This window comes from Triticum urartu, chromosome 1 (assembly GCF_003073215.2).
Source record: "Triticum urartu cultivar G1812 chromosome 1, Tu2.1, whole genome shotgun sequence".
NCBI classification, from domain to species: Eukaryota; Viridiplantae; Streptophyta; class Magnoliopsida; order Poales; family Poaceae; genus Triticum; species Triticum urartu.
This window is the reverse complement of record NC_053022.1, coordinates 552,603,886-552,748,064: the sequence shown is the minus strand read 5'-3', so window position 1 is coordinate 552,748,064 and position 144,179 is coordinate 552,603,886. Positions and strand designations below refer to the sequence as shown.

The window sequence follows — 144,179 nt, the reverse complement described above, 5'->3', positions numbered from 1 at the left end:
TTGGTTCGGCGGTATTGTTGGATGAAGCGGCCCGGACTGACATTACGCGTACGCTTACGCGAGACTGGTTCTACCGACGTGCTTTGCACACAGGTGGCTGGCGGGTGTCAGTTTCTCCAACTTTAGTTGAACCGAGTGTGGCTACGCCCGGTCCTTGCGAAGGTTAAAACAGCACCTACTTGACAAAGTATCGTTGTGGTTTTGATGCGTAGGTAAGAACGGTTCTTGCTCAGCCCGTAGCAGCCACGTAAAACTTGCAACTACAAAGTAGAGAACGTCTAACTTGTTTTTGCAGGGCATGTTGTGATGTGATATGGTCAAGACGTGATGAGATATAAGTTGTTGTATGAGATGATCATGTTTTGTTGAAGTTATCGGCAACTGGCAAAAGCCTTATGGTTACCTCTCTATTGCATAAGATGCAAGCGCCAAATAATTGCTTTACTTTATCGCTATGCGATAGCAATAGTTGCAAGAGCAATTGTTGGTGAGACGACCATGTGACGACACATTGATATAGATCAAGATGATGGAGATCATGGCGTCATGCCGGTGACGATGGAGATCATGACGATGCTTTGGAGATGGAGATCAAAGGCACAAGATGATGATGGCCATATCATGTCACATATTTTGATTGCATGTGATGTCTATCTTTTATACATCTTATTTTGCTTAGTTCAACGGTACATTTATAAGATGATCTCTCACTAATTATCAAGGTACAAGTGTTCTCCCTGAGTATGCACCGTTGCGAAAGTTTTTCGTGCTGAGACACCACATGATGATCGGGTGTGATAGGCTCTACGTTCAAATACAACGGGTGCAAAACAGTTGCACACGCGGAATACTCAGGTTAAACTTGACGAGCCTAGCATATAACAGATATGGCCTCGGAACACGGAGACCGAAAGGTCGAGCGTGAATCATATCGTAGATATGATCAACATAGTGATGTTCACCATTGAAACTACTCCATCTCACGTGATGATCGGACATGGTTTAGTTGATTTGGATCACGTGATCACTTAGAGGATTAGAGGGATGTCTATCTAAGTGGGAGTTCTTAAGTAATATGATTAATTAAACTTTAATTTATCATGAACTTAGTCCTGGTAGTATTAGCATATCTATGTTGTAGATCAATAGCTCGCGATATTGCTCCCCATTTAATTTTTATATGTTCCTAGAGAAAACTAAGTTGAAAGATGTTAGTAGCAATGATGCGGATTGGATCCGTGATCTGAGGTTTATCCTCATTGCTGCACAGAAGAATTATGTTTTTGATGCATCGCTAGGTGACAAACCTATTGCAGGAGCAGATACAGATGTTATGAACATTTGGCTAGCTCAATATGATGACTACTTGATAGTTTAGTGCACCATGCTTAAACGGCTTAGAATTGGGACTTCAAAGATGTTTTGAATGTCATGGACCATATGAGATGTTCCAGGAGTTGAAGTTAATATTTCAAGCAAATACCCGAGTTGAGAGATATGAAGTCTCCAACAAGTTCTATAGCTAAAAGATGGAGGAGAATAACTCAAGCAGTGAGCATGTGCTCAGATTGTCTGGGTACTACAATCGCTTGAATCAAGTGGGAGTTAATCTTACAGATAAAATAGTGATTGACAGAATTCTCTAGTCACCATCACCAAGTTAGTAGAACTTCGTGATGAACTATGATATGCAAGGGATAACGGAAACAATTCCCAAGCTCTTCGTAATGCTGAAATCGACGAAGGTAGAAATCAAGAAAAATATTAAGTGTTGATGGTAGACAAGGCCACTAGTTTAGGGCAAAGGGAAGAAGGGGAACTTCAAGAAGAACGGCAAGCAAGTTGCTGCTCAAGTGAAGAAGCCCAAGTCTGGTCCTAAGCCTGAGACTAAGTGCTTCTACTACAAAGGGACTGGTCACTGGAAGCAGAACTGCCCCAAGTATTTGGCGGATAAGAAGGATGGCAAAGTGAACAAAGGTATATTTGATATACAGATTATTGATGTGTATTTTACTAGTGTTCATAGCAACCCCTCGGTATTTGATACTGATTCAGTTGCTAAGAGTAGTAACTCGAAACAGGAATTGCAGAATGAACATAGACTAGTTAAGGGTGAAGTGACGATGTGTGTTGGAAGTGGTTCCAAGATTGATTTGATCATCATCGCACACTCCCTATACTTTTGGGATTAGTGTTGAATCTAAATAAGTGTTATTTGGTGTTTGCGTTGAGCATGAATATGATTTGATCATGTTTATTGCAATACGGTTATTCATTTAAGTAAGAGAATAAATTGTTATTCTGTTTACATGAATAAAACCTTATATGGTTACACACCCAATGAAAATGGTTTGTTGGATCTCGATCGTAGTGATACACATATTCATAATATTGAAACCAAAAGATGCAAAGTTAATAATGATAGTGCAACTTATTTGTGGCACTGCCGTTTAGGTCATATTGGTGTAAAGCGCATGAAGAAAATCCATGTTGATGGGCTTTTGGAATCACTTGATTATGAATTAGTTGATGCTTGCGAACCATGCCTCATGGGCAAGATGACTAAGACTCCGTTCTCCGGAACAATGGAGCGAGCAACAGATTTGTTGGAAATCATACATATTGATGTATGTGGTCCGATGAATATTGAGACTCGCGGCAGGTATCATTATTTTCTGATCTTCACAGATGATTTGAGCAGATATGAGTATATCTACTTAATGAAACACAAGTCTGAAACATTTGAAAAGTTCAAAGAATTTCAGAGTGAAGTGGAGAATCATCGTAACAAAAATAAAAGTTTCTACGATATGATCGCAGAAGTAAAATATTTGAGTTACGAGTTTGGCCTTCAGTTAAAACAATGTGAAATAGTTTCACTACTCACGCCACCTGGAACACCACAGTGTAATGGTGTGTCCGAACATCGTAACCGTGCTTTATTAGATATGGAGCGATCTATGATGTCTCTTACCGATTACCACTATCGTTTTGGGGTTATGCATTAGAGACAGCTGCATTCACGATAAATAGGGCACCATCTAAATCCGTTGAGACGACATCGTATGAACTATGGTTTGCCAAGAAACCTAAGCTGTCGTTTCTTAAAGTTTGAGGTTGCAATGCTTATGTGAAAAAGTTTCAACCTGATAAGCTCAAACCCAAATCAGAGAAGTGTTTCTTCATAGGATACCCAAAAGAATATGTTGGGTACACCTTCTATCACAGATCCGAAGGCAAGATACTCGTTGTTGAGAATGGATCCTTTTCAGAGAAGGAGCTTCTCTCGAAAGAAGTGAGTGGTAGGAAAGTAGAACTTGATGAGGTAACTGTACCTGCTCCATTATTGGAAAGTAGTTTATCACAGAAATCTGTTCCTGTGACTACTACACCAATTAGTGAGGAAGCTAATGATGATGATCATGTAACTTCAGATCAAGTTACTACCGAACCTTGTAGGTAAACCAGAGTGAGATCCGCACCAGAGTGGTACAGTAATCCTGTTCTGGAGGTCATGTGTGATGGCCTGGCTTATTAGGGATGATAGACTACTCATATCAATAAGGAATTCCTTCTTTTCCGGTAGCCCATTCGGACAGAACTCCAAAGTTAAGCGTGCTCAGCTTGGAGTAGTGTCAGGATGGGTGACCGACCGGGAAGTTGCTCCCGGGTGCGCATGAGTGAGGACAAAGTGCATAGAAAAGACTAGTATTGATCTGTGGGGCCAGTCTAGATCCCGCCAGGAGTAACGACCATCGGCGGGTGTGTCCGGGGCGTTACAAGTTGGTATCAGAGCCGACCCTCGCGGTTACACGGATGGTTGCGGACAGATGCGTGGTCATGTTGTTCATGACGTTTATGATCCGTCGTGGCACACGGTATGGCACATGTACTGGACTGGAAGCACATGCGTATGTGCCAAGAGGGAACGTTCCTGTGGCCCGACGAGGACGTCGGTTTCTCTGAGTGGGGGTGTATGTGATGGCCTGGCTTATTAGGGATGATAGACTACTCATATCAATAAGGAATTCCTTCTTTTCCGGTAGCCCATTCGGACAGAACTCCAAAGTTAAGCGTGCTCAGCTTGGAGTAGTGTCAGGATGGGTGACCGACCGGGAAGTTGCTCCCGGGTGCGCATGAGTGAGGACAAAGTGCATAGAAAAGACTAGTATTGATCTGTGGGGCCAGTCTAGATCCCGCCAGGAGTAACGACCATCGGCGGGTGTGTCCGGGGCGTTACAAGTTGGTATCAGAGCCGACCCTCGCGGTTACACGGATGGTTGCGGACAGATGCGTGGTCATGTTGTTCATGACGTTTATGATCCGTCGTGGCACACGGTATGGCACATGTACTGGACTGGAAGCACATGCGTATGTGCCAAGAGGGAACGTTCCTGTGGCCCGACGAGGACGTCGGTTTCTCTGAGTGGGGGTGTATGTGATGGCCTGGCTTATTAGGGATGATAGACTACTCATATCAATAAGGAATTCCTTCTTTTCCGGTAGCCCATTCGGACAGAACTCCAAAGTTAAGCGTGCTCAGCTTGGAGTAGTGTCAGGATGGGTGACCGACCGGGAAGTTGCTCCCGGATGCGCATGAGTGAGGACAAAGTGCGTAGAAAAGACTAGTATTGATCTGTGGGGCCAGTCTAGATCCCGCCAGGAGTAACGACCACCGGCGGGTGTGTCCGGGGCGTTACATCATGTTACTTGACCATGACGAGCCTACGAACTATGAGAAAGCGATGATGAGCCCAGATTCCGCGAAATGGCTTGAGGCCATGAAATCTGAGATGAGATCCATGTATGAGAACAAAGTATGGACTTTGATTGACTTTCCCAAAGATCGGCGAGCCATTGAGATTAAATAGATCTTTAAGAGGAAGACGGACGTTGATAGTAGTGTTACTATCTACAAAGCTAGAATTGTCGCAAAAGGTTTTCGACAAGTTCAAGGTGTTGACTACGACGAGCCTACGAACTATGAGAAAGCGATGATGAGCCCAGATTCCACGAAATGGCTTGAGGCCATGAAATCTGAGATGAGATCCATGTATGAGAACAAAGTATGGACTTTGATTGACTTTCCCAAAGATCGGCGAGCCATTGAGATTAAATGGATCTTTAAGAGGAAGACGGACGTTGATAGTAGTGTTACTATCTACAAAGCTAGAATTGTCGCAAAAGGTTTTCGACAAGTTCAAGGTGTTGACTACGATGAGAGTTTCTCACTCGTATCTATGCTTAAGTCTATCCGAATCATGTTAGCAATTGCCACATTTTATGAAATCTGGCAAATGGATAAACAAAACTGCATTCCTTAATGGATTTATTAAAGAAGAGTTGTATATGATGCAACCAGAAGGTTTTATCAATCCTAAAGGTGCTAACAAAATATGCAAGCTCCAGCGATCCATCTATGGACTGGTGCAAGCATCTCAGAGTTGGAATATACGCTTTGATAAGTTGATCAAAGCATATAGTTTTATACAGACTTGCGGTGAAGCCTGTATTTACAAGAAAGTGAGTGGGAGCACTACATCATTTCTGATAAGTATATGTGAATGACATATTGTTGATTGGAGATAATGTAGAATTATTCTGGAAAGCATAAAGGAGTGTTTGAAAGGAGTTTTTCAAAGAAAGACCTCGGTGAAGCTGTTTACATATTGAGCATCAAGATCTATAGAGATAGATCAAGACGCTTGATAAGTTTTTCAATGAGTACATACCTTGACAAGATTTTGAAGTAGTTCAAAATGGAAAAGTCAAAGAAAGAGTTCTTGCCTGTGTTACAAGGTGTGAAACTGAGTAAGACTCAAAGCCCGACCACGGCAGAAGATAGAAAGAGAATGAAACTCATTCCCTATGCCTTGGCCATAGATTTATAAAATATGCCATGCTGTGTACCAGATCTATTGTATACCCTACACTGTTTTTGGCAAGGGAGTACAATAGTGATCTAGGAGTAGATCACTGGACAGCGGTCAAAATTATCCTTAATGGAATAAGGATATGTTTCTCGATTATGGAGGTGACAAAAAGGTTCTCATAAAGGGTTACGTCGATGCAAATTTTGACACTGATCCAGATGACTCTAAATCTCAATATGGATACATATTGAAAGTGGGAGCAATTAGCTAGAGTAGCTCTGTGCAGAGCGTTGTTAACATAGAAATTTGCAAAATACTTACGGATCTGAATGTAGCAGACCCGTTGACTAAACTTCTCTCACAAGCAAAACATGATCACACCTTAGTACTCTTTGGGTATTAATCACATAGCGATGTGAACTAGATTATTGACTCTAGTAAACCCTTTGGGTGTTGGTCACATGTCGATGTGAACTATGAGTGTTAATCAAATGGTGATGTGAACTATTGGTATTAAATCACATGGCAATGTGAACTAGATTATTGACTCTAGTGCAAGTGGGAGACTGAAGGAAATATGCCCTAGAGGCAATAATAAAGTTATTATTTATTTCCTTATATCATGATAAATGTTTATTATTCATGCTAGAATTGTATTAACCTGAAACATAATACATGTGTGAATACATAGACAAACAAAGTGTCACTAGTATGCCTCTACTTGACTAGCTCGTTGATCAAAGATGGTTATGTTTCCTAACCATAAACATGAGTTGTCATTTGATTAACGGGATCACATCATTAGGAGAATGATGTGATTGACATGACCCATTCCATTAGCTTAGCACCCGATCGTTTAGTATGTTGCTATTGCTTTCTTCATGACTTATACATGTTCCTATGACTATGAGATTATGCAACTCCCGTTTGCCGGAGGAACACTTTGTGTGCTACCAAACGTCACAACGTATCTGGGTGATTATAAAGGAGCTCTACGGGTGTCTCCAAAGGTACATGTTGGGTTGGCGTATTTCAAGATTAGGATTTGTCACTCCGATTGTCGGAGAGGTATCTCTGGGCCCTCTCGGTAATGCACATCACATATGCCTTGCAAGCATTGCAACTAATGAGTTAGTTGCGAGATGATGTATTACGAAACGAGTAAAGAGACTTGCCGGTAACGAGATTGAACTAGGTATTGAGATACCGACGATCGAATCTCGGGCAAGTAACATACCGATGACAAAGGGAACAAAGTATGTTGTTATGCGGTCTGACTGATAAAGATCTTCGTAGAATATGTGGGAGCCAATATGAGCATCCAGGTTCCGCTATTGGTTATTGACCGGAGACATGTCTCGGTCATGTCTACATTGTTCTCGAACCCGTAGGGTCCGCACGCTTAACGTTACGATGACAGTTTCATTATGGGTTTATATATTTTGATGTACCGAAGTTTGTTCAGAGTCCCGGATATGATCACAGACATGACGAGAAGTCTCGAAATGGTCGAGACATAAAGATTGATATATTGGACGGCTATATTCGGACACCGGAAGTGTTCCGGGTGATTTCGGAGAAAACCGGAGTGCCGGAGGGTTACCGGAACCCCTCCGGAAGAAGTAATGGGCCTTATGGGCCCTAGTGGAGAGAGAGGGGGGCGGCCAGGGTGGGCCGCGCGCCCCCTCCCCCTCTGGTCCGAATTGGACTAGGAGAAGGGGGCGACCCCCCCCTTTCCTTCTCCCTCTCCCCTTCCTTTCCCCTCCTAGTGGGAGTAGGAAAGAGGGGAGTCCTACTCCTACTAGGAGGAGGACTCCTCCTCCTTGGCGCGCCCAAGGGCTGGCCGGCCTCCCCCCTTGCTCCTTTATATACGGGGGTAGGGGGGCACCTCTAGACACACAAGTTGATCCTCGTGATCGTTTTCTTAACCGTGTGCGGTGCCCCTTTTCACCATACTTTTCGATAATATTGTAGCAGTGCTTAGGCGAAGCCCTGCGACGGTAGAACATCAAGATCGTCACCACGCCGTCGTGCTGACGGAACTCTTCCCCGACACTTTGCTGGATCGGAGTCCGGGGATCGTCATCGAGCTGAACGTGTGCTAAAACTCGAAGGTGCCGTAGTTTCGGTGCTTGATCGGCCGGGCCATGAAGACGTACGACTACATCAACCACGTTGTCATAACGCTTCCGCTGTCGGTCTACGAGGGTACGTAGACAACACTCTCCCCTCTCGTTGCTATGCATCACCATGATCTTGCGTGTGCGTAGGAATTTTTTTGAAATTGCTACCTTCCCCAACACTGGTTCCCTCACTTCCCCTTCCCCTCGATCGTTCCTTTCTTGAAGGCGCCGCTTTGGGAACCTTGGGGCTGGGTGGCGCTTGTGGGTGGTGGGCGACGGCGGTGGTGTGAACCTATCCTAGCATGGATCGGCGTCCGTTGCTTGGAGCTGGACTCGCGTAGGTGGAGGTCGTCGTTTGGCATCATTGTGGCGTCGATGGCGGAGGCACCTGCCAAGGTTGGCACCTCAATCTACTCTGAAGATGGACCAGTGGAAGATGGCGGCGATGACACATGTGAGTGCGTCAGAATGGTTTGTGCCCCGGACCCGGTATGTGGCTCGGTAGGGGCCTTCGGTTTTAGATGTTAGGTTTAGGTGAGGGGTCTGGATATTTGGTCCAGTTTACACCCCTTCATCATATGGATTGGAGTAGTGACATGTTGCCAAGAAGGCGGATTCGGGCATATTATTGTACTATTTTGTAAGGTCCTTAAGAATAATCAATAAAATGGCCGCATGCATCTTTCAAATGCAGAGGACGGGGTTATCCTTCTTTTCTAAAAAACGTGGCAAATTGGTTGGAAAAAAGGGGGCGGGGGAGGGGCTCGCGACGAAATTCAGGGGATTACTGTAAATGAGCAGGGAAGGATTTCGTGCGTACATTGTCTTCAATTTTTCTGAAACCGTTTTAATTGTATTTTTTCGTTTTTCCTTAACAACTAAAATATGCTTTCACAAAAAAAATTCAAATATTTGATAGTTTCACCGCCGATTAAGTGGTAATTTGCCAGCTAGGCTCGTGTGTAGCACCAGAAGCATCGAGAGAGTCGCAGAATGAACGTACACGTACGAAGAACAGTCGCTGGCCGGAGCTGTCGTCCTACGTTGTACTACTAATGGCGAGGATTCACTGGAGCAACGTGCCGATCCATCGACGCCGGCCGTGCCCGCCAACCAGCGGGGTGATGAGGTGCTCTACAGCTACGTTTCATCTTCTTTTTCCGTCCATGGTACGACTACGCTGGTCGTGGCGACAGCGAAGTGACACGAAGAGTGGGTGCACGGACGACGTGAGGGAAAAGAGAGATGGCGATCGGCATCCGGGGTCAGGGGCTGGCCATGGCATGCCTGCGTGACAGCTCTCGTGTCTTTTGTTTCAGCCGCCGAAATAAATATTCACATGTCACAGAAGGCAACGCACTATTTTGAAGATACGTACGGTGAAAATTGACTTCAACTTGAAGATGAAGATTGCTCCCCAAGGCTTTACCTCTACTACTTTATTTAGAAGATTGCTTCTCAAGACTACGATCTTCTGCTATTTTTTTTATGATGATTGATGGTGTTATGTTGCAAAAGAAATTCTAGTCTTCTTGCTATTTTTATTATTATCTCATTAACGCATGTAAATATTTAGCTTTTATTGTAGCTCACTATGAACATATTTGCGCATGACACGCCTGCCATCGTGATAACAAACAACTCGAAACCCTAGCGGTCTCTAGGGATATCCAAGCCATTTTCGGAGAAAGCTTGTGATGTACCTGAATCCATTAGTCTCCCTCACCTTCGGCGATCGCTTTCGGTGCGTGGATGCGGGATGACCATGGATCTTTGTGCTACTGGGGAGATCTGGTCTAGTTTGTTAGCATCTGGTGTCCTCGTGTAGTTTTCGGGCGTGTGGAGACGTTGGTGCGGTGGTATAATTGCCCCCATCTTCATCCCTGTTATACTAGCACTAGTTTCGGCTTCGCCGGGAGATCCAATATTCCTTCCAAGTTATTGAAGTCAATCTTCTCCCGTAACAATAAGTTGTGTGAGTCACCGACCACGATGCTTCCACATCAATTCACATGCCGCCGGTGGTATCTTCAATAACATCCTTTGACTGCGCTTTCGGCATCTACGTGTGGTTGGGTCTCTTCATCCGTCCTTCACTTTTCCTCTTCGACCGATAATCCGTGCTTCGAATCATCACCGCCGGGACCTCCCAACAACATTCGATGACTTGTCGTCTATACTGGTTCCGACCACGCACACTAGGTGCAAAATCGAGATAAGCTCACGTCGCGCAATCGGGGCGTGCGGATAAGAGAAGTCACCCATCTCAATTGGACATGCCCGTAATTTTAACTTTTACCGGTAGTGATTTCATAGGTCTCAGACTTTTCTAACAATGCTATTTTCTCCAAACTTTTTTCTGACAGGAATTTTCCTTCAAACTTCCTTCCAATATCAGTGGTAATTACCATGGATCACCTTTTCTGAAAAGAGAAAAACCTCAGTGCGGAAAGGGTAAAAAAAGCCGGCGTCGGCATCGCGTGATGCACCGCTAGAAAAACGACCTACGCGGGCGTGTTATCGTTGGTGTGTTGTCTTGTACACGACGCCAAGTCAAGCCGGGGAATAAAACCGGCCGGGCGCGTCCCGCGAAAAGGACCCGCCTTTGCTCCTGCTCGCCCCATAAATCACGCCGCCCCGCCGAAGACCCACCCAAAAGACTCGTCCAGCTCCCGACTTTCCAAGATGGCCATCGCCGAGACGGCAGCGGTGGCGGCGACGCCGACGACGACGTCGGAGACGGCGCCCATGTCCCCGGCCTCGGCGAAGGCCGGGGCGGCGGCGATCGCCCCGGCCACGCGGCGCGGGTGGCTGCGCCGGCTCGTGCCGCGGGAGTACCTGCCCCGGAGCCGGCGGTGGAAGACCCGCGCCAGTGCCACTGGTGCTGCCGAGGCCGCGGGCGAGGGCGGGGCGGCGGGGCCGTCGTCGTACCGGAGGCTGGCGTCGTCGCTGTCGCGGTCGTTCCGGTGGAAGCGCATGCCGGCGCTCCCGTCCCTCAGCCTGCGCGCCGGCTCGGCGTCGGCGGCGCTGGACGAGGTGGCCTTCCGCGTCATGTACGTCGTGGAGGCCGTCGTGCTCGGCCTCGCGCTCTCCTGCTTCTTCCTCTGCTGCGGCTGCCACATCTAGCCTGCCACCAGCCATGTATTCTCTGTTAGTACTACTGTTTGTTAGTTGCTCTCGGTTCTTTGGTTAGTAATTTTTTCGTTTTGATCGATCGACTACTCTACTCTGCTGTAAATTTTCCACCGTGATGAAAATCCATGGAAAAATTCCCAATCTGCTCAATATGATTTTCCTCGTTGGGGATGAACGGATGATGGTGCGAATTGTGATGCAATTTTAAATTTATGGAGCCGGGAGTTGTTTATTACAAGGTCTGTCGCTGTCTCGTGCAAATGCAACGACGACAACAAAAAAAATCCAGCTTTGGGTTGTTGGGGATTGGGAGTGAAGGAGGACTGGAAGAAGAAGAGGTCATGGCCATGGAGGAGGCGACAGCGACGGCGTTTGGCTTCCCGGCGGAGGTGCGGCCGGGGGCCACGCGGGTGGGGTGGATCGGCATCGGCGTCATGGGCGGCGCCATGGCCGCGCGCCTCCTCGCCGCCGGGTTCGCGATGACCGCCTACGCGCGCACGCCGGCCAAGGCGGGGGCCCTGGTCGCCGCCGGAGCGCGCCTCGCGGACTCGCCGGCCTCCGTGGCCGCGGCCTCCGACGTGGTCTTCACCATGGTCGGCAACCCCGGGGACGTCCGCTCCGTGGTCCTGGACGCAGCCTCGGGCGCCCTCGCGGGCCTCCGCCCCGGCGGCGTCCTCGTGGACTGCACGAGCTCGTCCCCCTCCCTCGCGCGCGAGGTCGCCGCGGCCGCGCGCGCCGCCGGCTGCCACGCCGTCGACTGCCCCGTCTCCGGCGGCGACGTCGGCGCCCGCGACGGCACGCTCGCCCTCCTCGCCGGCGGGGACGAGGCCGTGGTGGCCTGGCTCGCCCCGCTCTTCGCGCACCTCGGCCGGCCGACCTACATGGGCCCGCCAGGCAGCGGGCAGAGCAGCAAGATCGCGAACCAGATCGCGGTGGCCGGCGCCGTGGTCGGCCTCGGCGAGTCCCTGGCCTTCGCCGGAGCCGCCGGGCTCGACGAGCGGCTGTTCCTCGGCGCGGTGTCCAAGGGCGCCGCGGGGTCGCGCGTGATGGACATCTTCGGGGAGCGCGCGCTGAGCCGCGACTTCTCGTCCGGGGGATCCGTGCGGTACATCATCAAGGACCTCGGCATGGCGCTGGAGGTCGGCGACGGCCAGGAGGAGGAGGAGGCCAACGTGCTGCCAGGGTCGGCGCTGTACCGGCAGATGTTCTCGGCCATGGCGGCCAACGGCGACGGCGAGCTGTGCCTGCAGGGACTGATCACCGTCGTCGAGCGCCTGAACGGCATAATGCGCAAGTAAGGCAAGACCGCAAGGCAGGTGTTCGTCAAAATGCGGCAGCCGGATATGAATCTCATGGTCATGTACTATTATTAGTTCAGACAAAATTCGATCTCTATGGCATGTTTTTAAGCAACAATTCGTTAATCCTATCATGGATGATAACGTTATCGTGCTTTTCTCGCTGATTTGTGGATGTTATTTTTGCTGCTTCCTTCTTGATGTAACATTAGTGGTTCAGTTATTTTTGCCAAGTGTGGTATTCAGATGATATGGTAGTAGTAATCTGAGAGCCAAGGAGCAATTTGCAAAGACTGAAAAATACGAAGGGCCTCTTGCTCAATTCCAGGTGTCTGTCAGGTATTTGCACCGTGGAAGATAGCATATCTACTCCGGAGCCCTTCTCTGTGCAGTGTACTGCTTCAGTCTCCTTATCTCTTTCACTCCCACAAACCTTCAGCAGCAACAATGGCAGCACCGGGCTCCCTAGGACTTCTCCAGGCGCCGTCCTTCGCCGCGGCCAAGTGCCGTCCGGTGACGGCCACGAGCCGGGGAGGGCCACGAGCTGTGTTCACCGTCCGCGCCTCGGCGGCTTCCACTGCCACCAAGGACGCCGTGCTCAGGCCCTTCCGCGAGAACAGGGCTCTCAAGGTCTCACTCTCTCCATCTTGACACCTTCCGTGCAGTAATAAATTTCCATTGCTTTGATGGACTCTGATGATAGATGTAGTAGTGTGTTATATCTGTCACTAGTTCTGATAGATGCAGTAGTGTGTTCCCTTCAGACTGGATGGATGGTGCAAGTCCAGAAGTCATCTCTGGGTTGAAGCGTGGAGCAATAAACATTTCATTGCTTTGATATGATGGAATGTGCCTGCTGGACTCTAATGATAGTGATTGGTCTTTTGCACCCGCAGATCATTTCGGGGCTTCAGAACTTCGACAGGTCCAATGTTGCGTCTGTCGTCACGGCTGCAGATAAGGTCTGGATGCTGTTTGGTGCATTCATTTCGCATGCTCTGTTTTCTTTACAGTTTAGCTCTTGCAGAGGGATGAAATGTTAACCTATGAACTTTATCTGGGATGGAATAACATAATGATGTTGAGTTTGCTGGTGATGTGCTCTGGAGTTGATAATATTGCCAGCTTAGGTCACTGCTGAGCTTGTCAATCCAGAAGTCTGCAAGTAGAAGCTAGCGTTTGATTAGTACCTAAGCCTCGTCGTTTATCTGGTCAGAAGAATCAGAACCAGCACATAGTATCCTTCACATAGCAGTACATCAATTGTGAATTCTGTTTTGGAGAAGTTGTTGTCAATGCAAGTTTTTTGAATAGTTTTGATTGCTTACCACATGTGTCACATGGTAATGCAAGTTAATTAGCCGCAGCGACAAAGTATCCTCTTCAGATTCAGTCCACGTCAGGGAAATCAGTATCCAGGAAGCAACTGTTTTTATTAGTATTCAGGAAGCAACTGTTGTTATCATCCCACTCTGATACTCTTTTCCAACTAATAAATTTTCTAATAAGTAAGTAAAACTTTATATGAACCTTTTAAAAAAACTTATGATAACAAGCGGAATTCAGTACAAGTGCCTCTATTTTGTATTGAAATGTATTCAGGAGGCCAACGCCATGGTTTATCTTGCTTTGGATATAAAAATGATCCACTTATCCAAATATAACAGTTATGTCACGAGGCTATTATCTTAATAATCTTGTTGCTGACCTGCATATATCACAGAAATACTTAAAAGACTACTCATTATCACAAGCTTGTCATCTTGTTTAATGATTGCAGGGAGGTGCTACCCATGTTGATATAGCATGTGACCAGGACTTGGTAAAGCTGGCGCTTGAGCTTACTAACCTCCCGGTGGGTTAACCATTGACAGAGTCATAAGAAATCGTGAACTGTAGTTCCTTTACCCAATTGTAGAGTTAACGTATGCTAACTGCATTATGGGAATTGCATCTTTGCAGATATGTGTATCGTCTGTGGATCCTTCAGCATTCCAATCTGCGGTAGAAGCTGGTGCTCAAATGGTCAGTCTCTAACTTTGAATGGCACCTGGGCAACGTGGTTCAACTGCATTTTATTTACTCTGCTAGCCACTGGCCTTCACAAACTTCTCTCATGCAGATTGAGATTGGAAACTACGACTCCTTTTACGATGCAGGCATTGAATTCTCATCTGAGCAAGTAAAAGTTTCAGCTTATAGATATTTAAAGTTATCGATTTTTGCTATTGGTTCATCTGTTTACTGAGATAAACCATCATTTCTATGTGGAAACTTAGATCCTCGTTTGATCAATTTCAGATACTGAACCTGACAAGGGAGACAAGGAAGATACTTCCAGACATCACATTGTCAGTAACAGTTCCCCACACTCTGAGCCTTCCGGATCAGGTATATCATCCTCTGTCATACATTCAGTTACTAGGTTTCTTGAAATGACAGTTAACAAGTGCATTTATCTGGAATCCTTTTGTGCAAAATTACAGATGAGACTTGCAGAGCTACTTGAAGAGGAAAGCGCTGATATCATCCAGACTGAAGGCGGGAAGTGTTCTAGTCCAACAAAGCCTGGTGTTCTTGGACTAATAGAAAAGGTAGCGCAAAAATGCTAAATATAAGTATAGAACACGCACTATCAAGCACCGTTATTTTTTTGTTTCCCTAATTCATAACTGATGTTCAACGAATTGTAGGCAACACCAACATTGGCAGCTGCATACTCCATCTCTAGGGCCGTCAGCATACCGGTGATGTGCGCATCGGGGCTAAGTTCAGTGACTGCACCAATGGCAGTAACCGCAGGAGCTGCTGGCGTGGTATGTGTACCTTGTGTCTCAAACTTCTGCGGAATGATGAGCAATCAGTGAGATAGTGTGATGTGAACTCTGTGACAGTAAATAAACCAACACTGATCCAGAACATTTTTGGACCATTACACATTACATCTGCTAGCTCTCATGACTTCTTCGTGTTGTATCTGAAATATACCTTTTTCCTGCTTGTTGGAACATGTGAGAGTTTATTCATTCACAGGAGCTGATCATCTTCTCCACACTGTGGCTGCAGGGAGTTGGCTCTGCGATTAACAAGCTCAATGATGTCGTGGCAATGATTGCCGAGGTGAGGAGCATTGCGGAGGCTCTGGGGACGAAGGCTTCGAGGAATGTGTCCGAGGACCTGAGAAGAGTTCACAATTAGTATTACTATTCTAGGTCGACACGGCTTTTCTCTGGACAAACTCGAGAATTCAGTAAGGAATCAGGAGATGCAGTTCCAACAGTTTAGCATTTCTCCTGTCTGCTAGCCTTTGTGCAGATCTAGAGAAGATTGCCTGAAAGAGCTAAGATAACTAAATCGGTTTACGCCTTCCTCTTTATTTATTTATCATATTATATCTATAGAATTGGAAGATATTCTTGCTGGTGATATGACCAGACAGTGATAAAGCTACTTTGAATATCAAGCTAGCAGGGGTCCTATCCATCACCAGGCGGTCAAGTTCGGGTTGTTCTTATCGATCCATTTCATCACCAATAACATGCCAAGCGTCCAACTGATGTCTACGATTGTGTTTACTAAGTTGTACTAGAGCTGCGACAATTAATTTGGATCGGAGAGAGTATCTTATTTGCCTCTAGAACATAAAACAAAGGTTGCCTTCACATGGTCGTTAGCCAAGTTTTCACATTCATCAAATATTACAGTTGCTGATATATGCTCCTCCTCCATTGTTCATAGTTTCAATCACCTCCATGCAACCTGCCTAGAAGCAAACTCAGTTGCATACCAGCATAAGGGCTAAATAACTTCCGTGCAAAAAGAGCATAAGTTTCTCCTATATCAACATCGTATACCTGATCAAGAAATTTACTCGACGCGCCAGTGAAATTGCCTCTCGAGTCTTTGGTTACATTCCCACGCCCCCCTACATGGTATCCGCATCAAAGGATGCATCAACGAGACCTTCACTTTGTCAACAGGTGGTGACATCCAACCATGGTGCTTCACTGTTGATTTTTCTTTTGTGAAAAAATAATGAAAATTACATTTAGAGTCGTAGACTACCTAGCGCTGCCGTCATCGCCCCTTCCTCATCGGAGCCGGGCAAAACTTGTTGAAATAGACAGTCAGGAAGTTGTCGTGCTAGGTCCTCATGCCGCCGACGAATAGAAGCGTAGATCAGAAGGATCCAACCTGTAGACAACATCAACATAGGCAAACTAAGACTAAATTTTCTGTTGATTTGTTAGTATAAGCTTTTTCATAGTTTGCTGCTAGAGCGGCAATGGTCAATGCATTTATTGTCAATGTTTTAACCAAATTTGCTTCTACATTTGGGGTTGATATTTAATGCTCCATGACCAGATGTTCGACTCAGCTTCCACCCATGATGATGCTCCCACTCGGTATAATATGCTGATCGAGAGAGACTTTTTGTATTGCCTTGCCACAAAATATTCAAAATTCTCATTGATTCGAGTTTCAATGTGTGGTCTATCGCAATTGGCCAAAAAAGATCTTAAATCAACTCCTCACCCCATTTACTAGATTGTGGGTTGATCAAATCATTAACACGAGTGATGTTAATGATCGATTGTTCATCTTGTAGCACCGTTGGGTTTCTAATTATTGCTATGTGCATCATCTAATGCAGAGGCCCTCCTTTTCAAGAAAAACGATGGGTACCCACAATTTTAGTTTTTAAGCCATCTTGTACTCTACATATGCTCCGCTTTTTGAAAGTCTGAACTCCCACCATGGTACTCTGCCGAGTGAAGGACGAGTCCTTCAAATGAGGTGCAAAAGATCCTCAATCGGATAATAGCTTGCTTTTAACCCTCTGGCACAAAGTGAGACAGGATATGAAATCAATCTACATGCTTCGTTTTCGTAACATCGCAAGATTGAAGTAGTGTATATCTCTACATTTCATTGCACCCTTCTTCTTTGGTACACACATCTTCATCCAAGCAAACCAATGCATTCTCTTTTGATTTTCCTTGTCACCCCAACAAAAATGTGACATCAAATCAGTAATTCCCTTACATATATTTTTGGGGATTTTGAAGATTGACACCACATATGAAGGGATAGCTTGTGCCAGCGCATTGAGAAGCACCTCTTTTCCACTTAAATACAACCTTTTTCTCTACATCCATTGATTATTTTGCAAACTCTCTCCACTAATTGAAGTAGTCAAACCTTTCAGCCCCATTTGACCTAATGTAGCGCAATAATCATCAAGGATTGTACAGGGAGATGTTGCATTTTGCACATGCGCTTTCATTAGCATAAGAGAATCATCTGCAAATAGCAAATTGGAAATTTGAGGGCCTCCCGACATACCTTGACACAATAGTGTTTTCTTGTATCTCCAGCATAAGTGAACGAACTTGCTAAACCTTCAGCAAAAAGAATAAAAAAGGTAGGGGGATTATGGGTCTCTTGTCATAGTTCCCTACTAGGTTTGATGGTATGCATCTCTTGCGAATTAACTTTGAGTTGGTACTCAACTGTGGTAACACATGAGATTATCATCTTCACCCATTATGCCGCAAAACCTAGTCTCGGCATGATTTTCTCCAAAAAAGGAAACCATTTGCATGGTCATCAGCTTTATGCATATCCAAGATAACGACACATAACTCATTCTTTCCATCTATTTACTTATTAATCGTGTGAAAGCTTTCATATTCATGTCTTGCATTGTCTGTGATTAGCCATCTCGACACAAATGCACTTTGTGTTGGACTCATAATCTTTGGCAATAACATTTTCATTCTTGACACCAACATTTTACGTATAATCTTACAGACGACATTGCATAATCTTATCAGTCATAATCGCAATACCTTTTGTGGTGATTGTACCATTGGAATCATCCTTATCACTGTTGTTCCACCCTTCCGATAACACACCAAAATTTCCCTATGTTGGTATCTGCTCCACTAAATCACCTCTAACATTGTCAAAAGTCGTTCAAAAAATATTGCATGCAACCTTCCATCCTTGTACTTTTAAATCACGGAATATGTGATGTAAGTAATGTAATTGTTCAATCCTATAGGATTCAAGAGGACACAACATTACAACCCTATTTTTTTCTTTCAGATCCTCTGTCTTATGAATCCCACAGATCAAAAGTCCCCATCCCCTAGGTCTAGTTGAGGGTATAAATACCAAATTCCCATTCAATCCTTTCCTTAGAACTACTATATGACTTTATTGCTTCATTGATTGAAGTATAATCGACCTTTATTGTTTTTCTTCATTTCAGTTTTAAATCTGATGTTCATTATTGTTTTGATGAGTTGCACATTCAATACTTCTTAACACAACAAAGATGGAGTTTAGTTTAGGACTAGTCTCATAGATTGTGAGAGCTATTACTTCATCGCTAGAGGGATCGTTCCATGCCTTGGGAAAGTATTGTTTTGCTAATTGATATGTCGATATAATTGTAAGCAACAACATATGAACATGAGAACCATCCTTGAGTGAGCAAGCGCTAAACTGATGACATATATCGTACATAATAAACCCTCTCATTGCTTTATGTCTCTCTCTCTCTCAACTTTGTACTATCATGACATGTGAAAACATCGTGGCCACTTTGTTTCGTACTAGTCTATAGTCCAAGAGCACAACAAGATTAGAGCTAGGAATGAAACCATACCCCCTTCCACTCCATTAATTTTCCTTCGATGAATTAGCACATGATCTTCTTTTTCATTAATAATGGGGAAACAAAACATATATACATAGGTTAAAGCACAGAAAAAAGAAAACTACTAGGACGGACACAAATGTCCCTACTCTCACATAGCTAACTACTCTGTCGCCTCCAACATGATACATAATCCATCACTCATTATTATACTCACTACCATGGGGGCGCTCATCGATTTCCCTTCAATAGTTTTGCAAGTTTGTTCCCTCCATATGTTTTAGACGATGTATGTTGCCAGGGGAAACTTTCTTTTCTTGATGTCTTCTCCTAATCTGGCATTGATCTTCTTCCACCTTGTCTTGACCAAATCTGAGTCGATCATTGATCACGACGCCCACGGGTGTTGTACCGCAAAATCGTGCCAAACTTTCTTTGTGTATGGGCATACTAACAAATGTGAACCCCCTTCCAAGACCTTATCACATAGGAGGGGGGGGGTAAATTCTGGACAACTTCAATTAAGTTAAGAATGTGATAAATGATGCTTACTCCCAAAAGAAGCCTCTTATGTTCCTAATATTTGATACTATGGGGGCCTTTGACTAAATTCAATGAGACTATTTGCTTGAGGTTCTTCAGGGTTTTGGCTTTGGACAGAGCTCTTCCAAGATATGAACTTTGTTCATTGCTTCTTCCTCTTATAGGGTGCTCCTTAATGGAACTTTGAGGATGCCTTCTGTCCATAGAAGAGGGTTGCGACAAGGCTACCTTTATGGAAGGAGAAGCTGGACTAAGAGACACGCATATGCAATTTAAGTGGAGGGCTAGTGGGTAGATGGAGAATTACCTTTTTCGAAACATTGTGAGATTAGATGGGCTATCTGGAAATAGATGATCGGATACTTGATCGGGTGAGCATGCTATGTTATTGTAAAGCTATCCTTGTGACCTTTTCGATCGATCCAAGTAACTCAACGCCAATGGCGGAGCTTGAGCAAAATATAAGAGGGGCCAAGACTTGGAGGTGTACAAAATTAGTTGGGAAGGAGGGGCTAATCCCTAGTTCAAACACTATTTAGGTCAAAATCTAGCATGCTCTTCAATGAATGAAAAAGATTAAGGGGGAGGGGCATGGCCCATGTTGGTCTACACTAAGCTCCACCACGACTCAACGCAATCTGCAAACACAATTGTTTCCAAATAGTTGCTAGACATGCACATGTTTAAACTAGCGGGAACATCAACCTTCACGGATCTAAGAATTTTCGCATAAAATTTAAGCTAATAGTGTTGGTATATAGGAACAAATAGTCATCCACAATTTATTTCTTTTCATGCCATTTTGTAAAGAAAATTACCATCATAGCTAGCTTTATTGGAACACTTAAAGGGTCCACCTAGAAACTTAACAAACTGTTAAGGGCTCATTCTAGTTACAAGAATTCGGATTAAAACAACTTAGCCATTTCATGTGTTGCTTCATTTTCTTCCCCAAGACAATGCATGAACTCCACCTTCCAAGACAATCCAACTAATTCCACACAAACCGTTACTGCCTCATGATACGTCTCCAACGTATCTATAATTTTTGATTGTTCCATGCTATATTATATTCTATTTTGGACATTATTGGGCTTTATTATACACTTTCATATTATTTTTGGGACTAACCTATTAACCGAAGGCCCAGCCCAAAATTACTGTTTTTTTCTATTTTAGGGTTTCGCAGAAAAAGAATATCAAACGAAGTCCAAACGGAATGAAACCTTCGGGAACGTGATTTTCGGAACGAACATGATCAGAGGACTTGGACCCTACGTCAAGCAATCAACGATGAAGGGGGCGCGCCTACCCCCCCAGACGCGCCCTCCACCCTCGTGGGCCCTCTGTTGCTCCACTGACGTACTCCTTCCTCCTATATATACATACGTACCCCCAAACTACCAGATACGAAGCCAAAACCCTAATTCCACCACCGTAACTTTCTATATCCATGAGATCCCATCTTGGGGCCTTTTCCGGAGCTCCGCCGGAGGGGGCATCGATCACGGAGGGCTTTTACATCAACACCATAGCCCTTCCGATGAAGTCTGAGTAGTTTACTTCAGACCTACGGGTCCATAGTTATTAGCTAGATGGCTTCTTCTCTCTTTTTGGATCTCAATACAAAGTTCTCCCCCTCTCTTGTGGAGATCTATTCGATGTAATCTTCTTTTGCGGTGTGTTTGTTGAGACCGATGAATTGTGGGTTTATGATCAAGTTTATCTATGAACAATATTTCAATCTTCTCTGAATTCTTTTATGTATGATTGGTTATCTTTGCAAGTCTCTTCGAATTATCAGTTTGGTTTGGCCTACTACATTGATCTTTCTTGCATTGGGAGAAGTGCTTAGCTTTGGGTTCAATCTTGTGGTGTCCTTTCCCAGTGACAGTAGGGGCAACAAGGCACATATTGTATTGTTGCCATCGAGGATAACAAGATGGGGTTTATATCATATTGCATAAGCTTATCCCTCTACATCATGTCATCTTGCTTAAAGCGTTACTCTGTTCTCTTGAACTTAATACTCTAGATACATGCTGGATAGCGGTCGATGTGTGGAGTAATAGTAGTAGATGCAGGCAGGAGTCGGTCTACTTGTCTCGGACGTGATGCCTATATACATGATCATACCTAGATATTCTCATAACTATGCTCAATTCTGTCAATTGCTCAACAATAATTTGTTCACCCACCGTAAATACTTATGCTCTTGAGAGAAGCCACTAGTGAAACCTATGGCCCCCAGGTCTATCTTCCATCATATTAATCTTCCAATACTTAGTTATTTCCTTTGTCATTTATTTTACTTGCATCTTTTATTTCTCTTTATCATAAAAATACCAAAAATATTATCCTATCATATCTATCAGATCTCACTCTTGTAAGTGACTGTGTAGGGATTGACAACCCCTTATCGCGTTGGTTGCGATGATTTATTTGTTTGTGTAGGTGCGAGGACTTGTGCGCGACCTCCTACTAGATTGATACCTTGGTTCTCAAAAACTGAGGGAAATACTTACGCTACTTTGCTGCGTCACCCTTTCCCCTTCAAGGGAAAACCAATGCAGTGCTCAAGAGGTAGCAAGAAGGATTTCTGACGCCGTTGCCGGGGAGGTTCACGCAATACAAGTCAAGATTTGACTCCCGACAACGAGTCCCTTGTGGCGCCGTTGCAAGTCAAGACATACCAAGTACCCATCACAAACCGTTATCTCCTGCATTACATTATTTGCCATTTTCCTCTCGTTTTCCTCTCCCCCACTTCACCCTTGCCGTATCATTCGCCCTCTCTCTCCATCCTCCCTCTCTTTTTCTCTATTTGCCTCTTTTTGCCCGTTTCTTGTTTGCTTGTGTTTTGGACTGCTTGTTTTTCACGATGGCTCAAGATAATACTAAATTGTGTGACTTCACCAATACCAACAATAATGATTTCCTTAGCACTCCGATTGCTCCTCTTACCGATACTGAATCTTGTGAAATCAATGCTGCTTTGTTGAATCTTGTCATGAAAGATCAATTCACCGACCTTCCTAGTGAAGATGCCGCTACCCATCTGAATAGCTTCGTTGATTTATGTGATATGCAAAATAATAAAGATGTGGATAATGATATTGTTAAATTGAAGCTATTCCCTTTTTCGCTTAGAGATCGTGCTAAAGCTTGGTTTTCTTCTTTGCCTAAAAATAGTATTGATTCGTGGAATAGGTGCAAAGATGCTTTTATCTGTAAGTATTTTCCTCCCGCTAAGATCATCTCTCTTAGAAATGATATTATGAATTTTAAACAACTTGATCATGAACATGTTGCAAAAGCTTGGGAGAGGATGAAATTAATGATACGTAATTGCCCGACACATGGCTTGAATTTGTGGATAATTATACAAAATTTTTATGCCAGCTTGAATTTTGCTTCTAGAAATCTTTTAGATTCGGCCGCGGGAGGCACTTTTATGGAAATCAGTTTAGGAGAAGCTACTAAACTCCTAGATAATATTATGGTTAATTATTCTCAATGGCACACTGAAAGATCTACTAATAAGAAAGTGCATGCGATAGAAGAAATTAATGTTTTGAGTGGAAAGATGGATGAACTTATGAAATTATTTGCTAATAAAAGTGTTTCTTCTGATCCTAATGATATGCATTTGTCTACTTTGATTGAGAATAATAATGAATCTATGGATGTGAATTTTGTTGGTAGGAATAATTTGGGTAACAACGCGTATAGAGGAAACTTTAATCCTAGGCCGTATCCTAGTAATTCCTCTAATAATTATGGTAATTCCTACAACAATTCTTATGAAATTATAATAAGATGCCCTCTGATTTTGAATCTAATATTAAATAATTTATTACTTTGCAAAAGAATTTCAATGCTTTGATTGAAGAAAAATTGCTTAAGATTGATGAGTTGGCTAGGAACGTTGATAGAATTTCTCTTGATGTTGATTCTTTGAAACTTAGATCTATTTCACCTAAGCTTGATATCAATGAGTCTCTCAAATCCATGAGAATTTCCATTGATGAGTGCAAAGAAAGAACCGCTAGGATGCATGCTAAGAAAGATTACTTTATAAAAGCGTGTTCTTCTAGTTTCCATGATAATAAAGATGAAGATCTAAAAGTTATTGATGTGTCCCCTATTAAATCTTTGTTTTGCAATATGAATCTTGATAATTATGGGACTGAATATGATCCACCTTTACCTAGACGGCGTTCCAAAAATTCGGAGTCTTTAGATCTTGATGCTAAAATTGTTAAAAGTGGGATTGAAGAAGTCAAAACTTTAAATATTAATGAACCCACTATTTTGTTTCAAGGAATTTAATTATGATAATTGCTCTTTGATAGATTGTATTTCCTTGTTGCAATCCGTGCTAAATTCTCCTCATGCTTATAGTCAAAATAAAGCTTTTACTAAACATATCATTGATGCTTTGATGCAATCTTATGAAAAAAAACTTGAGTTGGAAGTTTCTATCGCTAGAAAACTTTATGATGAGTGGGAACCTACTACTACAATTAAAATTAAAGATCATGAATGCTATGCTTTGTGTGATTTGGTTGCTAGTGTTTCCACGATTCCAAAGACTTTGTGTGATTTGCTAGGTTTCCGTGATTTTGATGATTGCTCTTTAAACTTGCACCTTGCGGATTCCACTATTAAGAAACCTATGAGAAGAATTAATGATGTTCTTATTTTTGCAAATAGGAATTATGTGCCCGTAGATTTTATTGTTCTTGTCATTGATTGCAATCCTTCATGTCCTATTATTCTTGGTAGACCTTTCCTTAAAATGATTGGTGCAATTATTGATATGAAGGAAGGGAATATTAAATTCCAATTTCCGTTAAGGAAAGGCATGGAACACTTCCCTAGAAAGAAAATTAAATTACCTTATGAATCTATTATGAGAGCCACTTATGGGTTGCCTACCAAAGATGGCAATACCTAGATCTATCCTTGCTTTTATGCCTAGCTCGGGGCGTTAAACGATAGCGCTTGTTGGGAGGCAACCCAATTTTATTTTTATTCCTTGCTTTTTGCTCCTGTTTAGTAATAAATAATTTATATAGCCTCTGTTTTGGTTGTGTTTTTTGTGTTTAATTAGTGTTTGTGCCAAGTAGAACCGTTGGGAAGACTTGGGGAAAGTTTTTTTAATCTTGCTGTAAAAAACAGAAACTTTAGCGCTCACGAGAATTGCTGCCATTTTTATTTAGAAAGTGATATTTAGTTAATTATTTTTTAAGATTATTAATATATAAATTCCTCACGTCCATCAATTTATTTTAGAATTTTTTGGGTTCCATATCTTGCTTTAGCTACAGATTACTACAGACTGTTCTGTTTTTGACAGATTCTGTTTTTCGTGTGTTGTTTGCTTATTTTGATGAATCTATGGCTAGTAAAATAGTTTATAAACCATAGATAAGTTGTAATACAGTAGGTTTAACACCAATATAAATAAAGAATGAGTTCATTACAGTACATTGAAGTGGTGTTTTGTTTTCTTTCGCTAACGGAGCTCACGAGATTTTCTACTTTAAGTTTTGTGTTGTGAAGTTTTCAAGTTTTGGGTAAAAGATTTGATGGATTATGGAACAAGGAGTGGAAAGAGACTAAGCTTGGGGATGCCCATGGCACCCCAAGATAATCCAAGGACACCTAAAAGCCAAAGCTTGGGGATGCCCTGGAAGGCATCCCCTCTTTCGTCTACTTCTATCGGTAACTTTACTTGGAGCTATATTTTTATTTACCACATGATATCTGTTTTGCTTGGAGTGTCTTGTATTATTTGAGTCTTTATTTGTTAGTTTTACACAATCATCCTTGCTGTACACACCTTTTGAGAGAGACACACATGATTCGGAAATTGTTAGAATACTCTATGTGCTTCACTTATATCTTTTGAGTTATATAGTTTTTGCTCTAGTACTTCACTTATATCTTTTAGAGCACGTCGGTGGATTTGTTTTATAGAAACTATTGTTCTCTCATGCTTCACTTAGATTATTTTGAGAGTCCTACAAAACAGCATGGTAATTTGCTTTAATTATGTTAGGCATTCAAGATTAATATTTTTTTCTTATGAGTGTGTTGAATACTATGAGAAGTTTGATACTTGATAATTGTTTTGTGATATGGGGATGGTAATATTAGAGTTGTGCTAGTTGAGTAGTTGTGAATTTGAGAAATACTTGTGTTGAAGTTTGTGATTCCCGTAGCATGCACGTATGGCGAACCATTATGTGATGAAGTCGGAGCATGATTTATTTATTGATTGTCTTCCTTATGAGTGGCGGCCGGGGACGAGCGATGGTCTTTTCCTACCAATCTATCCCCCTAGGAGCATGCGCGTAATACTTTGCTTTGATAACTTGTAGATTTTTGCAATAAGTATATGAGTTCTTTATGACTAAGGTTGAGTCCATGGATCATACGCACTTTTCTTCCTTCCACCATTGCTAGCCTCTCTAATACCGCGCACCTTTCGCCGGTATCATACACCCACCATATACCTTCCTCAAAACAGCCACCATACCTACCTATCATGGCATTTCCATAGCCATTCCGAGATATATTGCCGTGCAACTTTCCACCGGTCCATTTACTATGACACGCTCCATCATTGTCATATTGCATTGCATGATCATGTAGTTGACATTGTATTTGTGGCAAAGCCACCGTTCATAATTCTTTCATACATGTCACTCTTGATTCATTGCATATCCCGGTACACCGCTGGAGGCATTCACATAGAGTCATATTTTGTTCTAAGTATTGAGTTGTAATTGTTGAGTTGTGAGTAAATAAAAGTGTGATCATCATCATTTTTAGAGCATTGTCCCAAGTGAGGAAAGGATGATGGAGACTATGATTCCCCCACAAGTCGGGATGAGACTCCGGACGAAAAAAATGAGGCCATAAAAAAGAGAAAAGGCCCAAATAAAAAAATATGAGAGAAAAAGAGAGAAGGGACAATGCTACTATCCTTTTACCACACTTGTGCTTCAAAGTAGCACCATGATCTTCATAATAGAGAGTCTCCTATGTTATCACTTTCATATACTAGTGGGAATTTTTCATTATAGAACTTGGCTTGTATATTCCACTGATGGGCTTCCTCAAAATGTCCTAGGTCTTCGTGAGCAAGCGAGTTGGATGCACACCCTTATATAGTTCCTTTTGTTGAGCTTTCATATACTTATAGCTCTAGTGCATCCGTTGCATGGCAATCCCTACTCACTCACATTGATATCTATTGATGGGCATCTCCATAGACCGTTGATATGCCTAGTTGATGTGAGACTATCTTCCCCCTTTTTTTTGTCTCCTCCACAACCACCATTCTATTCCACCTAAAGTGTTATGTCCATGGCTCACGCTCATGTATTGCATGAAGATTGAAAAAGTTTGAGAACACCAAAAGTATGAAACAATTGCTTGGCTTGTCATCGGGGTTGTGCATGATTTAAATACTTTGTGTGGTGAAGATAGAGCATAGCCAGACTATATGATTTTGTAGGGATAACTTTCTTTGGCCATGTTATTTTGAAGAAACATAATTCCTTAGTTAGTATGCTTGAAGTATTATTATTTCTATGTCAATATTGAACTTTTGTCTTGAATCTTTCGGATCTGAGTATTCATACCACAATTAAGAAGAATTACATTGAAATTATGCCAAGGAACATTCCACATCAAAAATTCTGTTTTTATCATTTACCTACTCGAGGACGAGCAGGAATTAAGCTTGGGGATGCTTGATACGTCTCCAACGTATCTATAATTTTTGATTGTTCCATGCTATATTATATTCTGTTTTGGACATTATTGGGCTTTATTATACACTTTTATATTATTTTGGGACTAACCTATTAACAGGAGGGCCAGCCCAGAATTGCTGTTTTTTTTGCCTATTTTAGGGTTTCGCAGAAAAAGAATATCAAACAGAGTCCAAACGGAATGAAACCTTCGGGAACGCGATTTACAGAACGAACATGATCCAGAGGACTTGGACCCTACGTCAAGCAATCAACGAGGAAGGCATGGGGTAGGGGGGCGCGCCTACCCCCCCCCCCCCAGGCGCGCCCTCCACCCTCATGGGCCCCCCGTTGCTCCACCGACGTACTCCTTCCTCCTATATATACCTACGTACCCCCAAACTATCAGATACGGAGCCAAAACCCTAATTCCACCGCCGTAACTTTCTGTATCCACGAGATCCCATCTTGGGGCCTTTTCCGGAGCTCCGCCGGAGGGGGCATCGATCAGGGAGGGCTTCTACATCAACACCATAGCCCTTTGGATGAAGTGTGAGTAGTTTACTTCAGACCCACGGGTCCATAGTTATTAGCTAGATGGCTTCTTCTCTCTTTTTGGATCTCAATACAAAGTTCTCCCCCTCTCTTGTGGAGATCTATTCGATGTAATCTTCTTTTGCGGTGTGTTTGTTGAGACCGATGAATTGTGGGTTTATGATCAAGTTTATCTATGAACAATATTTGAATCTTCTCTGAATTCTTTTATGTATGATTGGTTATCTTTGCAAGTCTCTTCGAATTATTAGTTTGGTTTGGCCTACTAGATTGATCTTTCTTGCATTGGGAGAAGTGCTTAGCTTTGGGTTCAATCTTGCGGTGTCCTTTCCCAGTGACAGTAGGGGCAGCAAGGCACGTATTGTATTGTTGCCATCGAGGATAACAAGATGGGGTTTATATCATATTGCATGAGTTTATCCCTCTACATCATGTCATCTTGCTTAAAGTGTTACTCTGTTCTCTTGAACTTAATACTCTAGATGCATGCTGGATAGCAGTCGATGTGTGGATTAATAGTAGTAGATGCATGCAGGAGTCGGTCTACTTGTCTCGGACGTGATGCCTATATACATGATCATACCTAGATATTCTCATCACTATGCTCAATTATGTCAATTTCTCAACAGTAATTTGTTCACCCATCGTAAATACTTATGCTCTTGAGAGAAGCCACTAGTGAAACCTATGGCCCCCGGGTCTATCTTCCAGCATATTAATCTTCCAATACTTAGTTATTTCCTTTGCCATTTATTTTACTTGCATCTTTTATTTCTCTTTATCATAAAAATATCAAAAATATTATCCTATCAGATCTCACTCTCGTAAGTGACCATGTAGGGATTGACAACCCCGTATCGCGTTGGTTGCGGGGATTTATTTTTTTGTGTAGGTGCGAGGGACTTGTGCGCGGCCTCCTGCTAGATTGATATCTTGATTCTCAAAAACTGAGGGAAATATTTACGCTACTTTGCTGCATCACCCTTTCCTCTTCAACGGAAAACCAACACAGTGCTCAAGAGGTAGCACCTCATTCCCAATAGTTGCTTACAATTTGTGTAAAACCGTTGTTGCTTCATAATAATTGCTTGGCCTCCACATGTCTCCACCACTTCAATGCCATCTAATTAAACTTGGATCGCCCTACACCCCATCATATTTGCCAGGGCCAACCCATCCCGCATAACTTGTAGTTTTGGCATCGCCACACTCACAACATGCAGTAGGAATGAACATAGAGCTTCCATGAATCTTGCCTTCATATGCCTAATAATTGCACCTGTTGCTTCTATTTCCTTCATCGGCATGACAAGAGGCATCACCATTCAACTTTACGTACCTTGGATTAGGTGGTTCCACTTCTATTTTCAAAGAAAAGAAAAAGGCGCTTCACTCTTCCTATGTTCGCTGCGGACGAAACCACCAAAGGTACCACAAGTTGCCTACCGTGATACATTAGTGGTGATAGATATCATAGTTGCATACTACCCCACAATCTAGTATAGAGGTAGCATTTAGTATATTTGTAAAAAACTTGCTTTGTTTGTTTAATTTCATTTTTTAGCATGCGCATATATACCCAAAATGTCATTCTTCTTAGGATTACTGATATTTTTACATAGTTTGTCGACAACACAATGCTGTAAGGCAGAGGTGGGAAGGATATTGTCTATCCAATGTCGACCTGCCCCACCCCTACCCTAGAATTCTACACACAATATTGTGCCTTGTCTATCCAATAGAAGGCATTGTCTCCCACAAAACATACACCCACACATATTGTAAAAAAGGAGTGGATGGAAAGGTTCAATGAATTTAGAGTAGGGTAGTATGAGCTTATAATTGTACCATCCCTCAGATTCAATAACAATAAGGCTTTCTCAAAAACCATCAAGATATCTTCCCTCAATATCTAGAATATAACATACGAATCGAAGCATATTGTAGATCATGAAATATATAGGAAAATGAATCATATACACAGAGGATATATTATACCACATGAAATCGCTATGAATCAAATAAACCACTACAAATTCAAACCAGCAGGAACATCAACCTGCACACATGTAAGAACTTTTGAATAAAAATTAAGTGAGCGGAAGGTTTGTATAGTAAAAACCATATTTATTTTATCTTCATATTATTACTTAGGAAGGCATGATGATGCTCTATTGTTGTTAAATAATAGTTACACGGTCTTCCATGGAACCTAACAAAAAGCTAGGATGCTCATCGACCTAATTACAAATTTTTTTGATTAGAAAATCAAAACCTAGCTATTTCATGTGCCGCTTCCTTCACTTCCCTTGGATAATGTACGTACTCTACCTTCCCAATCGATCCGGCTAACTCCACACAATTTACATTATCTTCCCTCAAACAGTGCATGATTCTACCTTCCCAATTGATCCAGCTTGCTAATCTACAAAAACCATTGTGGTTTCATTCCAAATAGTTCCTTAGGCAGGGGGCGCGCTCAGGGGGTAGGCGTGCCCCCACCCTCGTGGACAGGGTGTGGGCCCCCTGGCCTTGATTCTTTTGCCAGTATTTTTTATATATTCCAAAAATAATCCCCGTTGATTTTCAGGTCATTCCAAGAACTTTTATTTCTACACGAAAATAACACCATGGCAATTCTGCCGAAAACAACGTCAGTCTGAATTAGTTCCATTCAAATCATGCAAGTTAGAGTCCAAAACAAGGACAAAAACTGTTTGGAAAAGTAGATACGACGGAGACGTATCAATGTGCTCGAAATATACTTCTCCCCCGCCAAACCTGGTTTGTGCGTGGTCTCTCACCATTCCTTGGTCTGTTGGGGTCTTGTACCCATCCAAACCCTAGATGGTTGACCATTCTAGGAGACGAACTTACAAGGTACTTGAATTTAAGGGTCAAATGTACATAAAAATAAGGCCTACACTTACCGGAGGATAAAAAATAATTAAAAATAGACTTATTTGTTTTATGTTGGCTAGGAAACTGAGCTGGTAGCAAATATCCTCCTTCTCGTGCGGAGCAAGAATGCCGTCCTCCCCCACCCCGCCCTACAATTCAACACAATGTTGTGCCTTGTCTATCCAATAGAAGACATTGTCTCTCGCAAAACATACACACCCACTCATATTGTAAAAAAGGATTGGATGGAAAGGTTCAATGAATTTGGAGTAGGATAGTATGAGCTTATAATTGCACCATTCCTTAGATTCAACACCAACAATGGTTTCTCAAAAACCATCAAGATATCTTCTCTAAAATATCTAGAATATAACATATGAATTGAAGCATATTATAGATCCTGAAAATGAAGATAACAGAATGAATCATGGACACCGAGGATATAATATCCCACATGAACTCACTATGAATCAAATAAAACACTATGGCTTCAAAACTAGCAGGAACATCAACCTGCACACACGTAAGAACTTCCGAATAAAATTTAAGTGAACAGAAGGTTTGTATAGCAAAAAACAACAATTTACTTTATCTTCTTACTATTTCTTAGGGAGGCTGATGCTGCTCTATTGTTATCAAATAATAGTTACATGGTCCGCGAGGGAACTTAACAAAAGCTAGGAGGCTCATCGACCTAATTAAAAAAATGATTAGAAAATGAAAGCCTAGCTATTTCATGTGCCATTTCATTCACTTTCCTCGGATAATGACTCTACCTTCCCAATTGATCCGGCTAACTCCACACAATCTACATTGTCTTCCTTCGAACAGTGCATGATTTCTACCTTCCCAATCGATCCGACTTGCTAATCTAAAAAACCGTTGTGGCTACATACCAAATAATTGCTTAGCCCACACATGTCTCCGGCTTGCTAATCTAAAAAACCGTTGTGGCTACACACCAAATAATTGCTTAGCCCACACATGTCTCCGCCACTTCGGTGGCATCTAATTCATCTTGGACCGCAACAGGTCATCACATTTTAAAGGACCAATCCATCCCTTATATAACTTGCGGTTCCGCCATCGTCACACTCTAGACACGCGGTAGGAATGATCACGAAGCTGGCATGAATATTCCCCTGACGTCCCTTAATAATTGCACAAGTTGATCCCGTTCCATCATTAGCATACAATATAGGGCATCAATATTCGACTTGATGTATCTTGGATTTTTGGATTATTGAAATTAGCAGTTAGGCCTCTGATGGTCATTGCCCAATGTGTTTGGTGCCGACGAATACACTAGGGGTACCCGCTGCCTACCTCAATAGAGGTCATGCTAGTCCACAATCTAGCATGGAGCAAAACTTAGATTTGTATCAAGCTTGCTTGGTTTGGTTTGTTTTGTTTTAATTTATTTCATTATTTAGCGTGCGGCAAATATGCCCTACAGTGTTATGTACCACTTTTTAGTGAGTGCGTGAGGCCGGCCCATAGCCCAGGCAGCCCCACCCAGATGCACCCTCGGTCTCATGCTCCGATTTGCAGTAGGGTCGGTGCTATATTTCAGACGCCACATGAGGCTATATTTCAGACGCCACATGCAATACATGCGTTCATTAAGCGTTTCATTGCTGACTTGGATGCAGTCCGAGCCCCCAAATCTGTTCGTCACACAAGAGCAAGCACAAGTTCAGTTGTTCAGAGACCAAAGGCGCCCCCAGCGACATTTGCCAAGATTCATGTGGATGCAGCAATGAGGACATATAGAGGCGGGTCAGCTGTAGCCATATGCAGGGATAGCAATGGTGATTTTATGGGAAGCTCAGCTCTGGTGATGCTAGGTGAATGGGAACCAGCCACACTCGAGGCAATTGCATGCTGGGAGGCCATTGCCCTAGCGGAAGACCTCAATATCCAACGCTTTGTGGTGGCGTCGGATTGCAAACAGGTAATAGGGGATATTACCAAAGGATATAAAGGCTCCTATGGGTCGGTCATTAGTGAGATCAGGACTAGATCATCATAGTTTCTTTGTAGTTTTTCTTTTGAAAGTCGTCAGGTTAATTTTAAAGCTCATAAGTTGGCTAGGTTTTCGTTATCACTAGCTCAGGGGCGTCATGTGTGGCTTGGCCAGCCACATGACCAAACTTGCATCCCACTCTCTGTGGAGTTCGATTAAATAAAAGGCTTTTTCCCTCAAAAAAAGTAGGGTCGGTGCTCCCTTCCTCGCCGGAGCGCTTCCGGCGGCGCTGCTCTTCCGGTCCACCGTCCTCGCCGCCAGTTCGACCCTCCCCAGGTATGCGCCCCCACTCCGCTTTCCCCAAACGGATCTGGTCTGTGGTCCCTCACCATTCCTGGATCTTGTACCCATCCAAACCCTAGATGGGTTTTGATCCGATTCAGATCAAGCAACTCTATTAGCTGCTCCCTTTCCGATGCATCATGGCCGCTAACCAATAGATTTCAGTTGCTCATGGCTTTGGAGTTAGCGTATGCATCTAGAGAGATCTGCGAGAGAGCAAAAAAACAATATCGTTTTCCAGGAAAAGGTTCATTGTTATGAGCACTTCGTCTGATGTTTCTGACTAGCTCACCCAACGTGTATGGATCATAACTCATAACATCAGTTCACGCAGTGGGAACTTGGTATTGAATATTGATAGGATGTTAATGGGAACTGATAGGTAATTTGAACAATCATTACTAGATGATTTGGTGCACATAGAATTTGCATCCTATTTTTAGTTGTTCTATAAAAATAGAACTACTAAGTTGGTGGCTCTCGGATACAGCGACCTGGGTTAATATGTAATGTATTACATATTACTTGAATTCTACATAGGCAATCATACTTGTTTTCCAACACGCACAATTAAACTAGATACACGTGGAGGTAGATTGCTTAGATCTCATGGTTTTGACCTGTTTCTTTCTTCAGTTAAACTGCAGCTTGGCTTTGCTAGCAACAGCATTGTTTCAAAGAAAATTTCAATTTATTATAACTTATCTGTTACCATATTCAAATAATGGTTTATTTTTTATTTGATTTGGCATTGCCAATTTTGTTTTTAAGGAATCTAACATAAAAGATGGACTCTAAGAAAATTCGAACAAAAATCAATACCATAGTGTCGTACTAGACTAGATAGGACCTGCATAAACGAGAGGAAATGCGGGGATTGTGATTCATTACCTTGAATTTGGATAAGTGGTTGGCTTGTCGCTCAACAGATGGCGGAACACCGAACATGAGAGACGAGATTGTTGAGTTCTTTTATGAAGCGGTTCAGCGAAATGAGAGGCAGCTGCCGAGTACTCGTAGAGAATTGACACACAGACAAATCTAGGCACTAACTTTGTTGTGGGCTTTTGATTGGCTAGTACGTGGGATCCTTTTTTTTCTGTTCGCCGGATCCTGATTTGATGGGTTCAGCCATGACTTTCTGTTGGATTCATACCAAAGAAATACTTGTATGCATGTAACGCCACCGAAAAAATGTTGTGTTCAGTTGAACCCAATGACTCAATGCTGGCTCCGCCGCTGATGGCTTAGATCTCATGATTCCAAAGAGAAACCATTATTTGATCTGTTTCTTTCTTTAATTAGTTAAACGGCAGCCTGGTTTTCCTAGCAGCTTCGTTATTCCAAAGAGATTTTTAATTAATCGAATTCAGTTATAACTTATATGTTACCATATTCAAATAATGGTTTATTTTTATTTGACATTGCCAATTTTGTGTTAAAGGAATCTGCCATAAAAGATGGACTCTAAGAAGGTGCTTTCTGATGCTAGTCTAACCGATGACCTAGTGGTGAAAATCCTTTCTTGGGTGCCTTTCAAGTCTTTTTGCCGCTTCAAATGTGTTTGCAAGGCCTGGCTTGCCTTCTCCTTGGATCCACACTACCGTCAGAAACTGCCAAAAATTCCCACTGGTCTTTTTCATGGATGCAAAGGTGGGCATGTTGCCCAGCTTGTTAGCCTGTCACGAAATGATGAGGAAATTGATGGAGGTCTTACCTTCTTGCCGCACCATGAACATTTAAAATTTGTGGATTGTTGCAATGGCCTAGTTCTTTGTAAGTACAAGAGCAACTATACTTATCTAAATATTTGCCGCTTCATCATGTGCAACCATGCAACACAAGAGTGGAGGACGCTTCCTGATATTCACATTGACCCTGACCCAACGTATTCCACATATAAAGCTTTTTTGGCCTTCAATCCATCATGGTCAGCACAGTTCTATGTCTTCAACTTTCAGGAGAAGTTTGACGACGAATTGTTGCCAATTGGTATCAAGAAACTTGAGGTGTTCTCGTCTGACCTATCCTCATGGATTGTGGATGCTGCATGGAGTTCGCATATACAGATTTTTGAACCACACCACTTTATAGGAGGAGTACTATATGTGTACACAGCAGAGGAGGATATTCTAGTGTTGGAGGCAATGGGTTCTGGCATACCACCCCGTCATTTTACCATCGAGTTGCCGGATGTCCATTGGAATCTCACGTATGGTTGCCTTGGTCAATCATCAGGGTTATTGCAGTGTGCATTTCCAGGGGAGAGCGGTGATACAGCAGTAGTTTTCAGTCTTGATGCTCACCATTCTTATGAGTGGTCTTTGAAGCGTCATGTTAGTATGAGAGATGCACTTGGAAGGGATTACTTCGTTCACGATGAATGGCCGGCTTGGCTTGGTTATCTGATTGTCGCTATTGATTTGGAAAGAGGGGTCATCATCGTTTTTGACAAGGAAAAAATGAAGCTTTTGTCATACAACATCAACACTGGGAAACTTAGAAATATCCAGGATGATTGCCGTACTGAGTACCTTTATTATGTTGCATGCTACTCAAAACTTCCAGGCTGAGCCATGTACGTGATGCGGTGAGTAGTAGCACCGTCTCTTGTGTGCAACTTTTATATTTTATTCTCGTCCATGCGGAGCTGCATGTGTATTTCTCTCCTTTCTAAGACACAGACAAGAAACTTGTTACTTTATCAGGGTTCAAGTTTACAACCCTGTTAATGTTGTGGATGTTTGTGTATGTTGGTAATTGGCGCTGAGACACAATTATAGAGAAAATTGGCGTTCCAAATGAGATTAACTGTCTAACCAGTAACTAGGCAAGCAGCTTGGCTAAGCACACGTCATGCATGTTCTTACCAGGATGTTACTGCGTCAGGAATGTCTTCTTTGTTCGTTCAACATATCTTGTGCTTTGCATGCCTTGCTTTGTGGACGAAAAGAAGGTAAGCAAAGGAGATGGGCAATGTGGAGAATTCACTTGCACTCTTAATTCTTTTTGCTTCCACACTTACATTACATGTACTTGTTTCCTACATATATGTACAACTTCATGGGTAATTATTTCCGTTAATAACCTCATGTGTTGGAGTACCTTTTTCTTTTCGTCCCCTGCTTATCATCGCCAGAACTACTGATTTAGATTTGTGCAGTTATCAACAATGATTCAGTGGCCCAATGGATAAGGTGCTAGCCTGCGAAAAGTCGCACCATTTTGCAGCCCCTTGAACTTTAGGGCAAAAACACATGATTAGAATACCATTTTTTTTTCAAATACGTTCGAGTGGGTGCAGATTTCCTATGTAATGTACAAATGATTTCTTAGAAAATTTCCTACGAAATCTAATCCACCAAAATATCCTTTCAATCAAAGAGGTCCTAAGAGTATATGTGGTTCCTTTGTTCATAAGTTTTAAATGTAATGGCTTTTAACTGAAACGACAGATGACCACTAAATTGCAGCAATAGTCAACACAACTTCTCTGTCACATTAAAGCTGGACAGCATCAGTAAACCTTATTTCTAAGCTGTACAACATAGTCACCCATGATGATCTCGGTGTTTCCTCCAGGAACCATTACAGCTCTCCATTTGTGCTGATTATGAGAGATGGTGTAGCTTCCTAATCCACTGCTTAACAGTAAAAATGCTTCAAGATCCCATGAAAAAAGAATTCTTATTTGATATCCCTAACAACATTATTGTCTTTTTTCCAAAGTGCGCACGACACAACAAAGACAACGATACCCAACATTACATTTTTTTCTTATTATAATTACCAAGAACCTCACATCCGATGAAGTTCATAAAGAACAAACCCACTGTATTCAGGTTCAGTTCGTTTCACTAGTACCCTGCAGGCGCAAACCGTTACTTTCAGCGGGAAACACCAGTCCTCTAGCAAGTGGCAACGGCGAGGGGACAGAGAGGTGGTGGCTAGGGTATGGGTCCTTGCACGAGTTGCCCTCGGGAGAGGGACAAGGAGGGCTCCCTACAAAGAAAAAACTCTTCAACCAGTGGAAACCAAGTTATAGTAGAGGTCAACGCAAACTCTTCAACCAGTTCTCAAAGAATCTTCAAAAGATAAATTATATTGGAAAAGTGACGTTCTATAAACATGTTAATTCCAAATTCAAATTCAAATCATACCATCAAGGGGAAATGCACTATTGTTATGCTTGGGCCAGGTTAGCCGATCAAGGGAATATTCCTATTGGAAGAACAATCAGAAAATAAGGAGATAGTCAGTTGGGACTTTTCATATCAGAACCGCTTTTCGTATTAAGCATTGGAGTCTGCAAGGAAAGACCTCTGCGTAGCTATTAGAACAAATTATTTTTTCCTCTTGTCCCTGGCGGCTGGAACCCTAGCCGCCGTCAGAGGAGGTCGATCTTCCAACGCCGCTCTCCAGCGGCTCCCCTCCGTCGGCGACCTCGGTCGTTGGTGGTGAGGGGGGTCGCCGGATCCACGCGTGTGGATCGGTTTTAGTCCCTCGTAGTCTAGGTTTTTAGATTGTTCATCGTCTTTGCTTCGGCGGCGACGATGATAGCGCTGAATAAAGATTCTTTGGATCCTTCCCTAACGAGGCTTTCGGTGCTATGGTTGGGAATGGATTTGGAAACCAGTCTGTTCAAGCTAGGATGGCGTGGCGGCGGCATCCCCGTGGTGGACCAGTGTCCTTGAGCTCCACCGTTGCGACGGCGTTTGCTCCAGCGTCCGCACGGAGCTTGGGAGGTAGTGTAGGAGCGGATGCAGATTGTGGTCTGCATCGACGACATCTAGAAGACGGAGCATGTGCCGGGCTGGTGGTTCGTGGATGGCAGGTATGGTTTCCTCCTTCGGCGTTTTAGTCATGGTGGGGTGCCAGATCTGGAGTTCGATGGCGTGTCCGGGGTGTTGCCCCGGTCTGATTCGTTCAACGGTAAGGGCTTCACTTTTGGTGAGCCACCTTGGAGGTCCGCAAAGCTGCATATCAACGGTCTGATTCATCATTTTTTTCCGGTGGCTGCTGTGGTGGTGTCGGAGGCAGGTGACGAGCGTTGGTGTCAAGCTCAAAGATGTTCTGCTATCTTTTCAGTTTTGCATGCCGGTCTTTACGTGGCTGGTACTTTGTTCTTTATAATATAAATGAGACACATATTACCATGAAAAAAACCCTATTAGAACAAGTTAATGAACAAATTAAATAAACAAATTCCGATGAAACCAAGGCGAATTTACGAGCCATTTCCTTGAATAACTGCACGTGTTGGAGCACTCTCACCTTTTCTTTCTTGCTCCCGGCTTGTAGTCGACAGAACTAGTAAATAATTACTGTGCCGTTATCAGCGTGCCGTTAGTAACAACACAATGACTCTGTGGCCCAATGGATAAGGCGCTGGTCTACGAAACCAGAGATTCTGGGTTCGATCCCCAGCGGAGTCGGCACATTTTTGCAATACAATTTTCTAAGTGTTCCTTTTTTGCAGGGAGTTGCAAGGCTGCTGATGTTGTGTTTGTTTTCCAAAACAAATTAAGGATCATACTGGTAAAATAGCACAGATAAATGTGTCACAAATAAGTTAATATCCATGTAAAGACCATTCTAATTAAGTGCATTTTGTAATACAGTTTTCTAAGTGTTCCTTTTTTGCAGGGAGTTGCAAGGCTGCTGATGTTGTGTTTGTTTTCCAAAACAAATTAAGGATCATAGTGGTAAAATAGCGCAGATAAATGTGTCACAAATAAGTTAATATCCATGTAAAGACCATTCTAATTAAGCAAGTTGTTGTTATTGTAAGGCACGCCTCATGTTCTTTCACACGTACTCCTCCCATCTCAAATTTTTTGTCTTAGATCTGTCTAAATACGGATGTATCTCTAAGACAAGAATTTTGAAACGGAGGGAATACATGTGGATGTTCCCTACATATATGTACAAATTTCATGGATAGGTATTCTTATCCTTGGGCTACCCAACACACACACTTTCGTTTCGTTTTCTAAGTGTTCCTTTTTTGCAGGGAGTCGCAAGGCTGCTGATGTTGTGTTTGTTTTCCAAAACAAATTAAGGATCATACTGGTAAAATAGAGCAGATAAATGTGTTACAAATAAGTTAATATCCATGTAAAGACCATTCTAATTAAGTGCATTTTGTAATACAGTTTTCTAAGTGTTCCTTTTTTGCAGGGAGTTGCAAGGCTGCTGATGTTGTGTTTGTTTTCCAAAACAAATTAAGGATCATACTGGTAAAATAGCGCAGATAAATGTGTCACAAATAAGTTAATATCCATGTAAAGACCATTCTAATTAAGTGCATTTTGCAATACAGTTTTCTAAGTGTTCCTTTTTTGCAGGGAGTTGCAAGGCTGCTGATGTTGTGTTTGTTTTCCAAAACAAATTAAGGATCATAGTGGTAAAATAGCGCAGATAAATGTGTCACAAATAAGTTAATATCCATGTAAAGACCATTCTAATTAAGTGCATTTTGCAATACAGTTTTCTAAGTGTTCCTTTTTTGCAGGGAGTTGCAAGGCTGCTGATGTTGTGTTTGTTTTCCAAAACAAATCAAGGATCATACTGGTAAAATAGCGCAGATAAATGTGTCACAAATAAGTTAATATCCATGTAAAGACCATTCTAATTAAGCAAGTTGTTGTTATTGTAAGGCACGCCTCATGTTCTTTCACACGTACTCCTCCCATCTCAAAATTTTTGTCTTAGATCTGTCTAAATACGGATGTATCTCTAAGACAAGAATTTTGAAACGGAGGGAATACATGTGGATGTTCCCTACATATATGTACAAATTTCATGGATAGGTATTCTTATCCTTGGGCTACGCAACACACACACTTTCGTTTCCCTTAAAAAATACTCCCTCTGTTTCTAAATATAAGTCTTTCCTGATGTTGTGTTTGTTTTCCAAAACAAATTAAGGATCATACTGGTAAAATAGCGCAGATAAATGTGTCACAAATAAGTTAATATCCATGTAAAGACCATTCTAATTAAGTGCATTTTTGTAATACAATTTTCTAAGTGTTCCTTTTTTGCAGGGAGTTGCAAGGCTGCTGATGTTGTGTTTGTTTTCCAAAACAAATTAAGGATCATACTGGTAAAATAGCGCAGATAAATGTGTCACAAATAAGTTAATATCCATGTAAAGACCATTCTAATTAAGTGCATTTTTGTAATACAATTTTCTAAGTGTTCCTTTTTTGCAGGGAGTTGCAAGGCTGCTGATGTTGTGTTTGTTTTCCAAAACAAATTAAGGATCATACTGGTAAAATAGCGCAGATAAATGTGTCACGAATAAGTTAATATACATGTAAAGACCATTCTAATTAAGTGCATTTTGTAATACAGTTTTCTAAGTGTTCCTCTTTTGCAGGGAGTTGCAAGGCTGCTGATGTTGTGTTTGTTTTCCAAAACAAATTAAGGATCATACTAGTAAAATAGCACAGATAAATGTGTCACAAATAAGTTAATATCCATGTAAAGATCATTCTAATTAAGCAAGTTGTTGTTATTGTAAGGCACGCCTCATGTTCTTTCACACGTATTCCTCCCGTCTCAAAATTTTTGTCTTAGATTTGTCTAAATACGGATGTATCTCTAAGACAAGAATTTTGAAACGGAGGGAATACATGTGGATGTTCCCTACATATATGTACAAATTTCATGGATAGGTATTCTTATCCTTGGGCTACCCAACACACACACTTTCGTTTCCCTTAAAAAATACTCCCTCTATTTCTAAATATAAGTCTTTTTAGATATTTCAATATGGACCATATACGGATGTATATAGACATATTTTAGAGTGTAGATTCATTCATTTTGCGCCGTATGTAGTACATATTGAAATCTCTAACAAAGACTTATATTTAGGAACAGAGGGAGTAACTCTTAAGTGTTGGAGCACCGGTGTTGAGGCGAAGATTGAGATTGGAAAGCAAAGGCTGCTGGTGTTAATACAGTTTGCTAAGGGTTTCTTTTTTGGCAGTTTGCTAAGGGTTTCCAATTATCTTCCGAGCAGGTAAAATATTCAGCTTGTTTCATTTAAAATTGTCAACTGTGCTAATGCTTTTTTTAAGATAAAAGGAGTCGGCCCAACTTTATATTAATAAACTCACGAAGCTTCACTCAAAGGTTCCACAACCAACACATCAGCTAACTATCTCAAAAAAAACAGACAACCAGGCAAAGTAAACATAATTCGCCGTAGCCCTTATGCGAGAGATCAGAAGCTCCACTGCATCATTGTCGCCCTTCTTAGTCAATGATTTCCACTCCAACAAAAGAATGGATAGTTTAAAAATACAGTCAAGAGCCTTGTTAGGGAAGTAATGCTTAATTATAAATTTGTTCCTGGTGGTCCACGGGATCTAGCACATAGCTGAAAAGCCAAACCAAAATAGCGGTTTGAGTTGCCCCACCAGGGAGCAAGCCAAGGGCCTAAGATCTTCGAAAGTAGACGGTGCCGAAGACACGCGCAACCATTCTCTGAAGCAGCACCAAGAAAATTAAGCTAGAGGACAATGAAAAATGATATGACTAGAGTTTTCAATTGATCCGCACAAGGCAAAAAATTCAGAGCCAGGACCATTACGCTTCTGGATTCGATCAGATGCCTACAATCTGCCACGCATGGCTTGCCACATGCAAATGTTAACCTTTAGGGGAATGTGAGCCTTCCAAACTCCATTAAACCTATTGACGACAACACCTCCATCAACTTATTATAAAGAGACTTGACCGAAAACACCCAGAATGAGAATGGGGCCATGTCACCGAATCCACAATCTCTGAGAGCTCAAGGAAGATAGCAGCAAGGTGGTGCCAATCTTCCAACTCTTCAGGCAGAGACAACATCCTGCAGAAACCTAGGTTCGAATTCCTAATATAGAGCTCCACTATGGAGATCTCAAGCGATGAACGGTAAGAGAAAAGGGCAGGGAAAGATGAAGAGAGAGGTTCGTCCCGGTCCACCTGTCCAACCAAAAAACGAATAGAGACACCATTGTTGGATGAACATCAACTAGATTTACCGAGGGCCAAAGGCCAGTACATATACATATGTGGTAAAGTGCAGAAAAGCCCCTTATACAATGAGGATGTACAGAGAGTAACTATATACATCTAACACCCCCCCTCAAACTCATGGTGGATGAACAACACTGAGTTTGGAGAGGAAAAAGCCATGCTGCGCTCGAGTTTGTGCCTTCGTGAAGAAGTCCGCCAACTGTAACTCAGAGGGTGCATAGTAAAGAGCGAGAGTCTGATCCTGCACAGTAGCACGCACAAAATGGGCATACACACCGATGTGTTTGGTGAGCTCATGCTTCACCAGGTCACGCGCAATATTGATAGCACCGGTGCTGTCGGACAGTAAGGAAGTCGAGGTAGTGGCAGACACACCAAAATCCTCAAGTAACCACCGTAACCAGATCACCCCAGCCGTCAACATAGCCATGGCTCGCAACTCAGCCTCTGTACTCGAACGAGAAATGGCGGTCTGCTTCTTTGTCTTCCAGGCAATAATAGAGCCACCAAGAAAGACACAATAAGCAGACAATGAGCGTCGATCAGAGGGATCACTAGCCCAGGTAGCATCAGAGTAGGCCTGGAGCGCAAGAGAGCTGGAGCAGGGAAAGAAAAGGCGCTGAGAGATCGTGCCACGAAGATATCGTAGAACACGGAGATGACTATAGTGAACAGAGGTGGCAGCTGAAACAAACTGACTCGGGATGTGGACAGGATAGGAGATGTCAGGACGCGTAATAGCAAGATAGACAAGACTGGCAACAAGGTGACGTTAGCGAGTGGGATTAGGAAGAGGGTCACCATCAGAGGCACGGAGCTGAACGTTGAGCTCCATAGGAGTCACAACTGTGCGCTCATCACCAAGGGCAGCATGAGCAAGAAGATCCTGAATATATTTTTCTTGGGAGATGTAGAAGCCATCGGAGGTCGAGGAGATCTCAATCCCAAGAAAATAGCGAAGTGGACCAAGATCAGTCATGAGGAACTGGTCGCGAAGGTGAGCCTTAACAAAGGCAATATAGTCAGTATCGTCACCAGTGATGATCATGTAATCAACATAGAGAAGGAGAAGAGTCCGATCACGAGGAGACGTGTGAACAAACAAGGCAGGATCATGATCACTGGGCAAGAAACCAGCGGCAGTCGCGAGGTGCCTGTTTAAGACCATAGAGGGAGCGGCAAAGTCTACAGACTGTACCATCAGGAGCATAGTACCCCGGTGGTGGCTGCATATAAACCTCCTCACGCAACTCGCCATTGAGAAAGGCATTCTGGACATCAAGTTGGGAGATAGACCAATGACGAATAGAAGCCACAGCAAGAAGAGTGCGGACAGTGGTCATGTGAGCCACAGGAGCGAAAGTCTCATCGTAATCACGTCCCTGCTCCTGCTGAAAATCACAGGCCACAAGACGAGCTTTGTAGTGCTCAAGAGAACCATCAGAGCGAGTCTTAATCTTGTAGACCCACTTGCAGGTGATGGGACGAACACCAGAAGGGAGGGAAACCAGATCCCATGTGCCAGAGCGCTCAAGGGCAGCAAGCTCTTCAGCAATCGCAAGATGCCATTCAGGCTGAGTCATGGCAGTCCGATAGGAAGTGGGCTCAGCAATAACTAAGAGACCGTACCGGTCAGGGGAATAGCGATCAAGCGGGGGCGAGGCCGAGCATGGAGGTTATGAACCGGGGGAGGCGTGAACGGAGGTGCACCAGAGGTGGAAGGCGCGTCAGGAGAATCAGGGGAAGCATCCTCAGTACGAGGGCGGCGAGTGTAGTGGAGAGGAAACGATGAGAGAGGGGGACGGACTGGAGATGATGGTGGAGAGGTGGAGGAAGAGGATGGAGAAGAGGGGGTCGGTGGTGAGGAAGAGGGAATGAGAGGGGCTGGTGGAAGAGGTGAAACATGAGGCACATAGCAGGATGTATAGGGAAGAAGAAGAAAGGAAATATCATCCACAGAGAAGCTCGAGGAAGAAGGATGTGGGTAGTAAGAACGAGACTCATCAAAGGTCACATCACGCGAGATGCGTAAGCGACGAACAACAGAATCCCAGCAGCGATAGCCCTTGTGCTCATCACTGTAGCCAAGGAAAACACACTCAACTGACTGAGCATTCAGTTTGGTGCGTTCTCGCAGGGCTAGAAGGACATAGCACACACATCCAAACATACGAAGAGCTGAGTAGTCAGGAGAACGACTAGTGAGCCACTCGATGGGAATACCACCCTGCAGAGCAGTCGATGCTTAAATGTTGATGAGATAGGTGGATGTAGAAATAACCTCAGCCCAAAAGTGTGGTGGAAGGGAAGCGGCAATCATCAGCGCATGAGCCGTCTCAAGCAGATGACGATGCTTGCGTTCAGCAACGCCATTCTGAGCATGAGCACCAGGACATGAGAACTGGGCAAGAGTGCCCTGTTTCGCGAGAAAACCATGCAACAGCTGAGCGATATACTCTCTAGCGGAGTCAGCACGAAAAGTGCGAATGGGCGTGGAAAACTGGGTGTGAACCATGGCAGCAAATCGTTTGTATATAGAGAGAACTTTGCTACGAGATTTCATGAAGTAGAGCCAAGTGTAGCGATAGAAATCATCAATAAACAAAACATAGTAGCGAAGACCACCTTTCGAATCAAAGGGAGCAGGACCCCAGACATCACAATGAACTAAGTCAAAAGGATGCTGAGAGACCGACTCACTGGTAGGATAAGGTAACTGGGTCTGTTTGCCAAGTCTACAACCATTAAAATGTAAAGAAACATCTCCAGATACAGACCCTAAGAGGCCCTGACGCACTAAAGATGACAAGCGAGAGCCACATATGTGACCAAGGCGATGATGCCACTGCTGGAAGGACGCGGACGAAGAGGCAACAAGAGCATGAGAGCTGGCAAAAGTGGTGGCAGCAGAAGGAACACAAATCCAGTCAACCTCCCAAAGGCCCTCTAACTCATGGCGCCGGGGGCCAGCACCAACCAAAGCCTTGGTGCGACGATCCTGAATGGAGCAAGAGTCAGTATCAAGAATGACACGACAACCAGAATCAGCAAGTTGGGAAGTGGAAAAAAGATTCATGGTAAGGTGAGGAACATGAGAAACACTAGGAACAGAGAAGGATGGGGTAGAAAGAAGACCACGACTAGCAACAAGAAGGGATGTGCCATCAGTAGTGAGAACATTAATAGGAGAATCAAGAGGGCGAAGAGAAGACAACAAGGAAGAATCAGAGGACATATGAAAGGAGGCTCCAGAGTCCAGAACCCACGAGGATGTACCTGACGGTGTAGATGTCGGCGGTGATGAAGTGGAGACACCAGTCACAGAAGCAGCAGAGCCCGTCGAGGAAGAACCGGAGGAAGCCAGAAGGCGCTTGAGGCGCACAATGTCCTGGTCAGTGAGTTACGGAGTCGATGATGACACAGGAGTCCCACTGGAAGAGGAGCGCCTCTGGTTTCGCTGCTTCTGGTGACAATCAGACTCTGGGTGGCCTGGCCTAGAGCAGTAGTCACAGAAAGTGTCACAACGCGACTGGCCCTTCTCAACATAAGGAGGGCGACCCACCCCCTGAAGGTGTGGGCAGGAGCGGTGGAGCAGTGGGACGAGCAGACGACATACGAGCACGAGCATCCAACACAGAAGAGACTGCAAGCAACCCAGCAGAACGAAGGCGGGTCTCCTCAGCACGAAGCTCAACAAACACTTCCAAGATAGGAACACGACCACGGCAAGCAAGTGAGCACGTTGGGGCTCAAACTCGGAGCGGAGACGAGATAAGAACCCGTGAACCCTCTGAAACTCCAAGTCAGACCGCGTAGTCTGACAGCAACGACAAGTGCCACAAACAACTGTCCGTAGTGATTCAAGCTGACGCTAGATGGTAGAGCACTGTGAATAGAACTCATCAACAGACGAGTCACCCTACTAAAGAGCATGCTCCTGATGCACCACAGAAAGGTATAGAGCATCACCAGAGGGCTGATAGCGCTGACAAAGATAGGACCACATCGCTGCAACAGTGCCGAGGCCCATGAACTCCGAAGCAAACTGAGGGAGGACACTTGCAGTGAGAACAGCAGCAGCTCAAGCATCATCATTGCACCACTAAGTGTAAGAAGACATATCATCCTGGTAGACAGAAAGAGCATCAGAATATGCGGATACCTACTGATCATAAGTATCAACTGCAGCATCATCAAGAGCCTTGGCTGCATCCCGATCAGCCTGAGAAGCATCGGCAGCAAGCACCGGCGGCATCGGCGGAATAGGAGCCAACGGAGCAACAGGGCAGGGCGGACACGTTACCTCGCCAAAGAGAATGCCTCACAGCAGAAGGCCGCACATATGGATGCGCATGAAACCCGCAAACTCAACATAGTTGGTGCTATCAAAGATCACCGAGCAGCGAGGAACAACCACATAGCCTGAACATGACATATTGAGATATCTTTTTTTTGAGTCAACGAAGGCAGAGGACCTGATCTGGATCGATTGGGATCGATCGCTCGCTCATGCCCGCGCGCGTACAACCGAGGCGAGCGGCTCGCAGCAGGCAAGCGAGCAAGAACCCGCGTCGGCTCGCAGCAGGCAAGGGTGGTCGAACGAGAGCGGGTTAGTGGAGCCAAGTGATGCAGCTCACGCGCAGGGCCGAGCAAAGCAGCAGGCTCAGCAGCCGAACGGGGCAGCAGCGAAGCAGGACAGGCGGGGCTGCGGCCGGGCGGTGGGGGCGAGCAGCGGAGCGAGGGGCCGGCCCTGTGCAAATCCGAGTTGCAGAAGACCGACGGCGGCGGCAACTGGGCTGAGCCAGGTAGCGATGCAGGCCGGGGGGGCCGGAGCTGTAGTGAGGAGGGCCGGGGCGGCCGGATCCGCGGTGAGAAGAGACGAGGCGGCCGGATCCGCGGCAAGGAGAGCCGGACCTGGCAGTGGGTGGATCGAGGGAGTAGCTAGCACGGAGTTGTAGCGTGCAGGAGAGAGGGGAACCTAACATCTGATACCATGTTGGTGTTGGGGAACATAGCAGAATTTTAAAATTTTCTATGCATCACCAAGATCAATCTATGGAGTCATCTAGCAACGAGGGAGAAAGGAGTGCATCTACATACCCTTGTAGATCACGCGCGGAAGCGTTCGAGAGAACGGGGTTGATGGAGTCGTACTCGTCGTGATCCAAATCATCGATGACCTAGCGCCGAACGGATGGCACCTCCGCGTTCAACACACATATGGTTGGGAAGACGTCTCCTCCAACTTGATCCAGCAAGGGGGAAGGAGAGGTTGATGGATATCCAGCAGCACGACATCGTGGTGGTGGAAACTATGGCGATCTCGGCAGGGCTTCGCCGAGCACTGCGAGAAGGAGAGGTATCACGGGAGGGAGAGGGAGAGGCCAGGGGCTAGGGTGCGGCTGCCCTCCCTCCCCCACTATTTGTAGGACCCCTACGGGGGCGCCGGCCCTAGGAGATGCCATCTCCAAGGGGGGGCGGCGGCCAAGGGGGTGGCTTGCCCCCCAAGGCAAGTGGGGCGCCCCCCACCCCTAGGGTTTCCAACCCTAGGCGCAGGGGGAGGCCCAAGGGGGGCCGCACCAGCCCACTAGGGGCTGGTTCCCCTCCCACTTCAGCCCATGGGGCCCTCCGGGATAGGTGGCCCCACCCGGTGGACCCCCTGGACCCTTCCGGTGGTCCCGGTACAATACCGATTACCCCCGAAACTTTCGCGATGGCCGAAACTTGACTTCCTATATATAAATCTTCACCTCCGGAACTCCTCATGATGTCCGGGATCTCATCCGAGACTCCGAACAACTTTCGGGTTACCGTATACTAATATCTCAACAACCCTAGCGTCACCGAACCTTAAGTGTGTAGACCCTGCGGGTTCGGGAGACACGCAGACATGACCGAGACGACTCTCCGGTCAATAACCAACAGCGGGATCTGGATACCCATGTTGGCTCCCACATGCTCCTCGATGATCTCATCGGATGAACCACGATGTCGAGGATTCAATCAATCCATATACAATTCCCTTTGTCAATCGGTACGTTACTTGCCCGAGACTCGATCGTCGGTATCCCAATACCTCGTTCAATCTCGTTACTGGCAAGTCACTTTACTCATACCGTAATGCATGATCCCGTGATCAACCACTTGGTCACACTGAGCTCATTATGATGATGCATTACCGAGTGGGCCCAGAGAAACCTCTCCATCATACGGAGTGACAAATCCCAGTCTTGATTCGTGCCAACCCAACAGACACTTTCAGAGATACCTGTAGTGTACCTTTATAGTCACCCAGTTATGTTGTGACGTTTGGCACACCCAAAGCACTCCTACGGTATCCGGGAGTTACACAATCTCATGGTCTAAGGAAATGATACTTGACATTCGGAAAAGCTATAGCAAATGAACTACACGACCTTTGAGCTATGCTTAGGATTGGGTCTTGTCCATCACATCATTCTCCTAATGATGTGATCCCGTTATCAATGACATCCAATGTCCATAGTCAGGAAACCATGACTATCTTTTGATCAACGAGCTAGTCAACTAGAGGCTCACTAGGGACGTGTTGTGGTCTATGTATTCACACATGTATTACAATTTCCGGATAACACAATTATAGCATGAACAATAGACAATTATCATGAACAAAGAAATATAATAATAACCATTTTATTATTGCCTCTAGGGCATATTTCCAATAGTCTCCCACTTGCACTAGAGTCAATAGTCTAGTTACATTGTGATGAATCGAACACCCATGCAGTTCTGGTGTTGATCGTGTTTTGCTCTAGGGAGAGGTTTAGTCAACGGATCTACCACATTCAGGTCCGTATGTACTTTACAAATATCTATGTCTCCATTTTGAACAGTTTCACGAATGGAGTTGAAGCGACGCTTGATATGCCTGGTCTTCCTGTGAAACCTGGGCTCCTTGGCAAGGGCAATAGCTCCAGTGTTGTCACAGAAGAGAGTCATCGGGCCCGACGCATTGGGTATGACTCCTAGGTGGATAATGAACTCCTTCACCCAGATTGCCTCTTGTGCTGCCTCCGAGGCTGCCATGTACTTCGCTTCACATGTAGATCCTGCCACAACGCTTTGCTTGCAACTGCACCAGCTTACTGCCCCACCATTCAAAATATACACGTATCCGGTTTGTGACTTAGAGTCATCCAGATCTGTGTCGAAGCTAGCATCGACGTAACCCTTTACGACGAGCTCTTCGTCACCTCCATAAATGAGAAACATATCCTTAGTCCTCTTCAGGTACTTCAGGATATTCTTGACCGCTGTCTGGTGTTCCATGCCGGGATTACTTTGGTACCTTCCTACCAAACTTACGGCAAGGTTTACATCAGGTCTGGTACACAGCATAGCATACATGATAGACCCTATGGCCGAGGCATAGGGGACGACACTCATCTTTTCTCTATCTTCTGCCGTGGTCGGGCATTGAGCCGTGCTCAATCTCGTACCTTGAAATACAGGCAAGAACCCCTTCTTTGACTAATCCATTTTGAACTTCTTCAATATCTTGTCAAGGTACGTACTCTGTGAAAGACCAATGAGGCGTCTCGATCTATCTCTATAGATCTTGATGCCTAATATATAAGCAACTTCTCCAAGATCCTTCATTGAAAAACACTTGTTCATGTAGGCCTTTATGCTTTCCAAGAATTCTATAACATTTTCCATCAATAGTATGTCATCCACATACAATATGAGAAATGCTACAGAGCGCCCACTCACTTTCTTGTAAATGCAGGCTTCTCCATAAGTCTGCGTAAACCCAAACGCTTTGATCATCTCATCAAAACGAATGTTCCAACTCCGAGATGCTTGCACCAGCCCATAAATCGAGCGTTGGAGCTTGCACACCTTGTTAGCATTCTTAGGATCGACAAAACCTTCCGGCTGCATCATATACAATTCTTCCTTAAGGAGACCATTAAGGAATGCCATTTTGACATCCATTTGCCATATCTCATAATCATAGAATGCGGCAATTGCTAACATAATTCGGACGGACTTCAGCTTCGCTACGGGTGAGAAAGTCTCATCGTAGTCAACCCCTTGAACTTGTCGATAACCCTTAGCGACAAGACGAGCTTTATAGATGGTTACGTTACCATCCGCGTCTGTCTTCTTCTTAAAGATCCATTTATTTTCTATGGCTCGCCGATCATCGAGCAAGTCGGTCAAAGTCCATACTTCGTTTTCATACATGGATCCTATCTCGGATTTCATGGCTTCCAGCCATTTGTCGGAATCTGGGCCCGCCATCGCTTCTTTATAGTTCAAAGGTTCACCGTTGTCTAACAACATGATTTCCAAGACAGGGTTGCCGTACCACTCTGGTGCGGAACGTGTCCTCGTGGACCTACGAAGTTCAGTAGCAACTTGATCTGAAGTTTCATGATCATCATCATCAACTTCCTCTCTAGTCGGTGCAGGCACCTCAGGAACATTTTCTTGAGCTGCGCCACTTACCGGTTCAAGAGGTAATACTTCATCAAGTTCTACTTTCCTCCCACTTATTTCTTTCGAGAGAAACTCTTTCTCTAGAAAGGACCCATTCTTGGCAACAAAGATCTTGCCTTCGGATCTGAGGTAGAAGGTATACCCAATAGTTTCTTTAGGGTATCCTATGAAGACGCATTTTTCCGACTTGGGTTCGAGCTTTTCAGGTTGAAGTTTCCTTGACATAAGCATCGCATCCCCAAACTTTTAGAAACGACAGCTTAGGTTTCTTCCCAAACCATAATTCATACGGTGTCGTCTCAACGGATTTCGACGGAGCCCTATTTAAAGTGAATGCGACAGTCTCTAAAGCATAGCCCCAAAATGACAGCGGTAGATCGGTAAGAGACATCATAGATCGCACCATATCCAATAGAGTGCGATTACGACATTCGGACACACCATTACGCTAAGGTGTTCCAGGCGGCGTGAGTTGTGAAACTATTCCACATTTTTTAAGTGTGTGCCAAATTCGTGACTCAAGTATTCTCCCCCACGATCTGATTGCAAGAACTTGATTTTCCTGTCACGTTGATTCTCAACCTTGCTCTGAAATTCCTTGAACTTTCAAAGGTTTCAGACTTGTGTTTCATTAAGTAGACATATCCATATCTACTCAAGTCATCAGTGAGGGTGAGAACATAATGATAGCCACCGCGAGCCTCAACACTCATTGGACCGCACACATCAGTATGTATGATTTCCAATAAGTTGGTTGCTCGCTCCATTGTTCCTGAGAACAGAGTCTTGGTCATTTTACCCATGAGGCATGGTTCGCACGTGTCAAATGATTCGTAATCAAGAGACTCCAAAAGTCCATCTGCATGGAGCTTCTTCATGCGTTTGACACCTATGTGACCAACACGGCAGTGCCACAAGTATGTGGGACTATCATTATCAACCTTACATCTTTTGGCATTCACTCTATGAATATGTGTAACATTACGCTCGAGATTCATTAAGAATAAACCATTCACCAACGGAGCATGACCATAAAACACATCTCTCATATAAATAGAACAACCATTATTCTCGGATTTAAATGAGTAGCCATCTCGAATTAAACGAGATCCTGATACAATGTTCATGCTCAAAGCTGGCACTAAATAACAATTATTGAGGTTTAAAACTAATCCCGTAGGTAAATGTAGAGGTAGCGTGCCGACGGCGATCATATCGACCTTGGAACCATTCCCGACGCGCATCGTCACCTCGTCCTTCGCCGGTCTCCGCTTATTCCGCAGCTCCTGCTTTGAGTTACAAATGTGAGCAACCGCACCGGTATCAAATACCCAGGAGCTACTACGAGTACTGGTAAGGTACACATCAATTACATGTATATCACATATACCTTTAGTGTTGCCGGCCTTCTTGTCCGCTAAGTATTTGGGGGCAGTTCCGCTTCCAGTGACCACTTCCCTTGCAATAAAAACACTCAGTCTCGGGCTTGGGTCCATTCTTTGGCTTTTTCCCGGAAGCTTGCTTACCGGGCGCGGCAACTCCCTTGCCGTCCTTCTTGAAGTTCTTCTTAACCTTGCCTTTCTTGAACTTAGTGGTTTTATTCACCATCGACACTTGATGTTCCTTTTTGATTTCCACCTCTGCTGATTTCAGCATTGAATATACCTCAGGAATGGTCTTTTCCATCCCCTGCATATTGAAGTTCATCACAAAGCTCTTGTAGCTCGGTGGAAGCGACTGAAGGATTCTGTCAATGACCACGTCATCCGGGAGATTAAATCCCAGTTGAGTCAAGCGATTATGCAACCCAGACATTTTGAGTATGTGCTCACTGACAGAACTATTTTCCTCCATCTTACAACTGAAGAACTTGTCGGAGACTTCATATCTCTCGACCCGGGCATGAGCTTGGAAAACCATTTTCAGCTCTTCGAACATCTCATATGCTCCGTGTCTCTCAAAATGCTTTTGGAGCCCCGGTTCTAAGCTATAAAGCATGCCGCACTGAACGAGGGAGTAATCATCAGCATGTGACTGCCAAGCGTTCATAACGTCTTAGTTCTCTGGGATGGGTGCGTCACCTAGCGGTGCTTCTAGGACATAATGTTTCTTGGCAGCTATGAGGATGATCCTCAGGTTCCGAACCCAGTCCATATAGTTACTGCCATCATCTTTCAGCTTGGTTTTCTCTAGGAACGCATTGAAGTTGAGGACAACGTGGGCCATTTGATCTACAAGACATATTGTAAAGATTTTAGACTAAGTTCATGATAATTAAGTTCATCTAATCAAATTATTCAATGAACTCCCACTCAGATAGACATCCCTCCAGTCATCTAAGTGAAACATGATCCGAGTTAACTAGGCCGTGTCCGATCATCACGTGAGACGGACTAGTCAACATCGGTGAACATCTTCATGTTGACCGTATCTTCTATACGACTCATGCTCGAACTTTCGGTCTTCCGTGTTCCGAGGCCATGTCTGTACATGCTAGGCTCGTCAAGTCAACCGAAGTGTATTGCGTGTGTAAATCTGGCTTACACCCGTTGTATTCGAACGTTAGAATCTATCACACCCGATCATCACGTGGTGCTTCGAAACAACGAACCTTCACAACGGTGCATAGTTAGGGGGAACACTTTCTTGAATTATTACGAGGGATCATCTTATTTAAGCTACTGTCGTTCTAAGCAAATAAGATGTAAAACATGATAAACATCACATGCAATCAAATAGTGACATGATATGGCCAATATCATTTGCTCCTTTTGATCTCCATCTTCGGGGCTTCATGATCATCGTTGTCACCGGCATGACACCATGATCTCCATCATCATGTCTTCTTGAAGTTGTCTCGTCATCTATTACTTCTACTACTATGGCTAACGCTTTAGCAATAAAGTAAAGTATTTACATGACGTCTATGTTGACACGCAGGTCATAAATAAATAAAGACAACTCCTATGGCTCCTGCCGGTTGTCATACTCATCGACATGCAAGTCGTGATTCCTATTACAAGAACATGATCAATGTCATACATCACATATATCATTCATCACATCCTTTTGGCCATATCACATCACACGGCACATGCTGCAAAAACAAGTTAGACGTCCTCTAATTGTTGTTGCAAGTTTTTTACGTGGCTGCTATAGGTTTCTAGCAAGAATGTTTCTTACCTACGCCAAAACCACAACGTGATATGCCAATTTCTATTTACCCTTCATAAGGACCCTTTTCATCGAATCCGATCCGACTAAAGTGGGAGAGACAGACACCCGCCAGCCACCTTATGCAACTAGTGCATGTCAATCGGTGGAACCAGTCTCATGTAAGCGTACGTGTAAGGTCGGTCCGGGCCACTTCATCCCACGATGCTGCCGAATCAAGATAAGACTAGTAACGGCAAGCAAATTGACAATATCCACGCCCACAACTGCTTTGTGTTCTACTTGTGCATAGAAACTACGCATAGACCTAGCTCATGATGCCACTGTTGGGGAACGTAGCAGAATTTTAAAATTTTCTACGCATCACCAAGATCAATCTATGGAGTCATCTAGTAACGAGGGAGAAAGGAGTGCATCTACATACCCTTGTAGATCGCGTGCGGAAGCGTTCAAGAGAACGGGGTTGATGGAGTCATACTCGTCGTGATCCAAATCACCGATGACCTAGCGCTGAACGGACGGCACCTCCGCGTTCAACACACGTACGGTTGGGAAGACGTCTTCTCCAACTTGATCCAGCAAGGGGAAGGAGAGGTTGATGGAGATCCAGCAGCACGACGGCGTGGTGGTGGAAACTACGGCGATCTCGGTTGGGCTTCGCCGAGCACTGCGAGAAGGAGAGGTGTCACGGGAGGGAGAGGGAGAGGCCAGGGGCTAGGGTGCAGCTGCCCTCCCTCCCCCCCCCACTATTTGTAGGACCCCTAGGGGGCGCCGTCCCTAGGAGATGCCATCTCCAAGGGGGGCGGCGGCCAAGGGGGTGGCTTGCCCCCCAAGGCAAGTGGGGCGCCCCCCACCCCTAGGGTTTCCAACCCTAGGCGCAGGGGGAGGCCCAAGGGGGGCGCACCAGCCCACTAGAGGCTGGTTCCCCACCCACTTCAGCCCATGGAGCCCTCCAGGATAGGTGGCCCCACCCGGTGGACCCCCGGGACCCTTCCGGTGGTCCCGGTACAATACCGATTACCCCCGAAACTTTCCCGATGGCCGAAACTTGACTTCCTATATATAAATATTCACCTCCGGACCATTTTGGAACTCCTCGTGACGTCCTGGATCTCATCCGGGACTCTGAACAACTTTCGTGTTACCGTATACTAATATCTCAACAACCCTAGCGTCACCGAACCTTAAGTGTGTAGACCCTACGGGTTCGGGAGACACGCAGACATGACCGAGATGACTCTCCGGTCAATAACCAACAGCGGGATCTGGATACCCATGTTGGCTCCCACATGCTCCTCGATGATCTCATCGGATGAACCATGATGTCGAGGATTCAATCAATCCGTATACAATTCCCTTTGTCAATCGGTACGTTACTTGCCCGAGACTCGATCGTCGTGTTGGGGAACGTAGTAATTTCAAAAAAATTCCTACGCACACGCAAGATCATGGTGATGCATAGCAACGAGAGGGGGGAGTGTGATCTACGTACCCTTCTAGATCGACAACGAAAGCGTTTGGTTGACGTAGTCGTACGTCTCCACGGTCCGACCGATCAAGCACCGAAACTACGGCACCTCCGAGTTCTAGCACACGTTCAGCTCGATGACGATCCCCGGACTCCGATCCAGCAAAGTGTCGGGGAAGAGTTCCGTCAGCACGACGGCGTGGTGACGATCTTGATGTACTACCGTCGCAGGGCTTCGCCTAAGCACCGCTACAATATTATCGAGGATTATGGTGGAAGGGGGCACCGCACACGGCTAAGAATATGATCACGTGGATCAACTTGTGTGTCTAGGGGTGCCCCCTGCCCCCGTATATAAAGGAGCAAGGGGAGGAGGCCGGCCGGCCCTATAGGCGCGCCAAGGAGGAGTCCTCCTCCTAGTAGGAGTAGGACTCCTACTAGGAGGGGGAAGGAAGTGGGGAGGGAGAGGGAAAGGGGGGCGCCGCCCCCCCCCCTCTCCTAGTCCAATTCGGACCAGGGGGGAGGAGGCGCGCGGCCCACCTTTGGCTGCCCCTCTCTCTCTCCACTAAGGCCCATATAGCCCATTACTTTTCCCGGGGGGGTTCCGGTAACCCTCCGGCTCTCCGGTTTTCTTCGAAATCACCCGGAACACTTCTGGTGTCCGAATATAGCCGTCCAATATATCAATCTTTATGTCTCAACCATTTCGAGACTCCTCGTCATGTCCGTGATCATATCCGGGACTCCGAACTAACTTTGGTACATCAAAACTCATAAACTCATAATATAACTGTCATCGAAACCTTAAGCGTGCGGACCCTATGGGTTCGAGAACAATGTAGACATGACCGAGACACGTCTCCGGTCAATAACCAATAGCGAAACCTGGATGCTCATATTGGGTCCTACATATTCTACGAAGATCTTTATCGGTCAGACCGCATAACAACATACGTTGTTCCCTTTGTCATCGGTATGTTACTTGCCCGAGATTCGATCGTCGGTATCTCAATACCTAATTCAATCTCGTTACCGGCAAGTCTCTTTACTCGTTTCGTAATACATCATCTCGCAACTAACTCATTAGTTGCAATGCTTGCAAGGCTTATGTGATGTGCATTACCGAGAGGGCCCAGAGATACCTCTCCGATAATCGGAGTGACAAATCCTAATCTCGAAATACGCCAACCCAACATGTACCTTTGGAGACACTGTAGAGCACCTTTATAATCACCCAGTTACGTTGTGACGTTTGGTAGCACACAAAGTGTTCCTCCAGCAAACGGGAGTTGCATAATCTCATAGTCATAGGAACATGTATAAGTCATGAAGAAAGCAATAGCAACATACTAAACGATCGGGTGCTAAGCTAATGGAATGGGTCATGTCAATCAGATCATTCACCTAATGATGTGATCCCGTTAATCAAATAACAACTCTTTGTCCATGGTTAGGAAACATAACCATCTTTGATTAACGAGCTCGTCTAGTAGAGGCATACTAGTGACACTCTGTTTGTCTATGTATTCACACATGTATTATGTTTCCGGTTAATACAATTCTAGCATGAATAATAAACATTTATCATGATATAAGGAAATAAATAATAACTTTATTATTGCCTCTAGGGCATATTTCCTTCAGTCTCCCACTTGCACTAGAGTCAATAATCTAGTTCACATCACCATGTGATTTAACACTAATAGTACACATCTTTATGTGATTAGTTCACATCTTCATGTGACCAACACCCAAAGGGTTTACTAGATTCAGTAATCTAGTTCACATCGCTATGTGATTAACACCCAAAGAGTACTAAGGTGTGATCATGTTTTGCTTGTGAGAGAAGTTTAGTCAACGGGTCTGCCACATTCAGATCCATATGTATTTTGCAAATTTCTATGTCAACAATGCTTTGCACAGAGCTACTCTAGCTAATTGCTCCCACTTTCAATATGTATCCAGATTGAGACTTAGAGTCATCTGGATTAGTGTCAAAACTTGCATCGACGTAACCCTTTACGACGAACCTTTTTGTCACCTCCATAATCGAGAAACATATCCTTATTCCACTAAGGATAATTTTGACCGATGTCCAGTGATCTACTCCTAGATCACTATTGTACTACCTTGCCAAAATCAGTGTAGGGTATACAATAGATCTGGTACATAGCATGGCATACTTTATAGAACCTATGGCTGAGGCATAGGAAATGACTTTCATTCTCTTTCTATCTTCTGTCGTGGTCGGGTTTTGAGTCTTACTCAATTTCACACCTTGTAACACAGACAAGAACTCTTTCTTTGACTGTTCTATTTTGAACTACTTCAAAATCTTGTCAAGGTATGTACTCATTGAAAAAAACTTATCAAGCGTCTTGATCTATCTCTATAGATCTTGATGTTCAATATGTCAGCAGCTTCACCGAGGTCTTTCTTTGGAAAATTCCTTTCAAACACTCCTTTATGCTTTGCAGAATAATTCTACATTATTTCCGATCAACAATATGTCATTCACATATACTTATCAGAAATGTTGTAGTGCTCCCACTCACTTTCTTGTAAATACAGGCTTCACCGCAAGTCTGTATAAAACTATATGCTTTGATCAACTTATCAAAGCGTATATTCCAACTCCGAGATGCTTGCACCAGTCCATAGATGGATCGCTGGAGCTTGCATATTTTGTTAGCACCTTTAGGATTGACAAAACCTTCTGGTTGTATCATATACAACTCTTCTTTAATAAATCTATTAAGGAATGCAGTTTTGTTTATCCATTTGCCAGATTTCATAAAATGCGGCAATTGCTAACATGATTCGGACAGACTTAAGCATAGATACGAGTGAGAAACTCTCATCGTAGTCAACACCTTGAACTTGTCGAAAACCTTTTGCGACAATTCTAGCTTTGTAGATAGTAACACTACTATCAGCATCCGTCTTCCTCTTGAAGATCCATTTATTCTCAATTGCTTGCCGATCATCGGGCAAGTCAACCAAAGTCCATACTTTGTTCTCATACATGGATCCCATCTCAAATTTCATGGCTTCAAGCCATTTTGCGGAATCTGGGCTCACCATCGCTTCTTCATAGTTCGTAGGTTCGTCATGGTCAAGTAGCATGACCTCCAGAACAGGATTACCGTACCACTCTGGTGCGGATCTCACTCTGGTTTACCTACGAGATTCGTAGTAACTTGATCTGAAGTTACATGATCATCATCATTAGCTTCCTCACTAATTGGTGTAGTAGTCATAGGAACAGAGTTCTGTGATGAACTACTTTCCAATAAGGGAGAAGGTACAATTACCTTATCGAGATCTACTTTCCTCCCACTCACTTCTTTCGAGAGAACCTCCTTCTCTAGAAAGGATCCATTCTTAGCAACGAATGTCTTGCCTTTGGATCTGTGATAGAAGGTGTACCCAATAGTAACTTTTTGGGTATCCTATGAAGACACACTTTTCCGATTTGGGTTTGAGCTTATCAGGATGAAACTTTTTCACATAAGCATTGCAACCCCAAACTTTAAGAAACGACAACTTTGGTTTCTTGCCAAACCACAGTTCATACGGTGTCGTCTCAACAGATTTAGATGGTGCCCTTTTAACGTGAATGCAGCTGTCTCTAATGCATAACCCCAAAACGATAGTGGTAGATCGGTAAGAGACATCATAGATTGCACTATATCCAATAAAGTACGGTTATGACGTTCGGACACACCATTATGCTGTGGTGTTCCATGTGGCATGAGTTTGTGAAACTATTCCACATTGTTTTAATTGAAGACCAAACTCGTAACTCAAATATTTGTCTCTGCGATCAGATCGTAGAAACTTTATTTTCTTGTCACGATGATTTTCCACTTCACTCTGAAATTCTTTGAACTTTTCAAATGTTTCAAACTTATGTTTCATCAAGTAGATATACCCATATCTGCTCAAATCATCTGTGAAGTTCAGAAAATAACGATACTTGCCGTGGGCCTTAACACTCATCGGACCGCATACATCAGTATGTATTATTTCCAATAAGTCAGTTGCTCGCTCTGGAGAACGGAGTCTTAGTCATCTTGCCCATGAGGCATGGTTCGCAAGCATCAAGTGATTCCAAAATCCCATCATCATGGAGTTTCTTCATGCGCTTTACACCAATATGACCTAAACGGCAGTGCTACAAATAAGTTGCACTATCATTATTAACTTTGCATCTTTTGGTTTCAATATTATGATTATGTGTATCACTACGATCGAGTTCCAACGAACTATTTTCATTGGGTGTGTAACCATATAAGGTTTTATTCATGTAAACAGAACAACAATTTATTCTCTTACTTAAATGAATAACCGTATTACAATAAACATGATCAAATCATATTCATGCTTAACGCAAACACCAAATAACACTTATTCAGGTTCAACACCAATCCCGAAAGTATAGGGAGTGTGCGATGATGATCATATCAATCTTGGAACCACTTCCAACACACATCGTCACTTCACCCTTAACTAGTCTCTGTTTATTCTGCAACTCCCGTTTCGAGTTACTAATCTTAGCAACTGAACTAGTATCAAATACTGAGGGGTTGCTATAAACACTAGTAAAGTACACATCAATAACATGTATATCAAATATACTTATGTTCACTTTGCCATCCTTCTTATCTGCCAATCACTTGGGGTAGTTCCGCTTCCAGTGACCAGTACCTTTGCAGTAGAAACACTTAGTCTCAGGCTTAGGACCAGACTTGGGCTTCTTCACTTGAGCAGCAACTTGCTTGCTGTTCTTCTTTAAGTTCCCCTTCTTCCCTCTGCCCTTTTCTTGAAACTAGTGGTCTTGTCTATCATCAACACTTGATGTTTTTCTCGATTTCTACCTTCGTCAATTTCCGCATTACGAAGAGCTTGGGAATCGTTTCCGTTATCCCTTGCATATCATAGTTCATCATGAAGTTCTACTAACTTGGTGATGGTGACTAGAGAATTCTGTCAATCACTATCTTATCTGGAAGATTAACTCCCACTTGATTCAAGCGATTGTAGTACTCAGACAATCTGGGCACATGCTCACTAGTTGAGCGATTCTCCTCCATCTTTTAGCTATAGAACTTGTTGGAGACTTCATATCTCTCAACTCGGGTATTTGCTTGAAATATTAACTTCAACTCCTGGAACATCTCATATGCTCCATGACATTCAAAACGTCTTTGAAGTCCCGATTCTAAGCCATTAAGAATGGTGCACTAAACTATCAAGTAGTCATCATATTGAGCTAGCCAAACGTTCATAACGTCTGCATTTGCTCCTGCAATAGGTCCGTCACCTAGCGGTGCATCAAGGACATAATTCTTCTGTGCAGCAATGAGGATAAACCTCAGATCACGGATCCAATCCGCATCATTGCTACTAACATTTTTCAGCACAATTTTCTCTAGGAACATATCAAAATAAACACAGGGAAGCAACAACGCGAGCTATTGATCTACAACATAATTTGCAAAATACTACCAGGACTAAGTTCATGATAAATTTAAGTTCAATTAATCATATTACTTAAGAACTCCCACTTAGATAGACATCCCTCTAATCCTCTAAGTGATTACGTGATCCAAATCAACTAAACCATGTCCGATCATCACGTGAGATGGAGTAGTTTCATTGGTGAACATCACTATGTTGATCATATCTACTATATGATTCACGCTCGACCTTTCGGTCTCCGTGTTCCGAGGCCATATCTGTATATGCTTGGCTCGTCAAGTATAACCTGAGTATTCCGCGTGTGCAACTGTTTTGCACCCGTTGTATTTGAACGTAGAGCCTATCACACCCGATCATCACGTGGTGTCTCAGCACGAAGAACTTTCGCAACGGTGCATACTCAGGGAGAACACTTCTTGATAATTAGTGAGAGATCATCTTATAATGCTACCGTCAATCTAAGCAAGATAAGATGCATAAAAGATAAACATAACATGCAATCAATATAAGTGATATGATATGGCCATCATCATCTTGTGCTTGTGATCTCCATCTTCGAAGCACCATCGTGATCACCATCGTCATCGGCGCGACACCTTGATCTCCATCGTAGCATCGTTGTCGTCACGCCAATCTTATGCTTCCACGACTATCGCTACCGCTTAGTGATAAAGTAAAGCATTACAGCGCGATTGCATTGCATACAATAAAGCGACAACCATATGGCTCCTGCCAGTTGCCGATAACTCGGTTACAAAACATGATCATCTCATACAATAAAATTTAGCATCATGTCTTGACCATATCACATCACGACATGCCCTGCAAAAACAAGTTAGATGTCCTCTACTTTGTTGTTGCAAGTTTTACGTGGCTGCTACGGGCTTAAGCAAGAACCAATCTTACCTACGCATCAAAACCACAACGATAGTTTGTCAAGTTGGTGTTGTTTTAACCTTCGCAAGGACCGGGCGTAGCCACACTCGGTTCAACTAAAGTTGGAGAAACTGTCACCCGCAAGCCACCTATGTGCAAAGCACGTCGGGAGAACCGGTCTCGCGTAAGCGTACGCGTAATGTCGGTCCGGGCCGCTTCGTCCAACAATACCGCCGAACCAAAGTATGACATGCTGGTAAGCAGTATGACTTATATCGCCCACAACTCACTTGTGTTCTACTCGTGCATATAACATCAACATATAAAACCTAGGCTCGGATCGTCGTGTTGGGGAACGTAGTAATTTCAAAAAAATTCCTACGCACACGCAAGATCATGGTGATGCATAGCAACGAGAGGGGAGAGTGTGATCTATGTACCCTTGTAGATCGACAATGGAAGTGTTTGGTTGATGTAGTCGTACGTCTCCACGGTCCGACCGATCAAGCACCGAAACTACGGCAACTCCGAGTTCTAGCACACGTTCAGCTCGATGACGATCCCCGGACTCCGATCCAGCAAAGTGTCGGGGAAGAGTTCCGTCAGCACGACGGCGTGGTGACGATCTTGATGTACTACCGTCGCAGGGCTTCGCCTAAGCACCGCTACAATATTATCGAGGATTATGGTGGAAGGGGGCACCGCACACGGCTAAGAATATGATCACGTGGATCAACTTGTGTGTCTAGGGGTGCCCCCTGCCCCCGTATATAAAGGAGCAAGGGGAGGAGGCCGGCTGGCCCTATAGGCGCGCCAAGGAGGAGTCCTCCTCCTAGTAGGAGTAGGACTCCTACTAGGAGGGGGAAGGAAGTGGGGAGGGAGAGGGAAAGGGGGGCGCCGCCCCCCCTCTCCTAGTCCAATTCGGACCAGGGGGGAGGAGGCGCGCGGCCCACCTTTGGCTGCCCCTCTCTCTCTCCACTAAGGCCCATATGGCCCATTACTTTTCCCGGGGGGGTCCGGTAACCCTCCGGCTCTCCGGTTTTCTCCGAAATCACCCGGAACACTTCCGGTGTCCGAATATAGCCGTCCAATATATCAATCTTTATGTCTCGACCATTTAGAGACTCCTCGTCATGTCCATGATCACATCCGGGACTCCGAACTAACTTCGGTACATCAAAACTCATAAACTCATAATATAACTGTCATCGAAACCTTAAGTGTGCGGACCCTACGGGTTCGAGAACAATGTAGACATGACCGAGACACGTATCCGGTATATAACCAATAGCGGAACCTGGATGCTCATATTGGCTCCTACATATTCTACGAAGATCTTTATCGGTCAGACCGCATAACAACATACGTTGTTCCCTTTGTAACCGGTATGTTACTTGCCCGAGATTCGATCATCGGTATCTCAATACCTAGTTCAATCTCGTTACCGGCAAGTCTCTTTACTCGTTTCGTAATACATCATCTCGCAACTAACTCATTAGTTGCAATGCTTGCAAGGCTTATGTGATGTGCATTACCGAGAGGGCCCAGAGATACCTCTCCGACAATCGGAGTGACAAATCCTAATCTCGAAATACGCCAACCCAACATGTACCTTTGGAGACACTTGTAGAGCACCTTTATAAACATCCAGTTACATTGTGACGTTTGGTAGCACACAAAGTGTTCCTCCGGCAAACGGGAGTTGCATAATCTCATAGTCATAGGAACATGTATAAGTCATGAAGAAAGCAATAGCAACATACTAAACGATCGGGTGCTAAACTAATGGAATGGGTCATGTCAATCAGATCATTCACCTAATGATGTGATCCCGTTAATCAAATAACAACTCTTTGTCCATGGTTAGGAAACATAACCATCTTTGATTAACGAGCTCGTCAAGTAGAGGCATACTAGTGACACTCTGTTTGTCTATGTATTCACACATGTATTATGTTTCCGGTTAATACAATTCTAGCATGAATAATAAACATTTATCATGATATAAGGAAATAAATAATAACTTTATTATTGCCTCTAGGGCATATTTCCTTCACGTCGGTATCCCAATACCTCGTTCAATCTCGTTACCGGCAAGTCACTTTACTCGTACCGTAATGCATGATCCCGTGATCAACCACTTGGTCACATTGAGCTCATTATGATGATGCATTACCGAGTGGGCCCAGAGATACCTCTCCGTCATACGGAGTGACAAATCCCAGTCTCGATTCGTGCCAACCCAACAGACACTTTCGGAGATACCTGTAGTGTACCTTTATAGTCACCCAGTTACGTTGTGACGTTTGGCACACCCAAAGCACTCCTACGGTATCCGGGAGTTGCACAATCTCATGGTATAAGGAAATGATACTTGACATTCGGAAAAGCTATAGCAAACGAACTACACGACCTTTGAGCTATGCTTAGGATTGGGTCTTGTCCATCACATCATTCTCCTAATGATGTGATCCCGTTATCAATGACATCCAATGTCCATAGTCAGGAAACCATGACTATCTTTTGATCAACGAGCTAGTCAACTAGAGGCTCACTAGGGACGTGTTGTGGTCTATGTATTCACACATGTATTACGATTTCCGGATAACACAATTATAGCATGAACAATAGACAATTATCATGAACAAAGAAATATAATAATAACCATTTTATTATTGCCTCTAGGGCATATTTCCAACAGTTGGATGAACAGCAACTAGATTTACCGAGGGCCAAAGGCCAGTACATATACAGATGTGGTAAAGTGCAGAAAAGCCCCTTATACAATGAGGATGTACAGAGAGTAACTATACACATCTAACAACCATCCCCAATAGTGAACTTCACAAGCAATTTAAAATCATCTCGAACATTAACAAGCTGGCGCCAAAACTGGGAACACCATTCGCCGAAGCAAACATAGGGCAACTATTTGGAAAATATTTAGCTTTGAGAATATCCAATCACAGAACCCCTGGTTAGGTATTGAAGATACACAACCACCACTTAATGATGATACACATTCATAATAAAGGTTTTAACGATACCCAACCCCCAAGGTTTTTTGGCCAACACATAACTTTTCATTTCACCATCCTATATTTATTTTGATATTCGCAATATTCTAGTAAAAGCCACTTCTGTGTTTATCAAAACTAGCATGAGTGCCTTCTAGGAGCCGATGAAACCCATCAGAAACATGGGTAGGAAGAAGAGGCATGCATTAATAAGGTAGAATTTGCCAGCGGTAGAATTGTAGTGCCCCCACCCCCAAGGCATAACCGTGTTCCCAACCTTGAGAACAGAGGGAACAAAATACCTGGCACACAATTTGGAAGGAGAAATAGGAAGTCTGAGGTATTTGAAGGGAAAGGAGCCCATATTGCAGTTAAGAAAATTAGCCACTCTACATGCTTCCTCGTCCGAGGCGCCGGTCAAAATGACATTGCTCTTTAAGAAATTAATCTTTAAACCAAAGAGGGCCCCAAAGCAGGGCAGAAGAAACTTATAATTGGTAATGCACCAGTCATTGTGTTCAACCAAGATGAATGTGCTAATGCTTGATCTGCTTACTGATGCAAACTGTGAATTCAAATACCTATACAAAGTGAATTACACTCTCTTTTTTACTAATGCAGTGGCATGATGAGTTCCATTTGTTGGCTAACAGGCTGTGCTACTCTCTACTCATCTTGCCTGCTGTTGTGAGTGTATCTGTAGTCTGTTTGTGCATTCTGCATTCTGGCCAGTAATACTTCTCATACTAAATGCTGAGTTCTAAGAGCATCGACAGCCGGGTCTCTCATACTCGTCTCAAACGCCCAGACATGCCCTCCGATTAGTGATCGGTCACAAAAATTCGACCCAACCGGACCTCTCAAACGGGCCTCAAACGTCCGGACTGACCGACACCCCTCATATCCAGCTCAAATATAGGGAGGATATGGGGCGGCCTGGACATGTCCGGGCGCGTCCACCTAACAGGTCCGGCCAACCACGGTCCCCACAGAAAACCCCAATCTGAGTGGCAAGCTCAAACCCCAGCTCACTCTCTTCCTCTCTCACTCCGTCCGTCCACTCTTCTCCCTCTCCGATTCCGATCCCATCCACCACCATGAGCAGTTTCGGCAGCGACTCTGGATCGGAGGTTGACTACGTGGAGGAGATGGCCCTCCACATTGTGTTGGAGCGGTCCAAGGTGGAGACCGGCGACGACTCGGGATCTGGAGCGTCGCCGCACCTCCCGCGTCGGCGCAGTGCGGACGCCGGAGCTGGACCCTCCTGGCCCACGTGCAGCAACGACCGGTCAGCACAGTCCGCACAGTCCCCTGCCAGCCGCTCCTGCACGCGGCCAGCGCTGGGTTCTTGTGCCCGCACCTCCGGCCCGCAAGCGCACTCGGGAGTCAGAGGCCCGCGCCGCGCGTCACGGGAGGTAGCGTGCACGAGACAGGGAGGCGGCGGAGCAGTCCGCGCGTCACCGCCGCGGGACAGAGCCGGATGCCAATGAGGATGCGCGTCTCCTCGCGTGGGTGTACCGCCGCTCTCTCACGACGGCGGAGACGGACACTCGCCGCCTTCGGTGGAAGAACACCAAGGCGCTCCGGCTAGCTATTGAGCAGTCGGAACGCGAGGTGAAGGAGGCAGCGGCGGAGAAGGCTCAGGTGGTAAGGCTGAAGCCGGAGCAGGACAGGACGGTCCGTTAGATGAAGGGGATCATCGTCCTCTTCGACTCCGACTCCGACGGCGGCAACAACTGCACCTCATCGTCTGACGACCAAGACCCTCCACCAGCCGCGGACGCCTACAGCTGCGCCAGCGACCGGAAGGGTAAAGGCCCGGCGAGGAAGTGGTGATTCCGGCCCCCTCCTCCTCAATGTTTATATCGTTTTCGTTGTAGAAGTTTATGAACTTGTCTATGGATGACTATGATCTTGTGTTCCTTTACAGTTCAATTTTGTTGTCCATCGTATGATCATGTAGGATTGATCAACGTGTGCATGGGTAGTACGGATATAAGACGCCGGATATGAAATATGCGAATGCAGAATGGCAAATATAAGGGGTACCCGATCAGTGCCCGCGGACACGTCCGGACGCATCCACGGGTATTTAAGAGGCCGGATTTGCCAAGTCCGGCTATAGATGTTCTAGCTCCAGCAAAGAGACCAAGGATTTCCTAGAAGAGGTGCAACACACTGCCCGTTGGCAACTTACTGTCTCCACTATGAAATATTTTCCGGCTAGTCTCCATGAAGCTTGTCTTATTTGCTTTAATAACACAAGAAAAACTTATGTTTGAATTATTATTAATGCACATTATAGACAACGAAGATAACTGTAAATGTTTTTTTTAAGAAGACACGCAAAGAACAACTTATATTTGATAATTACTATTAAAAATTACAATGAACCGACAATAAGGAAAAAGGACACCTACAAAGCATAGTGAACCAACCTGTGACGACTGACGACGAGGTGCCTACGATGACTTCGTAAATTTCAAAATGATATGCCGGCTCAGTCATTCAGAGATGCTCATAGAGATAGGGTGTACGTGTGTGCGTTCATAAGGATGAGTATATTGACACATCGACCTTGCCTGGCCTGCCGTCGACGCCAGCACGGCGCCAGACAACTCCACCATCCTGCATGTATCCGTGCACACGCGCCCGTCGCCGAACCTCCGCAACGCCATGCCACCGGGATCTGCCGTCGGCCTTGAGGTGGATGTGACACCGCTACTCCACTTGTCCAGTCCAACACTTACTACAGAACGATGCCCTCAAGAGGGACAACGACATCGAAGGTGCCATCATCGTCCGATCCGGTAGATCCAGATCTAGAGTTTTCCCCGGACCATCACAAGTGGGGTGCCATGACCTGCAACACTGATGTCTCGAGAAGGGAACTACGTGATAGACACCGCCATCGCCTGCCATGACCGAGGTGGACGTGATTTTCACCGGAAGTCGCGCCCCCAACCTCGCAGCCGGCTGGGACCGAATGGAGCCCTGCCGTGGAGACGAGGACCGCCGTCGGCACGCCGGTAGGGAGCCTCCAGCCGCCCCTCACCGGTCCTCCTCACGCTATCGGCCGACCAAGGCCGTACCGAGACAGATTTGGACAGGATGCCAGATCCTCAGCCATCGAAGCCACCCATGCGTACGCAACCGGCCATGGAAGCTCCCATCGCCATCGCACAACAAGGGTGCCGCCCTGACTGCCACCCCGGCCTCCCCGCATGAGACGCCACCTCCGCCTCACAGGGTGTTCCGCGGCAACCACCCGCCCTGGATCTTTGGTGCAGGGCCCACCGCCACCACGGCCCTTGCCGGCGGCAGCGGAGGCTGTGGATGGAACGACCGGGGGGGGGGGGGGGGGGGGGGGGGGGGGGGGGGGGGGGCGGGGGGGGGGGGGGGGGACTGGCGGCTAGTGTTCGGGAGCCCCTGGCGCCGCCCGAGGGGAGGCGACGTGAGGAGAGGGGGAGACGCTGTTTTTTCAGAAGACTAGCAACATCACTTAGCTTGTATTTCTTGTCCAGTATGTATGATATCACTTTATGAAATAAAAAACAATGGAAAAACTATAATTAGTAGTGCCCATTTTTTATAGGACCCTCTTTTTGGAGTGAACGATCGGGCATTCCCTATATGGAATAAGAGGGAATACAATTCTCTATGCTCCTTGTTGTTGCCAATGGTAAAATTTAGTGTAAAAAACACAACATGTACAGTTTGTCTCAATTCATCTGATTTTTTTAATGGTCGGAAAAAAGAAACTTGAGGCCAACTAGAAATTGTATGCGATGTAAAAACTGAAAAGAGTGTTTTGCTCCGTGCATCCAATAGGTGCCGGCTCCTCTGTATATATATGCATAAGAAGTAGGTTGTTGCGTCCACGATCAGGAGCTAACAACCAGATTACAACAAACTGAATCTCATGGCTTTACAACTTGATACGCAAGTCGAGCTAACTACCTGGACTCTATGCATCCTTATCTGCACAACATATACACGTATTTTATTTTTGCGAGAACATATACACGTATCTTAACGGTGGACACGATGAGAAATTCAACGAAAGACATTCAATAAATTCGTATAAAATTTACCCTAAAAAAATCGTATAAAATTTTAGTAGGGGAAGGCCAATACGGCCTTATGAGCTATCTAGGAACGCTTTGTTTTATTTTTCTTCGAATGGCCGAAGATGTAATTTGTTCGATATAATCAATAAAGCTCATCGGATGGCATTAAGTTAGGGCGTGAAGCCGGTCATATCCCATAGCGCACCACGCTGGTGTTTCTCTCCGGCCCGGAGCAGTTCCGCCGGCGCCGACCGTCGTCTTGGCCACGCCAACTCAAGCTCCTCTACAGGTACGTGTCCAGCTCTCCTCTCTCCCCACCGTGTTGCGTGCTTGCTGGCCCTTCCCTGGTTTTGTACCCATACAAGCCCTAGATAGCAGATCCACTTCAGAGCAAGATGCTCCGTAGCTCCCCATGCAATATTTCATATACCCTAACTAATTGGCCAATCGACATCGTTATTTAGCCCATGATTTTCCTAGTTCGTATAGCAAGCCTATACATCGAAGGAAGAGAGTGGGGAGCTTGGCAAGTTTTATCTATCTAGCGTGCCCTTGCATGCAGATATGAATACAAGTTTTATGTATCTAGCGTGCACCTACATGCAGATAAGTTCGTGATTCTAAAAGTATTATCACCATGAACGTGTTTGTCTCAAAGAATTTGAGGTGTAAGTAACCCTAGTAGGAGTATGTGGAAACAAATCCCCCTAATTCCTCTTTGGCTGTGGTGAGCTCTAATCGCATAATCAATTCCAGTTGTAGTACTGGAGTCCAGCCCTCAATCTTGCAGCCTGCCGGCTGATCCCTGACTCCTCGCCCAATCGTCCTCCCAGCTGCATATCTCTCAGATGCATCATCCATGGAGGTATCTCCTGAGGACCTGGGAAGAAGGTCTGTCTTGCTACTTCAGGATGCCTCATGGTTCACAATTGGGACTGACAGTGATCTCCATTGCACGTTCTCCTTCCAAACATGTACGCCATGTCATGGGCGTAAGGATGTTTGTCCATAACGAGAACAATAGAGGTTTTTTTTTTATTCTTCATATTTTTCCATTATGAACTCTGTAGTCCAGTTATGTTCGTCAACCAAACAAATTCAGTAATCTTTCATAACTGCATGGACTGCTGTAGTGCTGTTGTGATCTCATTATGGTTACTTCATTACTTGTGTGTCACTTTTTGTTGAACCAAACAGCTCCTAAGTGGGTGACTGGGTGTGCACTCAATGTGCGTTGGGTGGATCTACAATACTGTGTTACATATAATACTTGATTGATAATAAATAAATAAATAAAAGACAGACCCAGTGCATAGAAGCTTCCACACAAGGTGGGGTCTGGGGAGGGATTATAAGAACCTAGTCTTATCACTGAAGTGCAATGCAGAGAAGCTGGTTCGAACCTAGGACATCTTGGCACAAGTGGGGAGGACTTCACCACTGCGCCAGGCCTGCCTTCTACTTGAACTAGATGATTCCCCGCACGTTGTTGCGGGAATATTTTGCAATATTTCAATGAGGTTTTTGGTTACACGAAACATCAATATTTGAAATAATAGTTTTTGAAAGTATATAAGAATTTGATGTAAATAGTATAATAGAATGGAATTTTACATGCATACATGGTTGCATGTTGAAGTGAATTTTTAATATACATAGTTGCATGTTGAGGTGTGCCTTTTCCTATGCATGTTGAATGATGAGGTGTCATGCTTGCATGTCGAGAGAAATATGTTAGTGGGGGCTAGCTATTTAAATATAGAAGATGATATATGTGAGATACAATTATTTTCCACATGCACAATTAAACCATCATGGAGATACATCCACTTTGTTCAGCACAATTGCACAACTCAGTTCTAGATCTGCATTTGTTCCAAATAAACAGATTTTCAATTAATTGAGTTCCATAGTAACTTATTGTTCAATTTACCATGGTCATTTTTTTTTGTATTTTGACATTGCCAACTTTCCCTTTCAGTATCCTTCCATAAGAATGGATTCTAAGAAGGTGATTGCTGCTGCTAATCTAACTGATGATCTAGTGGTGGAATTCCTCTCTCGGGTACCGTTCAAGTCTTTTTGCCGCTTCAAATGTGTCTGCAAGGCCTGGCTTGCCTTCACCTCGGATCCACACTACCATCGGAAACTGCCGAAAATTCCCACTGGTCTTTTTCACGGAGGCAATGATGGGTCTGTTGCCGAACTTGCTAGCATGTCCCCAAATGATGAAGAAATTAATGGGGCTCTTACATTCTTGCCGCACCATGAGCATTTAGAATTTGTGGACTGTTGCAATGGCCTAGTTCTTTGTAAGTACAAGACCAGTTATGCTTCTGCGGAAGCTTGCCGCTTCATCATGTGTAACCCTGCAACACGGGAGTGGAGGTCACTTCCTGTTCCTGATACCCAACCTGACCCAACCGAGTTCGTGGTGACACTTTTTTGGCCTTCGACCCATCATGGTCAGCACAGTTCTATGTCTTAAACTTCCAGGAGAAAGTTTGGCATAGTAAAATTACTATGGCTCGCCCACGCTCTCGCGACCCCGCGGGCGACCACCACCAACCCATATCGACGGCGGCCTTTCCGGCGTCGTCGACCACCAATCTCCTGCGCCGGCCGCTCCCCAACCCGGCCCCGCCCCCGGAAGCCGAGCCCACCCTGATATGGGGCTTCCCGCCGGGCCAGGCGGCGTATCGCGCCCAAGTCACAGCTGTGGATCTGGATCGGGAGTGGGAGACTCCCCCACCTCCGCCGCCGGGAAGGCCTGCCCAGGTCTCTGACGAGGTGGACCTCGTGCTAGAGACGCCCCCCGGGCTGCTGGGTGCTGCTGCCCGCGTCGACGCCGGGGCGTGCGCGCCTGCCTTCATTGCTGCGCAGGGGGAGGCCGGCCGCATTAACTCGGCAACGCGTGAAGGCGGGTGGCTGGCCTGCTTCAATGCTGAGAGGGCGCCGGCTCGCGTCCCGGCTTTGCAGGAGCATTCATCGCCTGATGCGCGCGAGGGGCTCGAGGACGAGGTGACCGCGCCGTGGGAGCTCGTCAGGTCCCGTCGCCGCGCCGCCCGGCTTTGCCTGAGCCCGCATTCAAGTCGAGAGCCCCTTTGCCAGACTGGATTCGCAACCTTTGCTTCCACTGCCTCAAGCTGCGGCATAAGGCCAGGACCTGCCGCAACGAGGTCACCTGCAGGCGTTGTTTTCTTTCGGGCCACCGAGCGAGGGAGTGCACCAACAGGCCGGCGCCTCATCGTCGCCCCGGAGCTCGGCTTGTGCCACAGCCAAGCCTGCCGCGACAGGCGGTGCCGCCCTCTGCTGCTGCTCCTCTGCTTCGTCCTGGGGCTCGACCGGCTCCCGCAACCGCTCCACCCCCGCCCCTGCAAGCCACGCCATCCCGTGGCATGGCATGGAATGGCGACCACAGCGCGAGGCCTGCGGAGATCTTCACTGTTGTGCACGCGACGCCGGCGATGCTGCTGGAGGCTTCCGTCCTTGGCTCCAACGCGGCTGTCGCGTGGTTCGACCGCGACGTGCGCGCCAGCAAGGAAGACGTCTCCGCCATCCTCTGCAAGGCCACTGGCGCGCTGCCCATCGACGTCACCGTCACCGACCACCACCCCGAAGCCTACCTGGTGCGGTTCATACATCAACACCATTGCGCCAGGGCGGTCTCGCAGCAGGAGGTCCCCTTCGGTGGGGCAAGGCTGCAGGTGCGGACCTGGCGTCTCGAGGCGCATGCGGAGAACGTCGACCTCAACCACCATGTCCGGCTCTGCTTGGAGGGGTTGCCTCTCCACGCCTGGGATGAGCATGCCGTCGTGAAGGCTATCGGATCCGGCTGCGCGTTGGACTACATCGAGCCGGCCTCCAAGCTCAAGACCCAAACCAGGGTCCTTGGCCTCTGGGCGTGGACGACGTGCCCAAGCAGGGTCCCCAGGGTGAACTGGATCACCCTTCTAGCGCGGGACGGCGGCGAGCCTATCTATGGTCGCCGTGGGCTGGAGCACCGGGTGTTGATTCACTTGGCAATTCATGAAGACCCAACCAGCGGCAGCATCATCTCCACTCCGTATGACTGGCTCTACCACGTCGTCGACGGCAAAACTCGGCCGCGAGACCGCCGGGAGCGCGTCTCCAGGCCCGTGCAGCACCACCGTCGCGACCGTGACGAAGACGATGACCGTCGCCGCGGTGGCCGCGATGGCGACCAGGGACGTGACCAGTCAAGGCCTGGTGGAAGTGGCTGGGGCACCTCCCTCCGGCGCAGCCTATCCAGGGCGCCGCGGGACGAGCGGCAGGATCGGGACCGTGGCCGTGAGTCCCGTGGTGACCGTGATGGGGGTCGGCGTCATGATGGCCTTGGCGCGGAACCTGTGATGCTGCTTGCCTCCGGCTCGGGCAGTGATGTGGTTGGGCGGCTTGCGGAGAACACTCCGGCTTTACGGGGCCGCAGCCTCTCCAGGCCGCCCTCCCCGCATTGGCCAGGCAGCTCTCTAGGGACGAGATGACTCCTCCTGCATCGCCACCTCTGTCGCCGACCACGGTGCTTCCGATGTCTCCACGATCCAAGCGGCGGCCGCTGCTCAGCTACGAACCCATCAAGACCGGCGCTCATCACCATTTGCTCTCCGACAACGCTGCTGCGGCCTCTCATCGACCTGTCGCCCACGCGCCCACCAGGATTTGAGGCGTCCCCCACCCCGCCACTTCTCTGCAGCATGCCCTGCAATGAAGAGGAGTTGCTTGTTGCCCAGCCAGCTATTCCTGGAGGGCTGGAGACGCTCTTCCTGCCTGGACGTGAGGCCCTACTGCCAACCCCTGCTGCTTCCTCGCCCGCGGTCCCCGTGGCTCGCCGGAAAACTCTGGCTGGTGTTGCCATCAGCACAAGTGGCGGCCTCTCCCTTAGGCGCACCAGTGCTCGCATCAAGGCCGGTGGACGCGCTACAAAAGCGCCGGTGGCCAAGTAAGCTGAGATCCTGGTTTGTCGCAGCCTTGGCATTGTCAAGAATGGCAAGGATGTTACAGGGGCTGTGCTGGAGGCTCTAGAAGAGCAATTCAAAGATCAACTTCCCACTGATGTGCTTGAAGCGATGAGAGCCCTGTTCAAGCTCGATGATGCTCTGTTCAACAACATTGAGGAGGCTCTGATCGACCGTGCTGGGGATGCTGGACTGGATCATGTTGAGGGAGGGGCCCCTGTGGATGCTTGAGGGGCCAAGCCATGCATGCTGATTCTGTAGTTTGTGTTAGCTTCCAATGTTTGAAAAAGTTCCAAGGGCGGCTGCTGCTCCTGTGCACAGCTGGGTGTCTTCTATGTACTTGTTCATGTCTACCACTAGGTCATGTAGTCGTTCCAGAGTTGGCTGGTGTGGAGTTGACTTTAAGTTATGCTTATGTATTGGCATGCTGAGCCTTTGTATCACCTCCTGTTCAAGGGTTAGATTGTTTCCTTATGATTGAACAGGAAAAAAAATGTGTTGAGTTGGAACGTAAGGGGCCTCAACTGCCCAGACCGCCGTGCCGCCGTCCACGAGACCGTCGCGGCTTCCTCCTGTCAAATAGTATGCCTACAAGAAACAAAGCTTGAAAATGTTGATATGTTCACGGCAAGTTTCCTTGGTGGGCATAGGCTTCGCAATTTTTCTCAGCGACCATCTATTGGTACCCCAGGTGGGATCCTCATGCTCTGGGATGATGACCATGTTGTTGTAACTGATGTGGTGATCACCATCTTCTGCCTTTCAGCGACAATACACATCAAGCACTCCGATGTCAGCTATCGAATCACCGTTGTGTACGGGCCAACATCCTCCTCCCTCAAGGAGGATTTCTTCATGGAGCTGATTAGTCATAAGCCGCCGTGTGGGGAGCTCTGGCTAGCTCTTGGTGATTTCAACCAAATCTACCGCTCGAGGGATAAAAATAAGCGAAATGTCAACAGAAGATGAATCACCAGATTTCGGACAACATTACAGAGTTGTCATCTTAAAGAGATCCACCTTCAAAACAGACGCTTCACTTGGTCAAATGAGCGATCAAACCCGACATTATGCAAGCTGGACTCTTTCTTTTGCAACGCGGAGTGGGACATCCAGTTCGGCACGCATATTCTCCATGCGCTGTCCTCGTCGCTCTCTGACCACTGCCCGCTTTTGCTTGCTGATGACAAAGGACCACGGAGGCCTCGTGCCTTCAAATTTGAAAATTTTTGGGCCGCCCTTCCAGGATTCCAGGATGTTGTTTCAGAGGCTTTTAATGAACAGACTGTGCACACTGAGCCCTTCCATGTGTTGCACCACAAATTGAAAATAACTGGAGATCGCCTCTCTGCCTGGAGTAAAGGGTTGTTCTCTAGGGAAAAGTTACTCCACCATGCGGCTCTTCTCGTCATCCTGCGTCTGGACATCGCACAGGAGTCCAGGCAGCTCTCTACCATGGAGGCGGACCTTCGGTCCAGGCTCAAAAGGAGAATCATTGGGTTTGCGGTGCTTGAGCGTGCTCGTAAAAAGCAATGTGCTAGGCTATGCCACCTCAGAGAAGGGGATGCAAATACCAAATTTTTTCATCGGCGGGTCAATGCCAGGAGGAGAAAGAATCACATTCATCGGCTCAAACACAATCATGGCTGGGTCACAGATCATGAGCAAAAGGAGCAACTCTTACATGCGCACTTTTCTAGCGTCATGGAAAAGGGGGAGGCGAGATCCATAGACTTTAATTGGGAGGAGCTCGATTTGGAGACCCACAATTTGGCTTGCCTCGGGGACCCCATAACCGAGGATGAGGTGCGGGACGCCATTAACCAAATGCCTGGGGACAAGGCTCCCGGGCCGGATGGGTTTACTGGTCTCTTCTTTAAAAAATGTTGGAGTACCATCAAGGCGGACGTCATGAGGGTGGTCTCCTCCTTTGCCAATCTGCGCACAACTGGCCTTCATTGGCTCAACACTGCAAATGTTGTGCTCCTCCCGAAAAAAGAGGGGGCCGAGGATATTTCTGACTATCGCCCTATTAGTCTTATTCACGCCATTGCAAAGATTATTGTGAAAATATTGGCAATCCGCCTGGCCCCCCATATGCATAAGCTCATTTCAAATGCCCAGAGTGCCTTCATAAAGACGAGAAGTATCCATGACAATTTCATGTATGTTCGCAATCTTGCGCGACGCCTCCACATGCGGAAAACTCCGTCCCTCCTGTTCAAGCTCGATATTCGGAAGGCTTTTGACTCTGTCAAATGGGAGTATATCTTGGACCTTCTTCAGAGGCTTGGGTTCCCGCCCATGTTTCGCAACTGGATCGCCGCCCTATTGTGCTCCTCGTCCTCGTGCATCCTTTTGAATGGTGTGCCAAGCAAGCCCATCCCTCATGGCCGCGGCTTCAGACAAGGGGACCCGGTCTCCCCCTTGCTATTTGTCATTGACATGGACCCGCTGCACAAGATTCTTGAGCTAGCATCGAGAAAAGGGCTCTTTCACAAGATCCGTGGGCGTGGCGTGGCTGTTAGGACTTCCCTATACGCAGATGATGCAGCAGTCTTTATGGCCCTAATCAAGAAAGACATTGACAACCTAGCCACCATTCTACATCTTTTCGGTAATGTCACCGGCCTTGTCACAAACTTCCAGAAGAGCTCAGTGGTTCCCATTCGGTGCGGACAACTCAACTTGACATGCATCCTTCAGGCCCTTCCTGCGTCACGGGCTTCGTTTCCAATGAAATACTTGGGGCTTCCTCTCTCGGTGTGGAAGCTTAGAAAGGTCGACTACCAGTACCTAGAGGACAAAGCGGCCGCTAAGTTGACCACTTGGGATGGCCAAAATATCACTGCCATTGGTCGGTGTGCCCTTGTGAAGTCGGTGCTGTCTTCGCAGCTCGTCTTCTCCATCACGCCGCTCATTGTGCCAACGTCCACTCTACACAACATAAACAAGCTCGAAAGAGCCTTTCTCTGGGAGGGCACGGACAAGACCACTGGTGCAAAATGCAAGGTGAATTGGGATGCGGTGTGCCGGCCAAAGGATCTTGGTGGCCTTGGCATACTTAACACGGAGAAATTTGCTCAGGCTCTTCGCTTGCGCTGGTTATGGTTTGAATGGAAAGAGCCCACCAAGCTTTGGGTGGGTATGGGAAACCCGTGCAACACGATGGACTACTCCTTGTTTTATGCCTCCACGTCAATCTTTGTTGGAAATGGAGCAAGGACGCCTTTTTGGGATGCGCCATGGGTGAATGACCGCAAGCCTAGGGACATTGCACCACTAATTTACGAGGCGTCCACGAGGAAAAATTGGAAGGTGCGCGAAGCTCTCAGCAACGATGCGTGGGTCTCGAGAATACGCATCCCAGACTCTTTTTCGCTGAATCACTTACGTCAGTTTGTCACCCTCTGGACAACGCTTCGTGGCTTCCATCTCGAGGAGGATGCCGAAGATGATATTGTATGGAAGCACACCGCTAGCGGGCAATACACGGCCGAGTCGGCATACAAAGCGCAATTCCTTGGCACAATCAAATCCCTTATGGAGCACACTGTGTGGAGGGCTTGGGCTCCCCCCAAAGTCAAGTTCTTCGCTTGGCTGGCTATTCAAAACAGAATTTGGACGGCAGACAGATTGGAGAAGCGCGGATGGCCAAACTGTGGCCTTTGTACACTTTGCAAGCAGAAGCAAGAGTCTGTTGACCACCTTTTCTACAAATGCCGCTTCTCTATCCGCCTATGGGGATTAGTCAAGGACTGGCTGCAACTGGTGAGCATTGATACTTCCTCATGGCACCTCTCAGGCAACATCGAAGAGTGGTGGGTGGGCCTCTCCGACACATCTATCTCCAACAGGAAGGCGATGGCCTCGCTCACCATGCTAGTCGCCTGGACCATTTGGAACGAGAGGAATGCGCGAGTGTTCCATCAGAAGAGTGCTCCGCCGACGGTTCTACTCGCCAACATTAAGAAGGAGGCCACGCTTTGGGTATCAGCGGGTGCAAGCAAGTTGGGATACTTGATGACGCGAGAGTAGTTGGTCACCTTTATTTCGGGTGTTGCGGCGCTGTCAGTGTTGTAACACGAACATAAACTCTATTCCTCTTATTTAATGAATGAGGCAAATCTTTTGCCTCTCTTAAAAAAAACTTCCAGGAGAAGTTTGATGGTTATTGGACACTCGGTATCAACAAACTTGAGGTGTTCTCGTCTGACCTATCCACCTGGATTGTGGATGCTGCATGGAGTCCTTTTATAAAGATTTGTAATCCACACCACTTTATAGGAGGAGTTTTGTACGTGCACACAAATGGGGGCGACATTCTGGGGTTGGAGGTAATTGGTTCTGGCATACCACCGCGTCATTTTATTGTCAAGTTGCCACATGGCCATTCGGATCTCGTGTCTGGTTGCTTTGGTCAATCATCAGGGTTCTTGCAGTGTGCACTTCCAGAGGAGAGCGGTCATACAATTGCAGTTTTCAGTCTTGATACTTGTCATTCCTACAAATGGTCTTTCAAGTATCGTCTTAGTATGGGCAATGCATTTGGAAGGGACGACTTCCTTCACATTGATGATGAGGGCTGGTACCGTTGGCTTGATTATCAGATTGTCGCTCTTGATTCGGAAAGAAAGGTTCTCTTCCTTGTTGACAAGGTTCGAATGAAGCTTTTGTCATACGACGTCATCACTGGAAAACTTAGCGAGATCGAAGATGGTTGTCGTACTGACTACCTTTACTATGTGGCATGCTACTCAAAGCTGACAAGAAACTTGTTAATTATTCAGGTTCTAGCTGACAAGAAACTTGTTAATGTTGTACATATTTGTGTCTGTTTTACAATACAATGGATTAGGTTGGTAACATGGTGTAAAAACAGAATAACCTCAATTGTGTCGCAAATGAGCTTAACTGGCTAAGGGCCATTCTAACTTATGCAACTTGTTGTTCTTATATATGGTTAAGCACACCTTTTGAATGTTCTTACCAGAATGTTAGTGACTGGAGATTGTAAAAAAATCAACTTCTCTTGTGCTTGCATGCTTTGCTTTGTGAAGGAAATTAAGGTAATCTGTGAGGAAAAGAGACGGGCAATGTGGAGGATTCACTGACACTCTTCATTCTTATGTCCAATGTGTTGCATTTATAAAATCAAAAAAATGTGTTTTTATTTGACACGGTGCATGCACGTGTTTCCTACGTATATGTACCATTTCACACTTTAGCATATATAGGTCATGGTTGTTCTTATAAAAAATGTTAAAAGTGCGAGGAATGCCTTTGTTTGTTTTTTGGTTTCTCCTGTGCTTGCATGCCTTGGTTTCCGGAGGAAAATAAGGTACCTTTAGTGCCCTTTTGAATAAAAGAGATAAGCAATATGGGGAATTCACTCACACTATTAATTCTTGTGCCCAATATATATGAGCATATTTTATTTACATCTATACCAATATAAAAAGATCCAAAGAGGCAGATTCAACTAATCTCGGCCATCGAACTAAGTCAATCCAACGGCCTAGACTGCTCCAATAGCGAGTGTTAAACGTGTTTAACGTGCAATTAATATCATACCAAATATTGCACTAATCACAGGATTGACACACAAATAATAGCATACCTAATATCCGTATGTAATTAATATATTGCCTAAATATTAACTTGTGTTGCACGTGCGCACTTACTAGTTGAAGAAATGACTGTTGCTTTCACAGTTACACATATGTTTAGAGCATCTACAGCCGGGCGCCTCAAACCCGCCTCATACGCCCAGGCGGGCCACCCAGTCACTGTCCGCTCATGTTTTTTCGACCCAGACGGGCTCCTTAAACGGGGCTCAAACGCCCGGGCTGACAGGCACCCCCCCATATCCAGCCAAAATATGGGGAGGATATGGGGGCGCCCGGGCACGCGTGCCATGTCGGACCCAACAGCCCGACCCCACCCCAAATTGCACCAAATCCACCAAATCCTTCGTCCTCCTCCCGCCGCCCTCCAACCTTTCCCGCGCTCGGACCCTCGCCGTCCTCCACCCTTGCTCCCAATCCTCACCTCCGGTCCCGATCCACCGACGGAGATGTCATCCAGCCCGACCCACACCGCCGCGATGGAGACGCAGTCCGCCTTGTCCGTCAGTGGCATCAATTCGTCGGCTGCGACTTGCAAGGTGGAGAAGCAACAAGCGGCGATCAAATGGGAGCTCGAGAAGGCTAAGACATTTGGTGACATCAAGCTTGAGAAGGAGAGGTTGCAACTCGCACGGGACGTGGAAGATGCGAGGATCATGTTGGAGGACGAGATCCTCTTGGATGAGCATGCGAAGAAGTGGCTTGTGGACAAGAAGATGGAGATCAACGACCGTAGGAAGTACGAAGCGGCGAGGGCGGCTGCGACCCGGTTGCAAGCAGAGCAAGCAGCCCAGATGCAGGCGGAGGAGGCTGCCCGGATGCAAGCACAACAGGACGAACAGGAGCAGGCGCCCAGCCAGTGATCCGAGACCATCCGTCACGCTCGGACATTGATTTCATTTTGTCATATCCGGTTTGTTGAACAATGATTTGCTTTGTTTCTTTCGAACTTTGACATTCGGACAGTTTGTATCATATGATCGACGTGCATATGGATTTGAGGATCAGAATTTGCGATATGTGGATGTGCGGCGCAACATTTGAAAGGTGCCCAGTCATTGCCCGCGGACGTGTCCGCGAGCGTTTGAGGGGTCGGATTTGCCAAGTCCGACTGTAGATGCTCTTATACTATTTATATGTAAAGTTTCATGGATAATTTACTATCGCACTTGCATGTAGTGTTGAGCACTCTTGCCTTTTTTTATTCCTTATTGACAAGTACTACCTCCATTTCAGTTTACAAGTCCTACGTGTATACCTAGGTTATTAATTTTATCCTCTAATATAAACTATATAACACAAAAATTATACTGTCTGAAAATAAAACATCTGAAGTTTATATTGGTATATGTTTTGTAATATATGACTCGTATTAGGTTGGTCAAATTGACGACCTAAAGATACGCGCACGCCCTATAAACTGAGAGAGGTAGTAGCAGATTTCCATTACTCTGACTCAGTGGCCCAATAGATAAGGCGCTGGTCTACAAAACCAAAGGTTACTCCGACTCTGTGGCCCAGGACCTCAGCGGAGTCGCTCCATTTTTATTTCACCTTTTCTTTTCAAAAATTCAAAAATCTAGATAAAGCCAGTGTAAACCCTCATTTCTAAGAGCAGCCCATCGATGAAAAAGCTTTGCAGCTCGAGAAACTATGAATGACTTGAGATTGACGATCCTTTAGGAAATAGACTTTGAACTTAAATTTTGTTAGGAGGGAAGTGAAACGGGTTGGCTCTTGTATGTGCAAAGCAGGCTATCGATGTTAGGCGTAAGTGTGTGTGGGTCAATTTTATCCCGAGTTCTGACCAGGCGATTGTTTATCAAAATCACAGGTCTTCGTAAAGTCGTAAGACCGTGTATGAGAATGACATCAGCGAGTGCCGGAGGGTCAAGAAAGTTGGTGAACTGATGGCCGCTTGAAGGCCCTGCTCATCCGAAGTGATTTATCAAAATTCTTCTTTCTCTACGATGATCGGTCATGATATCCATAACGTTGCATCTTTCTTGGCCAAATCGAGATTTTGTTTTGCTTCTCCCAGTCGATCAATTCGACTCTTTTCCCTGCCCTGGCCTCTCACTACATTTCATTCTTTTTCTCACAATAACCACGTCGGCTATCACGGTTTTGTTCATTCTTTTTCTATACTCCCCGCTTGAACAAAGTGCCGTATAATAATCTCCAACTGTCAAATTAAGCTTATTGCTGTAAAATGCCGAAAAAAAGCTCCTTGATTCACAAAAAGAAAAAGGAAAAAGCAGCCAATCACGAATGGACTTTTGCTGGTTAATAGTGCTGCAGCCGATTTTACACTTTGAAGGCTTCGTTTAGGCTAATTATACCAAAAAAGGCTCATGTCTCGCTTTATATATAAAGCAACGATCACAATACAAACCAACACCAACACCACCCCCACACACTCAAGACAAAATACAAAGGTATATAAGAACAGCTGGACCACCCCATCCACTCCCAGCAACTACATGTAGGCGGAGAAAGCATCACTTGGAGTCTCCGGAGACCTCAACCGTGAGCAAGTCACTGGGAAGAGAGGAAGGAAGCTGTGCACGACGAGCCGAACACTCCAAGACAGTGCCTTCATGAAGGGCACGACACAGGAGTATCGCCACCGCCCGACCCCGAGATCAAGATTTCCCTCGGAGCAACCGGAGCATGTAGAGGAGCTGCGACGACGCCTTCAAGGAGGGGATGCCGCCATCAGCTTAGCAAAGCCAAAGCAGGTTTTCACCCCGGGAAGTCCTCAAAGCCACCGAGGTGAGGCACAGCAAGCCAGGCCCGCCGCACCCACACCTCCGGTTGTCGCACCCTGACGACAACACCGCCCGCAGCGCCATGGCAACCATCTCACACCCGATCCGTCAGCTCTGCTCATGATCCCACGCCTCCCACCTCCAGGGCCGCCGTCCCGGCACCTATTGCCCCGACACCATCCCCAACCGAAGCTTGCAACCATGACTGGCAAAGAAACGGGCGGGAAGACACCTCCTTTCCCACCCCTGGACGGCCCCCGGGTCCGAGGCCAACCCCCGGGCTGGCCGCGCTCGGCCGCCACCGCCCTGTCCTACCCTGAACGTTCAAGGATGAACTCCTCGGTGCGCCGCCTGACGGGAGGCAAGGATGGTTCCGCAGCCCTCTTGGCGCCGGATCCATCCCTTAACTGTGGCCATAGCTGGGAAAGGTCCAGCCCATGCCGCGACATGTGCAAGCTCAGCAAGGAATGGATTGGAGCCGCTCTCGGGTCGGCGCCGCGGCTGGATAAGAAGAGTCCTCACCAGCAGCCGCCATCCACACACCTGGACGGCGAGGTGCAGCGGCGACCAGAGCCACACCGCTCGCCGAGCTTCCGCGCGCGCCAAGCCACCCAGGGCGCCGTTGAGCCTGCAACACCTGCAGCGCAACCGCCGCTAGATCTGGGCGAGCCCAAACGCAACTGCCGACGATGCCACCCCCCCCCCCCCCCCCCCCCCCCCCCCCCCCCCCCCCTCCCCGCGCCGCCGCCGTAGCCGACCGGGCTTCGCCTGGCCGCGCCCGCAGGCGGCGGTAGGGGAGGGAAAAGGGGGAGGAGGAAGGAGTCCCGGTGGTGGCAGTGCAGGTTTTCCCCGTGATGTGCGTCGTGAGAGGGGGGGGGGGGGGGGGGGGGGGGGGGGGGGGGGGGGGGGGGACGGGGGGGACGGAGCTCTTAGGCTAATTATGAGATATATAGTGCAGCTTCCTGATATACTGCTTGATATGCTTCAAGATCTCATGACAAACCATTTTACTTTTACATCACTTTGTTTTTTGTTCTCCAGAGTGCCCATGACACAACGATGGCAATACTATGAAAAATAGAGTATTCTCCAAAATTGTATAGGATGTAGTGGTAAATCTGATGGAATCTTATGCTTCAAGACTATGTTTTTTTTATTTTTGAAATGGGTCTCCTCTATTGGTAAATCTGGTGCATTTTTTTTTTGTGTTGTGAGACAAAATATCCTTGAAGGCAGTTCATTCAAAACTGCCAAGTATATTCTCAGTTTAACATGTAGGATAAAAAAGTAATAGAAGATGTTGATGCCCATGAGGAGCACAAACAAAAATTACTATCCGAGTTGAGGAGAGGGGAGAGAGGGGGGGGGGGCGGGGGGGGGGGGGGGGGGGGGGGGGGGGGGGCTTAGAGATATTCACCTTTGTAGTGGTTGCTTTACTTGGTATCAAATTAAGCTTCTTGCCGTAAAATGCCGTAAAAAAGCTTCTTAATTCACAAAAAAGGAAAAGAAAAGAGCAGCCACAGCGGATGGGCTTTTGTCGATGAATAGTGTTGCAGCCGGACTTATACTTTGAAGTGTTTCAAGATCCCATGACAACCCAATTTAATTTTACGTCACCTTATTTTTTTGTTCTCCAGAGTGCCCATGACACAAAGATGGTGGATGTTTAGTCATGACCGATAACAACTAGATAATGATAGTGGTTAATGTATGCATGAAACTATGTATGCCAATGCAATGTATCATAATATCTTATCAAAACCCATCTGTGGGACGCGAACATCTCTACCGTGACATTGTTTTTCCGTTGCCTTAAACTAGGTAATGGTGTGTTGACAAAATAATAAACAACCTCTAACTATTCTTATAGTTTGTGGTGTCCGATTATGGCATACGCCAGCTATACATATGACATTTTTTACGTACACATAGATCCAATGCCATCAGTATATATAATATTGTTGACGTGGGCGTCTAACGCCATCACTAATTTTAGTGCCTAGCCCGTGCGCATGAACCGGCCAGTCCACTTCCACACACTTCTCTGCCCCCCCCCCCCCCCCCCCCCCCCCCCCCACGCGTCCGACATAATGGTGTTGAAGTGGATCCCCGGGAGGTCCAGGAAGCACAAGTCTGGCTCGACGGGGCCGAGGAGGAGCGCCACTGACTTTGCAATCTCGCTGCCCACAACACCACATCAACGGCCCTACGTGAAGGTGGAGGTGTGCCAGCACTACTGGGACATGGTCATTCCGATGCCATGGGGCGACGCGCACCAACCTAACAGGTCGCACCTCAACCCGTATCGGGTGCTCGTGCCTCCCATTCTAGCCAGTGGCCGCACTCGTCTTTTGGAGATGAACCGCCGGTGAGCCATGCTGCCTCCGGATCTCCTCCATGACACGAGGTATGCCGTCGACTCACCATTGTGGGACACATGGTTCTGGGACGAGCACGACATGCGGCGGTAGACATTTTTTGTTGGTCGTGCTCCCAGCCCGTGGGTGCACGTGGGTGTGTGCGCGTTCGCCATCCCGCCACCATCGATAGCAGCCGTTGACGACAACGAGCATGACGAGGTCCTCAAGAAGGTGCTCGAGGACTCCAGGCTCGACGAGTTCAAGGGGTGGGACGGCCTCGTGATGCAGCTCGCCTTGACGGCTGCCGGTGACGTTGCCATCCCCGAGCCGGAGGATGGGGTTGTAGTGCAGGGCGAGGAGAAGATGCAGGAGAGGAGCCGTCCTGGAACCTGTGTTGGTCGGGCAGTCCTGGTCGTGGAAGTCGACTATGCCCTGCAGGTTGGAGTATGTGTCTGCCCTAGCCGTGTGGGTGAGTATGGAGTCGTGGTCACCGCCGGAGCTGTAACAGGCGGCGCCCGCCCACCTGTGACAACCACGGCCTTCGTCGACCTCGCTGCGGATGAAAAGCTATGGCCAGGACGGCGGCAACGGCCGGGACTAGAAGATCTAGGTCTTTTAAGTTTAAGTTATTTTTATGCTTAAGTTTAATGTACGGCGCCGAGGCGGCCGGGACTTTTGAATTTAATGTAATATATTTTAGATTAATTAATATATTTTAGATTTAAGTTATTTTTATGTGTTTTCAAGTGTAAGTTTAAGTTTTCACCTGACCGACAAAACAGCATCCGTTTGTGTTGGCTGGTTGGAGTGGGAATTACGCACCGTCTAGCTAGCTGAGTCGTACAGGATTTTCAGCTGTCAAAAAAAAAAGAGTCGCACAAGATTTCCAAATAGGACGCAGCAAACAACATATCCGGACTCTAATATGATCACTTTCCTGGACGAATTTAGCTACCAAACACTAGCACACGATCGAATCGAATAAGACTAGTACGTAAGTCAACTCCAACACGTACGTTGACACCCTATTACTACTAGGTAGTCAAGATTACTGATTGTCAAAACAAAAAGGTAGTAAAGATTATTGCTAATATCTTGGTAAACGCTTCGTACCAGTAGTCGGGTTTAGGGTTTACCTGCGCCTCCCGTCGTCCTCGCCGCGCCAACTCAACCCCGTCCACAGGTTCGTGCCCACTTCTCCTCTCTCTCGCTTTCCCTTGGTGCGTGCTCCCTGATGGTTCCCTGGTTGGTTTTGCACCCGTCTAAACCCTAGCTATCAGATCCACTTAAGAGCAAGAGATACTCCATTAGCCCCCCTTGCAATCTGTGAAATACCCCAACTAATTGGCCAATCGACGCCGTTATTTAACCCATGATTCTTCTAGTTCGTAGCAACAAGCGTATACACCCGGAGAGATCTCAAGAGAAAAAAAGAGTAATGAATCGTTAGTTGAGAAACCATAAGGATTCCTAAAGAGAGTATTGAGTCGTTTGTTGAGATCTCGTCCATGCATGGAGGTATCTACTGAGTACCTGGGAAGAAGTTCTGTCTTGCCGCTGCATGAGGACTCGTGGTGGTACACAATTGAGACCGACAGTGCTCTCCATGTCATGGGAATAAGGGCGCCGGCTCTGTAGTCCAGTTATGTTCGTCAACCAAAAAAATTCAGAATTTTCCATAACTGCATATATGGACTGCCGTTGTGATCTCATTACGTTTACTTGTTTGTTGCCTTTTGTTGAACCAAACAGCTCCTAAAGGGGGTGGGCACTTGATATGCGTTTGTTGGCTCTAGAATACTAGGTTACTGTGTTACATAAACTAGAGCGACACATGTGTGAAATCCAATTATTTTCCACATACACAATCAAACCCTCTGTAGAATGGAGATGGAGGTATTGAATGAATTACATAGTAACACATTGTCAATTTACCATGGTCCAAACTGATTTGTATTGTATTTTGACATTGCCAATTTTTACCTTTCAGTATGCTGCCATACAAAGATGGATTCAAATAAGGTGATTGCTGCTGCTAGTCTAACTGATGATCTTTTGGTGGAAATCCTCTCTCGGGTGTCGTTCAAGTCTTTCTGCCGCTTCAAATGTGTCTGCAAGGCTTGGCTTGCCTTTGCCTCTGATCCACACTACCAATGGAAACTGCCGAAAATTCCCACTGGTCTTTTTCACGGACGCAAAGATTCATCTGTTGCCCAACTTGTTAGCCTGTCACCAAACGATGAGGAAATTAATGGAGCTCTTACATTCTTGCCGCGGCATGAGCACTTAGAATTTGTGGACTGTTGCAATGGCCTAATTCTTTGTAACTACAAGAGCAGTTATACTTATCCAGAAGCTTGCCGCTTCATTGTGTGTAACCCCGCAACACAGGAGTGGAGGTCACTTCCTGATATTCACCTTGGCCCAGATGACTTCGCCTGTGATGCTTTTTTGGCCTTCGATCCATCATGGTCGGCACAGTTCCATGTATTTAAGTTTCATGGTTTTTGGGCACTCGATATGAGTAAATTTGAGGTGTTCTCGTCTGACCTATCCACATGGATTGTGGATGCTGCATGGAGTCCTTTTATAGACAGTTGTAGAACTTGTAGTCAACACCACTTTATAGGAGGAGTGTTGTACATGCACACAGGCGGGGATGAAATTCTGGGGTTGGAGGTAATGGGTTCTGGCAAACCACCCCGTCATTTTACTATGAAGTTGCCGCATGGCCATTCGGATCTCGTATCTGGTTGTTTTGGTCAATCATCAGGGTTCTTGCAGTGTGCACTTCCAGAGGAGAGTGGTCATACAGTTGCAGTTTTCAATCTTGATACTTGTGATTCCTACAAATGGTCTTTGAAGTGTCGTCTTAGTATGGGCAATCCATTTGGAAGGGGCGAGTTGCTTCACGGTGGTGCTGAGGGTTGGTTCCGTTGGTGTGATTATCAGATTGTCGCTCTTGATTCGGAAAGAAAGGCTCTCTTCCTTGTTGACAAGGTTCAAATGAAGCTTTTTTCGTACAACATCATCACTGGGAAACTTAGCGAGATCGAAGATGGTTGTCGTACTAACTACCTTTATTATGTGGCATGCTACTCAAAACTTCCAGTTCTCCCCTCTTTTGAGCATAGACAAGAAACTTGTTAATTATTCAGGTTCTAGCTGACAAGAAACTTGTTAAGGTTGTGGGTGTTTGTGTCTGTTTTACAATACAATTTATTAGGTTGGTAACATGGTGTAGAAACAGAATAACCTCAGTTGTATCGCAAATGAGCTTAACTGGCTAAGGACCATTCTAATTTATGCAAGCTGCTAGTTCTTATATATGATTAAGCACACCTTCTGAATGTTCTTACCAGAATGTTAGGGACTGGAGATTGTACTATATATTTTCCAACTTCTCTTGTGCTTACATGCTTTGCTTTGGGATGGAAATTAAGGTGATCTGTGAAGGAAAGAGATGGGCAATGTGGAGAATTCACGGACACTCCTCATTCTTGTGTCCAATGTGAAAAATATTTTTTTTACATTTATAAAATCACAAAAAATGTTTTTTATTTGACACGGTGCATGCACGTGTTTCCTAAATGTATGTACAACTCCACACTTGATCACAGGTCATGGATGTTCTTATAAAAAAAAGTGTGAGGAAAGACTTTGTTTCTTTTTGGGTTTCTCCTGTGCTTGCATGCCTTCTTTTCGGGAGGAAAAGATGGTGTTTTTTAGTGCCCTTTTGAACAAAACAGGTACGCAATGTGGGGAATTCACTCACACCGTTAATTCATGTGCCCAATATATATATCAGTATGTTTTATTCACGTTAAAGAAATGACTGTTGCTTCCAGACTTACACATATATGTACAATTTCATGGATACTTTTTTTTTGATAAACTTCTTCTCCTTTATTCATTCATAAGTAAAGTAGTAGCGTCTACAAGTAAAGGGATAACCTCATTAGGGGTGTTATCCATCCAAACACTCGGAGAAGAAAACCTAGCTAACCTTGCTAGTTCATGAGCTACTCGATTACGTTCCCTATTACAATGATCATAAATGACATGGGAAAAACCTAATGACATGAAATAACAGTCGTCTATAATGGATGAAGCGACTGAAGAAGAGTAGCCTTGGCTCAACGCATTCACCACCTCCACGCTATCCCAATTCACTTCAATCTTACTACATCCGACAGTATTAGCAAGATTCAAACCAAACCTCACTGCAATTGCTTCTGCTGTGAACGAGTCGAAGCAAAGGTCCATCTTTTCATTAGCAGCCGCTATAAATTTCCCCCTATGGTCCCGGATAACTGCTCCAAATGTTGCTGCGAGTGTGTCACTATCAAATCCCGCGTCAACATTTAATTTCACGTAACCATACTTTGGTTTCAACTAAGCATCTGAACGGATGTGAGCCTTTGGGCTGTAAGAGATGGTATAATTTGCTATTAAGCCTCTCACTGACATATTGATTTGATATGCATTTTGAGTTTCTTCGTCATGTGTCAATTTTCGCCTTTCATACCATAAATACCAAGCCGTCGTTGCCATCGTTTCTCTGAACTTCGGCAAGCCCAACGCTTGGATTTGTTGTTCTGGAAGGCACGGAAGATGTGCCAACACAAGCTCACCTGCCTTGTCAACTTTCAGTGCCTGTTTGATAACAAGCTCAAGACCGAGCATTTTCCACACGTCCATTGCCAATTTGCATTCGAACAACATATGTCTTATGTCATCAGGCCCCTAGTTACAGGCTGGGCAACTCGGATTTATTTTCAAGTGCTTATTAGCCAGGATAGATCGACAGGGAATAGCACTCTGGAGCGCGCGCCATCCCATTCTGTATGGTATGCAGATCGCACCGTGAAAGTCCCTGACTTTGTCATGTTCCATGCCAGGAAATCTGTCATCTCATGTAATGGTAGTGGAATGGCCAAAATCCTTCGAACATCCACTTGCCAGAACGTTTGGTTAACCAGCTGCTCATCCCAACTCTTTCATGGATACTTTTTCTTTCACATAGCGTTAAGCACTCTTGCTTTTTGGGGGGTTTCCCCTGCTCATTATAGTAGCTCTATAACCGTGCATGTGTTTTAGCATCATCCAGGACTCCGTGGCCCAATGGATAAGGCGCTGGTCTACGAAACCAGAGATTCTGGGTTCGATCCCCAGCGGAGTCGAGTCGCCTTTTTGCGTTTGTTTTTTTCAAATCTAACTTCGTACTGGCCCCACCCCATGACATTTAGCTACATTACCGTAGCTGAATCTCACAGTAAGATATGTATAATTCTTATTCTGCCCCCAAAACCATGCACACAAAAAAAATTCCGACGCCAAATCGTCATGGAAATGACACGTGCATATGCCGTCCCTCTCGTGTATGAGTGAGCTACAGCTAACTGCCATACACACAGGAGGCACTGCATTTCAATCACAAGACGGCAAAAATTAATATCATTTGCAAGATCATTGCAAATTGTACAGAAACAACAAATCTCAATTGGCATAACTGAAAAGCTCTGCGCAACATCACTTCGCCACTTTGGCAAAAATACACCGGAAAGCCGTATCTCTATATCCTTTTATCGCGGGAAGCTGTAACTATGTCCTGGTACTGGAAAATGTGATTGTTGCAAATTGTACAGAAACAACAAATCTCAATTGGCATAACTGAAAAGCTCTGCGCAACATCACTTCGCCACTTTGGCAAAAATACACCGGAAAGCCGTATCTCTATATCCTTTTATCGCGGGAAGCTGTAACTATGTCCTGGTACTGGAAAATGTGATTGTTGCAAATAGAACAAAGAATATAGATAGATAATAGAACACAATCTTCAGGAGAAAGGGATGGACACAAATTACATCTCTACATAGAAAAAAGTGGAGTACTGCCATTGTTTGATGAACGAATGATAATCTATCACCCCGCCTGCTTTCCATCAAGGGTGTGACGACTTGTGGGCACGGGGCCGGTTCGTGAATACCCGGCCATTGCTTCTCACAAAGTGTGTGATCCCGATGCAAAGACCAGCCCAGAGAAGTGACAGCAATAAATGACGAGCATCATGCCGAGCTGCAGCAAAGAGAGAGATTGCAATTGAGTTGTATGCATCCATGCATTCTCCAAATTGACATCTATGTATGGTACAATCAACCAGGACAACCGAGGTTGCAGCTGAGTTATATGCATACATTTCCCATCAAGGGATAAACATGTCATTTTTGTTACAATCACCCAGGAGAACTGAGTTACGACTTGCAAACTGATACAGATAGCCGTAACTGTTATGATACCAAGTATATAACGAATGCTATGGTAGCATCCACTGGAGCTTTGACACGCACTTGACACATGCATCAATCAAGATTTTTTATGTATTATTATGGGTGTTCTTTATCTTGAGTAGGCAACACAATCAAGGATGGTTACAAAAATATTAATATGTGTAAGTTAGGGCAAAAAAATCTTTCCGGGTGGCACAGCTGGAAGTATGTAAACCCCACCGGGCTTACTGTAGTAACAGCATGACTCTTATCTATTAATCCACTAAAATATGAAAAGAACTGCAAGAAACTTGCCCAAACTGGATTTTGGCAAAACATGCTAGTTTTTACCAGTGCAATACAATTATTTAGGGGCAAAAGTTGTGCGTCCAGCATTGCACCCAAAGAGTTCTCAAAAAACAGACTTCAAAAGTTTCTGCTTGACAGAATGCAAGCAAATCATAGCAAGTACTAGTTGACATATCTATTAATCCACTAAAATATGAAAAGAACTGCAAGAAACTTGCCCAAACTGGATTTTGGCAAAACATGCTAGTTTTTACCAGTGCAATACAATTATTTAGGGGCAAAAGTTGTGCGTCCAGCATTGCACCCAAAGAGTTCTCAAAAAACAGACTTCAAAAGTTTCTGCTTGACAGAATGCAAGCAAATCATAGCAAGTACTAGTTGACATAATTATCAGAAGCAGCCAACCAAATCATAGCAAGCACTAGTTGACAGAATGCAAGCAAATCATAGCAAGCACATATTTCAGGCTGTCAGCAGATTGAGAAATCTTACCATGTCTCAGTGACATCATCATGAACATAAAAGCTCCGGAAACCAATGCAAAAGCAAGGCGGGCGGACTGTAAAAGAGGAATAGCACAAGTGAGAGATCTTTTCTATTCGGAAAAGAGATGAAACCCGTTTCTGTATCCATTCTAGCTGTGTACCATACATAACTATATGCTAAAGTGAGTACCATGTGCCTGCAATCATGTGCCTAGTACCAGCACACCCACAAGGCCAGGTACATATCAGAGATATTCCAGAGTTGACCAATACTAGAATACTACTAAATAGGCATTTTCATTTTTCAATGAACAACTTCACAATCTGACAGGTAAGAACGGAAGCAATAGTAAAATTGTACTCACCGCATAGCTCTCTACAAATCCTGCTTTTGTTGGAGGTGCCATGTCTCGACTAACAGATGTGATGTAACGTCCTTGAAGAAGATCCATGGCATCCTATAAAGGACAACAAACAAATAGATATAAATAAACAATGAGGCACTTGCATCCCAGTTCAGTTTTTTTACTGGAAGTAAGTTCAACAAATGTTGCCCGCATGATGTCCGAATTTTGGAAACGTAAGCAACACAAAATTACGAAGGATGCTTGTTTGGCCAACAAGACCCTCTTCAAACATAATAGTCCATTTATAGTACATTTTTTCCATGTGTCCAGCAGATTTCATGATATGTAATTAGTTGCATTCGCACTATTCAATGAACAACTAGATGTCACCATAAGCTACCAATAGTTTGACGTTTGTGCACCATCAAGATGACGAATCGACAAAGTCTCAATCGTGAATTTACTTGGCTACTGACAAAGTGACATACTCACGAGTCTCACATGCATAAAAGCTCAGCTGCATACCTGCTTCGTCCCATCTGCGAAGTTGTTCAAGTAGTATCTAGCAAGTGAATACTGGAGATCATTTAAAATTCCCCGGGCACTTCGCTTCCCGTACCTTGTAGACAAAAAATTAATGTAAAATACAGAGACAAAAAGTATATTATCACCACTATGTTTCAGCAGAAGTGTTCATATAGGCAATAAAATGAGCTTACAATAAGTAGCAGTAACATAGGAGAGTTCCAAGAACAGAAGCATATCTCTCAACGATAGTTATCTGTTATCTTAGGCCCATTTGCTCTAATAGGTGTTGACGTTAACAAAGAGACACTACCCAAAGGGTATTCAGTTGCCACAATGATGGGGAGTTTGCACCACAGATTAGTAAAATACTCCCTCCGCCCCATAATATAAGACGCTTTTGTAAGCTATGTTAGTTTGCAAAACGTCTTACATTATGGGACGGAGGGAGTATATCTTTACGGTTTCTCGTTATCTCAGTGAAACTGGTACAGACTATGGAGATTTGCTGCAAGTGGTTCAGCTGTGAACATAATCAAGGTGGTGAAAATACTAATATTCCTTTTTGGAACGGAACTGAGTAGTTCTCAGTCTTTCTGGAAAAGGGGGGAACTAAGACTAGCAATAGATGTAAATATATTGCACTTATAATGAGAACATGCAAATTGCGTTGTATAGAAATTACCGAACAAAATCTCCCTTCAAAGCAGGAGTTCCGGAGTACTGAATACTTATTGCATCTCCATGATTGGCCCACACTGGAAAATGATTTTTCTATTTCAGCAACACCTTTTAAATATACAAAAGCATGGGAGACATACAAATAAGAAAAAACCAGGCTAGTAAATGTGAACATAATACTCACAAACTTTGTAGCTTGCATCAAAAGCTGGATACTTGGTTATTGTATCGTTAACACCAAAAACTTCTATTTGTTGAAGTTGGCTCTCCAGAATTCTTCTCGCAATCATGCTCTGTTTTGTCATAGTAGAGATTATCAGCAAAGTTAAGATATACAGATAAGAACTGAAAGTTGGACAGACGGAAGAGATATATAAAACAAAAGAAAGAACGGTAGTAACAGACTAATCCATGACAGAAGAATTTATAAAGATAGAAGTAAATATAATGCCTAGTTATCCATGACTGTGAGCTAAGCAGGGTGACCCTGTCATGCAGTTAACCACACCACAAAGATAGGGACAAGGGATTTGTCTACCAAACATGTTGAGCCTTGGAGATGAGAAATACTAGTGATAACATGGCCCCATTATATATATGACTCTCCTCCTAACAATTCTCGACAGAATCGATCTCAATATAAACTAGGTAATGATAAATATATCAAACAATTAATTTGTATCCTAGGTAACTAATTACACTATTTAGGGAAATAGATAACTTGATTGGAAAGAACCATCCTAATTCTCGACGCAGGACCACTACTGCAGAATTGTGAGTGACTTGGTACTGGCCATCCCTGGCGTGGAGCAGCAGCAACCTTAGCAAGCTCAGTTCGCCTGCCCTCAATGTAGACTAGGGAATACCAACAAGAACCCGATTACCATAAGAAACTGTTTATTGTCTCCTTGTGTGATTTATCTCTTGTCTTTTACTTTGCGCTTTTGCATTTCTAGAATTGCATTGTCTGCTTGCTTGTAACCCTAGGATAGCCTCGACCTAGTATCCTAGAAATAGGGTGTTGGTGCACCATGCACTTAGCAAATACCAGATTATGAAGGCATCAAATGGCACAAAACTAATTTTCTTGAGTTTTTCGCACAAAAAAATTGCTAAAAGGTTTTAGAAGTCTTCTATTCCCACCCCCAACGCTCATATTGTCATCCTTGATCCTACATATTGGACTCAAGTTGTTTGCTAAACAATAGCCCATGTAAAAATAATGTCAGTCGTGCCAAGTGAATTAATTAAAGTGTTATTGGATTACAAGACCTGTTGTTAAAATTGAGATTCATATGATAAGGAAATAAAAACTGTACTTGGAAGTTGGAAAGATGTACCTGAGTTACATTGGTACGATCTAAACAATCAATACAATTATTTCTGACAACGCCGAGCTGCTCCTGAATTTTCTCGCCTTTCTCATTCAACAGGAAGTACCTTTAGCACAACATTGTTAGCAATACCATGAGAAGGAAAGATACCATCGAAGGATATAAGAATCTCTAATATAAAGCACAAGGGAACATAGTAGATGGATGTACATAAAACCACAAATTGTTCTTCACTTTTCTTCCTAAGACGAAAAAAACTCAAACAGCTACACAGGACAGCACTAAGAGTACAACTGTAGACATGATTCAATTTTCATGTTCTGCCAGGAACTCTGTTTTACCAAAAACAGCATATACGATGTAGCTCTTTTGAGGCAGATGCACTAGTGCCTTCAAGGCTCCAACCAATACCGAAACCTTAGAAGTGGAGTCGAAAAATAAGTTGTTCGCTAACAAGATGACTGGGGGTATGATGGTATCGCTTTTTTATATTGTAATGTGAATAACCAAGCACCATAAATAGATTATGCCACTTTAGTAGCAAGCAAAGCTAACCGATTAACAATTACATCCCCGGCTTAAATATTACTTGTACAAATCTTGGAACACATCAAGGAGCAAGCAGATCATATCAACCCTATTCCTGCTTTAAGATTTGTGTAATTTTTAAGGGAATAAGCATAGATCAATCTCTATGGTTAAGAGATTGCCTGATTGCAGAAAAAGGAGAAAAAACATATCAACTGTTAAGAGATTGTAATTTTCAAGGAGCAAGCAGATCATACCAAAGCCTTTCAGAGAGGGGGAAAACATACAATAATAGAAAAGTAAAACCAAACTTAAATGTACAAAAGTGATTGGCAGTATGCCATGGAAGATGGAACAGAAAATAGTATATCTTCTGGCAACATACTTGTGTTTCTTCAGGTAATCCTCAATTTGCTCATACAACTGTGAGAGGCGCTCAAAGTGAACATGGCCACAAATACGATGGAAGTCAAAATGCACATATCTGCAGAAGACAAGCTTAGATACACATTTAGCTACTAAGACGCGATATGATAACTCTACAGTAGATAGAAACAGCAAAATAAAGCATTACCTTACATCTTCACTGAGAATTGGTTCGATAGATTTTGCATATCTTTCATGGAGTCGGCCTTCACCACCTTGCTGAATATAGCCATACAGGAAAAAGAGAGGTACAAGATGAACATTACATGGAAAACAGAATAAAGTTAACAAGCCAGACTCATTAGGAAAGAATGTGCTACTCATGCTCTGTCTGAAAGAAAAATCCGTCAACAATCACTTCATCAAGTATTATTTTTTACCAATCCGCAACATAAGCTGAACAGGTAAATTAATTCCATGTCAAGGAATAAATCATGCCAGAGAAAGAAATAGCACGCATGTTACAAGTGACTGAGAATCGTCGATTTTTAAAATAAAGAATTTGAATCTAATTTTGTAAATTAAACACCTTAACCAGGAGCAGAAGCAATGTGTGATGGCATTTTCTGAAGCAAATATATCTTAGCTTGAACAGAGCACTGGTTGAGCTAGAAGGCCAAGAGCACAGTACTTACTGTATTGACAAGATCAACAGCCAAGACAGCTCCATATTTCTTTTGTAAGTCTTTGAAGTGCCTCTCAAGTACACTAGGCTGAAGAAAGATAGAAAGAAGCCCAAGACAAATTAAGAGGAAAGAAAATAGTAAACGCAGCTTGGATTGCTGACCAACGTCAATAAAACAAAGCACAAGTTGAGAGAGTTCACCGCTTCCTCTTGTCTAACAAGGTCGAAGCTAGGTTTGTATGTCAAATCAACAATCTGCTCCCACAAGAATGGCATAGAACCTCGAACCTACAAAACATATAATTTGTTAATGTTTGGAGGTGGTTAAAGTTTTTTGACTTTTTTCGGAACCAAGAACCAACTAATGAGACTATTAGTGCTTATACAAAAAGAAAGGGTAATAAAGAGGCTGTCTGTATGTCTGAAGAAACTTACTTGTACATAGGATGCTGTATACCCTTTTGATTGCATTATCTGCTCTGATTCAACGAAGTTTGCAGCATAACCCTCTGGATCAGCTCCTCTTCTCCACATACGAGTACCTTCAATATAATAGCCTCATGAGGTGTTGTTCGATCATAGGGCATCGAGTTTCTCGAGAACAAGAAATCAGGATATAACATTATATATTTGAAGGAAACTTGTGAATAATCTTATTTTGATGTCTCGTAAACCTCACCTATCCTCCCTGTGCACCTACGTGCTATCAGGGTCACATTTACCTTCTCTGACCCAACTTCTGCCTGGATATTCTGAAAACCTGATATTTAGTTAAGTTGTAGTAACTCACACTATAGGGCTCATTAAGTTTCACATAAAAATACATCATCTTATATATCTGGCCGTTACAAAGAGTAAATGACATGTAAGACAAGGATACTGCCTTGAATGACTGGCAACAAATACTGGTCCAGCTGTAAAAGGAAAAAGGCAGGAATCAAATACTCTGCAGATATTGGTTATAACTCCTTTAAAACTGAAAACCCAACTAAATGGCAAGACTGATCTTACTTTGTTCTCAATTAGAGGTTCCAACAAGTAGCTATTCCACAGAAATCTCGGCTCTGCCTGAAAAGAATAATGCTCGTTAATCTGTGAAAGAATAGTTATACTGATAGCTGAAAATGCAGCCAGCCGGACATAACAAAGATAGCCTGGTACTGGTATTACATATACAAGTGATAACCAACAAAGCCTCACATATTACAAGAAAGGGAGCTGGGGGGGGGGGGGGGGGGGGGGGGGGGGGGGGGGGGGGGGGGGGGGGGGGGGGGGGGGGGGGGGGGGGGGGGGGGGAGGGAGGGGGGGGGGGGGGGGGGGGGGGGGGGGGGGGGGGGGGGGGGGGGGGGGGGTCAGGCCTTCCATGTGTAAGCAAACTCTACAGCAAGACGTGAGAAGGAATCAAACCTGTCTCCAAAGAGGACGTGATTTGAACTCGTCATCAACATCATACAGCCTCTGTGAACTGGAATAGCAGGGACAAAGATATGATGCCAATTACAGTGAGAACATAAGAACAAAAGTAACTAAAACATGTCACCATGTCCCATAAACATGAAGAGAGAGGGACAAAATGCCAACTACTAAAGCTGAGAACATACATATTGTATTCTAATCCTCTCTTCATTTACAAGTTAAATGGCTTAGACACTAATACACAAGTGTAACTGGCATGTTTCGTAAATAAGATACTCACTTAAGTGTTAAGTTGATATCGTAGGAGAAGTAGAGGCCCATGGTCTTCTCTGCAGCATCCAGGAGTTCGGAAATTTCAGATTCCATTTTTTTCTGCCAATAGTTTATCGGGATGTTTAACAGATGGAATATAGGTGGAAATAATATTAACTGGCAGCAAATAAGCATTGTCATACCTGCTCGGAAGAAGTGTTAAGCGAGTCATTGCAGCGAAGGACTTTTAGTCCTGTCACTTTAAAAATTGCATGCCCCAAGTATGATCCCACACAATCACGGTCAGTGACCACAAAAAAATACGATCCAACTGCAAGTTTGAGCACTCCTATCACACCATAAACTGTTTGAACTTTAGGATTTGTGGAGGGGCTACGTGGTGGCAACTCTTCAACTAAATTCATTGATCCACCGGCCCGGCTAACTGACAAATATAAGTCAGCAAGACCATCAATTGGTTCAAATATATAACGGTCTGCAAACTCCCAGAGTCTCAGTCTTGTGTGGAGTTTACATGACGGGTTTGGATCCTTTGCTGCATCCATGATGGGATACCCTGAAATAGAGATCAAATACCACCCATGGTAAGTATAGTGAAGCAGCCATATGAGATATGTCAAGGAACACAAATAAAAATGTTAATATATTCAACAAACCACGATGTGACCATACACTTAAATAATGAGGAATTGAGGATGCATTAAGAAACCCCATACAAGTCATGGGGTTCTAATAAAGCAACTACTTCTGTGCTAAACACCCCCAACAATCATTGATTATCTCAACTACGATGCGCCTGGTATTACCCTATTCACTAAATTTCAACAGAAAGTGTGAATTGTTTCTCTAATGCTGGCATTGAAATAGTAGCCTACGATGTCAAAGATGGTTATTTATTTTGTAGTTTTTCTGTTATACTTCCTACAACTTTTTTTCATGAACATGAGTAGCAACATATGCTTTGTATGTTATTGTTATCATTAACTGATTTTTCCCCGCCATATAACATTTTCAGTTTCAAATTCATGGTTGAAGTCAGGAGTTCGACCGAAGTTTTTGGAACCATAAAATACTTGGAGGTGGTGTTCAGAATTAAAAGAAAAAGTCATGATGGCATATATGGAACAAAGATTTCTACTAAAATACTTCCTCTGTTCCAAATAGAACGACACTGCCTCTGTCTCCAGTATGCAACGTGGACAATTACTAAATAAAATTAACATATAAGGAAAAGATAGTGCTGCCAAAGTGATTTTCATGGCAAATGTAATGGCAGCATTCCCACCTGACCTGAACTTTATTTTTACTAATTATCTAGCTATGAAACATATAGAAGTTTGGCTGCATCGTTTATTTTTATTTTTTTTGGATTGAAGACAATAACCAATATTACCATCAGAGCAAGCCCCTTGTAATGCTGAAACCCACCCAAACACAGCAGCAAGCCAGCAGCTAAAATACACAAACTGAACCTTGGGCGGCGGCATGGACAAGCGTAAGCGGGCTGAACAAGCAGCCTGCACCCCGGCAGGGAAAACGAGCTCTGGAAGCAATGATGCAAACACGATTCTGCTGCAGAGCAGGTGATCTAGTGCCCTGAAAACGCCGATTTGCGCAGGGCCGGAGGCCGTAAAGCGCGCAGCCCGCGGCCATTGGCGCCTAAGCACGCAGCCAGTGTTGGGGATCTTGGGCCATGAGGGATCTGATTGTCTGCGTGGCCCTGCCTATAGGTTAACTCCGGATCAGGATCAGGTAAGCTGATCCACGATCAGAAGATGGCTAATAAACTATGTGGGGATAAATCAGGATCCAAGCACGGCTGAGCTTAAGCGTTGGCAAAAGAGTACTCGGATCTAGCAAGCAGTATGCTGAGGTGCAGCACATCAGATAACAGGTTGGTGATTGAAGCAAAGCAAAGCGGATCAGGCCAAGAGAAAAGGGGATCCGGGTGGGATCTGAGCTGCTGACCTTTTCGGCCGGCGGGCGTGAGCCGGCTGAGAGACGGGAACGAGCGGCGGAGCAGCGGCGAGAGGCGTCGTCGCAGGGCAGGATCCCGGCGACCTCGGCGATGGGATTAGCTGCGGATCGTGCCCGGCCTGTCGCTCCGGTGTCCTTTACCAGAGGCGGACGCACGTTGACTGTTACGACTCGATTTGAGCTGTGACCGTCCCTTTTTTTTTTGAGAAAAAGCTATGGCCGTCCTGTGCCCCACTTGACCCATTACGCTGCCCCCACTCAGCCCACTTTGCCGTTTATTTTCAAAAGCCCGTCTACTTTAAGTGTCTTGTAGGAGCAGCCCACCACCAAAAACAGCCTCGCCTCAAAAAAAACAATTATGCAGTCCCCTCTTTCTAACTGACATCAAGATAAGCCGTATGGCCTTGTACGCGTTGATCTTCACTCATACCCTGTAAAAGTTCCCCTCAAGGTCTTGGGATTTCCCTTATAAAAAAAAAAAGTCTTGCGATTTCGGTTCAGCATAGACAAATTCGCCCACCTTGGCTTCCAGTGATTGGACCAATGAGAAGTATCCTATATGCACAAAATCTCAAGGGTGTCTACATTGATTGTGGATGGTTTAGTAAAGCCATCGTACGGTGCAAGGATAACTGTGTTGCCCTTGAAAGTCCATGGACCCTCTTCCATCACTCTTTCTCAATCACCCAAGCAAGAAAATTGCATTATGCACAAATTATCCTCAAGCAGGTGAATTTTCACCTGTTGCGCAAGATCTCAAGCCACTCGGATATTTTTGAAGAACCAAAATTGGTTGTAGGTTTTGTCCATGTGAACCCTAGATATGGCCATCCAGCAGGCTGCCGCTGCCGGCAAAGCTTCCTCCTATTTGACAATGGCGTCATCAAGATCGTCCTATGTCAAACCCAAACTCTTTAGGCCTCCACATCACTCGCGTATGAGCTCAAGGTCGAACCCATGTTGTTCCCTACCCGAGATCAATCTGTCGGACTCCAACCTAAACCCTAACTACCTCGCGATCCTACCAGGAGCCAACCAAGGCCGGGAAGCGATGCTAGATCGCCCCTTGTTCGGTCTAAATTGGATCGATATGAAGAAGCGGGAGGGAGGGGACAAAGTCTCTATGATGACTAGCATCATCACCGACAGGAGAAGGAGCCCTAACGAGAGGGAATGTGGTGGTTCTACTACTCCAACTTAATTTTGGATGAACTAAAATGTGGCACGGGTGTCACTGAAGAGAAATGGAAAGAGGCAGATCTTTTTAGTGAAGTATGAACGATTACTGGATAGGTGTGCCGTTTGTGGTCATCCAGGGCATCAGTACAAAGGACATGGGAATGGGGTGCATGCATCGTCAACTTTGGTTTTCATGGACCTCCGAGCTACATGGTTCGAATCGAGGTGTAGGATTTGGCCCGGGGTAAGGAAGGAACCGTGGGTGGTCAGGGCAAGATTGCGATAGGGGCACTGCTGGGAGAGGGCTTGGGCGTGGTTTTGCATGGCGTTGAGGTCGTGGTAAGTATATGGGTGATTTAGGGCATGATCCAAACATAGTTATGACAGATGCTGGTTTAAACGGGAAAAGGGGAGCTGATCATGTTGCACATCCTATAGTTGACCATGAGACTAAAGCCTTAGCATTATCTAGAACTCAGCAAGCCGCGAGAGTTCTTGCTCTTATGCCTCCTCCTCCGGCAAATACCAGCCAGCCCAACTTCAAAACAAGATCCCAAGAGGCCCAAAACGGCTAATACAACAAAGAAGGATGGAGGCAAGAAGCATGAAACAATGGGAAGAATACTGAATCAAAATTGGCGGGCTCCTATGAAGGGTCTCGCCGGTCCCAATGAATCTTGTTTGTTGGAATTGTCATGAAGTGGGCAATAACACGGCTGCTCGAGAGCTTCGCAATTTCACGAAGATGTTTGCCCCGTCTGTGCTAGGAATTGTTGATACTCAGAGATTAGTAAAGCATGACACGGGTCGAAACTTTAGCCCCATCTTCAGGTTTTGATCGTAGTTTTGCAGTTAGTAGCTCCAGTATAGGAGCAGTGGTCTTGGCATAGCTCATCTCGGTATCAAAATGGATGCTAGAAGCCTAGAATAGATGATGTTGGTCCTGAACCATGGCGTGTGACCCAATTCAAGAATCTTACCCCAAACACAAAAAAACCCTTGCAAATCTGCAGGAGGAGAAGCCACCAAAGCTCACATGTGTGTGTGTGCGCGCGCGCGTAGGATGGATGGGGCATGGGTTAATCGGACATGCTTTTAAGTGTGGGAATGGAATGTATATATACATCCTCGGTTGACCCACGAGAATGGGGCGCCAGTTTATGTGAGCAAGGGCTTACATGTAGATGTTACTATTATGTACATATTTGTGCTAATTCCATGGATAATTTTGCTTTCCATTTAAATGTAGTGTTGAGCACTCATTTGTTTTCCCCATTCTGATCATTACAGAGCCTACTTTAGCTGTTTTGTGGTGTCCGCATTCATCTAGGACTCCGTGGCCCAATGGATAAGGCGCTGGTCTACGAAACCAGAGATTCTGGGTTCGATCCCCAGCGGAGTCGCTTGGAATGATTTTTTTTCCTAAAGTTCTGTACAATCCATTTTAAAGTTCCCAAATTCTGCTGATTATGAGACCTGATCCATCTCGATCAAAAAATGCTTCAACATACCGTGACAGAACCATTTTTATTTTATATATCCTCTGATTCGAAAGAACCTTACTGTTTTGTTGTTCTCCAGAGTGCCCAGCTCATGAAACAGCGAAGGCAACAATGTTCTAGCATTACAGTTTTGCTTATTCATTCTCATCAAGGACCTTACATCTGATGAAGTTACATGAAGAACTCGCCCACTGTATTCGGGTTCAGTTCGTAGCGGCGGTACGCCACAAAGCACGCACCATTGTTTTCCAGCGGGACGTGCAGTTTATTCGGGGCGAAAAGAAGACGGCTCCACAATTTACACGTGCATGTGTGCGTGTGTTCGGGCGACATACGTGAACACATGCCCGAAAATTACTCGCCGGCGTTTCGGTCGCGTGAGAGAGCCTCTCTATCGGCGCCGGTTGCCGGTGGCGATCTCCCAGGCCCGCAGCACGTGGTCCACAATCTCCTCCACGCCGACCCCGTGTTTCACCTGCACCAGCGATGTCAGAGCAGAATGAGTTCATGGCATTACGATTATTACAAGGAATAGAGAACTGCGCATGTGTGTGTGTGTGTGCATGGTTTGATCTTGAACCTGGGCGAACACGAAGGGCCCTCCTTCCCGCATCCGAAGGGCGTCTCGCTCCATCACGGCTAGGTCGGCTCCAACCGCGGAGGCAAGGTCTGTCTTGTTTATGACCTGAGTTTGGGACGAATGGTCCGAGTTAGTGAAAACGGTGAACTTGTCTCAGCAAGGTGAGAAGATAAATCAGCATCGTGATACAGGTTTGCAGTCTAGTTGAATGGCTTAGAAGGTGCGGTGACGCACCAAGAGATCTGCTTGGGTTATCCCAGGGCCGCCTTTTCTTGGTATCTTGTCCCCACCGGACACGTCGATGATGTAGATTATGTAGTCTGCTAGCTCCCTGCTGAAGTTGGCTGCCAGGTTATCTGCACACAAGATGCACAAAAAGTAGCTTTCTTAGTGCCTGGTCATGGACTTAATCACAAAATGGCTTAAGCTGGGGCCGTGATGATGCTCTTCAGTGACCCATTATCCAGAAGCAGAGGGACAATCGAGATGTTCAACTAATGCCCAAGAAACAACAAAACAGCTTCAGAAAAACCAGTAGTGCACACTGCATATTCCTAAACAATATTACGGAAAAGGATACAGGTTTCATCGCAAATCAAAAAGCTACAGGACATTTTCGAAACAGTCAACTGACAACACTAAGCCGGTCTAAACATACACGATGATAAACCTTCCAATGTGGGATTCAACAGGGACAATACCTCCTCCAGATTCACAGAGCAGCAAATCGGCCTTGTACAAGTTGGATAGCTCCTCCAGAGGGCCCAGATTTATGCTGATGTCCTCACGTATAGCGGCATGAGGGCAGCCTCCAGTTTCGACAGCACGTATGCGCTCTTCAGGCAGAGCTCCATGCTTGACCAAGAATTCTCCATCCTCTTTTGTGAATATATCATTTGTAACCTGCACATAATAAAAAATAAAGAAAGAGAAATCCTAAGGGTGTAGTATAATTCAAGCATACAGGGTGGAGACTATTAGGTATTTGTGTTTAAGAAAATATCACAAGAATATTAGAAGTAGTAAGATTTCAATGCTGGCCCCCACAGACAAAAATTGACCTGTTATATGAATCAACTGTTTTGAAGTTCAGAAACAGGACCAACCAAATATATCTTCAAATGTTATGATGAAAGTCCAATGCCCAAAGATGCAGCAAGCGGTGTAGTTTAATCAGGAGAAGTAGATGGTATCTTAAGCAATCTTAAGAGAAGCACAGGATAGAACCATGCCACATACCGCTGCAAGACTATATTTGTCACGGAGGCAAGTGCAGAGTGCTAACATCAGGGCAGTCTTCCTGCATAAGGCAAAACAGAGAGAAGATGGTGGGGGTCATCTCACTTCGTCATTCCATAGTTGTTATGATATGAAATTAGAAGCCCTTGCTTCACCACATGAGGTTATTTCGTCAACACAAAAAGGCTGTGCACAAATTTCTTCGAATTGCCCAGACCCCCAGAACTCGCTTCTGAATTCCAAAATGCTAGGATGTTATACTGTGGCAGGGAAACATAACCGCAACAGCAAGAACACCAAAATAGTGTATGGCTGTAAGCACAGCAAGGGAGGCAGACAATCCCTAAGCATATGACAGTGTTCACTAATCAGTAATCACAGTGCATATAATGTCTATTCTGCTCGAGAATAACTCCAATATTTCACAACAGATTTGTGGTCAAAGCAACATTTTTCAGCGGCTAAATGTGTGTAGTACATGCATCCACAGTTATCTCCAAAGATCAAAAGGCTATAGCTGACATCTGCACCGACACTACGCGGGAAACACAGGCAGATTCAGAGGAAAAATGCAGCAGAGACGGCTCCTATCTCGCCGGACAACACAGCATAACGGCCAGTCCGGCACCTAAGCAACCGCAGGAGAAAAGCTGGGCGTACCCGGTGCCGACGGGGCCGCCGATGCCGACGGTGAAGGCGCGGTCGGCGAAGCTGCGGGAGTCGAGCGGCGGCGCGCGCTTGGAGAAGTCCCCGGCGGAGTAGATGGGCTCGTGGGAGTGCGGCGCCAGGCCGTCGTGGGAGTGCCACACGCGCCCGTCCTCGCCGACCCACGACCCCGCCCCCGCCCCCTTCCCGGCGGCATCCCTGCAAGCGCAAAGCAGGGCAGGTGCTGGTTGAGTCGGCTGCGCGGACGGCGAGAAGGATGGCGAGGCGGAGGCGGGTAGACTCACCCGTGATGGTGGCGGTGATGGTGGTCGTCGTCGTGGGAGTGGCCGCCGTGGTGGTGGTGGTGATCCTGGGACGCCATGGACGGAATCCAGACTTGGAAGTGGAAGGATAAGACTTTGATTCCGCCGGTTGGTTGACCTTCTGGGATTCTCACCTCAAGAGGAGGAATGGAGGATGACGCTGCTAGATTCTTTTGGTGACGTGTTTTTTTCTTTTTTCTTCTTCTGAAAGTTCACCGAGTGACATCATTAAAATTAATCACCGGTTGGAGAGATCCAACACATCTCACCAGTTAGCTCCAATCTCTGACAATATCATAAATTCATTGGCACCACCTCGAAAAGCATGTCATGTGTGGGTTTTGTTGAACAAATTTCCAATTCACCTTATAGTAACTTTTCTCGAAATCAATGTTTGAAATCAATCCGATGTGTTGTATTTGCCATTTGAGTAGGCTTTATTACTATCCACGCTACTGATGCGCCTTGAAATTGTGTCGGTATTTCTTCAAAAAGAAAGGGATGATGCAGTAGTTGGGTATCAATCCAGTAGAAGAACCAAACAACACTATGTAAACGGTATCTGCACCCAACGCGTAAGAGGGGTTGTCAACCGCTTCTCGGTAAAAAAGATATATTGGTTTGTATGTATTTGCATGAATAGATCCGAATAAAACATGAAATAAAAGATGCAAATAAAAAGTGCAGTAAAGTATTTTTGGTTTTTGAAATAATAGATCCGAAAACAAATGCGGCAAAAAATAGATCGGAAAGCAATATGATAAAAGATAGACCCGGGGGCCGTAGATTTTACTAGTGGCTTTTCTCGAGAAAATAGCACATAGTGGGTAAATATATTACTGTTAGGCGATTGATAGAAGATGGAATAATCATGACGATATCCAAGGCAATGATCAATATATAGGCATCACGTCCAAAATTAGTAGACCAAAAGTCGTTATGCTAAGACCCTAAAGGACCAGCGCACCAGAGCAAAAACCATCACCGATGAAGAGAGTTGTAGATCGAAAAGATCAAACATGTAACCACACAAACGAAGATGAACAAAAACTGGATCCAAATAGATTGATTGAAGACAAGCACCAACCGAGTCCCGCGAGATCCAATGGAGACACACCTCCACATATCTTCCGACGATGCTAATCGCACCATCGGGACGGGGATAGGACGTGGGAGAAATTATTCTTACCGAGAGACATCGCTACCACCACATAGTCCTAACCAAGATGTTGAACCTAGCAAAAACGAGAACATAGTCCCTCCGGCCGACGGGGGACCGAGATCATCCGCAGCTTGAAGACCCCTTCTCGGATGAGGAGATCAAGGCGGCCTTCTTCTCCTGCCCAAGCGAAAAAGCGCCAGGCCAAGATGGCTTCACGGGAAACTTTTATAAAATATTATGGGACACCATTAAAGTTGACATGGTTGCGGCATTCAGGCAAGTGTTTGACTTGCGGGGCCGCCGCCTCGGGTTACTAAACTAGGCATCCATTGCATTGCTACCCAAGATGGTGGATGCCTCGCAGGTTGCGGATTTCAGGCCAATCAACCTCACGGACATCTTTGAAAAATTCTTCTCCAAGCTCATGGCAAACAGGTTGGGTGTACTCATGAACACAAATTATTTCCAGGAATCAATGCGCCTTCACCAAGAGGCGGTGTATACATGACAAATTCATGTACACACAAAATGTGATCAAGGATCTACATAGGTCCAAGACACCGGGCCTATTTTTTAAATTGGATATTGCCAAGGCGTTTGATTCCCTTTGGACTCAAGTGGAGAGAGTAGGTGGCCCTTATGCTCTCCTCGGCCACCTCCAAGGTGTTGGTTAATGGCGAGTTGGGGTTGAGATTCAGGCATCACAATGGGTTGCGGCAAGGGGACCCATTGTCCCCTTTGTTGTTCATCATGCTATTGACCCTCTTGTGAGGTTGTTTGACCTCTCGAGTGCTGATGTGCTTCTCAAGCCTTTGGGGAGGCGGGGTAGTTAGGATGTGGGTGTCGATGTACGCAGATGCTGCTGCAATCTTTGTGCACGCAGGCAGGGATGACATGACTGTGGTTCGCGAGTTGTGTTGCCTCTTTGGCAAGGCCACAGGTTTAGAGAATTAGGATTAGTTTGGTTTATGTCCTGGGTACCCTGTCTGAGAAAAAGTAGCGCCTGGTCATTGCCTGAGATATTCACGACTTTTGCCTGGTCAGGCTGGCCTGGGATGTGGGCGTTTGGTTGATGCATGTCTGCCTGACTTGTAAGGTGCTTAGGATCAGCTACATGCGTTGTGAGTCAAATTAAACCTTTTAACGGTCGCGCAAAGGGCGCATCGTGGCGACATCCACGTAGGCATCGCGATTTCACTGTGGCGATAAAATAATTATTCCCGAGAAACATCCCCACGTAACACCTCCCTCTGTGAAAATAGAGAGAGAGAGAGAGAAAGGAAACTTCCCCACTAAGGCAGCCGTCATCTCCTCCCCTGCATCCCAAATCCAGTAGTCCACCCAACCGTCTCCTCCCACCACAAATCCTTCGACTTCGCCGCCCTTACGACACCAGAGAGAACCCCGTTGCCTCCGTCGATCTGCCAGACATGTCCAAGGAGAGGGAGAGGAGGCCAGGAGGGGTCGCGTTTGGACGCGAGGAGGGGGAGCAGCCAACCGCGCCCGGCCGGCGAGTACGGCGCCGCTGCATCATGCCTGCATGGCCCGATGGCGCCCGTCGTCGTCCAGGAGCAACACAAACAGCTGGTGATGGATCTCTCATCAACGGCCGCCGACCACCTCTCAAAGATAAGTTTCTCGTCTACGTTGTCGTCACCTCGGTGGTTGATTCATGGGAAACGTTGCCAAGCGCTGGTGAGGACAAGTTGTGAGTTGCGATGATGGTTGGTTCTTCCCCTACTTCTTTTTGTCTCCTCTTGACCACTACTTGTCAGTTGTCACCTGGTTGATTCCATTCATCATCGATCTGTCCCTCTGCAGGTTGTCACTAAGAGACTCGAGAGTCAATTACAACATCAAGTTTAGAGAGTAAAAAGAAGTAAGCAGCAAGGGAAGTGGGCGTCTCTAAAGAATTCTAGATGGCGGTGAGATTATTTGGGTCAATAATGTGGAATTTCTATGTGTACGCTGCACCTGCACTAACTTGCTTCCATTAACACACCCTTTTGCTGCTTGTGGGAGGGAAGTAATTACAACAGCAACTTGTGACTGTATCTAATCTCGCAGTCGATTATTTGCTGATGTCTCCGCCCTATGGTTTCCAGGTTAAAATTCAATCCTTCTCGATGCAGTTATTATTATGCAGGATCTAAGACTGAACAAGTCCGACTGCTGATAATTTAGATCACCCTTGCAAATAGAGTTGATTGGGCTGGTGACATAGTTCTAAAATTTCATTAACTCGAAGTAGGGGGCGTCCTTTTTAATTGTTCTTCTTTTTTTCCTTGAATGTCAAATGCAAGCAAGCATGCCTGTGTTGAGGCTTAAAAATATCAAGGCGCATGTGTCCATGTCACTTTTACATACTAAGCAATACTTTGTTGTCCTTTCTGAATGCACATGATAGACCTGAAAGAGTTCTGTTATTTTACCCTTTTTTGTGTAGGTTTCTTCTCACCCAGCAGCTTCCACAAAGTAGAGTATATCGCAACTTCGGAAACTTACTGAAGATGATAGCTCTGATGTTAATATCCAGGATGATGCAATAAGCTCTTTTGACAATTTATCAGAAGAAAGAGCCGAAGAAAATGGAGGATTCTAAAATGACTCAAATAGAACTACAAAATATCTATGCCACAAAGGTAGGTATGTTCAAGGAAATAATACGATGCATTATATTTTGCCTATATGCCTAAGTATACTGACATGACGGTAAGCGATATGATATTGTTGAACAGTGAACGCCAATCCAAAAAAAACTTCAGAACAATCTGTATGCATTAGTTGAGCTGGTATCTAGCTTTGCTATTTTTATGCAAGGTGCTGAAGTTCAATAACATTCATGATAATCCCCAGCTTCAGTATCCAGCAAAAGAGAAGTTACATTACAAATTCACAACTCAGCTGCGCAGCTGCAAGTCGATATATGATATCAATATTTTCAGTTCCTCTTATATGCTAATTTAGTTCCTTTTGATCTAGAAAAGATTTTGGTGTTTTTGTTCTAGAAAGACTGAACAGACGGAGGAGCCACTCTAATCATAAATATTTTTGGATTATGATTAGGGCTAGGGGAAGGTCATACCAACAACACATCTTTATTCCCTTGATGTCCCATAATAGGAAATAAAACTCTTGTTTACACTTGATATTTGGTTAAGCTTAAATACAATCTAATCTCCCATGTGTTGGGACTTGGAGCTGCGACTATATTTTTTATGAATTTAAGGACCAGTTGACGAAGATAGTCCAAATCCAGTTGGATAATCACTTCATGTTTGGACTCTTGAGTGAATTTGTTTTAGAAGGTTAGGAGCAGAGGGATACAGTTCTAAGATTAAATTGACCATTTTTTCTACGAGTGTACTATTTATACGCTCATACCACAGAGTAATTGCTATTTATTTCCTTAACTTATTACCACATGCCTCCTAACCAGTCAACGATCAGATATTTAGCTCCATTGCTAATAGTAAGAAATGTGTTGTCCAACAATATGAAGAGGTTCCCTTTCCAGCTTATCTAATGGTACCGACATCCGCCGTAAGTGAATTTGATTGCTCTACTAAGTCCCGTCTATTAGATTTCTTGTTTATTTTTACATGGTTTAGTTACTTTCAGAAGCACAAATACTCAGACTATTTGATTTCTTTGTGGCTGAGTTGGAAAGTTTTGTTGAAACTGAAGGAGACGATTTCCACTTGCCCGCAGGCAGACATAGGGATCTAGGTTTCACCTTTTCTTTCCAAGTACACCGAACCTTGATATCGCCTATGTTCCTCCACCATTAGGTTTTGTTGTAAAGAAAATTTTAACTCCCACGCTTGCTGGGAAAAACATAGAAATCAAAAAGTTCCTCGACACCGGATGTTCATATACATGAGTCAAAACAAGTAACAAACAAGTCAGTCCAATGTAAAAATCCAACGTAGCACCAAACAAGTCGTCTAATGTACAGATCAAACATGGTAACACATATGATCGCTACCCTAGTGGAGCGGGCCAAGCTGGATGGTCAAATTAGCGGGGTCATTCCACACTTGGTAGAAAATGGTCCATCCATTCTACAATATGCGGATGACACGATTCTATTTATGGATCATGATCTAGATAAAGCAAGAAATCTCAAGCTGCTCTTATGTGCCTTTGAGGAACTTTCTGGTCTCAAAATTAATTTTCATAAGTGAACTTTTTTGCTTTGGAGATGCTGCGGAATCTGCACCCGAGTATGCTGAGATTTTTGGATGCCAGCTCGGGTGGTTTCCGATTAGGTATCTGGTCCCCATACACTATCGGCGTTTAACTATCGCTGAGTGGAAGCATGTGCAAGAAAGACTTGAGAAACGTTTAGCCAGTTGGAAGGCCAAACTCTTGTCTTATGGGGGCGGTTGATCTTGATCAATTCCGTCCTAAGCAACATGATTTTATACATGTTGTCATTCTTCCACCTGTCGAAAGGGGTTCTACAGCGTCTAGATTACTTTAGATCCAGATTTTTTTGGCAGTGTGATAACGAAACCAAGAAATATAGACTGGCTAGATGGAGCATATTATGCAGACCTAAAAACCAAGGGGGCCTGGGAATCCAAGACCTTGAGATTAAAAATATCGCTCTTCTCAGCAAGTGGGTCTATAAACTACTCACCGAGAATGGAGTATGGCAAGAAATCATTCGCAACAAGTATGTGGGATCCAATGCCATTTCTCAAATTCATTGGAAACCTGGTGATTCACATTTTTGGAGTGGTGTCATGAAGGCCAAGGAATTCTTCTTCCAATTTGGGACCTTCTTGGTTAGGGACGGTGGTCAGGTTCGTTTCTGGGAAGATACCTGGTTAGGGAACACTCCACTAATGGTGCAATATCCGAGCTTGTACCGGATCGTCAGACATATTTTTTTCATGATCTAACAAGTCTTAGGACAGGAAAACCCCGATATTTCTTTCCGTAGGGATCTTTTGGGCACTCATCTGACAGCATGGAATGAATTACTCACTCGCCTGGAGGACATTCAACTGTCAGATGAACCGGACACTTTTTGATGGGACTTGCATCAGAATGGCAAATTTTCGATCAAATCCATGTATGATGCAATGGTTCATTCTGATGTTCCAGTAGATAACAGGACATTGTGGAAGCTAAAATTCCCCTAAGAGTGAAGAGTTTCCTCTGGTTTCTTAACAAAGGAGTCATCCTAACTAGAGATAATCTGGCACGACGAAACTGGCATGATTCCAAGACATGTGTCTTTTGCCAACATGACGAGTCTATCAAACACCTATTTTTTGAGTGCAAGTTCGCTCGAGCAGTTTGGGCTATGGTCCAAGTAGCTTCGAATTTATACCCACCACGTAGTGTACAGAATATGTTCGGCAACTAGTTGCGAGGTATAGATAAACAATTTTCTGCACATATTCTTGTGGGAGCGGCGGCCTTATACTGGGCAATGTGGCTTACCAGGAATGATGTGGTTTTTAACAATAAATGTGTCTCATCTCCTATGTAGATTATTCATGTTTGTACACGATGGCTCCGTACTTGGTCTATCCTGCAGAAGCCGGAAGACAGGGACATTTTTATGATGGCGTCTACACGGCTGGAGCGTACGGCCAGGGAGGTTTTCTACCCCCATGGATGGCGGTGTGATTTACGGATAGGATCTACCGCTCCTTAGGCTGGACGCGATTTATTGCTTGGCATTGTATCAAATTATTTTATTTTTAGGGTACTCTGAACTTTTTGGCTGTGTGCATCTAGCTATGTAGAGGCCGGGCTTTCTTTCGATATGATTGTATCACCTCGATATATATCTATTCAATGAAAAGTCCTTTATCAAAAAAAATATGATCGCTATCTGGAGACCTGCCATTGGCACACCACACATGTATTTTGGTCTTATTAATACTAGCCGATATCATGTTTCATTTTTTGTCCTCTCATGAAATTTATGTTTCAAAATATTATTGCAGAGTATGACATGGTAGGGAAACCTCAAGCATGGGTGATGTCTATAGCTATGGCATTGTTCATCAGGAAATGCTAACACATAAATCACATGAAGAATTCAATGATAAATTTATGCTTCATAAGTATATATAGGCATCTCTTTCACGGACTGAAGACATTATTCACCTCAACCTTATTTCAGAAATATTATCTCTTCACCTCAACCTTACTTCAGAAATTTATGCTCAAGGATATATATGCTCTCCGACTCTTTAAATTTGGCATTTTATGCGCGGTAGAATTACCAAAACAAATACACATGTATGAAACTACTACGCTTGCTCTGCTTTATCAATGAACACTCTTGCTGCTGCAGTTCTATCGCCATGTCTTGAATTTGTAACAACTAACAACCAACATGCAACTATTACTCATTTGGATTGATATAAGAATCCTGTCATACATGGACGTTAACTAATTCGTCAGCTTGATTAGTGCGCATAGTCCTGACTCAAGAGGCACCACCAGGTGGCGCCACATCCACTAGTAAAATAATATAGATGGGAGAGGTTAGCATCCAGGCAGCACTTGCCTGGCGTCCAGGCGTGAGGAATCGGAGGCCTGGCTGTGGCTAAACACTTGCCTGGACTAAACACCTTTCCCAGGCCAGGCTAGTGTCGGATGACTCAGGACTCGAACCAAACATTGCCTAGGCAAAATCCAGGGAGGCCCCAGGCCAGGCGTATCATGCCCAAGACATGAACCAAACTGGCCCTTAAACCCATTAAGCGTCGCGTGAAGGGCGGCCAACCAACTATGTCATGTGGCACAAGCTGGTTGGACGCGGTGAAAAAACTTTTGGGATATTATTTTTAGATGGAGGTGAGGAATTTTTTTAAATGCTTGACCCACACATTTTTTAAAATGAAGAGCTATGCAAAGTGGCGCTCACAGGTAAGTTGCGTTGATGATTTTTTCTTTTCTTTTTTTACTTCTTTTTCTAGATGGAGGCGAGGACTCCATCTATTTTTTAAAATGAATATGCACACAACTTTCTCTCAAGCGGTGTCATAGGGTGACATCCCAACCACTAGTAACATCCTTAAAAGTGAAGGTTTTTCCAATCGCTTGCCAAGGCTTGGATACAGAGCACATCCTTAGGTCCTTTCCTTGACAGCAAAAAGAATTCCCATGCAGGTACTTAGGCTTGCCTCTCCACTTGAGGCGGCTTGGCGGTAAGACATCCAATTCATCCTTGATATGATGGGTTTCAGGATGGCATGTTGGAAGGGGAAGCTATTCAACAGGACTAGCAGGTTCACACTCATTAATTCGGTCCTAATACTGTGCCTCATCTTGTTTCTAAGGCTGGTCATAGTGGGGAATAACTTATACTAGTGTCATGCATATGACACTAGTCTAAGTTACTATCTCCATAGTGCAAAGTAACATATTAGTAATGTCATAGATGGCTTCATTTATCAGCTCATATACTCATTATGCGTCGGGAAGCGCTATGTTACTGTAATATATTATGTTACCACAAGCACCTCTTTCCTCATTAAATACTTGCCACATAAGTAAAATTATTTTGGGATGTGTTAAGTTACTACCTAAGTTACCCCACTATGACTAGCCTAAGACTAGTCACAATGGGAGTAACTTAACTAGTAACATCACACATTTTAATACAAGATTACTTATGTGGCAGCTAATTAATGAGGAGAGATGGGTTTGTGGTAACTTAGGTAATTACTGTAACATCACACATTTCAAGGTATAATGAGTCTATAGCCTAATAAATGACCTCTTTCATGATATCATTCATATGTTACTACCCACTATGGAGGTAGTAACATAGAATAGTAACATCGGCAACTTACTACTCTATGTTACTCCCTAAACTCTAAACCCGATTCTATGGTGACGTGTTTTTTCTTTTCTTCTGCTAGGAGATTGTCGGGTGCCGTTAAAATGAAAATGAAAATAAAAATAATAATCACCGGTTTCAGATGTCCAATACATCTAAGCCGTACGTAGGTATTATTAGCTGATAGTGCATGCATACAAAAACAATCATATACAACTAAGGCCCCCGTTTGATAGCAAAGTATGTTTTAAGTATTCTTATAGTTTTCCAATTACCATGATTTTAATTATTGTGAGTTATTAATCCAATAACTAAAAGAAGAAAAGGAGTCGGTTGCCTGGAATTCTAATACTTGTGGTGGTGCATTTCAAAGAAAATATAAACAAAAATAATGTTTTCTAAGAAAGAATAAATTAGTGACAGTAGGATTACCCTTAAAGACAAAATAAAATAAAATAAAATAAGAACTAAAATCAAAATCAAAATGATGAAGTTCTCTAAGTAAGAATGAATTAATGGCATTAGTATTATCTTTAAAAAGAAAGAAAAAACATAAGGCAATAATGACAACATTTGCACCTAATAATTTGCGGTTTTTATAATATACAAGAATAAGCATATAATAGTGAAATTAAAAGAAAAATCTCCTAAGAAGAAATTAGTTAGTGGCATTGGTGTTACCTATTACCCCTAAAAAATAAATAATAACTAAATAAAATTTAAAATAATAAATTTTTACAAGGAATAGTTTTAAAAACTTGCATACAACTTTACAAGGAACAGTTTAAAGAAATTAGTTATTAGCATTGGTATTACTCTTTAAGAAGAAAACATAATGCAAAAAACGTTTAAAAAACTTGCACACAACTTTACAATAAAATTGCACTTTTTATAGGATGCAAACAACAATCATATAATACTATACATATTGCATACTATTTGTGTATATACATTTACACTCACCCAGCGCCAAAAATCTATCCTACTTAAAAATAATGTAAGGATTTGTCGTCCACCTCATCCTTCGTCCAACACCCCCCCCTCTCTCAACCTCGATTTATCCTATTTTTTGTTTTTTCGTTAGTTTTCCTTAAAAAACCCAGGCCTCAAGTTACGGACCCAGTCCGTGTAATTGCTACCATCATCTTTCAACTTTGCTTTCTCAAGAAACGCATTAAAATTCAACGGAACAACAGCACGAGCCATTTATCTACAATCAACATAAACAAGCAAGATACTATCAGGTACTAAGTTCATGATAAATTTAAGTTCAATTAATCATATTACTTAAGAACTCCCACTTAGATAGACATCCCTCTAATCTTCTAAGTGATTACGTGATCCAAATCAACTAAACCATGACCGATCATAACGTGAGATGGAGTAGTTTTCAATGGTGAACATCGTTTATGTTGATCATATCTACTATATGATTCACGCTCGACCTTTCGGTCTCCGTGTTCCGAGGCCATATCTGCATATGCTAGGCTCGTCAAGTTTAACCTGAGTATTCTGCGTGTGCAAAACTGGCTTGCACCCGTTGTAGATGGACGTAGAGCTTATCACACCCGATCATCACGTGGTGTCTGGGCACGACGAACTTTGGCAACGGTGCATACTCAGGGAGAACACTTCTTGATAATTTAGTGAGAGATCATCTTATAATGCTACCGTCAATCAAAGCAAGATAAGATGCATAAAAAGATAAACATCACATGCAATCAATATAAGTGATATGATATGGCCATCATCATCTTGTGCTTGTGATCTCCATCTCCGAAGCACCGTCATGATCACCATCGTCACCGGCGCGACACCTTGATCTCCATCGTAGCATCGTTGTCGTCTCGCCAATCTTATGCTTCCACGACTATCACTACCGTTTAGTAATAAAGTAAAGCATTACATCGCGATTGCATTGCATACAATAAAACGACAACCATATGGCTCCTGCCAGTTGCCGATAACTCGGTTACAAAACATGATCATCTCATACAATAAAATTCAGCATCATGCCTTGACCATATCACATCACAACATGCCCTGCAAAAACAAGTTAGACGTCCTCTACTTTGTTTTTGCATGTTTTACGTGGCTGCTACGGGCTTAAGTAAGAACCAATCTCACATACGCATCAAAACCACAACGATAGTTTGTCAAATAGACTCCGTTTTAACCTTCGCAAGGACCGGGCGTAGCCACACTCGGTTCAACTAAAGTTGGAGAGACAGTCGCCCGCAAGCCATCTCTGTGCAAAGCACGTCGAGGGAACCGGTCTCGCGTAAGCGTACGCGTAATGTTGGTCCGGGTCGTCTCGTCCAACAATGCCGCCGAACCAAAGTATGACATGCTGGTAGGCAGTATGACTTGTATCGTCCACAACTCACTTGTGTTCTACTCGTGCATATAACATCAACATTAATAACCTAGGCTCGGATGCCACTGTTGGGTTTCGTAGTAATTTCAAAAAATTTCCTACGCACACGCAAGATCATGTGATGCATAGCAACGAGGGGGAGAGTGTTGTCTACGTACCCAACGCAGACCGACTGCGGAAGCGATGACACGACGTAAAGGAAGTAGTCGTACGTCTTCACGATCCAACCGATCAAGCACCGAAACTACGGCACCTCCGAGTTCGAGCACACGTTTAGCTCGATGACGATCCCCGGACTCCGATCCAACAAAGTGTCGGGGAAGAGTTCCGTCAGCACGACGGCGTGGTGACGATCTTGATGAACTACAGCAGCAGGGCTTCGCCTAAACTCCGCTACAGTATTATCGAGGTATATGGTGGCAGGGGGCACCGCACACGGCTAAGGAATAGATCACGTGGATCAACTTGTGTGTTCTAGGGTGCCTCTACCTTAGTATATAAAGGAGCCAAGGGGGGAGGGGGGCGCCGGCCAGGGAGAGAGGCGCAGGAGGAGTCCTACTCCTTCCGGGAGTAGGACTCCCCCCCAATCCTATTCCAACTAGGATTCCCCAAGGGGGAAAAGGGGAGAAGGGTGGCCGGCCACGTCTCCTAGTCCTAATAGGACTAGGGGAAGGGGGGAGGCGCGCAGCCCTTATGGGCAGCCCTTTCACATTTCCACTAAGGCCCATGAAGGCCCATATGGCTCCCGGGGGGTTCCGGTAACCTCCCGGTAACCCGGTAAAATCCCGATTTCACCCGGAACACTTCCGATGTCCAAATATAGGCTTCCAATATATCAATCTTTACGTCTCGACCATTTCGAGACTCCTCGTCATGTCCGTGATCACATCCGGGACTCCGAACAACCTTCGGTACATCAAAATGCATAAACTCATAATGAAACTGTCATCGTAACCTTAAGCGTGCGGACCCTACGGGTTCGAGAACAATGTAGACATGACCGAGACATGTCTCCGGTCAATAACCAATAGCGGGACCTGGATGCCCATATTGGCTCCTACATATTCTACGAAGATCTTTATCGGTCAGACCGCATAACAACATACGTTGTTCCCTTTGTCATCGGTATGTTACTTGCCCGAGATTCGATCGTCGGTATCCAATACCTAGTTCAATCTCGTTACCGGCAAGTCTCTTTACTCGTTCCGTAATACATCATCTCGCAACTAACATATTAGTTGCAGTGCTTGCAAGGCTTATGTGATGTGCATTACCGAGAGGGCCCAGAGATACCTTTCCGACAATCGGAGTGACAAATCCTAATCTCAAAATACGCCAACCCAACATCTACCTTTGGAGACACCTGTAATGCTCCTTTATAATCACCCAGTTACGTTGTGACGTTTGGTAGCACCCAAAGTGTTCCTCCGGCAAACGGGAGTTGCATAATCTCATAGTCATAGGAACATGTATAAGTCATGAAGAAAGCAATAGCAACATACTAAACGATCGGGTGCTAAGCTAATGGAATGGGTCATGTCAATCAGATCATTCAACTAATGATGTGACCTCGTTAATCAAATAACAACTCATTATTCATGGTTAGGAAACATAACCATCTTTGATTAACGAGCTAGTCAAGTAGAGGCATACTAGTGACACTTTGTTTGTCTATGTATTCACACATGTATTATGTTTCCGGTTAATACAATTCTAGCATGAATAATAAACATTTATCATGATTATAAGGAAATAAATAATAACTTTATTATTGTCTCTAGGGCATATTTCCTTCAACGGGATCATGCATTACGGTATGAGTAAAGTGACTTGCCGGTAACGAGATTGAACGAGGTATTGGGATACCGACGATCGAATCTCGGGCAAGTAACATATCGATTGACAAAGGGAATTGCGTACGGGGTTGATTGAATCCTCGACATCGTGGTTCATCCGATGAGATCATCGTGGAGCATGTGGGAGCCAACATGGGTATCCAGATCCCGCTGTTGGTTATTGACCTGAGAGTCGTCTCGGTCATGTCTGCTTGTCTCCCGAACCCGTAGGGTCTACACGCTTAAGGTTCGGTGACGCTAGGGTTGTGAAGATATGTATATGCAGTAACCCGAATATTGTTCGGGGTCCCGGATGAGATCCCGGACGTCACGAGGAGTTCCGGAATGGTCCGGAGGTAAAGAATTATATATAGGAAGTGCTGTTTCGGCCATCGGGACAAGTTTCGGGGTCACCGGTATTGTACCGGGACCACCGGAAGGGTCCCGGGGGTCCACCGGGTGGGGCCACCTATCCCGGAGGGCCCCATGGGCTGAAGTGGGAGGGAACCCAGCCCATAGTGGGCTGGGGCGCCACCCCCCCTAGGGCCCATGCGGCTAGGGTTGAGGGGAAACCCTAAAGGGGGCGCCCCCTTGCTTGGGGGGCAAGCCCCCCACCCTAGGCCGCCGCCCCCCTAGTAGATTCCATCTACTAGGGCCGCCGCCCCCCCCTTAGCACCCCTATATATAGTGGGGGAGAGGAGGGACTTCATACCCCAGCCCCTGGCGCCTCCCTCTTTCCCCGTTACGTCTCTCCCTCGTAGTATAGGCGAAGCCCTGCTACTGTGACGCCCTGCATCCACCACCACGCCGTCGTGCTGCTGGATCTTCGTCAACCTCTCCTTCCCCCTTGCTGGATCAAGAAGGAGGAGACGTCTCCCGTCCCGTACGTGTGTTGAACGCGGAGGTGCCGTCCGTTCGGCGCTTGGTCATCGGTGATTTGGATCACGTCGTGTTCGACTACATCATCACCGTTCTTTGAACGCTTCCGTGCGCGATCTACAAAGGTATGTAGATGCATCCAATGACTCGTTGCTAGATGAACTCCTAGATGATCTTGGTGAAACGAGTAGGAAAATTTTTGTTTTCTGCAACGTTACCCAACACCCCGTGGATCGCCTGTCATCCGGGCTGCCAGCCCAGTCCGCATCAGAGTAGGCCGAAAGAACCCGAGAGGAATATGGCCGAATATGCATCCCAAAAGACACTGTGAACTGGACATAACGCAGCATGCGCTTAACAGCCGCCCAATGAGTGTCGCGGGGAGCCTGAAGATACTGACAAACCCTATTGACAGCATAAGAAATATCTGGCCGCGTAATCGTCAAGTACTGAAGCCCACCAACAATACTCCTGTACTCTGTAGCATCTGTAGAAGACAGAAGCACACCATCAACAGCAGTGAGCTTCTCGGTAGATGACATGGGTGTGGTAGTCGGTTTGCACTTAAGCATCCCAGCTCGCTGCAACAAATCCAATGAGTACTTCTTTTGTGTCATAATAAGACCATCAGCACGAGAGGTAACCTCAACCCCAAGAAAGTAGTGAAGCTTCCCAAGATCTTTGATGGCAAAAGCAGCACCAAGAGAGCGAACAAGAGCATCAGCAGCATACCGAGAGGAACTGACAAGAATAATATCATCCACATAGACCAAAAGATACATAGTGACTTCTGGCTTCTGTAGAAGAAATAATGAGGAGTCAGCATTGGACGACACAAACCCATGAGCACGAAGAGCTGAGGCAAGACGAGCATGCCAGGCACGAGGAGCTTGCTTCAAGCCATAGAGCGCCTTGGTGAGACGACAGCTGTGATCAGGACGATCAGGATCAGAGAAACCAGGCGGCTGTCGCATATAAATCTCTTCCTCCAAGAACCCATGAAGAAACGCATTCTACACATCAAGTTGACGAAGAGACCAACCACGAGTGACAGCAAGAGAAAGAAGAAGCCGAATGGTGGTAGGCTTGACAACAGGACTGAAGGTGTCCTCGTAATCAAGACCATAGTGCTGCCGAAATCCTCTGGCGACAAGGCGCGCTTTATAACGCTCAATAGATCCATACGAGTGCTTCTTCACTTTGAACGCCCACTTGCAGTCAATAACATTAAACCGTGGGGGGGAGGAACAAGAGTCCATGTCTCATTGCAAAGAAGAGCATGATACTCCTGCTCCATAGCCTCTCGCCAATGAGGAACACGCATGGCGGCCTGATACGAGCGGGGCTCAGAAGACGGATCCGCAACAGCAGCAGCCAGACATGCTGCCAACCAAGCAACAGTACCATCCGTACGTTCCTTTGGTCGAAAAATGCCACTGCGACTGCGTGTATGTGGACGTAACACAGGAGCCGTCGAGGTTGAAGAAGCAGCCGGCGAGGGGCTGGGCGACGAAGAGGCAGACGATGGAACCAGGTCCGCCATCGTGACAGCCGGCTCAGTGGATCCAGAACCCGCCAGTGGGCTATCCAGCAGAGTCACAGGCGAGGCCGGTGGAGCGGACCGAGCCACGGGCGACGCCGGCGTAGTGGGCCGAGCTGCAGGCGAGACCGGCGTAGCGGGCCGATCTGCTGGAGACACGGGCGAGGCCGGCATAGCGGGCTGATCCGCTGGAGACACGGGCGAGGCCGGCGTAGCGGGCCGAGCCGCGGGAGACGCAGGCGCCCGAGGCCGATCAAAGGACGAGGCCGGGGCCTCAGGTGCATCCACCGAGCATGCATGGGCACACGGATCGAGGCCATGCAACGTCGTGGCGTGATCGACGTGCACAACAGAGGGCGGCGGCGATGATGATGGGGAGTCCTCCAAAAGCTCCAAACGAGCCCCACGTCCGGTTCCTGCACCATGGTTGGGCAATAACACAGGAGAGTATGCAACATCATCAAATTGGTCAGAGGCAAGAGAGGATGAATGCATGGACAGAGGAGCATCTGTTGACACAGGTAGATTGGCAAACGGAAAGACATGCTCATCAAACACCACATCCCGAGAGATGTAAATACGATTAGTGGGAACATGAAGACATTTATAACCTTTATGAAGGGAACTATAGCCAAGAAAGACACACTTTTTGGACCTAAATTCCAGCTTGCGTTTATTATAAGGGCGAAGGTGCGGCCAGCAAGCACACCCAAAAACTTTAAAGAAAGTATAATCGGGTTGTTCATTAAGGAGAAGTTCAAGGGGAGTCTTCATGTTGAGAACACGTGTGGGAGTACGGTTGATAAGAAAACAAGCAGTGGTGAAAGCATCACTCCAAAATCAGAAAGGAACCGATGCATGGGCCAAAAGAGTGAGACCAGTCTCAACAATATGACGATGCTTACGCTCGACGGAACCATTCTGCTGATGAGTATGTGGACATGCTAAACGATGAGCAATCCCAAGCGACTGGAAGAAGGAGTTGAGGTTGCGATACTCGCCACCCCAGTCCGACTGAACATGAACAATTTTATGCTTGAGAAGACGTTCAACATGTTTCTGAAACTGAACGACAATATCAAACGCATCAGATTTACGCTTAATAAGATAGAGCCAAGTAAAACGACTGTAAGCATCCACAAAACTAATATAATAGTTATGACCACTGACAGAAGTTTGGGAAGGGCCCCATACATCCGAAAAAACAAGTTTTAAAGGATGTTTCATCTCACGGCTAGACTCCGAAAAAGGAAGTTGATGACTCTTCCCCTGCTGACAAGCATCACACACTGCTACATCATTATTGCTAGAGACACTAGGAAGCTCATGACGATGCGAAACATGACGAACGATAGGTGTGGCAGGATGACCAAGACGAGCATGCCACTGTGACGACGAGACGCGAACTCCACTGAAAACCCGAGAGACTCCAGGATGCTCCAGACGGTGAAGGCCCTGGTAGAGACGCCCACTAAGCAGAACGGCCCTCGTGTTCCGATCCTTAATAAAAAGATCAAACGGGTGAAATTCACAAAACACATTATTGTCATAAGTGAGTTTAGGAACGGAAAGGAGATTACGCGTCACAGATGGTACTCTAAGAACATCACGGAGCTGAAGCCTCCTAGTGGCATGACTAGTGAGAAGGGATGCTTGACCAATATGGGAGATGTGCATACCTGCTCCGTTGGCAGTGTGGATCTTATCGGAACCATGATAGGGCTCGCGAGGATGAAGCTTCCCCATCTCATTCGTCAGATGCTCCGTCACACCAGAATCCATGTACCAGTGCGGATCAACAGAGTAGGACTGAGTATGGCCATGAGGCTTCTGCGGTGCCGGGCGATCAGCCATAGCCACCTGACGCGTAGTGTTGCGCGTATCCTTGCCGTCATTGCCGAGACCAAGGAAACTCTTCTGAAAACGACGATGACACTTGGAGGCCCAATGTCCGTCAAGACCACAGAGCTGGCAGACCCGCCGACCCCCATCACCTGGTAGCGTCAGAGTGGGGGTGGACGAGGCCGGAGGAAGCGGCGTCCGAGGCGGAGGACGGGGCGCCACCGGAGGAGCGACCACCTCGGTAGGCCGCGTTGGCGGAGGAGGAGCCGCGACTACGGTTGGCACGGCGCGCCTCAACGCGCTGCTCAGTAAGAAGAAGCCGAGAGTAGAGCTCGTGCACCATCATGGGGGTCGTGTTGCCGCGCTCATTGACGATCTCAACTAAACCATCATACTCTTTGTCGAGGCCGTTGACAATGAAGGAGTTGAACTCAGAATCATTAAGCGGTTGTCCAATGGATGCCAATGTGTCAGCAAGAGCCTTGACCTTGTTGTAGAACTCCGTTGCCGTGGAATCAAGCTTCTCACAGGCACCAAGCTCGCGACGGAGAGCACTGACCCGGGCTTGCGACTGGGTCGCAAAGGAGCGCTCCAAGATGGTCCAAGCCTCATGGGAGGTCTTCGCGAAGACGACAAGCCCAGCAACCGCCAGAGTGAGCGAACCCTGGATGGAGGAGAGGTTCGCCTGGTCCTGCCCCGTCCAGACACGGTGTGCCGGGTTGTAAACCGGGCCGTTCACGCTGTCCACCAGCGCAGGAGGGCAAGGAAAAGTGTCGTCGACGTAGCCAAGCAAGTAGTGGCTCCCAAGGAGCGGAAGAACCTGCGCACGCCAGAAGATATAATTGTCGGACGAGAGCTTGACGGTGATGAGGTTGCCGAAGTGGAACGGTGGAGGCAACGATCCCGTGGAGGCACCTGCCGGAGGCGCGTACGCCATGGGGGCAGGGGCAGGCGGCGCGGGCGGGACCACGGGATTGGAACCTGCGGGCGGCGGCGGCGAGTATGGCCCGTAGAGGGAGGCAATCTGCGCTGCCGGGGTGAATCCCGCCTGGGGCGCGGATGGCATGAGGCCCGCCGTGACAGCCGACGAGGTGGCCTCGGGCGCGAAAGCCAGAGGCGCGATGACTCCGGACGACGAGGCGGATGAAGAGGCGCTCGACGGATGAACCGTCAGCGCAAGCCCCGGCGATGGAGGAGCCGGAGAGTTGTTGGAGAAAAACGAGCCAACGCTCCTGGTCCCGAGCTGCGGCGGCCGCATCGTGACCGAGTCAAGCGGGAGCGAGAGGAGGGCGGCGAGCGAGGCCGGGAGAAACCCGACAGAGGAGGAACTGGAGGCGGCGGCGACGCGATCTAGTGGCGGCGGCGGCGCGATGGAGGGGGCGGCAGCGGGGTTAGGGTTTTGCGGAAGCGTGGATCGTAATTAGGTCTGTTACCATGTAAGACAATGATTTGGGGGAATCAGCTCAACCCTTTAGGAATGGCTTATCTCATATATATAATGGGTGTATTACAATATGTACAAATATACGTACACAAATACAGAAGCTATACATAGTCTAACACCAACCCACTGCCACTGCTTCTACGCAATGAGTGCACACATGCATGCACACCCGCGCGTACGCACGGTCCGGACGCGGCCACAGACCGGCGCCCGACACGGTCACCGCACAGCGCACACACACACACGCACGGAGCCCAGCCGTGGCTTATTTCTAATAAGGGAAAAGAAGCTTCTAGTGGCCAATGAGGCCGAGTAGTTATTATGCCGTAACATGGCCACCGTGCAGAATGGCCAAGACATCACCGAGGAGGCTCTGGGTGCTTTTGAGGAAGAGCTCCCAGACCACACCATCGCCGAGCTCAGGGCTCTCTTCACGTTGGATGATGTCCAAGCCACAGTGGTTGAAGAAGCTCTGATTGAGCATGGTGGCGAAGGCGCCATGGCCCATGGATATTGAAGGGCCAGAGGCAGTGGGCTGCTGCCTAAGCTTGTACGGTGCTTTGCTAGTTTCTCATGTTAGCTAGGTTGTAGAGGCAGGGGATGTGGCATGGTCGTACGTCCCTGTTCTTCTGTTGGTTCGTTTATGATAGAACAACCAATGAACTTACCTCATTACATGAAACCATTGCAGCAACAACCTGCCAGCTATAGTCTGTCTCCAGAAGATGAAACTTGGAAATGTTGATCAGTTCACGGCTGCGTTTTTGGGTGGTCACCGGCTACGACATTGTGCCCAAATACCATCCATCGGCACACACGGATGCATCCACCTTCTTTGGGACGACTCCATCGTGGAGGTCTCTGACTTGAGCTTCTCCGAGTTCTATCTCTCCCCGATGGTTCTTGAGAGGGCAAACCGAAACTTCTTCAACATTACAATCTTCTTCAATGAGCTTATATCACACAAGCCACCAAGTGGAACAAAGTGGATCATTTTGGGTGATTTCAACCAAATTTACCAGGCACGAGAGAAAAAAAGAAAGGAATGTTAATAGAAGGATAATCAATGTATAGTTTTCGGGCCGCCATCACCTCCTGTGAGCTAAAAGAGATCCCACTATAAAACCGGAGATTCACTTGAAGTAACGAAAGACCCTATCCCATTCCCACCCTTTGCAAGCTTGACTCGGTGTTTTGCAATGAAGATTGGGACTCCACGGGCTTGTTTAATTAAAAATAAAAAGATTGAGACTACACGGGCTAGTTTAATTAAAAATAAAAAGATTGGGACTACATGGGCTCGCGCTCGGTGCGGGTGGAGGTGGTGGGCATGGACTCTGGCATGGCAACACTCTGGAGCAAGGAGGCGACGGAGTTGACAAGGTGGTCCTGCCTCAACGCCTGCATGTAGGTGTTCCATGACGCCATGGCCGACCTCGACGACTCCATCGCCGCCATTGAGGACAGGAGGCATGATGTCGCCAGGACGAAGATGACCGCCACCACCGACGCACCTGTGACCTGCACCAACGAGTTCAAGGAGCAGGGCTTGCAGCCGCCCATGGAAGGGGAGAGCCGGTCGGCGCCTGTTCCAGAACGCTGTCATCTGTCTCGCCATCATTTCATTACACTGAGTAACAGATTATATTAAGCAAATGATATTGAATTGAATTGGAGCCTCTCTTGATACTCCTGCAAAACGTTTTGATTGAGGAATAGCATAGAATATGCTTCTGATTCAGTATCTTGTATTGTAAGTTGCAGTTCTTCTGATTCAGTAGTAGGCATATTCATACATGAGGCAAAATTGGATTGCCTCTCATATCTGTTCATCTCTAGCAGTTCATGCTTGTAGAGATGTGTGCTTCTGATGAGGGGCACTAAACTTTTATCTTTGTGGAATTTTTGAGTTGCTGACTGCTCATGGGTGTTGAGTAATATACAAAGTTTTCACTCGAAAAAAATAATGTTGCATTGAGATCAAACACGGTTGGCACTTGCCCTTCTGGGAATCTGGACAAGTCCATCCATGTAGTGCAGCCACGCCGAAAATTTTCAGCCCACCGCCCGGATTTTTCCTGGGCCGCGCCCCGTTCCTAATCTATCTTAGCCTCTGCTCGTCATCCCCAACGCCAAATTAATCCCTAGTCTTCCAAGTCTCACTCACGCCTCCAGCACCGCCGCCGTCCCCAATGCCGCCACGCCGTCGATCACTTCCCGGCGCCGCCTCAATGTAGACCACTCCCCTCCCCTTGCTACGTCTTCCCCTGCCGCTCGCTCACCAACCCCACCCCTGCTGCTCCACATCGCCCACAAGATCTAGATCGTAGGAATCATGTCGTTCGCCGGGGTATCCCTTGTTGCCGACGGCAGGCTTGTGCAGCCACCTTCCGGGGTGCCGGACACCTACTCCAGCACGGCCGGCGGCGGCAGCGACGGCTGGTGGTATCACCAGCTTGTGGTCAAAGATTACTCCCGCGTTAAGGATATGCCCACGGGAGTGCACATCACCGGCCGCTCCTTCACCGCTGGAGGCTATCGATGGGCCTTGAAGTTCTATCCCAATGGTGCCCGTGTGGAGGACGCCGGTTTTATCTCTGTTTATCTTGTCCTTGATGAGGATGTTGCGCGGCCGGTGAAGGTGCATCGGCAGTTTAGTTTGGTCCGTCAGGTTCACATGCAAGAGCTTGCACGCATCCGCGCAACCGACGCGTTTGATTTCTCTAGACGTGGTATTGGTTCTGGTCGCCGTCGTTTCGTAAAAAAAGAGGACCTTGAGAACTCAGAACATCTCAAGGGTGATCTTTTCACTATCCGGTGTGACTTCATCATCGCTGAAGCCGCTGCTACCTTCGTGGAGGTGCCACCGTCTAACATAAGCGAGCACCTGAACCATCTCTTAGTGACCAAGGTGGGCACCGACGTGACATTCGAGGTCGGCCATGAGACCTTCGGCGCGCACCGGTGTGTGCTCGTGACCCGTTCTGCCGTCTTCATGGCAGAGCTTTTTGGTCCGACGAGGAAGGGCATTGCTACATCCAGTGCCATACAGATTCAAGACATGGAGCCTGATGTGTTCAAGGCCTTGCTCAGTTTCATCTACACCGACTCAATGCCCAGATGGAGGTGGAAGGAGAAGTCGCGGCTCAGGTTACGTGGCTGCGACACTTGCTTGCTGCGTCGGACAGGTATGATCTCCCACGGCTCAAGTTGATGTGCGAAGAGAGGTTGTGCGGGCTCGTAGATTTGAGCTCGGTGACACCCATCCTTGGTTTGGCAGCGCAGCACTATTGCAGCGGACTCAAGAAGGCCTGCTTGGAGTTCCTTAAAGTCCAGTCTACTAAAGATTTGCGAGGAGTCATGGCGACCAGCGAGTGGGAGCATATAGCTGCAACTGACCCCTCTGTTATGAGCAAGCTCATCGCCAACCTTATCTTGAAAGCATAGTTCGTTGGTTGTAATGGTGTGTTCTCACTTAGAATAAAATGTGTCCTTAGCTGAACCTGTGCAAGGAATCATGTACTTTGGTCATCTGTCATTGTAGTATTTTGGAAAGTTCAAACTATCAATGTGGTTCCTGGAATGTCTCACTGTATGGGTACCGCGAGCTGAATGTGCCATACCGCGTGTTGTGTATCTATCTACGCTCGAGAAGCTGTCCAATCTGCTGCTTCATTGAACGAGTTGCTGAAACTTTAACCCCAGATTATGTTGCGCAAGACAACGAGGGCCTCTGATGTTCCTCTTCTAGCTATTTTAATTCCAGCTCATGAACTGTACAGATCGGCTTTGCATTTGCCCATCGACATGCTACGGATTCAGGGCCACCTCCTTGTTTGTGGTCGTTGGCCGGGTACGACATGCTCCTCGCACACCCCCAGCAGTCAGTGCGCCAGATATAAATCTCCTCGCCTTCACGCCCCTGAAGTAGAACAATAGATCAGTCAGCAAACATCCATCACGGAGAAAATCAAGAGTTGATCCAAGTTTAAGTTTTCAGTTAGGCAGTGGTAGCAGTTGTACACTGACACGTTCAGATTCTTGCGTGCAAAGTTAGATAGGAACATGGAAAGAGTCTGAAACTTATTTACAGGGGAGAAAAGGAAAACTTGACAACTTTTTATTTACCTCCAATGGCTGAAGGCTCTTATAGCTTTGGTTCAGATCCTCCAGGCTATCTGAAGCACCATAGCTTGAGCTTGCAAGCAATAGAAGTTACAGGCAAACACCTCCAAGAGGAGGATCGAAAAGAGCAAGCAACTAAACTGAACCAAACTGGACCTCTCGAGCAGCAAAAGATCAAACCAAAACCAAGACGGATCGATGCACCTACGTACGCCGGCCGGCAATGGCAGAAGGAGAAGATGATGATGAACAGGGCAAGCTTCTAGTCTCTGCTCTCTCTCCGCTACCACCTCATGCTACTGGACATATCACATACCCATCCGAGCCATCCCTTTCTTGCAAAGCTCCCCCTCACCTTAAATACTAGTCATAGAACATTAACAATGTGCAGAGAACCTAGCTGAACTAAACAATGTGCAGAGAACAACTGAGACCTATGCTACCACCTATACCCCTCCTTTAGCAAGCCGGATGAAATGATTTGGGCATCAGAGGAGAGGCTGCTTTTGCTGCTTAGCAGCAAACATGTAGCAAGAGTTTGTTTGGCGAAGCTGATTGTTTCTTTTGATCAAGATCAGCACACCTCAGAGCAAAGGCATCTGCTGCTTTAGTTTGTGTCACGACATTTTTTTTTGCTCTATTTTATTTTTCTGAAGAGATGTAAATTAAGTATCTCCTGATCTAAAACAAAAGCTTCTTTTTGGAAAGGACCTAAAGCAAAAGTTACTCCACATTAGTTCAAGCCCTTTTCTTGGACTTTCAAATTGTCAATCTGCTTTGATATTCTTTTTGCCTGGGCACTTCATTTCAGTATGTTTGCGCATCAGGGGTCAAAATTCAGCACAAATAATCCCTCGCTTTCCTAGACACTCTCTTCCTTCCTAGTGGCAACTTCATATTATTCAAACCCAAGACAAGCTTGTCTGGAACCTTGGGAGTGAAAAATATGAAGCTGTGCAAGCACTCCAAGTAAACCTTGGAAGGAAAATCAATGGCGAAAATGTGGGATAACATACCTTAGTACATAGTTCAATTGCGGAAAGATCCCTCCAGTGGTTTTTTTTCCTTGTAATTTCAAACTAGCTGTGTCCTCTTCAAGCCCATTCTCGTCGAACTGAACCAGAAAGACATGTAATGAACAAAGATTTATGGGAAAAGATATCACAAAGCAAGTACCTGAAATTGAGCTGAAAAGTAAGAAATGTAGCTAATCTGTTAGGGTTGTGTCGAATATAGTGTACAAGGTAGGTTACAATTGGACTTGTAGTTGTATTGTGTTTAGATAGGATATGGAGTCGTGTCCTAGTAGGACACTTGTATCCTAGGCCTCTCATATATAGCGGGGGTAGACACACGTTGTAACCTATGCCAACATAATAGCACAGGAACGCAGGGGAAGCCGGCGGCATGTGCCGGCCTTCAGGGCGACCGGGTGCGGTATTGTAGCGGTGTCATGGGGAGAAGCGCCCATAGTCAGGCCCCGTGGATGTAGCCATATCGGTGAACCTCGTTAACAAATCTCGGTGTCGTGCTCGTGTGATTGCTTGGTCCTCGGATGATCAACGGTATGCCTCCGATTTATTCTAACATAATCTAGCATACAAATGTCCCGCATCATCATTTCTATAACTACCGAAATAATTGGTCCTTTCACACATAAAAAATTATCTGCCAGCCCAGATTTGAGATTTCCTTTCATAAATAGTACTCCCTTCGTCCGGATTTACAGCGTTACTTGTGGCTCAAATGGATGTATCTAGCACTAGTGAGTGCTAGATATATCCGTTTGAGCGGCAAGTAATTCCGGATGGAGAGCCCTAAAAAATAGTTCCGGATGGAGGTAGTACGGATATTCTTATTCCAGCACTTGCACATTTCATTTCAATGATGAACAAATAAAATATAAAATAGAAGGGTTTTTCTTTAAGCCAAAACTTGATCATAAGTCAACTTGAAGGGTGACATTATTAGTCTGAAGTTAAATATGGCCTTTTTGCACCACTGGTAGTATGTGGATATGCTTATTAGAGATTTTGAGAGAGTCAATTACACCATTAGTACTAAAACTTGGCGTGAAAAGTCACTTTGGTGCAGAACTCATGGAAAAGCCCCTGGCATGGGTCTTGGATTCTTTTTTCTTGCGGGAAAGCCCCTAGTGCGGGTCGGTGCACCTGTCAGTGACCCGCATTCTTTCTCACGAGAAAGCCCCTGGCATGGGTTCCAGCTGTCATGACCCATAAAATAATGTGCAAACACGGTGTCGGCTAGGATAATATCTATAAAAAATATAAATATCTGTAAATTTAATATTTTTATTAATAAACTAATATTCAAAATAAAATAAACACTTTTATATACTGCATAAATAATTAATTAAAATCATTAAAAATTAAACTTAGAATAGCATCTATTTAAATATATATAAATATAATCACTTTGATTTTTTAATTAAATACACAAATTATTACTTGAATATTTTTAATTTATAATTTAACTATATGGATAATTTGAAATAATATGTAAATAATTTAACTATATATTATGGCATGTTGGTAGTGGTGGAAGGTCAGTAGCGGGCGCCCCTGAGGGCCTTGCCCGCCACTACTGTGGTGGCACGGGTGAGCCGTCGAGCGAAAGCTCTGTGTTTCGGCGCCGACAATGGCGACGCCCATGGTTGCCACGCTGTTCCTGAAAACGTCGGCGTGGTTCTTCTCTGTGTGTCAAGGCTCCAGGTGACAACCTTTGTTCGTTTTAGTCTCGACAGTCACGATGCTCTGCGCCGTTCTCCCTCCTGGGGACGTGGTCGTGCAGCTTAGGTGTTCTAGGTTGTAACGTGGAGGTGTGCTTAGATCCTGCTATGTTCATTGTCGGTAGGGTAGTCGCGTGCGTGCTGCCAGATCCTTTATCTTGGGAATGGTTTTATAAGAGGGCTACCTCACCATCTTGTATCGTTCGGCTTTGTATTTTTCTTCGGGGGTTGCTTTATATATAAAGTGGGTGTTTCAAGAGAGTTAGCACATAGATAATGACATGAGGTCACTTTGTTGTGTGTGTGTGTGTGTATTATAGGCACGTGCTAGTACCATGCATGCAAGCGCACGTAGGGCTGAAATTAAGCAACCACTTGACAAAGTGTGTATCGTACACATGCACGTGTAGTTTGCTATGTATGACACACGTACGTACTTATACGTAAGAAAGTACTCCCTTCGTTTCTAAATATAAGTCTTTTTAAAGATTCCATTATAAACTACATACAGAGCAAAATGAGTGAATCTATACTTTAAAATATATCTATATACATCCGTTTATAGTTTGCAGTGGAAATTTTAAAAAAAGCTTATATTTAGAAACGGAGGGAGTACTAGTAAGCAGCTAGGCTTTGCACGGTGAGGTTTGAGTCAGGTCCGGCACGTACGACACTAGTTAGGTCTTAGTGGGCGTCGAGCATGCATGCATGCCTAGCGTGGATGTTTTGGTAGTCTTATTAAAAAACGTTTTATATTAAACAGAGATAGGACTTTACTAGGTTCATTGCTTGACTGCAGGATGAAAGCAGCTGAGCGACCGTCCGGCGACCACAGATCCACCCACCAGCCTCGTCGTGGTTTCCCTCTCTGCTCCCAGCGAGGGACCACGGTAATATCTGTTTGTGTAGATTGTGCTGTGCCTTAACTTTTTGATTGAGGAGTCCACATGGACGGGCTCGGGCGGTACGTGGCAGCGATGCCCCGGCGGCTGACGGCGCCGTTTTCTTCGCTTCCTGCTGTCCCATGTAGGTGCGCTCCAATCTCGCCGGACGCCATGCTGTCTAGCTAGCCGGTCACCGCTTTGTGGGTGGAGCGGGAGTTGGGAATCCAGATCAGGATAATCTGTGGTCGGTTCCTGCCGGCCATCACGACGACGACGCTCGCAGGTGCCGATATTCTTCTTGGATACATCGTTCTGGTCCGTCCTACCTTTTCCGACTTCATTGCTTCTTGGGTGAAAACTTTAACTGCGGTGGGCGGTGACAACGCTCAAGCGCCGTGTCTTTCGTGAAGGTCTCACCGTGAGAGCTTTGTGATGGTGGACACTGTTTAGGTTCGTTGGTAGGTGCAGATGGCGTGCCCTTCTTCCTCTATGGGGCATCAGTCCCGGGGGAAACCCTAGATCTGGGTCTCCCAGATCGGATGATAATGGAGACTATGGTGCCGTTTTTTCTTCTGAGGGCATTATTTTGGAGCAGTTCACTGGAGGGGCCAACAAGTGGAGCGGTTCCATCTAACGCATTGAAGATGGCGGGTCTTGGCGGCTTGGAGCACTGGAGTCTCGGCGTTGGACGTGGTTTGATGGATGAGCGCAGGCTGGTGGTGTTGCTTGGCGTTGTGGTGACGTCAATAGCAGATGGGTCTGGCAAGGTCTATGCAACTATCCCTCCTGAAGATGGGACAACGGAAGATGGCGGCGGCGGATCCTAGAGCGTGCGCATGCTGTGCATGTTGTGGGACGCCTAGACCGGTTGGTGCTCTTAACTTGCCAGGCGGATGACTTCTTGAGGCCATTGGATAAGATGGTGTCCGTTGATGCGGTCAGGGCACATCTTTATATTTGTATGTGTAGCGAGTTTGTTCGTCTCGAAGGTAACTTTGGTTTGATCTTTGTATTTATTTTGTTAGACTTGGTCGAATAAGTTAATAAAGATGGTTGCATGCATCATTTTGATGCAAAGGCCGGGGTAAACCTACTTTTCGAAAGAAAAAATATATTCATACTTTTGGCGTTTTTATTGTCCAATTACAAAGAGATTCTATTGGAATCTCATTCTTTTGCCAAACCAAATATGTACTAAGCAACAATTGCTAGAGTATTACTTTACTCGGTCTCATTACACAAAAAAATATCAGCCATTATTTCTTTAGAATTTCTTACACTCTATGATGCACTCGGCCATATATAGTCGTGTAGCATAATTCAGTCACGAGACAGCAGTTACACTGTGGAGGATCGGGGCATTCAAAATGTGGTAGATGAACGCATAGTCTTACACGGACCTTCTCGCTATCCATTTCAGCCATGGTTCGGCCTATTGAAAGACAAACGAACAATTGTTATGCAATTATATAATTTAGAGTAGAATAAATAAACGCTCAACACATATGTGCATGCTAGCTAGTCCTGAAATACTAGGTAGTCCTAGACAGTGCTCAAAAACTCACAAATGTTTGGTTGAGCATGCACGCAGATGGATGCAGTGTGTGTGATTAAATCTCACTAGCTAGCTACATGATAGTGCTACACAACACTAGAGATGTGGTGAGACATTTTGTAGAAAATAGCAGAAGCTAATTAGTACAGTTGTGACACAGAAATACTCCATGTCTGCTAAGTAAGCATATATGCAAAGAATGTAAACAGGAACGTGAAGAAGAACAAGAGCATAATCAAACATACAAAGAATTGGAAGAAGGCAGCAGGATGAATGAGTGGAACTGATGTGCCTAAAGAAGCAAGAAAATAACAAGGAAGAAAGAAAGAGGTGTGAAGAAAAACTGACCAGGCATGTGAGCTCCTGAGACGGCGGGGAAGGAGGAGCACAAGAAGAATATGTACATCAGACCGAGAAGAAGAAGAGGAAACCCGCGCCGCCGCCGGTGCAAGTAGCAATATGAAGAGGAGGAGGACGGGTCTTGTGTTGAAGGAGTGGCGCCCATTGTGGAAGCCGGCTGCTCCAAGAAGAAATCGCTTCCCTGCACTACAACGACAGACATATTCTTGTTAGTTATATATGAAAGGGAAGAGAAAAACAAGTGTTGATTGTGTTTGGTCTCTCTTAGTTTTAATTGAGCAAGTGCAGTGCACCCTTGTGCCAGCTAGCTAGCTAGCTTCAGGTCTCTGTCAGTGTACTTGTCAATCTATGAAGACTCATCAGCATGACAACTAGTGCACCATTGCATTGCACACTAACTAATCACAGCCTTATTATGCTACCAATATACTGCCACAAGCTAGGAGTGGTACTCCAAGATAAGATCAGCAATAATCTTTTTACCCCGGGCACAATCTTGATCTCCCCGCCGTGGATCTTGTCCAGCGCGCCGAGCGTCCTGCCCTTGGTGTTCTTCAGCTCCAGTGGGCGCCCGTGGGACGGCCTCCTCAGGCCCAGTCTCGCGAGGTCAGCACCGAGGAAGAGGCCCGCGAGGAGCACCAGGAGGCGGTCGACGATGCGCAGGGGAAGGAAGATGGCGAGGGAGAAGGTACGCGCCATCATATATGAATTCATGCAGAACCGGTGGGAGCAGTGGCAGGAACTAGTGGATTGAGCTGGAATGAGCCGATCGACGAGGAAGAGGAGGAGGGATGGACTGATGGAGTACTATGGTAATGCGATTAGGAAAAAGAGGGGAAGGGTTCTTTAAATAGTGGGTACGTCCGTCGGTGTTTCTTGCTTGGTTGCTAGGTAAGCATATATGGTGGAGTAGCTAGGGAAGACGAAGCCTGACGCAGGCACACAAGCTCAAGGAGGAAGAAGATAGACACACTTTGTGGCACGCACATACTTGTGCCTCTTTTCTTGTGTTCCTTCTCACACTAGAGAATTTTGTTACAATGCCTTTTGTAGTGCACGCACGCACGCAGTCAAGCCACACAACAGCTTGCACCACCACTAGCTCCACCTTTCTTTTTGTAGAAGCAGCACTTAGGGCTCGTTCGGAAGTCCGCTGGCTTCTCCGAAAGCCAGCTTCTCGCGCGAGCTAGTGCTAGCTGGCTTCTCACGGGAGCCAGCGAGCGTTCGGCAGCGACTTGGTACACTGTAGCGAGAGAAAAACGATTCGATGGGGCATTAGCGATAGGAAAACGGTTCGCTGGGTGGGCTGTAGCACTTCGGGATGGCATGGAATGTAATATCCGGCAACTCCCGCTTCTCCAGAATCTAGGAGCTGGGGCGGGGCTGCTCCCAGAAATTGCACTGGAGCCGAGTCAGATTCCAGGAGCCAGATTCCAGGAGCCGGGTCGTTCGACTGGCTTCTCGCCAGCTTCTCGAGAAGTTGGATCGTGGAGGAGATCCGAACGGGCTCTAAGCCACCACCTTTCTCTGGCCACTCTCAGATTCACCCTTGGAGACATGATCTACGTACACAATCTTGGTGATTACCAGGTCCACACCTAGCCTTTCTAACAAAATATATCCATGCATACGCATGTAATTCACTCCTCCCACAAACTAGGCATGCAACTAACTGACACTACTAATTAAACAAATCTAGATTTGCATTGTGTTCACATGTGAAACACGATCTCGGACGTGCACACACTACCAAGGCTTGAACTACATACATAACTCATAAATAAACATGCTCCAATCAACTATACAACCAGGTTAAAACTCCAACATCAGCTCCTTATCTATCTATCTATCTATCTGGGTGATTGATTGATTGATTGATTATGCCACTCCACTCGAGTAGTAAAACAGATAGAGCATACCGGGAAAGTGAAGCAACAAGAGAGGAAGTAGAGCAATATCAAGAGGAGGAGCAAACTATAGGTTTGAGGGTGCATGCTGCTACAGGGCACACCTCCATGGTGGGTATACTGTCAACATCTCCTTTGAACACCACTACAGTTAGCAGGCCGAGGAGGAGCAAACATCTTTTCACAGGGCACACCTCCATGGGCAGCCGTGGAATGTTCTCGTTGCTTTGAATTGAATTGAAGATGAGATCTCAGCATGGGCGTACGTACGTATGCAATGCCACACATGCAAATGTTGTGGCCATGTTGACACTGGATCTAGATCGACGGACATCCGTTTTATTTTCCATATTTTTTAGGTCAGGTGCCAATGCGGTTTCCGCGTCGCACTCGTGGGGAGTATGCCGAATATGAATAAAAACTAAGCAATGAGAATATTCAACATGCGAATTTGACTGTCGTGGACCATGGAATTCAATGGCCTTGCCACAGTACGAGTTTCACTCCTGTATGATTAACTGTGTCGTGCAATGCAACAGTATCTTGGTTTCCTTGACTTGTTGGGCTTTTGTTTTACTGCGCCGTGTCTCATTTTGCATATATATATACCTACAAGGCATCTTCCTTGTACACATGTTTCTATATATAAAATACGCACATTTATGTATATACCTACAAGCCATCTTCTGGTTTTTTCCCCGGAGTATTACAGTCAACCATCTCTGGTTTTGCAGGTGCACAGTCTCAGAAGCACCATGTTCGTCCCTGGTTCGGGAGTATCAACGTTCTTCCAAACTACCCATATGAGGCAGTATGCCTTCATTAGCTTTCTGTGTTGGGCTACCCTATTAGTATTTACCTTCCGTAGATAGGTTATATGGTTCATAATAATGCCAAATGTGGTTCGTTAATGTTGTGACCGTTTCGTTCCATCATGTTATATGGAGAATGTAAACCTTAAGCCCTCTTGCGCATGATGGTGTTATCTACTAACTACTTTTAGGTTGTGTTTATTGCCTGTTCTACTGGAATGTCATTAGCCTCCACCTCTTCATTTAAGCTGCAAAATAACTATTTGTGTGTTATTCACTACACCACAACACAAACCTAATGGCATGTAATCTGTTGGGAGAAAGCCATTCAGAGAGCAGATAAACTGCTGGGAGAGTGGTTCTCATAGAACTGCCACAAGAACGGTTGTCGGGGATTAGTTCTCCCGACAGTTTATCTTCCGTCATGTATGCATTTGCCGGTAGTTCATTTTATCCCGGCAGACTGGTCATGTCAAATGAACTACTGTTACCGGCAGTGAAAGTGCCAGCATAAGCATGCATGTCTACCCGGCAGTTAGTATGCCATCACGTTGATTTCCCTAGCATTTGATATCCATTCACTATGGACGCGTTTGGTTGCCTAGGGTGAACAGTGCCTGCATTTGAGCCACATCTCAACCCAGTCTGGTTTAGCAAAAACAGGCAACAAACCAACATATGCATGTTGTTTGGTTGCCTGCATCGCATCAGTGGCCACTTTAGGCCAGGCTGTTCGGTTGCCCGCATTTGTGCTTAAGGGGTAAGCAGATGCAAACCACAGCTGTTTGTCTGCATACACGTTTGTGTCCTGCTCACCCCATTCAAATGTGGTGGCCTTACCACCACATTAGGCACATCAGCAGGGAGAGCACTACAAACTAGCAGCTAAACAAGCTAATAGCCATGGACGGAGCTACAGGGTGGGCCGTGACCTACCCTGGGATTTTGGTTAACCTATATACCTATGGATATGTTACTGGGATATAGAGAGAAAAAATAGATCAATAACACTTACCTGTTGGCCCGAACGCAGCCAACTGATCTAGCCACTACACGCCGCTCGTCCAGATCGAGCCAGCAACTACATTGAGCAGAACCCGCCGCCTCGTGCCCTCGTCCCGACGCCGGCCGCCCTCGCCGGTCGCTGGCCAGAGCGGAAAAGTGCATTTTCATAGGACACCCTAAAGAGACCATTGGGCACAGATCCGAGGGCAATATCTTTGTTGCCAAGAATAGGTCCTTTCTAGAGAACGAGTTTCTATCGAAAGAAGTGAGTGGGAGGAAAGTAGAGCTTGATGAGTTAATCGTACCTCCTCTCGAATTGGAGAGTATCGCATCACAGAAAGAAGTTTCCGTGATGCCTATACTAGACGAAGAGGAAGCTAATGATGATGATCATAAGACTTCGGATCAAGCTAGTACTGAACTTCGTAGGTCGACTAGGACACATTCCGCACCAGAGTGGTACAGTAATCCGGTCATGGAAGTCATGCTGTTAGACAATGGTGAACCTGCGAACTATGAAGAAGCAATGATGTGCCCAGATTCCGAAAAATAGCTTGAGGCTATGAAATCCGAGATAGGATCTATGTATGGGAACCAAGTGTGGACTTTGGTAGACTTACCCGATGACCGGCAGGCCACTGAGAACAAGTGGATCTTTAAGAAGAATACGGACGCCGATGGTAATGTGACCGTCTATAAAGCTCGACTTGTCGCAAAGGGTTTTCGACAAATTCAAGGAGTTGACTATGATAAGACCTTCTCACCTGTAGCGATGCTTAAGTCTGTTAGAATCATGTTAGCAATTATCGCATATTTCGATTATGAAATCTAGCAGATGGATTCCTTAACGGGTTCCTTAAGAAAGAGTTGTACATGATGCAACCGGAAGGGTTTGTCAATCCTAAGGATGCTAATAAAGTATGCAACCTCCAGTGATCCATCTATGAACCGGTGCAAGCATCTCAGATTTGAAATATACGCTTTGATGAGGTGATCAAAGCTTTTGGTTTTATACAATCTTATGGAGAAGTTTGTATTTGCAAGAAAGTGAGTGGGAGCTCTGTAGCATTTCTAATGCTGTATGTGGATGACATTTTATTGATTGAAAATGATATAGAATTTATGTAAAGCATAAAGGGTTATTTGAACAAGAGTTTTTTAATAAAATACCTGGGTGAAGCTACTTACATATTGGACATTAAGATCTATAGAGATAGATATCTCTACATGAAGATAAGCCTCTGAATCAGGAAGATAGCACTCAATTCAGAAGTATGATTGGTGCTCTCCGGTATTTAACTCTTACTAGACCAGATATATCCTTTGCTGTAAACAGAGTATACCAATTTCTTCATGCACCTACCACCTTGCACTGGACTGCTGCTAAACATGTTCTGAGATATGTGATACACAGTAAGTGTTCAACTAACATTCAGTATGTCTCAGTCTACTCTTGTTAGTGCTTTTATGGATACTGATTGGGCTGGAAGTATAGATGACAGAAGGTCCATGTGGCTTTGCAATTTTCTTTGGTCCAAATCTAGTGTCATGATGTGCTAAGAAGCACGCAACTATCTCTAGGTCTAGTACAGAGACTGGGTATAAGGCATTAGCCAATGCCACAACAGAAATCATTTGGCTTGAGTCTATGCTGAAGGAACTTGGAGTGGCACAAGTACAAGCTCCTTATTTGTGGTGTGATAATATTAGTGCCGATTATCTTTCTGCTAATCCAGTTTTTCATGCTAGAACAAAACATATTGAGATAGATTTTCATTTTATAAGAGAATGTGTTGCCAGCAAAAAGTTGGATGTTCGTTTTATTCATTCAGGAGATCAGGTTGCATATGGTTTCGCTAATGTGTTACCCACAAGAAGCATTGAAGCATTGAGGCATAATCTCTACTTGATCAAGTTGTCATTAAGGGGTGGTGTTGAAGATATCTCATATAGGCCCACACCGGCGCATATATGTTAGTTGAGGAGTTTGTTAGCTTAGAAATAGACTAGTATCTAGTTAAACTCATTCATCTTTATCTCCTAATCTTTTGTACTCCAAGCTATGTATGCGATCATGGGATAAGCTCCATCTAAATCAATAAATACCCATGGCCCTCTCAGGTAGACGGTAGAATGCTTAGGGTAGATTTTTCTGTAGGTAGTTGTCTGCTGGCGTTTCATTCTAGGCATATTGAGCTATAGGGATGTCTTCTGAAGTGGTGAACGAGAACAGATGCGGGAGATATTTTTGTAGTGGCCCATTAGAATCCCAGTTATCCTTCCATAGTAACACCGTGTCACCTGCTTGCGGAACACATTTTGTGATCCCCTATAAATGTCCATGAGAGAGATTTATTCAGAAACCTGTCCCCTATAAATCCCAGTCATCCTTCCATAGTAACATCCTTCCACCAAAGCCATTCGCAGCTGGGCATAGAGTGTGGAGGTGTGTCAGTGTAATACTTGTTCCATATGAGTAAAACCCACGGTATATCCTCTTTATTCAGAAACTTATGGATGTACTTCAGCAGCAAAGCTTGGTTCTGAATCTTCATATCAAGAACACCAAGGCTCCCTTTATTTTTTGGGCGGCACCACGCAGCAAGGGAGTGACATCTTGGGTCGTCTCTATCAATAACTTTCCTCCGGAGGCATCTACGTCGAGGACTGTCAAAGAGATCAATCAATTTGTCCGGCAACTTGAAAACGCACATTGCAACGGAACGGGGAGAGTTCTGCTTATGCATCAAAGAATTAGGAATGTACAGAGAAGAGATATAGGTCCAGAGGAAAGTGAGGGAAAACAAAAATGCACTCACCAGCAGTGATATGCCTGTACAGGGGCGTGCCACAACAGTGCTAAGTCCAACAGCTTAATATCTGCAGGTATCAGACAGGTAACACCATTGGCCGACGTCGCGGAGTTGGGGCAAATGTGTCGATTTCTTTCGTTCCACAGATACCACGCAAATGTGTCGATATGGCGGCAGCAACAAGCCCATGCTGACCGGGGCATTGTCAAACCCTAGCATGAGAAGGGCCTGCTGCGTGGCCGCAACGACGAGGGCCTTGTTCTCCATGATGGCGGCCTCCTATTGGGAGGCGGCCGCGGCTTCCAGCTTGTCGGCCTTCCTCCAGCAAGCTCTTTTTGCCGACCGAACGGTCTGCTGTGCATCCGTTAGCTCCTTCTTCTTGGACTGCGGCGTCTTTTTACGGATGGCGTGGGCAGAGGCGGAGAACGAAATTTTTTCAAGGTGTGGCGAGGCGACACGCGGTGTTGAAAAAATTTCCTCTCCTTCACTGGTCACACGCCACACTGTTGTATGTTGTCCTTGACCCGTGAAGGAGGCGGAGCTGGGTAGCTGGGTACCGGCGCGCTGCTCGCGTCGTCGCTTGCTACCGCCGCCTGCTAGGCCCCAACCGCAACCCTTCACGCTTGCTCGACGGCTCGACGCCCAGCCCACGGCCTCCGCCGGCCGTCTCGTCGTCCGCCTCGTCCTGGACTAGCCAGTTGCCGCCGCGCTAGAAAACAAAGAGGAAAACGTGGAGGTGTCGCTAGGGTTCTTGCGTGTGCAAGAGTGCGTCTCGGGTCGCTGGCTGGCTTCGTGCGGTCTGGGGCGATCGGTTCAGTGTGAATCGGTGGTTCAAGGCCTCATGGGCCTGCGTCTGCGTGGCCCATTCCAGCAAACGACGACTTTCCCAGCGACACAAGGAGTCAACGTGGCAACGAGCGTACCCAGCCAGCCGATAGCACGTTATATGTAGGTATACAATTATTTTTGCACCACATCAAGGTATGGCGGCTGCCACCCCTCGCCCACCGGGGTCCTCCGCCAGTGGGCGTGGGGCTTGTCGACGGTGGAGGCGAAGCCGCCGGCGGCGGCGGGGTTCGGTGCGTTGGCCATGGCGAGCGGGTGGGAGGTTTTTTGGGATGGGAGAATGAGGGTGGATGTGTCACCGCCTCGCGGGTCGGGGGGGGGGGGGGGGGGGGGGGGGACAGGGCGGGCATCGTGCGCGTTCGCTCCATGTCCACACCGATGCAAACCCCGCTCAAATTTGGGCCTTAAATGAGTCAAAGCGGACGCTTGTCAATTTGCGTCGGTGCGTTGGCCCACGATTTATGTCTGTTTCGACTCAAACGAACATGCGCGAATAGTTTGCGTCGGCGGGTTGGAGTTGCTCTAAAAGCATCTACAGCCGGACTTGGCAAACCTAGCCTCTCAAATGCCCGCGAACGCGCCCGGGCCCGTACGCGGGCACTGACTAAGCACGCCTCAAATCAGACACTTTGCATCCACCTCTCTCATATTTCATCCCCTAGATCCATACAAAGCATGTAAAAAAAATCCTACGGAGATGTCCACGACGACGGTGCCGGGCGCCGGCTGGACGGGCGGGTAGGAGGGCTCCGGCTCATCTTCCTCCTGCTCGACCTCATCCATGTTGGCGAGCATCTCCGCCCTCTCCGCGGCCTCTTGCGCCTCCATCTCCTGCCGGTGACACCGTCTTGCCTCCGCAGCCGACTCCGACCTGAGGGAATCGATGATGGCCTACTGCTCCGCCTACAGATCCCTGTCGCCAGCATCCCCCACATCCTCCTCCTCCTTCGGCTCATCCCCCTCCTCCTCAAAGTCCTCCTCCTCCTCCACCTCCTCCTCCAACTCCTCCTTCGGATCAACTGCATCCGGATGTAGCTCCGCGGCGATCCGGGCTTCGCGCCTAGCCCGGATCTGCTCAAGGAGCTTGAGCTGGCGCTCCGGCGTCAGAAATGGCTCGCTCCTCATCCGACAGCGTGGGGGCATGGCTACTAGGCAGACGGGTGGAGTGGAAAGTGGCAGCGGCGGCGGACAGGAGGAGAAAAATGTGGATGGATGGTAGGGTTTCCGTGCCGCCGGTCGACTTAAGTAGCCGGGCAATGCACTACGCGGCCCGTCGAAGCTGTGCCACGCGGCGCCACCGGTCCGACGGAGAAAATGAGCTTCGGACCACCGGGTCTGAGGGCGTTTCCGGCTGGGACCACTTCGTCAGTCCAACGTGAAGGGCGTGTCCGGACGCCCTATCCGTCCCATAATTGGGTTGGATATGGAGGGTGCCGGTCAGCTCGGGCGTTTGAGACCCGTTTGAGGCGTCCATCTGGATCGAAAAAATGTGACCGGGCGGCCCGCCCAGACGTATGAGGCGTGTTTGAGGCGCCCGGTTGTAGATGCTCTAACACGCTTTGCCAATTTGCCATGAACTGTGTATCTACTGTCATGCCAGAACATTCGTGATCATTTCTCTTCTTTTCAATTATTTAACCGCGTTCAGCCTTCAGTAATATGCTGTATTCCTATAAAACATTTTCCGGCAAAGAACCAAGGATGGGTACAGATGGGGTTCGGCTTTGCCCGTCGTGGGTCGTGGGAGCCGAGAGAAACAATGGCCTCCTGCCCATTGACTTACTTGGATTTTCTGACAAGAATGCGTTTCTTCAGGTTTGGTCGTACCTGCTGCATATGCCCAGCTAGCATGATGTAACCTGTACTGTGGGTTCAACTTTTATTTTGATATTTTCCCACATATCTTTTGTAGTGACTTGTATTCAGTTGGCCATATACAGTAGGCAGTTGATGGGGGTAGATTTCTAATATTCCATCCGTGAAGTAATATAAGAGCGTTTAGATCATTACTTTATGAGGGAGTACTATCAAACCGGTTGTTCATTGGCTTTTTTCATATCTATATGCTCGTGTTGATATCTCAGGAATAAAAAAACAATGACATGTGACAACGGTGTATTTATAGGAAAATGATTTACTTTGCTTTTGTATCCCTCAGCCTCAGGTAGTTTTGAAGCATGCATATTGATTGCACTGCTTTGGTGATCAGCATGTAATGTTAGCCTATCACTCTTTTATTAACGTAGTTGAACTAGTTGTTTCATTTGATTCAAGTACAATAGCTAAAGAGCGGAAGACGAGAGGAGAATACCGACAGGTACCAGTGGATAGATAGATCGTCCACACTGGCGCTTCATCATAAGTGAATTGCAAAAAAACATCGATAGAGTTGTAGAAACCACACTTCTGCAGTTTTATGACAAAAATCACTAATGCCAAGGCTAATTTTTTGCAAAAAATACTAGTCGCCTGCTTCACTCGTTTTAAGCTCGATTATGACAGGTAAGAGCATCTCCAGCCGTTGGCACCCCCAAGAATATCACCGAACCAAAAAAGTTGGTGTCTTGGGGGTCATTCGGCGAAATAAAGAGGGCATCTTTCCAGTCACACCCCATCCCAAGCAAAAGTTTGTGAGGAGAATGATTAAGTGGGTCAAGAAAAAGGACATATGGTGAGATACGATTCGCCGAAACTTCCGCCGGCGCCCCCAAGAGACCCCCAGCGCGCCGGGTTTCGCCTGGGTTTGCCGGCGCTATTTTGATGTCCTGGGGGCGTTGGGGGCGTGACTGGGCCGTTTTTCGGCGAAAAGTGTCGTCCGAGCCTAAAACCGAGCCTAAAAAGGATGATGTGGCATGAAACAATGGGTTGCAAATAGACAAAACAACACACACTAAATTGTAAAGAAGTAAAAGTGGATAAGGACATCTTTTTCAACACACACACACACACACAAGTCGTCCCGGCCAACCTCCGGTGGTGCAACCACCGCCGTGGCCTCTCTCTGGCCAACCATCCGCGATGCCACCACCGTCACGACCTCCCTCTGG

At 45.6% G+C, this 144,179-nt stretch overlaps 3 protein-coding genes, 1 long non-coding RNA gene, 3 other non-coding genes and 4 pseudogenes across 8 annotated transcripts; 9 read left to right on the top strand and 2 right to left on the bottom strand.

The window, feature by feature from the left end:
- The first annotated feature begins 10,641 nt into the window (after positions 1–10,641).
- On the top strand, positions 10,642–15,888 carry LOC125529233. The gene is made up of 12 exons (XM_048693647.1): positions 10,642–11,030; positions 11,339–11,370; positions 12,037–12,425; positions 12,822–13,059; positions 13,326–13,391; positions 14,210–14,284; positions 14,392–14,454; positions 14,552–14,611; positions 14,731–14,820; positions 14,916–15,023; positions 15,123–15,245; positions 15,496–15,888. The coding sequence occupies exons 1-12, from the start codon at positions 10,682–10,684 to the stop codon at positions 15,625–15,627; spliced, it is 1,725 nt and encodes a 574-aa protein (XP_048549604.1). The 5' UTR covers positions 10,642–10,681; the 3' UTR covers positions 15,628–15,888.
- An 18,744-nt stretch (positions 15,889–34,632) lies between these two features.
- LOC125533123 lies at positions 34,633–36,783 on the top strand (annotated as a pseudogene).
- A 1,751-nt stretch (positions 36,784–38,534) lies between these two features.
- On the top strand, positions 38,535–38,607 carry TRNAR-ACG. Its single transcript has one exon. It is a non-coding gene; the product is annotated as a tRNA-Arg (tRNA).
- A 32,173-nt stretch (positions 38,608–70,780) lies between these two features.
- On the top strand, positions 70,781–78,636 carry LOC125533122 (annotated as a pseudogene).
- A 7,889-nt stretch (positions 78,637–86,525) lies between these two features.
- LOC125533121 lies at positions 86,526–87,762 on the top strand (annotated as a pseudogene).
- A 1,866-nt stretch (positions 87,763–89,628) lies between these two features.
- Positions 89,629–89,701, top strand: TRNAR-ACG. Its single transcript has one exon. It is a non-coding gene; the product is annotated as a tRNA-Arg (tRNA).
- A 619-nt stretch (positions 89,702–90,320) lies between these two features.
- LOC125529224 (phosphoinositide phosphatase SAC7-like) lies at positions 90,321–99,906 on the bottom strand. The gene is made up of 19 exons (XM_048693636.1): positions 99,704–99,906; positions 97,919–98,291; positions 97,744–97,835; positions 97,455–97,512; positions 97,059–97,115; positions 96,928–96,961; positions 96,727–96,807; positions 96,483–96,589; positions 96,249–96,335; positions 96,058–96,135; positions 95,571–95,641; positions 95,382–95,480; positions 94,475–94,574; positions 93,319–93,427; positions 93,139–93,211; positions 92,454–92,547; positions 91,947–92,039; positions 91,589–91,655; positions 90,321–90,596 (listed from the first exon to the last, which is right to left on the bottom strand). Exons 2-19 carry the CDS (start codon positions 98,279–98,281, stop codon positions 90,463–90,465), a joined length of 1,797 nt encoding a protein of 598 aa, XP_048549593.1. The 5' UTR covers positions 98,282–98,291; positions 99,704–99,906; the 3' UTR covers positions 90,321–90,462.
- A 2,316-nt stretch (positions 99,907–102,222) lies between these two features.
- TRNAR-ACG lies at positions 102,223–102,295 on the top strand. The gene has a single exon. It is a non-coding gene; the product is annotated as a tRNA-Arg (tRNA).
- Positions 102,296–102,405: 110 nt separating this feature from the next.
- Positions 102,406–105,325, bottom strand: LOC125529215 (urease accessory protein G). Its single transcript, XM_048693627.1, has 7 exons — positions 105,164–105,325; positions 104,874–105,077; positions 104,214–104,274; positions 103,676–103,877; positions 103,209–103,330; positions 102,975–103,079; positions 102,406–102,869 (listed from the first exon to the last, which is right to left on the bottom strand). The coding sequence occupies exons 1-7, from the start codon at positions 105,238–105,240 to the stop codon at positions 102,786–102,788; spliced, it is 855 nt and encodes a 284-aa protein (XP_048549584.1). The 5' UTR covers positions 105,241–105,325; the 3' UTR covers positions 102,406–102,785.
- A 2,292-nt stretch (positions 105,326–107,617) lies between these two features.
- Positions 107,618–112,816, top strand: LOC125529204. 2 transcript variants are annotated; one of them, XR_007292582.1, is made up of 4 exons: positions 107,620–108,067; positions 108,165–108,448; positions 108,790–108,985; positions 111,850–112,816. It is a non-coding gene; the product is annotated as an uncharacterized LOC125529204 (long non-coding RNA). The 2 variants fall into 2 exon arrangements; XR_007292581.1 differs by lacking the exon at positions 111,850–112,816 and having other exon boundaries at positions 107,618–108,067; positions 108,790–111,828.
- A 13,595-nt stretch (positions 112,817–126,411) lies between these two features.
- Positions 126,412–127,523, top strand: LOC125539009 (annotated as a pseudogene).
- Positions 127,524–144,179: the final 16,656 nt, after the last annotated feature.

Coding starts and splice junctions, on each gene's coding strand:
- LOC125529233 (XM_048693647.1), top strand. CDS start 10,682: ATGGCCATCGCCGAGACGGCAGCGGTGGCGGCGACGCCGACGACGACG. Junction 12,426..12,821: donor CTGAACGGCATAATGCGCAA/GTAAGGCAAGAC, acceptor TTCTCTGTGCAG/TGTACTGCTTCAGTCTCCTT. Junction 14,285..14,391: donor TTGAGCTTACTAACCTCCCG/GTGGGTTAACCA, acceptor GCATCTTTGCAG/ATATGTGTATCGTCTGTGGA.
- LOC125529224 (XM_048693636.1), bottom strand. CDS start 98,281: ATGGATGCAGCAAAGGATCCAAACCCGTCATGTAAACTCCACACAAGA. Junction 96,808..96,927: donor GTTGCCAGTCATTCAAGGCA/GTATCCTTGTCT, acceptor ACTAAATATCAG/GTTTTCAGAATATCCAGGCA. Junction 94,575..95,381: donor GATTACCTGAAGAAACACAA/GTATGTTGCCAG, acceptor GTTGTGCTAAAG/GTACTTCCTGTTGAATGAGA.
- LOC125529215 (XM_048693627.1), bottom strand. CDS start 105,240: ATGGCGTCCCAGGATCACCACCACCACCACGGCGGCCACTCCCACGAC. Junction 104,275..104,873: donor GGCGGCCCCGTCGGCACCGG/GTACGCCCAGCT, acceptor TGCCTTATGCAG/GAAGACTGCCCTGATGTTAG. Junction 102,870..102,974: donor GGCCCTTCGTGTTCGCCCAG/GTTCAAGATCAA, acceptor TCGCTGGTGCAG/GTGAAACACGGGGTCGGCGT.